General features: G+C 36.3%; 1 protein-coding gene across 4 annotated transcripts; it reads right to left on the bottom strand.

Moving 5' to 3' along the window:
* Window positions 1-31,764: 31,764 nt before the first annotated feature.
* LOC145691001 (uncharacterized) lies at window positions 31,765-133,997 on the bottom strand. Of its 4 annotated transcripts, none has more exons than XM_081766478.1 (9): window positions 133,853-133,997; window positions 117,724-118,061; window positions 108,460-108,956; window positions 79,790-80,311; window positions 73,556-74,044; window positions 61,103-61,207; window positions 51,631-51,738; window positions 44,226-44,731; window positions 31,766-35,924 (listed from the first exon to the last, which is right to left on the bottom strand). In XM_081766478.1, the coding sequence occupies exons 2-9, from the start codon at window positions 118,014-118,016 to the stop codon at window positions 35,889-35,891; spliced, it is 2,556 nt and encodes an 851-aa protein (XP_081622604.1). In that variant the 5' UTR covers window positions 118,017-118,061; window positions 133,853-133,997; the 3' UTR covers window positions 31,766-35,888. The 4 variants fall into 4 exon arrangements, with proteins under 4 accessions (XP_081622608.1, XP_081622604.1, XP_081622606.1 ...); XM_081766480.1 differs by lacking the exon at window positions 133,853-133,997 and adding an exon at window positions 133,518-133,762; XM_081766482.1 differs by lacking the exon at window positions 79,790-80,311 and having other exon boundaries at window positions 31,765-35,924.
* Between the last annotated feature and the right edge of the window lie 10,182 nt (window positions 133,998-144,179).

Below are 144,179 nucleotides of genomic sequence, written 5' to 3'. Positions count from 1 at the left end.
ATAAAATACCACATTTCTTTCTGTTTGTGAGTTAAAAACTTGGCAGTTATGTTTTTCCAGATGTTACTCCAGTTTTTGCATGGCACGTGAAGCATGACGTGTGGCGTAACAGATACCCACGTGCTCTGATAGTGCCAGTATATTTCTTTGACTGACCGAATTTCGATCTGCTGTCGTGCGACTATTGCATACAGCATATCAAGTACTACATCGCGAAGGTGAGGGAATTTAATCGCCCAAGGAAAGATAGGAATCGGAAGCACAAGGTCAATACACTGAAAACAGACATTGAAAACCGTAGCAGTAATCGAATCGGGGTGGGAACAAACCATACGACAACTTCTATGCACAAGCAGAGCACGTGACTGAATTCCAATATCCATGAACTCTATTCCTCCTTTTGCTGCAGGCAAAAGTAGTTGTGTTTGACCTACTCTTAAAGCTTTATTATGCCAGAGAAAAAACAACGCCTGACTGTTTAAAGACTTATAGATAGGCTTTGGTAACGGGAAAATCTGTGCAGAATGCCATAGTAAGCTAAACACAGTAGTTTTAAGAAACAAATTTCTGCTGAAAAGACTAAGATTACGTGATTTATGCGTTATTAAAATACTTCGGATCTTAGAGGCTATGGCTTCATATGTTTTCGTGCTAGTCTGTTGTAAAGTAGGATACCATACAATACCAAGTATTTTGATTGATGGAACAGTGTCAAACGTTCTACTATACAGAGACTGATATTGTTCATGTAAACACAATATTTTTGTTTTTGCTTTATTAAGTTGCGCGCCTGAGGCGTGTTGATAAAGGTTTAGTAACTTCTGTATACATTCCAGATCTGCGTCATTGCGTAATATATAGTGTGTGTCATCAATGTATGATTGCACTGCTAGACTGTTGTTATACACAGGAACACCAGGGAGTAGGCGGTGTGCCGCATATACAAGAGGCGCTAAAGATAAACTAAATAAAATACTAGACATTGTGTCCCCTTGTAGAATACCATTACAAACAGAGATGGGAGCACTTAAACCTCCATTTAGCTTTAACCTGGTAATTCGTTTCGTATATATTCCTTTGATAAGAGAAATGAAAAGGTCACCAAATCCATATTTAGCTAAAACTTGGAAGAGATAATTGTGATTAATTCTGTCAAAGGCCTTGGAGTAATCGGTGGATAAAATAGCTACCGAAGAAGGATCGGCGGACTCATGAAAGGAAATAAAATCTCTGAGATTGGATAAGGCCTTATAAATAGGGTTATTGTGGCCAAGACCGTATTGGCAAGGACTTAACAGCTTTTCAAGGTATGTTTTCATTCTGATCGTCAGACAACGAGTTAATAGTTTTAGGTCCGTGCACAAGAGACTTAGTGGCCTGAAATTTGTAACACTAGATGCTGATGAATGTTTGGGGACCAAAACAGTAATGCCCGTTCTGAGAGACTGGCCTAAAACAAAATGTGTGCGGTATTCATTAAAAAGGTCGGTGAGAAAAGGAGCTAAAATATCTATAAATGTAACATAGAATTCTAGTGGTAGAGAATCAATACCTGTGGACTTTCCTAGTTTCCCTAATCGGATGGACTGTTTGACCTCGTCTATTGTGAACGGACCCGATAGACACTCTCGATCATCATCCGTTAAAACAGAGGGAATATACTCTAGTATAGAAGAATCAGTACAACTAGTAGGAGGTTGAGCATATAATTGTTTATAATAATCAAGAAAACAAGTCATGACGTTTACGCCCTCATACACACGGCCATCGTCACCCTTAATTTTAGAAATCAATTTTTGTCTGCCCCGTGTGCGCTCCTTGCGTATTTGGTGGATACTTGCCTGTTCAGTGTCATCATATTGACGTGTTTTGCTACGAATCATAAAACCTTGCATACGTCGTTTATGCAGCGTTAATAAATGAGCTTTGATCTGCTGAATTTGAGGTCGGACTTGACCCCCGCGTTGTTGTTCTATCAGGTAATCTCGCAATAGACCAGTATAGTAGTGATATTGCTGATAATGATCGGCGTTTCTAGTTCGACAATATTGTTTGGTCACAGAGCAAAAAGTTCGTTTAACACGGTTTTCCCAAAATTGCATGAGAGAACCTTTGTAGCGTTGTTTCACATGAAGGAGGCCTTTCCATTCAGCATGTATCAGAGCTTCATATTCGGGCTCACGTAAAATTGACGTATTAAAGTACCACAATGGGCTACGTTTGAGAAATTTGTGGGCTGGTAGTTTGATGGTCATGAGTACAGCATGATGATCACTAAAACAGACTGGGACCACAACCATGTGTTGAACCTGATGTATAAGAGTGCGACTGATATAGAATTTATCCAATCTTGAGGAACTCGTCCCTGTAAAGAAAGTATGGCCAGGCGTGGTTGGAAATAAGTGTCGCCACACGTCGACTAGATCATAGGTGGCAATTAAATTGGACAGACTGGCTGAGAAGGTATAATTTGGGGTCATATCTATTGGTGCCAAAACAGCATTAAAGTCTCCGGCTAATATACAAGGAGAAGAACCATTATGTAACGCTTGAGCAAGCTCAGTATTAAAGAAACTATTGCGCTCTCGTGCATGATTCGAACCGCTTGGAGCATATGCTGTACACAGGCGTATATTGTCTAGTGTTCCTAAGGTGATACGTTCAGTAGGCATTTGGAGAAGCGCTTGAAAGTCAATATCACTGCGGTATAGAATAGCAGTTCCTAAACCATTTTCAGTGAAGCGTGAAACACATGAATAATTAGGGATGTCTGGAAAATCGGGTACTGCCACCTCCTGAGCAAACAGAATATCAACTTCTTCCTGATATATAAAATCTCGTAGTGCGTGTAATTTGACCGGAGAAGCAAGACGATTTAAATTGACTGTGGCAAAACGAAAACTAAACATTACAAAAAATATACAAAGTAAATACATGAAAGTAAAGCAATGCGGGAACAAGAACATGTGTAAAGTAGAAACAAGGAGGAAATATATAAACAATATAAATTATTGACACCAAAGATGGGCAATGCACTATTCGCCGTCTGATTGAACAACAGATTTCAACTTTTTGGTCGAAGCTCGTGTTTTCCTAACATTGTGACCACTTGTTGTTTCATCACTGTGGTTACCTTTAGAATTTTTAGACACTGCACTACTGTTGAACTGAAGTTGAGTTAACTAGCGCTTTTCGCAGGATGCTACACTCAGATCGGAATCACTTACGGTATCACTAGTAGCATCTTCAAAACCAGTGGTGTCAATGGAACCAACTGCGAGAGGAACGCTTGAAGGGGTAGCACTGTGCCCCTCTATTGTATTTCTATCACCTACCTCAGAGTTTAGTAGAAGTGGCTGGTCAGTCACAGGAACTGGAGATGGAACACCTGTCTCGTCAACATCGGGAGTAGGTGTCACTTCCATACTAGGTGATCTGTCAGCAATGGAAGGGTGGACGGGATGAATGTCGGGAACACTAGATGCAGCACTTGCAGGTGGCAAAATCGGGGACGACGCGGGTATGTGGGTATCCTTCTGTAGAACAGGAAATGCACTGTAACAACCGGTATCGGGAGCTGATGTTTCCACTGGAAGGTTGCACGGCATGCGGACACCTGGAGACACAGAAGTAGACCTGGGTAAAGGTGGAGTTCTCTTCTTAGGACAATCCTGTACAAAATGATCCTGAGAGTTGCAGACCGCGCAGGTCTGGATTTGACCGGCGTAACTGACAAAAAGACGTAAACCACAAACAGTAACAAAGGATGGAATGTTACGTTTAACAGTCATTTTGACGAGTTTGCGACCCGTGCGGGTGAGATAAATATGATCAGTAGAGTACTGTTCATCAGCAATATTCTGAATATCCCCATACTGGGAGAGTACACGACTTAACTGGGTATCACTAAGTTCCATTGGACATAAAGAGACTTTTACAACAACAACAGAGTTGTCTGCCAAATCAATGGGTAACACATGATCTCCATCAGTATTGGTATAAGTCACGGTGCCGTTGGTACCAGAAAGAATACGTTCACATAGCACTTTACTAACTAGTTTGATGTACAAAAGTTTACGAATAAAGTCCAGTTCTATACTTAACACTTGGTCAATTGTTAACTTGAAAACACTTCGAATCCATTCATGAATATGAATAGACGTAGGCTTTTGACGCACAGTTACGAAATTAATTCGGAGCGTATTAGACCTCATACAACTCATATTGCTTACACTCGACCTTACACGTCAACTACAGAATATATAAATATATATATATAAATGTTGTTGCTCACAAGTGAAACAAAGGACTTGTAATACACACTTCACCAAATAACTAAGTCACAGAAAAAAAAAAATCAAACTGCACTATTCGACAAAACAAAGCAGATACAATAGTACAGCACGGACAGAGAGGCGATGTTATGCGCCCCGTGTCTCAACGCGAACTGGCTAACACAAGGACTTCTAGAACTAAGCTTCTAGCGATGCATAACGGATCTCAAGATAATTATGACATTCATATCCATTACAAACGCTGTTTCTGTTCTACTTTGACTTTTATTTTAGTACTCAGGCGATAATTATGTTCTATTTCTTAATTTTGAGCATTCTTTTACATATGGAAAGATTCTTTAACGTATTTAAATGCTCCATTACGTATAGAGAGCTAAATGACAAACAAGCATGTGCAAGGTTTCGAAATATTGTATCATTAAGTATTTCAATCAATGTTGCTTTTTTAAACACTTGGTAACAAGTCTTATTATATTTAAAAGAAGAAAAACAAATCTGCAAACTTTTTCCCGATTGCAAAGGCTGGCTTGGAAGTTCGAACCTGGCTTACTTTTTCCCGAAGATACCCGAAGCTGGACTTAGAAAATTTTTGCCTCAAAACACCAATAAAGAATGCGCTCAACCTTTTTGAGACAAGGTGTACCATTCAACTTATAAACAAAAATGCTAGTTCAGACATAAAACATACATTTGTAGTGGTATTCAGATAAATTCACAAAGGTTTCTTTTCAATTTCTTGTTACATTTTAAATATTGGAATGCGATATTTGTTCTCTACGAACTCGATGTATGTTCCCTGCACTTTACACACACACACAGAGAGAGAGAGAGAGAGATAAAGAGAGAGAGAGAGAGACAAACACTGTATATTTTTACTTCCCAACTTGAAATATTAGAAAATTTTCTGGTTTCCGAAAGCTAATTGGAAAATGATAATTTGTTGCTGTCTAACTTTCCTTTACAGGAATTTAATTTTATATCTGAATGTGCAGTTAAATATAGTGGAAAAATTTCCACCTAACATCACTATACATAATATACAAAATTGTCCTGATTATGAAAAGCTGGACTTAGAAAATTTTTGCCTCAAAACACCAATAAAGAATGCGCTCAACCTTTTTGAGACAAGGTGTACATTCAGGAACCAAGAGTTGAATCATTGTTATATGTAATTTATTGTTTAACACTACAGATATACGAGACGTGGACTTGAATGTACAACATATATGTTAAGGAATACATGTAAATAGGAAATCAGCATAAATAAATTCCAATTTCATGAAATAATAATTCATACATGAGAAGGAAGGAAGGGTTGCATGACGTGCAGTGTTGTAAATTTAATAATTTTTAACATTTAATAAAATAATGTTAGCAATCTGATTTTTTTCCTTTCTTTCCATCATCTAAGGATATCTGTCTATTTATTGATGAAAAGTGAAATGAAATCTTTGAGTTTTACGTCTCACGGTTATGCCGAGTTGGCAAAAGGAAACGGTGATGATGAGAAATAAATAAAATGAAAAAACTCATAAGCACGTTTTGTTCATCAGAAAATGCACACGGTGCAGGCTGGGATTAAACCCGGAACCCCATCCACCGGAAATAAATACTCTACCACTGAATCACCACGTCCCCCATTATTGATGAAAAGTGTACTGGGTTGTGATTGATATTAGTATTCCGAGATTTTTTCATGAGAATTTCCCTACGTTTGCAGCGATGGTAGACTAGTTGGTTTAGGCATCAAGTTGAACATATATTTGCAACCTTCAGTATGAATTGTGAACCAAGATTATCGCGGGTGTTAAGAAGTATTTGCTAGCATTTGATGTTACCAATTGCGATTGAACAGTATTTTTTTCAGGTATTATTTGTTCCGGTTATTTGTCTACCTACTTTCTGCAGTAGTAAAAGTTACTATCTCTTGATGAGAACTCTGTTGAAATTTTTTTACGGAAGAAATATAATGTTTTGGAAGCATCGGTGGGAGCATTTGTTTTTTAAAGTATCAAAATGATTAAAGATACCTAAGTATAGGAGAATCTAGCAGACCATTTGTTTATCTTTCAAAAAAGTGTTTTATAGCATTGTATATCTGTAATACTCTTTATTAAGATACAACATTAGTGGTACACCATGATCGCATATATTTTGAAGAATAAGTGTACAGTTTTTCTGAATTGAGTAAAAGCAAAAATGTATTATTGAACTTAGAAAAGTAGTCTTAAAGTGAACGTGGGAATACAAGTATACTTCATAATCATAAAAAAGAATATGCTAACACAAAATATTGACTGGAAGTTTCAGATTTATGGTTGTTGAAACTTATTTTGCCTGCTCATTCAAAATAATGCAATAAAACGTCCGGTGAAAGTTTTACATTGAGGTCACTAAAAAGTATATAAATACAGCTGATAAGCAAGGATAAATCTATGTGCATTCTAGTCAGTGAAAAGATTCCGCCATATTGCAGTGCTTCTTCTACTGTATGAGAAGATTTCTTCATATTATTGTATATATGTAAAAAAAAGTGCTTCTTCTACTGAATGAAGAGAGTTCTTCGTACTGTTTACATAAAAAGACCATTTTTTTAAAAAAAACTGTTTGAATAGATGAATCCTACTTCTTAATATTCTTTTGTGACTGTTGAAGAATAAAATTCAAAATGTCTAATGAAAATGTATGCATGTGTTACTGTGATAATCTTCACATAGGCATTCAATGTATAATAAACGCATTTCAATTGTGGGAACATAAAAGAATAATAAGCTTCGTTCTTTGTAGTGGGTGTATTCTTTTACATAAAAATATATTGAAGACAAATATGATTAGTATTATAACAGATATGAACACACAAGATGAAATTTTGCATCAGTTTCAGAAAATCCATAAACATACCTTTAATAAATTATAACAGTTTTACCATATGTATGAGGAAGCAATTCATAATGATACATTTCTTAACCAAGTGATAGACATGTTCTTGCAGAAAGATTATAAGAAATCCTTAATTCAGAATAGAAACCTCTATAATTACAAAGTATGAATATTGTTTGTGAGTGAAAAAAAAACAAACAGCGGATAGAAATGTGTTTTATTGGAAGATCTTGATGATGTTTTGTACGTGTATTACACTTACAAACTGCAGTATAAGCTGATTTTTTCTGTGAACATAAAAACTGATAACAAGTGAATCATAGTGTTCAAGAAAGTTGAAATAGATATTGTACAGTGCTGTGCAATACTATAATACTAAATAATTCTTCTGATAATGTGAACGGGAAGTAGTAAATGCTGGTGTTTCTTAAAAGTTTCATAATGTAAGAATGAATGAATGAACAATGTCACTAAAATAAATTGTACTTTTTTTTGCAATCAAGATTTACAAAATCTTTCTGTTCCCAGTACATCACGTACGCTGGTTATCAAATGGTAATGCCTGTCCTCATACAAGATGTAAATTTCCTTGCCACCTTTAATTTACGTGTCATTTGATTTCTTCATACACATTGATTTGATACTTGGGTTCTGTATCTTTTTTTGCATCTTTCAATGTACAACCATTATTTTTTCAGCCTCAATTCCCAAAGAATTACACAAAGTATCAGCCTTTTTAAGCAAATGTTTTGGATTATTTTTCAATCTGTATACTTGTTGATAATTTTGATCGGTCTTTACCATCCCGAGGATGATACTCTTCTTTTCTTTCAAGAAGCAATTCATTAAAAAATATTTCTGCCTAGTTCGGGTTTAATTCTTGCCTTTCTTTCTTTGTGAAGGTTAATTTGATGGACACGTTCAAATAAATAATCCTCATTGAAATTAAAGGTGTTTTCTACTACGGAAAAAAGAACCTTAGGGTTTAATTCCAATTTCCGTCTTCATGAAACATATAAATGGTTATTCAGCTTTCAATTCTTATTTCTACTCGGGCATCTGTGTATTGAATTGTATACTCAATATTAAAATTGTTTTATTACAAAATCAAATACTGCCTGGATATAGGATTCAGGGTTTTCTATTTCATTTTCGTTGGTTCACTTAATAGTTATTTTCCACCCTTAATATCATACTATGTGTAATGACGCTAATTTTTGGCTACGATTCCGAATTGTGGCACAACCATACCAATTATTGCATTAAGTACTTATTCCAGAACTTACAGAAGTTGGTCCTGAAGTTTATAGACTTCTCAGAACTCTTAGAGCTTGGTCCTGCTAAGTTCAGAGATTTACCTAATAACTTATGGACAATTTCAACAAATAATCTATTAGTCTTACCTGCTAGTATCGCTGCTTTGACTTTGCACAAGTCTGATTTTTATACCTCCCTCATGGAAGAATCCAGAATGATATAAGTAGTAATGGGGTCACCCTGTCTTACTTTGGACTTCGACCCCGACTTTTGTTTCGTCATAGGTCAAAGGTCAATGACTTTGGCCCGGTGGTGGTCTGATAGCCTAAGACCATGGTATGTACCTCTATTAGTATTGGGGTATATGTCGTTCCCTTTCATGGGTAAAAAATTGACAAAATTCAAATTTCGGGGGTTTTTGACATAATTGCTGTTACCTGATATAGTTATATGGGCGTATACAGGGGTCCATTCCCTTTCATAAGGTATGGGTATATTAATGCACCCCTCTAAAAATATGGGAGGGGTACCTTAGCCCACCCATTAAATTTTGGAAATTGCCCAATTTAAACATTGGTATCATAGTATAGAACCCTAGAATGTATTATGATAAAATTGGGTGGTCCACCTCGTTCCCTTTCATGGGTACAAAATTGCCTAATTTTAGTACAACCACGTGTGTGGTGTTTTGGCCCAATTTATCCCCTTGAATGAGATCCTATTGCCTTATATGGTTATATGGTTATGTATAGGGGTCTATTCCATATCATAAGACATAGCTACATTTGTGCATCCCTTTACAAATTTGGAAGGTGTACATTGGCCGACCCCGTTCAATTTTGGAAATTGCTCAATTTCAACATTTGGTATTATAGTACTGGACCCTAATATGTATTACGATAAATTTGGGTGGCCCACCTCGTTCCCTTTAAGGGGTAAAAATTTGCCAAATTTTATTATAACTACGTGTTTGGTTTTTGGCCCAAATTTTTCCCCTTTGATGAGGTCTTATTACCTTATATGATTATATGGTCATGTATATTGGTCAACTTCCTATCATAAGAAATGGGTATATTGATGCACCCCGGGAGGGGTACCTTGGCCCACCCCTTTAATTTTCGAAATTGTCCAATTTAAACATTTCGTATTATAGTATAGAACCCTAATATAGATCACTATAAATTTGGGTGGTCTACCTCGTTCCCCTTCACTGATAAAGAACTACCAAAAATCAAATTTCGGAGGTTATTGACCCATTCTATTTCATTTGATGAGGTCTTATTACCTGATATGATTATATGGGCATGTATAGGGATCTATTTTATTTCTTAAGATATAGATACATTGGTGCAATCGTTGAAAAATTGGAATTAGTACATTGACCTCTACCTTATTTTGGAATTTGCCAAAATTAAACATTTAACATAGTACTATAGGACCCTAATATGTACTAGTATAAATTTGGGAGGTCCATTTTGTTCCCTTTTATGGATAAAAATGTTAAAAATTCAAATTTTGGAGGTTATTGACCCCTTTGGTACGGTTTTATTATCTTATATGTTTATATGAATGTGTTCAGGGGTCTATTTTATATCTTAATATATAGGTTCATCGATGCTTCCATCTTAAAATTAGGCAGAGGTACATTGGCTCACCCTCAAACTTAGGAAATTGCCCAATTTGGTATAATAATATAGGTTCTTATTAATTTCGTTTCCTTTCAGGGGTAAAAATTGTCCAAAATGTAAATTTCGGAAGTGATTGTTCCCTTTGGTAAGAATGAATGTGTACAGAGGTTTATTACCTTTATATTTTTATGTTCCCTTTTAAATTTTGTTGGGGTACATAGAAGCATTCCTTAAATTTGGGAATTATCAAATAAGAAGTTGGTGTCCCTCTTATGGCCAACTGTTCACATTTTAAAGGTTATTGACCTATTTTATCTTTTTTGATACGGCTTTATCATTGAATAAGTACAAGATTTATTACTTTTTTCATAAGACACATGTGTATTTATGTACCAATCTTAAATTTTTGGAGGGGTACACTTCTTATTGTCAAATTAATAATTGTTCTCAGAATTGGGTGGTATCTCAGTATTTGGGTAAATCATTGTCAAATATTAGTATGATCACGTGATCTGTTATTGACCTATAATGAGACTAGGAGTCCAGGAGAATGACACATTGAAACTTTGTAGGATAATTTGAGAATTGTCAAAATGAAATTACGTCATTGGTTTTGATTATTCCCGCCAAATATAAACGTAAGCAACATGATGTATCATGTGATTAATTTGATGAGGTAGTGTACAGGGATTCATTTCCTTTTCAAAATTCGTGGAAGTTATCAAATAACACGTTTCTAGACAACAGTTAGTTCGGCTAAGATAAACAATTGAACTAATTGAGACCTAACTACAACATGTAATTATATGATTAATTGTAAGACTTAGGTATATCGAGAGAAGTATTCTTTAAATTTGGGAATTGTGATAAACAAAATTTTAGTATGAGGTGCGAAATTTGAAACAATACTTTGAACATTTGTTAAGCCCATAGTTAGCTTCATCAGTTTTTAATATTCGATTAACAAATAAACGGTTTTGATCATGCTTATCAGTGAGTACAAAATGTTGAACAAAACCATGATTTTTAAATGTTAAACAAAACTTAAAACTGAATGCAGCAAAAATTTGAAAATCATCAGCCAATCAAATTGCACGAAACATAGTGATCAACCAATCAAATTGCATGAAAGATAGTGATCAACCAATCAAATTGTATCAACAATAACTTTGCCAGTGTCAGATAACACCATCTTGTGATTAAAATTCAAAGTGTTGTAGCATGTCTTGGCTTTCGTCTATGAGTCATAAATTTCAATAAGGTTACCTATCAGATTTCGGAAAATTCAAGGTTAATTCAACCACCACCTATGATCTTAGACTATGAGCTAAACTAAAGTTCAAAGTATTGTTTCAAATTTCGCACCTCATACTAAAATTTTGTTTATCACAATTCCCAAATTTAAAGAATACTTCTCTCGATGTACCTAAATCGTAGAATTAATCATATAATTACATATTGTAGTTAGGTCTCAATAGGTCAATTATTTATCTTAGCAGAACCAACTGTTGTCTAGAAACGTGTTATTTGATAACTTCCACGAATTTTGAAAAGGAAATGAATCCCTGTACACTACCTCATCAAATTAATCACATGATACATCATGTTGCTTACGTTTATATTTGGCGGGAATAATCAAAACCAATGACGTAATTTCATTTTGACAATTCTCAAATTATCCTACAAAGTTTCAATGTATCATTCTCCTGGACTCCTAGTCTCATTATAGGTCAATAACAGATCACGTGATCATACTAATATTTGACAATGATTTACCCAAATACTGAGATACCACCCAATTCTGAGAACAGTTATTAATTTGACAATAAGAAGTTTACTCCTTCCAAAATTTAAGATTGGTACATGAATACACCTGTGTCTTATGAAAAAAACTAATAAATTCTGTACTCATTCAATGATAAGGCCGTATCAAAAAAGATAAAATAGGTCAATAACCTTTAAAATGTGAACAGTTGGCCATAAGAAGGACACCAACTTGTTATTTGATAATTCCCAAATTTAAGGAATGGTTCTATGTACCCCAACAAAATTTAAAAGGGAACATAAAAATATAAAGGTAATAAACCTCTGTACACATTCATTCTTACCAAAGGGAATAATCACTTCCGAAATTTACATTTTGGACAATTTTTTACCCCTGAAAGGAAACGAAATTTATAAGAACCTATTTTATTATTATATCAAATTGGGCAATTTCCTAAGTTTGAGGGTGAGCCAATGTACCTCTGCCTAATTTTAAGATGGAAGCATCGATGAACCTATATCTTAAGAAATAAAATAGACCCCTGAACACATTCATATAAACATATAAGATAATAAAACCGCACCAAAGGGGTCAATAACCTCCAAAATTTGAATTTTTAACATTTTTATCCATAAAAGGGAACAAAATGGACCACCCAAATTTATACTAATACATATTAGGGTCCTATAGTATTATATTAAATGTTTAATTTTGGCAATTTCCAAAATTTAAGGTAGAGGCCAATGTACTACTTCCAATTTTTCAACGAATGCACCAATATATCTATATCTTAAGAAATAAAATAGATCCCTATACATGCCCATATAATCATATCAGGTAATAAGACCTCATCAAATAAAATAAAATGGGTCAATAACCTTCGAAATTTGATTTTTGGTAGTTCTTTATCAGTGAAAGGGAACAAGGTGCAGCATCCAAATTTATAGTTGTACATATTGAAGCCTGTAATATGATACCAAATGTTTATATTAAACAATTTCTAAAATTGAGTGGATGAGCCAAGGTACACCCTCCCAAATTTTTGAAGGGGTGTATCAACATACCCATGTCTTATGATAGAAAATTAATTTCCTATACATGACTATATAACTATATAAGGTAATAGGACCTCATCAAAGGGGATGAATGTGCCTAAAGCCAAACACATGGTAGAACATATTGCTTATGTTTATATTTTGGCAATTTTTTACTCATGAAAGGGAACTAGGTGGACCACCCAAATTTATCATGATACATGTTCACACCCTGTATTGATACCGAATGCTTAAATTGGAAAATTTTAACATTTGAAGGGGTGGGCCAAGGTACCCCTCCCAGGGTGCAGCAATGTACCTATGTTTTATGATAGGGAATGGACCCCTATACACGACCATATAACCATATAAGGTAATAGGACCTCATCAAAGGGAATAAATTGAGCCAAAAACTAAACACGTGGTAGTAATAAAATTTGACAATTTTGTACCCCTAAAGGGAATGAGGTGGACCACCCAAATTTATAGTGATCTGTATTAGAGTTCTATACTATAATACCAAATGTTTACATTGGACAATTTCGAAAAGTAAAGGGGTGGGCCAAGGTACCCCTCCCAGGGTGCATGAATATACGCATTTCTTATGATAGGAAATTGACCAATATACATGACCATATAATCATATAAGGTAATAAGACCTCATCAAAGGGGAAAAATTTGGGCTAAAAACCAAACACGTAGTTATAATAAAATTTGGCAAATTTGTACCCCTTAAAGGGAACGAGGTGGGCCACCCAAATTTATCGTAATACATATTAGGGTCCAGTACTATAACACCAAATGTTGAAATTGAGCAATTTCCAAAATTGAACGAGTTGGGCCAATGTACACCTCCCAAATTTTTAAAGGGGTGCACAAATGTACCTATGTCTTATGGTATGGAATAGACCCCTATACATAACCATATAATCATATAAGGTAATAGGACCTCATCGAAGGGGATAAATTGGGCCAAAAACTAAACACGTGGTTGTAATAAAATTTGACAATTTTGTACCCCTAAAGGGAATGAGGTGGACCACCCAAATTTATAGTGATCTGTATTAGAGTTCTATACTATAATACCAAATGTTTAAATTAGACAATTTCGAAAAGTAAAGGGGTGGGCCAAGGTACCCCTCCCGGGGTGCATCAATATACGCATTTCTTATGATAGGAAATTGACCAATATACATGACCATATAATCATATAAGGTAATAAGACCTCATCAAAGGGGAAAAATTTGGGCCAAAAACCAAACACGTGGTTGTACTAAAATTTGGCAATTTTGTACCCATGAAAGGGAACGAGGTGGACCACCCAATTTTATCATAATACATACTACCATACATAATACATACTATGATACCAAATGTTTAACTAGGGCAATTTCCAAAATTTAAGGGCTGGGCCAAGGTACCCCTCCCAAATTTTTAGAGGAGTCCATTAATATACCCATACCCAATGAATGGGGAATGGACCTCTGTATACGCCCATATAACTATACAAGTTAATAACACCTCATCAAGGGGGATAAATTAGGTCAAAAACACCGAAATTTGAATTTCTGGCAACTTTTTACCCATGAAAGGGAACGACATAGACCCCCAGTACTAATAGAGGTACATACCATGGTCAAAAGTTTTAGATTTGGCAATTTTGAAAATTTAAGAGGGGTGGTCCTATGTACCCGTGCCAAAATTTAGGGGTGAGCCAAGGTACTCCTGCCAAGATTTAGAAAGGTTGGTCCTAAGTACCCCTAGGTCATTGACCCCGGGCCAAGGTCATTGACCTTTGACCTATGACGAAAAAAATGTCGGGGTCAAAGTCCAAAGTGAGACAGGGTGACCCCATTACTACTATATAAATCTGAAATATCAGCAGGAGTTTCACAGCTTACCAAACATAATTTCCTAAACAATACGAGTAAAAACACAATCATATTCAGGAATACGTACACGCAGCCCATGAGTATGAAATTTATCTACAATCATCTTCCAAGTGTAAGGTATAACTTCAGGTGTTGCATGAGAAAATCGATGTAGCAAATGAAGAAACTCTTCAGCTTGCTTGACCAATTTCAATTGAGTATATTGTAATAACAAAATTATATTCTCATAATGAATAGTAATATGACACTCTACTTGATCTTAACTAATTAATTAGTTATTCCTCCCATGTAGGATCCGGTTGTAAGCTAGGATTTTCTATTACGTCATTGTATAAACAATGCTGTCCTTCTCACAGTGAGGAACGCACTTTGGTTCTGCAGCAGTCAAAAATTCATAAAACCGAAGCCTTGCCCACGTTGTAATGAACAAAACAAGCACGACATTTGAAAACTTCCAAGGTTTATTTTTATTCTCCGTATTATGATATGTAAGAATAAGATGTTTATCTCCAATGGGTAATACGCTTTGTACCTCGTATTGTGGTAAGAGCAGGTACGTGAAAAGTTTTTCAGGTGTGTCACCAATTACAGATTGTGAGAAGTCCATTCTTTGTCTTCATTTTCCTTAACCGAATTGAGGAATATTTTAGCAATATACCTCAGACCAGGGTTCAATTCAATGTTTTGTTTTGTTAGCTAAATGTCTTCATAAGTATAATAATCTGCTATGTATTTTTGTTTGTCTTCTTTAGTTGTACAGTAACCAAGTAATCATGAAGGCTCCTGCTTCATTCGGGGAAAAATTTCTTTTACACGGTTGTAAAACAAACTATTTGAATTACTAACTCAAAACCAAATAATATGAAATCAAATTTTTAAAACATTTTCGTTTTCATAATATGACAGTTTATTTAATAATACATTATTTGTTGTTGGAATACAGTAAAACTTGAGCATACAGTAAGTGTTACTGTTGATGGTATTACAATGTTTGCAATTGTTAATAATGCACAGCATCACACCTACATGTCTGTTATTACATGAATATGTAAAATTAATCTTTTGTGTATGTTTATGTTCTGAAACATTACTCATGGATATAAGCCAGTAACATCCAAATATCAAATTACCATATGTTATATCGGTCTTATACTATTAAATTATTGTATTCAATCAGAAAAAATTATTATTATTGATATTTTGGTACTTTAAAATTACATGGATTGTAATTCAATACGTGAACAAGTATTGCAATAGAAAAACTTTTAATATATTCACACATGTTTCATGGGCATTTGTCGTACATTGTTATTTGCAATATGTATATTCATTTCTGTTTTGTACGTATCTCTCCTGCGCCGCCATTTGTAATATGTATATTCATTTCTGTTTTATGCGCATCTGTCCTCCGTCCCCGCATTTGCAATATATAGTGCGCATGCGTATGCTTGTACTAGTACAAATAAAGTGAACGATACGTTATTAAAATGTACATTCAACAGCTAGGTGTTTCCACAAGCACAAAGCTAAAAATAAATAAAGACTCGTACAAAGTTAAACAAGTAAGAACATATTCTGGTTCATCTCATAATAAGAAAAGAAAAAGTAAAATTCAAAGAAGTCTTGCCTTATAATGTGCAAAATAAATGTTTAAAGTATATTTCACCACGTGAAAAACGTTTTGAACTTGAAAAACAAAAGAAAATTATTGTTGCCCAACCAAATGATTGTGATATTCCTGAAGAATATTATACATGTAAGATTGTCTATGCTAAGCAGGAGTTAATACAAGACTTAGTTTACAGGCGAAGTTTCAGATATCCAAAGGAAATATCCTTTGAAGAGGAAGTAGCAGATCAAAATACAATTTCTACAGAAATTTAATATTCAATGAAGTAAAGTGTGATTGTACAACTAATGAAGTAAGTGAAGTTTGTGTAAAACAACTACTAGAAAATTATAAACTTTCTGAACCATTACTTTGTGAAAGTTGTGCGATTCGAAGTGAAAATGAAACTGTGCACAAACGTGTAAGTGAAACCGATGAAGAATTAAATACTACAGTGTTGAATTTCCTAATTAAAAATCAACACGTGAAAAAATATTAAAAATATATCTAAAATTCATGTAAAATATATAGGTACCAACATTATTCCATATCTTATTAACAAATTTAACTATACATATCAGGAAATTACATTTAATGATTATCATATTTCTAATTTAAGAGAGGCGTATCTTGAACAGGATAAATATGTGTTTCGGAAATCATCAGTATGAGTATCAGTGTATTTTTCTAAATAGATACGATCAATGCGAATATCAATGTAGTTCTTTTTCTCTAAATGAAAATTGTGTGTTACTATGTATTGCACGATGGAAACCACATCAAAAACTTTTGTGTTACGGATGTTTTGCAAATCGTAGTAATTTAGATGAACATGGGTGCATTACTTTAGACTATGATATGCTATGTTATAATACATGGCGTGCAGTGGTAAATGTGCAATCTTTTCATGCGTTATATGAAGAATTTACAACAGTGCATAGTGATATCGAAATTGAAGGCTGGGAATTTACATATACATTATATAACAAGTTGTTAAAGGAAGACAACATTCAGTTAATTACAGTTATTTTTACAAAAGATTTACAATATAATATGCATTTTTAAAAGAATTGTAGTGGAAAATAAGAAGTCTTGTGTTAATCAATCACAAAATAGTAAAAACAAACTGCATAAATTAACAAAACAAGTGACAAATCTTTCAGCATTAAATTGGCCACCTTGTAATTGTAAATATAATATTATAAATATTGAATGTATTAAACAATATTTCAAGGAATATTAACATTTTAAAAATTATAATTGTTTTTGTGACTATATATCTCAATGAAATATGTAAATAAAATTATTATTATCACTTTATATTACCTCTTGTATTATTATTATTATTCGTGAAAAAACTATTGTTTTAAAAACTAGTAAAATTCGTTTCTTATGGAAATTCGGATCATCTGTGCTGCGATCTTATTAAAATTCCTTCAGAAGGTCTGAGGAATTATGTTCCGAACTTGTAAATGAATCGTTTGCTGTGCGAAGTCAAAGCAGGTGTGCTGTAATCTTATTAAAATTCTTGCAAAAGCACTACGTTCCGAACTTGTAAATAAATTTTTTCCTATGGAAACTCATAAAACGTGTAAAGATTCATACTTAAAAGATTCTGTGAAAAATTATTTCATCCAGTTAAAAAAATTAACATGTGTATATCAAGAATAAGTTTTGCATTTCTAATTCGCGTATGTCAAAAACTTTCTACGTTTTACAATTTGTGCGTATGAAAACTTTTTGCATTTCTAATTCGCGTATGTCAAAAACATTTTGTATTTTACATTTTGTGTTGCGTGTGTGTATATAAAAAAACTTTTTGCTGGCCGGGTGTTGCCGCAAGAAAACTAGATCATACAAGCAAATTATTCTTTTATGCGCGTTAGCAGCATTAACCTTATGGTTTCGTAGTTTCAGGCGACCCTTACGGCGAATATCGACCTGAGCAGTTTCTTTTCTGAGCTTTTAAGTTCGTCCTCTGGCTTGTCCTGTCGAAGGGACACCCGAAATTGATTTTCGACAGAATGTACGGGATTTCTGTTCAGGTGAAGCTCAGCAGTGAAAGTCCTAACGAGGCTGAAATAGAACTATTCAACAGCGACACAATTTGTGGTGCAAAGTTCGGCCAAGCAGTGTGTGTTTTTTTTAGCACAAAATACTCTAAATAAGCGTGAAATAGAAGAATGTTCCCTTTCTACGAGGCTAGGTTGAGGGTGATATGGAGAACAATGCTTTACTCTAACGCCGTGCTTGGACATGGCATCCTGAAATATTTTCGATACAAACTGCCCCCCCCCCATTGTCGGTGAGAATAATGTCGGGAACTCATAGATGACTGAAATAGTATGTTTCCAAACATTTGACAATAGCAGCACTTGTGGCCGTTCTCAGACAATAGGCTTGCAAGTAACGGATGTAAACATCTAATACCGTCAATAAGTACTTTTCACCTTTAGGCCGACGTGGCAGTGGCCCATACAAGTCACAAGACAACATTTCACCCTTTCGAGATGCAGTAACAGATTGCATTGGCGAAAATATTTGTGGTTTGTATGGTTTAGTCTTCATACACGTAATACAGTCCTTAATGTGGTTTCTCTCTCTGCTCATTGTAGGCCAATGAAAATCTTTGGAAATGAGAGATAAGCACCTGCCGCGGCCAAAGTGGCCATGTTCGTTGTGATACTTGTTTAATATATGATTAAGATGTTTATTCGAAACGCAGATACGCGAGTGATCGGGGAAATGAAAATCACGGATAAGCAATGTCATTTTGTATTTTGTACAAATCTTTCCACTTCCGACTACTGGGTGCAAACGATATGCTGCTTTTTCACACTGCGTTTTTGGAACTTTCAGCTTGTAAATATTGAAAAACAACAGCATATGCGGGATCAGACCTTTGTTCTCTTGGAAGTTCGATTGCTGTGATATTACCTATGTCCCGTTGCAATGTGTGCAATGCATGAGTTCTGACAATCGTGTGTTCTGAAGATAACACGCGCGTGAGAGCGTCAGGAGTTTCGTTTTCTTTTCCCAGTATAAACTCTACTTTGTAATCGAAACGCTGCAGCTGTAAAGACCATCGAAGTAATATGTTGTTCCAATGGCGGATTTTTTGCAAATATAATAACTCTTGTGATCGCAACGTATTACAAATGATTGACTTTGTAAGTATCCCTGCCACTTTTTCACCGCATATACAATCCTCATGCATTCTAATTTCGTGATACTATAGCGTCTCACAATCAGTTAAGGTGTGACTAATATATTCAATTACGTGTCTTTCCTCCCCTTCGTACTGATAAAGAACCGCAGCGATTGCCCGTGTATTTGCATCCGACTGCAGATAGAATGTCTTAGAGAAATCGGGAAAAGCGAGTAGAACGTCCTTTACAACAGCCTCCTTGAGAAGATTTAGCGCTTTCTCATGCTCCTCCCCCACTGCCATTTCCTCCCAGCTTTGAGAAAGGCAAATAATGGCGAAGATATTGACGAAAAGTTCTCAATGAACCTTTTGTGCCAAGCAAAAATTCCAAGCATGTGTCATAGATCTTTGATGTTTACTGGCGATGGTAACCGAAGAATAGTTGAAACGCTTTACGGGTATTTCCGATAACCATTGGGAGAGATGTAAAATCCCAAAAATTTCGGCTCAGTTACAAAAAATAAAATTTCGATAGATTGAGCGTTATACCTGCTAGTTTAATACGGTCTAGAAGTGTATCTAGGGCGTCCAGATGCTCGTCTACGTCAGCATTCACTAAACAAATATCATCTATCTATCGCACAGTATGTGGCGATAAATCTGATTTCAAAACCTACTGCAAACAAGTATTTAATGCACTAGACCCATTACGTTGCCCAAACGGTAAACACGTATACTGTAACAATTCACCTTCAAACAAAATGCAGTAAATGGTCGTGAAGCCTCCGTTAACTGTAACTGTAGATAAGAATTGGAAAAATCAATTGTAGTATAGCAGCTTTTACCATGAAATCGGGCTAACAGTTCTTCCATCTTTCCAGCGCGCACATGTTGAAGTGGAGTATGAACATTAATAGCCCTTAAATCTAATAGAAATGTTTTCTGTATTGTTGTTAGTCTTTTTCGGCACTGCATGGAGGGGGTTCAAATGACACGAAGTGCTAGGCTCCACAATACCCAACGTACGAAGTTTCGCTATATCATCCCTCACAGCATCTCTATACTTCGTAACTATGGGATGAGGTGATTTCACAATTGGTCCAGGAGCATTAACTTGCATATCATACTCGTATCCGCAACACAAGCCAGGGAAGTGTGCAAAGACCTGTCTATGATTCATTAAAATATCTAGTAATCTCTTTCTTCGAGAATCATCTATTGCAGTGGCTTTCGTCACAGCATTGAAAATGTCTTCATCAGATGCAAAAAGCTGTGGGTTTTCTTTGAAACTAATCCTCCTCCCATTAAACGTGGCAGTTTTATTCTTGCTAACAATTTTGTTACAAACGATTTCCGTTTCTTCATTCAATATTTCGTCCAAGTACTGAATCTTCGAATTGATTACATCATCATTCATAGCTGAAAAGAGCGCTCTACTGCACCTTTGCATGTTATTCTGGTCATTCAACGTTTCAAGTAAGGCTCCTTCATTTAAACTTTTGTCACTTACAACCGGGAGCTCGGTTTTACAAATCTCGGTGAACTTGTCCAAAGAAAACTGTATGGTTGCATTGTCAAAAGTAAGTATTGAATGTAATTGAGTCATAATGTCGAGACCAAGGATGACCCTTTCTGATAAATTGGAAACAACTAAAAAGTATGCAAATATTTCAATTTTGCCCAGCTTTAATGGGAGTAATGCTTTCCCTTTTACTGAAGTTCTACGTCTACCAGTAAAATCCACCAGTCACATTAACCGCAGGAGATAATTTCGGAGATGAAACACGAACTAATATCTTTCCATACTTTTTCATCGACTATGCTTACATCAGGTCCCGTGTCCAATAACGATACATACTCACGATCCAATACACTAACTAGAATTCTCGCTGCACAGTTCGTTTTGTTGAATTCTAGTACGTTACTTTCTTGAGATATTTCCTTTTCGAGTGTGCTATCATCTTCATCGCTGGAAATGTCTAAATTAGCTACAGGTAAATGTGCTGATTTAATCTTATACTATACTGCTTGGGACGCGTTCCCTGAATTGATCGAGCTTGAGGGATGATTACGCGATACTGACTTAACCCTAGTAACCCTCCTACTAGAGTTAGATACTAGTTTAAAAAATTGTCACTGTTATAATCCCCTTCAACTTGAGTAACATGATTTACCCTTGCAGAACTGTGATTTCTATTGTCAATTTGATCTTGCGTGTCTGAGTTGGAGTTACTTCTCTACGAATTATTAATGCTACTACGACTATATCTCGAATCACGATTGTAGCGCGTAGCCTGAAAACGCCTGGTAAATTACTGTCGCTATATTCGTATCTACTTCGTCGGTTGTTTTCTTTATTGTATGTTTGTCCACCATTTCGATACTGAATGTTTGTAGACCTACGTTCGACAAAACGTCCGCGATTCCAGTTATTTAAAGCACCACGAAAAAACCGTTTCTGGTCTCTTCATCACTAAATGCAGTTGGTAAGGCTTCACGTCTTTGTACGCATGCTACAAAATCGGAAAAACGTACATGATGAATGGCAACAAGGTAATTTTGGTAACGTAGCGGCAAAAGGGGAATAAGTGAAGTAATTACTTCAACAGCAGATAAATTAGGCGAAAATGCTCTCATTTCTTGAAAACGACACATAACGAAAGACTCGACAGAGCCGTGTTTCGAACGTGAAAACCTTTGTGTACGCAAGTAAGTTTATTCGCTACAACATAGGAATTCTGATAATGACTAACAAGCGCAGCTTCAAATTCACGAAAATCTAAATTTATGCTTGTTCAGGCAAAACAATTTAAGAGCATCATCCACAAGTGTGAATTCAAGTATATCTAAGTACTGTGTGCATGGCACGCCCAATAATTCATTTGTCTCTCGATCTGCTGCAGAAATAATGAGGGTAAACAATCGGTATCCATTGAATCCATTGAATTTCGAAAGGAATTTAATATCTGAAAGCTTTAACTTGGAAATCGTTTCTCGCTCTTGGAGTATTCTCTCATTTTCTGACGTTTCTACCCTTTCTCGGTAAAAGTTTGGTGAAGACACCCCGTTTATGGTAGGCCTAAGCTGCAAGAAATAAGTGCTAGGCTCATTCATACCGAAGCGATTATTCGATCCTATGTCGGCGTCTGTGGGATGTAACGGACGCTCGTTTCCCTCCATTACTACATTCGCACGTTTCCCTTATATTTGCCGCGAAAAATTGTAATTCTTACTGAAAGTACTATCCTTAGAACTGCGAGTTTCTGACAAGTAAACCTTACGTTTGGGTGAATCGAGTTGCTAACTGAGACACATATGAGCAAGTAGTACTAAATGTGGTCAGTATTTCAGTGAAGTTGTAGGTGCGAAGCTCCAGGGGTTTAGGAGATACAGCTACCAGAACATCATATGGAAGTACAGTATAGTCTTCATACAGTTGGAGGTAAAAGCCCTGTAAGACCTCTTGTAACGACAAAAGGTGAATAACAAATATACGGGTACATATTAGGACTAGGGGGAAGTCATATAGTAAGGGTATACCTGACGGCGGCCATCTTGAAATCCGCCATTTTGAATTAAGGTTAAGTTTTTAAAATAGGAATAGGGTCATGTGATACATGATTTAAGGCGCAAATTTAATCAGAAGAACAATGGTGACGTTAATTTTGATTTACGCGCAATTGGTAAAAAGTTACAGGGGAATTAAATATTGTTGCAGCATATGTATTAGTCCTTTACCCCACTTTGTAAATTTTGTGTTAATGATAATAATTAAATAAAAAGCAGGTGGATAAATATTAGTCCTATGGTAAGAGTTGCCTTGATGGCGGTCATGTTGAAATCCGCCATTTTGAATCAGACAAAAGTTTTAAACAAAACGCATAACATTGACATCTTATTAATAGCAAATTTTACCATAAATCCACCGGTATAACCATTTCTGCTTTACCATTAACCAGCACAAAATTAAATGGGAATAGGGTAATGCAATAGATGACTTCGGACTAGAAGTTAATCAGAAATACAATGGTGGCGTAACAAATGCTGTTTAATGATAAAGCAAAAATGGTTATACCGTTGGATTTATGGTAAAATTTGCTAATAATAAGGTGTCAATGTTATGTGTTTTGTTTAAAACTTTTGTCTGATTCAAAATGGCGGATTTCAACATGGCCGCCATCAAGGCAACTCTTACCATAGGACTAATATTTATCCACCTGCTTTTTATTTAATTATTATCATTAACACAAAATTTACAAAGTGGGGTAAAGGACTAATACATATGCTGCAACAATATTTAATTCCCCTGTAACTTTTTACCAATTGCGCGTAAATCAAAATTAACGTCACCATTGTTCTTCTGATTAAATTTGCGCCTTAAATCATGTATCACATGACCCTATTCCTATTTTAAAAACTTAACCTTAATTCAAAATGGCGGATTTCAAGATGGCCGCCGTCAGGTATACCCTTACTATATGACTTCCCCCTAGTCCTAATATGTACCCGTATATTTGTTATTCACCTTTTGTCGTTACAAGAGGTCTTACAGGGCTTTTACCTCCAACTGTATGAAGACTATACTGTACTTCCATATGATGTTCTGGTAGCTGTATCTCCTAAACCCCTGGAGCTTCGCACCTACAACTTCACTGAAATACTGCCCACATTTAGTACTACTTGCTCATATGTGTCTCAGTCAGCAACTCGATTCACCCAAACGTAAGGTTTACTTGTGAGCTGGTAACGATATGAGACATTTTGTCTTCCAAAATGTTTATCCGTTCTACTAACTGAATCTGTAATTCTGATTCTGTTTTCTTTGCTCGTGAATCTAACCCTTTCTGCATGTCACGAATTTCGTCCCGCAGGCTCTCTACCTGTGATTCTACATCCTTAATCGAGGTTCCTACATGCTTTAATATGTCCTGTTCCTGCTCTCCTATTTCCTCGTACACCTTCTTAAATCTTTCGTTTACTCTACGAAAGGCTGACAATGTTGAATCCCTTAAACTGACTAATTTGGAACTAATCATCTCATGAGCCTCCTTATGCCAAGTATCTGACGCGTGCAATGTTTCAACTTCTTTCTTAGTATTCTGATGTTCAGCGCTAAGATTATCTAAACTTGAATTGAGATTTAAAATTTCTCCTTTTAATTCCCCTTGCACTTCTGCGATCGTCTTACTAACATCCCGAACGTGAGACGTTAATTCCTTCTTTCTACACTGAATTTCCAATCGACTGTATCCATTGTGCCTTTCGCACTGGCGCTACGTAATAATATAAAAACTATGTAAATTCACGGAGTTACGTTCGTTGAAGTCACTTTAATAATGAGGTAAATATAAACCAAAACAAATATTTCCTTATGTAAATATGATGTAACTGCCACACATAAAACACATACGAAACGCTAAAAACAAGACTACAAAAATTGCACACACACTTCAGGTAGCATTTTTAAAAGATAATTACTGCTGCGCAAGGGAATCACGGAAATTGCTATATACTAGGCCGCGATACATAACGTAACAAAAGTAAAATTTCTTCAAAATATATGAATTAAAAACTCCAAATTTCACTGCTAGTGGTCCGTACATTCGCATACTGAAATTAAAACTAAGGATTCACTAATTATCATGTACATGGTTGAGCTACACTTTCACAGAACAAAGAACGCAAATCGGGCCATGTGGCAGAAATACATTGCCGCCCACGCTGCGTGGCCACTAAAGATTCCAGCGACTGTGTAATGACAAATATTATTATTACAAGATGTCTCTGAGTCTCATAATCTTGATGTGACCGTCGTATTCTATTGAATCCGAGGGTGCACTTGCCTAAGCAGTACGCAAAGTTAATTGCGCAAAAGGACATTGTCAAATACAATCGCGAGAATCATTTAGGGCAAAAGAAACAAATTTTTATGATGTGAGAAAGTTTATATGAACCAAAAACTATTGAAGTTGAAATTACAAAACAAGTTTTGAGCTGAGGGCTCCGATTACAGGTTAAATAAGAGAAATGTTACGATACGCTTGTTCAGTGTGTATGCTGGTAGACCATCTTCTCAGGTGTCCCCTGCCTTTGATTCATTTCGGATCCATGTGGTCCCCTTGTTCCACCCTGCTCCTCGATCCTGGCACCGGCTGCTGGAACTCTGCTGCTTCCTACCGCTGGAACTGCGAGAATGAGGAAGAGTTCTCGCTGGGATGCGTGGAGACTGCACTGGTTGTTCGTGCTGCCGCCTGGTGGCCGCTTCGGTACTTGTCCTAATTGACGATCAGCACGCGAAGAAATTGTCTGCCGTCCACAGTATCGTACACGTTCAAATTCCACTTTGATGAAATATTTGATACAATATAATATGGAATATTTGTTCGTCTATAACGGGCTTAAAAGACTAAGTAACATTTAAATTCTTCTTCCGAGAGTTTATTCTGTACTGAGACAAAATAGATCAATCACACATGTATGTGTATCTCTCTTTCTTTCGAATTCTAAGTATTCTAATTTGAACGATGCAGATGTATGAACAATGAACACTACTTTTTGATTGTTGAAATCTTGTAGTTGATTGTCGATCATTTTCCTCATTCAACGTTCGATAAAATACTCGAAGGAGTACTCCAGTTTCTTTGGGAGCCATACTTGCACCGCCCCTGCACTACATATAATTATACACTAATAGAATCTACGACTAAAAATAATGGACATTCTCATTTGCCCGATTTCGATCCGACGTTTTGTTCACGAATATGGCTGTTTTTGCATTTTTCCGAGAATTTTCGGGTGGTCAAGGCGCCGAAAGGAGGTATCTTTTACAGCCAGGTTGGCCTATACTTTTGGTTTTATCTCGGAACAGGAATCACCTCCCGATGTTTACTACATTAATTAAGTCACTAAACACACACACACACACACACACACACATATATATATATATATATATATATATATATATATATATATATATATATATATATATATATATATATATATATATATGTGTGTGTGTGTGTGTGTGTGTATTCGCGCTTGTAAGAGCGCCCTTTTGGTAGACTTGTCCACAGCCGTCGTTAGTATTCAGCACGGGTCTGCGTACAGCACAAGAGACTGCCGACAGTTGAAGAGGGTCGTAAAGTGTAATAGGCAGACATCTATCCAGACCATCACACAAGAATTCCAAACTGCATCAGGATCCACTCCAAGTACTATGACAGTTGGGCGTGAGGTGAGAAAACGGATTTCATGGTCGAGCGGCTGCATGGTATGGTAAATGCCAAACGACGCCTTGTTTGGTGTAAAGAGCGTAAACATTGGACGATTGAACAGTAGAAAAACGTTGTGGAGTGACGAATCACGGTACACAATGTGGCGATTCGATGGCAGGATGTGGGTATGGTGAATGTTATGTCACCGTGTGTAGTGCCAACAGTAAAATTCGGAGGTGGTGGTGTTATGGTGTGGTCGTGTTTTTCTTGGAGGGAGCTTGCACCCCTTGTTTTGCGTGGCACTCTCACAGCTCAGGCCTACATTGATGTTTTAAGCACCTTCTTGCTTTCCACTGTTGAAGAGCAATTCAGGGATGGCGAATTCATCTTTCATCACGATCGAGCACCTGTTCATACTGTACGACCTGTGGCGGAGTGGTTACACGACCATAACACCCTTATAATGGACTAGCCTGCTCAGAGTCCTGACTTGAATCTTATAGAACACCTTTGGATGTTTTGGAACGCCGACCTACATCGATACCTCTCCTCAGTTCAGCACTCCGTGAAGAATGGGCTGCCATTCCCCAAGAAACCTTCCAGCACCTGATTGAAAGTATGCCTGCGAGAGTGGAAGGTGTCATCAAGGCTAAGGGTGGGCCAACACCATATTGTATTCCAGCAGTACCGATGGAGGGCGCCACGAACTTGTAAGTCATTTTCAACCAGGTGTCCGGATACTTTTGATCACATAGTGTATATACACGCAATAAATACTCCAAATAGAATTTTCGAAATTCTTTGAAAAATTTGCACATTGCTTAGCCTTTTCTGTGTATTTCATATTTAGATATCATATTCGAATGAATATTTGAATTCTTACAAATAGTGTAATAATGATAATATTTACATCTAGGAACACAAAACTTAGAATCTTCTTAACATTTTGCATGACACTTCGTTTTTTGTCCCATCTGTTTGGAAAGTGATATGAGAAAAATGCAGTTTCCCTTTTTCTAAATATTTAATAGAATATCTTATATAGTTTCCACAACTCTCCATGTGATAAATCCAACTTCTGTTACTTTTATTGGATCGAAAGATCCAATATATTTAATAAACAATTTTCTTGTACGCCTTGTATCTACAGAACCTAAACTAAACTATTACTTAACTCAGTATGATGTGCTCATACTGTAGAAAATACGAAAACTAGATTTAGAGGCCGTTCAAAAATGTTATGGTCCCTGATCCAAAAACTAAGTCTTGACCAAGATGGCAATCTTTTGATCATTTTTTCTTTATGATTCTTAAAATTCTTGTAAACAGTATTTGACAGTTCGACTTCCTCGAGTTGAATCAATATGACAACACTTATAAGTTAATTATCTTGTTAAAAATAGACGTACAGGTATTTCCTTCTCATATGTAATGTGTTATCAAGGAGACAAGATTTAAGGCTGTCTCGTCCCGGAAATATATCGTGAAAATGATGTCTCGTCTCGAAAAGTATATGTTCCTATTGGATGATAATTATATGCCTCGTCTCGCATCTCGTCACAAGAATACTAGATCATCTTGTGGCAACAATACATAACTCTAAGATTTTTCTCGTCTTATCTCCTAAAATTTTCTCGAACTCTCCTGTCGTCTCAGTTCTCAGAAAGGTTCACTCATATCGTCTAGATTTTTTTTCTCTCATCTTGTTTTGTAAGTCTATGTGGAAAATGTATTACTATATTTTTTCTCAACCTCATCTAGAAGTTGTCAGGGGAAATTACCCGAGAAATCCATGATGGGTAACATTTATACCATATTTATTATTGGAGTATATTGTGTAATAAAACACGTATACCCTCACGTACGTCACTACGAGGTTCCGCCCATCACACAAATTTTCCCCTTCGTTTAGCCAAGACTGCGCTACTTTTTCTTATACATACTTTGAGGTTTCTCACCCCTACCGTAAATACATATTTAATTTTCCATGATCATAGAAACTTAGTTACATCGTCGAAATTATATCAACAATTTTAAAGTAAAATATTACAACGTTTGGTCTATAAAAAATGTTAAAAACTGAGTGGATTCGAATTATGGTCCTTCAGATTCGTAAACGGCTTCTTAATTATTAGACCACGACTACTTCGCTTTCAATACGTTCTGAAGGATCTCTTTACTCCAATCGTACTGTGTGCTCCCACTTCGTATATTCTGATATTTTTCCAGGCGGGAGCTCATGTTCGCACTCCACGTTAATTAGTAGGTTCCGTCTCATATAGCCTTGCTGCTGAAAAACACATTAAACTCAAAAGCAATTTAATTCTATGATATTTTTCTTTGTTTCATAGATTCTTTTGTATTCCTGTTATATTATTGTATTTACAGCTTCTATCCCTCTTACGCAAAATATTCCAGACTTTCGTTGTGTCTCTCTACAAAAACTAGAGCTTTGTCTAATTTAATTCTTGTATTTTCCACACCAGTCAGTGCGGGGATACCAGATTCAGAAACAGATGTACACTCATGTCCAAAATTATTGTCGCATATCTATAAATATGTTGTTCTAGGAATATAATTTGATAACGAATTCGCCCGGTATTTCTTATAGTGTTAGTGTGTGTTTAATCAGTGAAAACATGTATGTGGCAAATTTCATGTCAAAAGAACAGTAAATAAGAACAATAAAAACGAAAAAAAGTTCTTTTGTCCATTTAGCAACATTTTGTTTTACTCATTCTAATTTTCGTATTTATAATTCTTTTTCTAAGAAATTTACCACAAATATACATTTCCCGATTATACACATAGCATCAGTATTAAAAGTATCCTACAAAATCACTATCAAATTATATTCTTACAAGAAGACAGTTATAGATATACGACAATAATTTTGGACATCAGTGTACATATATTTTTTTGCTAACTAGTACCTTCACAAATACGCTATTCTCTTCCTAATCAGATTTTGTATGTGTATTATCAAGAAACACTGTTGTGACCATACACAAAATACAATATTTTAAAGTAATAACGTTTCAAAACCTGTATACTGAGTAAACCATTCAAAATTTTGTTCTGTACCCTGTACTGTATTGTAGAAATCAACTTCATACCATATCAACCCTCATTTATGACATTCTCTATATACTACTGATAGAGGTACTTGGGTGATTAAATCTGTGGTGTACATTGTGTATTTGCTTACAATTCCACTGTCACATAAAACAAAATCATATCATATATTGCATATACAAAAATTTTACGTGCTTTCAGTAATCCGCCATTTTCACTATTCGGCGCAATCTAAGAAGGCTAAGGGTTCTTCTGTGCAATAAACGGCCTGATTAGCAACAGTGTAGTGTGACTCAACCATTCACTTCGAAACCAAACAAACTGGTTGCATACTACTGCAAATTGGTCAGTGGTGTCAGGTTACATAGAAATATGGAAGGAACGAAAAGGAAAATTTTTATGAAGGTCGCAGATGAATGACGCCCCATTCTTTGAGAGAAAAAAGAAAGAAAAACTTCCAACTCAAAAATCTTGTTTCATCTTCCAACTTGGGTACGATAATACTGCTGTTTTCCCTCGAAAGTTTCGTGAAAACTGAAAACTATGCCCTACGACATTTTTTCTCAGCTTTACATCAAATTTAAGTTTATAATCTCGACATTCATTCGAAGCTTACTGTGTGTACGAGAACAAAACTATAATTAATGTGGTTTTACTTGTAATAACAATGTTTGAATTTCATTAAAAAGTAAGTTTGTAAATTTTATAAAGTAAAAATGAAATGAAATCTTTGAATTTAACGTCGCATGATTATGCCTTTAAGGCTAAGGGAGACGATGATTAAAGCAATTGAATGATTATGCCTTTAAGGCTAAGAGAGACGATGATTAAAGCAATTGAATGATTATGCCTTTAAGGCTAAGAGAGACGATGATTAAAGCAATTGAATGATTATGCCTTTAAGGCTAAGAGAGACGATGATTAAAGCAATTGAATGATTATGCCTTTAAGGCTAAGAGAGACGATGATTAAAGCAATTGAATGATTATGCCTTTAAGGCTAAGAGAGACGATGATTAAAGCAATTGAATGATTATGCCCTTAAGGCTAAGAGAGACGATGATTAAAGCAATTGAATGATTTTGCCTTTAAGGCTAAGAGAGACGATGATTAAAGCAATTGAATGATTATGCCTTTAAGGCTAAGGGAGACGATAATTAAAGCAATTGAATGATTATGCCTTTAAGGCTAAGGGAGACGATGATTAAAGCAATTGAATGATTATGCCTTTAAGGCTAAGGGAGACGATGATTAAAGCAATTGAATGATGATTGAAGAATGTCAGAGGAAACGGGAGTATCCTGAGAAACCCACGCACTTGATTATGTCCACCACCACAACTTGCTAGACCGAGGACAACGCGCACCAGACGTACGCGCTCTATCCAACATTATAAAGAATTGTAAGTACGAATTACAAGTATTTCCTGTTAAGACGTTTACATAAAAACGTTAATAAATTTTATATCTAAACTAGCAGCGTTCACCCCGCTTCGCTGCGGTCACCCCGGAACGCAATAAACTTTGTTACTTAGATAATTTTTACTTTTTCGCTTTCAAATTGCAGTAAATGTTAACATTATAGCGCCTGTCATTTATGTTAACCCGCCGAGTGACACGGTCATGCGGGTTGCATATAAATACGTTTATTTTTACCTATGATGAACTAACAAAGGATTTGTACGTTATGGACACTTGAATGGTCAATTATCTGAAGACACTGGTAATTAAAAATTAAAGTGATATGATAAAAACCATCTAGGGTCCAAATCCTAATAACCCCCCAAAAATAAAAGAAATTGGTTCAGCCGTATTAGCGTGATGAGGGAACAAAGGATTTGTACGTTCTCTTTTATAATATAGATTTCGGAAGTTTTGACTGAATACACACTTTCCATCTTTTTTTCTTTTTTTTTTTAATCTTCGATAAAACTTATTTCGGTAGTTTGAAAAATGTAGAGAAAAATAAAAGTACAGCAATATTTATAAAATTTATTTACCAATATAATTTCTACATATTTTACAAACATTTTTTACAAGCTTAGCTAATTTCATTTGTAAGGAAAAAAATAAAATAAAATCGTCTGTTGGATTGAATTTTCCAGAACACACACACGCACACACACACACACACACAAAAAAAAAATGATATCTAGTAAGCAACATACTAAATATAAATAGTTCAAGGAATTTCTGAATATATACTTTATAACGCTATTACAAAAAATTAATACCAGGATTTTGGAATGTTCAGGTATATATTTGAATTTTTCTACAATGACTTAGTTACATACATCTGAAAACCAAAGACCACTTTTGCATTAAGTGAAGTCATCTTGAAACGCATTCACATGGTTATACAATCGATAAAATACATCATAACAGCTTATGTTACTATTTCACATTTTAAAAAGGCAAAGAATCATTTCTAAAAGATATTTTGACCAATATTGATGTTAGTTCTAATATTCGAATTTCACGTAAGGTTGGATCTGATTCTGAACTTTAATGTAAGTACCCTACGGAGAGACTGTACACATAATAAATTTGCTTGAAAATAAAATAGTAAAATGGAATGGCATAGACTCTTTATCTTCACGTCCCGCGGTTACACTGTACGCTCAATGTGGCGTAGGGAAATGAAAGAATTAGCGAATGAGGAAGCGAGTTGAAACAGGAAATCCCAATATGATTTTATTCACTATAAGCTCGCATTAACTGGGAGTCAGTGTATGATTCCTCCCGTCAAACGTAAGCTCCACATCAACGGCGATCCCATGAAACGTGTGGCTTTTATCTGCTGTCTCAAAATCTCATGATGATGTGTCTTCGTAGTTTTATATTTAATAATACATCAACAAACAAATGTTTCAATGCGAAAATCGAAAAGAGCATATCGAACGGCGTTAAACTACATATCTCAATTCATTTCCAATACGCCAATACTTTTAGTATGAGCTTTGTTATGAAACAAATACAGAATTGAATCTTATCGTTTTCATTAGACCACTTGCACTTACAGCATTCACTAAAGAAACAATATTACCTTGTGATCGAGTTAGAAAGTTTCTACCATTGTTGAAACATTCTTGTCAACAGAAAAGAATAAGGATAAAAACTTGAAGATAACATGTTACATAGAAGATTTTTATCTTTCTTATATCAGTAAATATGTATGCCTGGTCTTCAGATGACGTACAGAGTGTTTGAAAACAACACTGACAACGTTTGGGAGGTTATTCCTGATATCAAGATAACACAAAAAGTATGAACTAACTTGGGTGCATAAATGCTTTCTTTCGGAGTTAAAGGCTGCCGAAAACATGAAAAAATGAACTTTAAAGGTCCATAGCTCCAAAAGTACAACACCTACCATAGTCGGGTCAAGACTTCACTTAGAAACTAATATGTTCGCTATCCAAAAATACACGTTTCAGAATCCTAAGGTAATCATGTAACAATCTTTATACAGGGTGATTGGCTAGGGGTATATAATTTGAAGTACTAACCGACTACCTCTATAAAAATTGTTGTGGAAGTACCGCAGGATTTTGAGACATGGGTTTTTGGATAGGACACATATTAGCTCCTAAGTGAAATCTTGACCCGACTACGGTAGATCAAACGGCATTGGAGCAATGGACCTTTAAAGTTCATTTTTTCATGTTTTTGGCAGCCTAAAACTTCGAAATCATGCACCCAGGTACGCCTATACCAGTTTTTCCCAACCTTTTTCACTCTGTGACTCCCTTTAGAGTCTACAACACATACGAAGGACCCCTTATATATACGGTTAGTATTTATATTTCTTCCCCATATTAGTTTATATATATATATCGGGTGTTCTAAAAATAGCGCCCACGGACCACAGAGCATTATTCTACACGTCAAAACAAAGCAAAAATATATATATTTGTATTCCTTTCGAGTCATCGTCTGGAGACATAAATTGCACTATGTGGCCACATCGCAAATAAAGAACCATAGATTAGATGTACCAATCTATCAAATAGTTATATCGATTCTTTCCAGATGGCAACTAAAGTCGATATTGATTGATACTAGCATCACTTATTAGTGTAGCAATCGATTCATCTGCTTGTTGTATTCGTAGAGTAATGCTAATTTCTCCAAATTAATCTGCGATGTTACCACATTGTGAAATTTTGATTCCCCATAGCGGCTGAAGGAGGCCTCGGAGGGCAAAACATTATATAACATTTTCGATTTATTTTGACCTGTAGAAGAGTGCTCTGCGGTCCGTGGGCGCCATTTTTAAAACACCCGATATATATATATATATATATATATATGGTATAATCATGTTAGAGTGGTATGATGCCTACTCCCTAATCAGGCGGTCCTGGGTTTCAAACCTGGAGCCGAACACCTTGACTAATATGTTGCAAATATATAAATAAATCCAGTCGTAAACAGAACTAAACCAAAATGGCTTACCTATGAGGTACAGGAAAAAGTATTTTTCTGAAAAAAAAAAAAAAAAGTATTACCTTCAAGAAGTTAACATGATAATAAGTATCGTCAACTTCTTATAGGTTGAATATCACTTCTCACGCAAATTAACTTGCCATTATTAATTAAAAGACGATCATTTAACTTAAAATTGTGTATTCCTTACCACTGTGTGTACCTTTGTCAGATAACCTTGCGGACCCTTGGGGGTCACGGACACTAGGTTGGGAAAGTCTGGTCTATACTTTTCGTCTTCTCTTGGTGTCAGGAATTACCTCCCAAACGTTGTTGTCGATGTTGTTTTGAAACACCCTGTATAAATATTGAGTGCTATAATTTTTTATTATTTTTGTTTGTAACTGTTATTTGATGTGGTATTCTTTGCAGTTCATTAATAAACAAAGATTTCTTTTTTAATTTAAAATACTTTGGTTATTATATATCCTTTTCGCTTTCATTATAATCAAAGCCCTCCTTTTCCGTAGTATCTCTGATTTAGGTAAAAATCCTGGAACATTTAAAAGAGGTTAAATGTATTTTCATGCTTGAACACTCCGTTACATGGCTGTTCTCTTAATTTCAATGTTATTCTTCATCAATATCTACATATCACTCGTTGCATTCATATACAATCTCATACACTTCTGAGAATATACCAAACTATATAACAAATTTTGAATTTGTGTAGAGATGAATAGACTGAGACTACATTAATGTTATAGTTAAGAATAGGGAGTTGGAGTGGTTCATTATGCATGGATATACTGCTGATGGTAGCCCTACTAGGTCAATGTATCCTTGTGATAAGAATTTGTCATGTTTGTTATGTACGAATGGTTCACGAACAAGACCAAAAACGATAAGAGACACAAAGGAACTAATAAATGAACATATTAGAAGATTGTAGGATGAAAATTGATTCACTGCTTGTAGAATTTTTAGTGCACGAAAAACTAAACGTAATCCATTAGAAAAATAAACGCATGAGTGTAGCTGCTGAGTTTAACTTTTCATGGTTTGAACTGATATTTTTCCTCATATTGTTTGTAGTTTTTAATTTGGGAATTAAACTCAACGCTCGTTTGATATTATTTTAAAGTTTGATGTAAAACAGTTGGAATTCCTTACGAACTGCTATGATCAATGGTTACAAGCACATTTCCTATCAATTGTTCTTTCACTGCTAGCGCTTTGGTTTTTAATATTGTTATTTTCTTCTTCCGTAACAGAACGTTCGATGAAGGCGAGGAAATAAACGAAAATTCAACCGTAACTGGATTTTCTTGTTCACCGCCATATAATGACTACATGATTATTGTAATGTTTCGTACGCGCTACGTAGACTCAAATTCACTATTTTCTGATTCTCTTTTGAATGAGTTGTTATTTCATATAATCACACCTTAGAGCCCTTCACTTTGTCTGAGAACTGGCACCTGCTAACATTTGTTCATTACGGGTACACCTTTCGTTCATTTCGCTGGCTACTATCTGCCACGCTTCCTTTACTGACTTATTTGTATTAACAGTTGAATTTTCTCCTCTTTCCTCTTCTATATTTAAGAATGTTGAAGGCGGTGTTTGTCCTCCGTAGATCGGAGACTTCCCCCGAAGTTACTAACTAAAGTCCGTCAGATATATGTTCCCAGTATCCTGCAATACAGAAATACAGTTTAAGAAAACGTATCTAAAATAAGATTTCCGAATTATTTATTTACAAGCATAAAACATATATTCACCACACGTCATGTATTATGACATCAAAAAAATTAAATGATTTTCATATAGAAAATGGAGAATACAATTATCTTTATTTTTTGTTGGGGGGGGGGGGGGAACGTAATGTGTTGTGTTTAGTCAATGTTATCTGAATGGCTGAGCAACGACCTCAAAAATGAAACTACGAAAGTACGAGAAAAAATCAAAAACTGTGCAATCACCTAGGTGACGAACTACGAATCCATCGGACATGCATTCGGTCCTTGTATGGTGACCTTGCAAATCTTGGAGTCTTTAATTTTTTTTTTTTTTTTTTTTTCAAGTAAATCACTGAACATGCTATGATTGACAAGCTTGAGGCACGGAGCGTCAGTAAGTTCATCCATCTTTAGGGGAAATCAGCAAAGGAGATCCTCGATGAGATGAAAGAAGTCTATGAGGATGAAAGCCCATTCTATGAGATGGTATCGCAAGTGGAAACGGAAATTCCAAACTAAACACATGATCACCGAGCACGCCTCTAGATCTGGAAGACCATCTTTTACTGATGATGCCACCTTGGTGGAGAAAGTTAAGATGATCATAATGAAAAATAGGAGAATAACCACTGAAAGTGTCATCTGTGCAAATAGGTAGGAGTTATGGGTCTGCCTGGAATATCATTCAACATCAGCTGCATCTTCAGAAAGTGTCAGCACGGTGGGTGCCATGACTACTCAACGCCTTTGCAGAAGAGAAATCGCGAAGACGCTGTAAGAGAAATGTAGCATTGCTATGAGGGGATGAACTTTTCGACAGACTAATGAAAATGGATGAAAGTTGGGTTTATCTTTATGAGTTAGAAACAAAGAAAATAAGCAATAGAAACACCTCTCGTTCTTCCCCAACAAGGAACGAGTGCAGAAGTTTGCGCCAAGGTAATGCTTTCCGCCTACTAGGTCTGTGAAGGGATCATCATGAGAGATTATACACCACAGGGGCAAGCTATTACTAGCTCCTATTATTCCCATCTCCTAAGTTACGAGAGGAACTGAAGAAGGAACGTCGTGCATTGTTCACAAAACAGGGTGCTGATGTTCGCGGATAATGCACCAGCTCATTCCATCCATGCATCCATGATGAAGGTAGTGAAATTAGGATATGAAATATTGCTCTACTTCCTTACCCACCGGACCTAGCACCAACTGACTTCTTTCTCTTTCCAGAAATGAAGCATCCACTCAGAGGACGCCACATTTAGACAGTGGGGATAAGGTTCAACTGTGGTTTCAATGCCAAACTGCAGACTTCTACAAAACAGGCTTACGGAAATAGAAGAACTGCTGGCAAAAATGTGTCGCTAGAAGGGTGGAAAAAATCATGTTTTTTGATTTAAATCAAATCTTTCTCATAATACAAGTCGCGAACTGAAGAAAAAGCATTAGGAATTAGTACTAAATGTTAATTATGCCATTTAAGTGAAAGTATTGGGTTTTAATTTTGAATTATCCCAATCGTTAACATATATCAATCCCAAATAATGTTTCTTAACCCTTTTAAATTATGGCTCTTTTTAAAGGTAAATTATCAGGGTGTCTACTAAAATTCTAGAATGAAATTTCGTTACTTTTTCGTGACCTTTTTTTTACCAAATCATAAAATTTCCTAACATTTTCAAGAGCGAATTTGGCGGAATTTTGATCCATGCGATACAAATGTACTTTGCTTGCGATTTGGTAGCGTCTAAAGCCGACCATAGACATTTTTGGTGTTGAATTTTGATGTTTTATAGAACAACATTTTCTAATCTGCACTTATATTTGCACACTTAAAAAAAATCGTGACCCAAAAGCTAAATTTCGTGACTTTCATGACCGTTTTCTGATTTCGTGACTTTTTCGTGACTTTCGTGACCGATAGACATCCTGATTATAGACTTTCAGTCAAGCAGCTACAGCATCATCCCTATTTATCCTAGGATCATGGTACATACATTACTCTTTTTAGAATAGAAAAGCTTTTGAAACGGTAACATTCAAATTTCCCTATTATGTCCCTGAAGCGGGAAATTTTGAGAGTAATCGGCATTTTTTAAAATTTTGATTCCCTCTGGATTCTCCTGTTAACGCACAGATCTCAAAATCAACTGGGAAATACTAAGGGATGTACTAAATGTGTGTACAAAATTTCAAGCTTTTATCTTGAATAGTAAGGGCGAGAAACTATTTAACAATGAGCTAAGAACATTTGCACAATGCCCCAGATGACCCGGATGTAATATAAAAATTTCCTCAGACATTCCTATTTATCCTGGGATCATGATTTGTACATTATTCTCTTCAGAATAAAACAAATTTTCACACGGTACCCTTCACATGTCTCCATCATGTATCTGGGGCGGGTAAATCACGAAAAATGGAATTTTCTGTTAAAAATATTTTTATTTTTCTTAATTTTTACCTCTGGGGACCCCTCCCCCTGTTTTAAGACAGAGATCTGAAACAAATCTGAAAAATACCGAGGGGTGCATTGAGTAAATGTGCAAAATTTCAATCCTGTAGGTGCAAAGTAAGCTCGCGAAAAATAATATTCCCCAAATACCCCAGATTCCCGTATAAAACAGGATCTCAGGTAACAGTTTCCTGAGACATCCATATTTATCCTAGGAGCATAGTACGTACATCATTTTCTTCAGAATACAACATAATTTCAAACGGTACCATTCATGTCTCAATCTAAGGCGGAAAAAGCTATTTTTTTTTTTTTTTTTTGTTAAAAATATGCTTTTTTAAAAAACATTTTTGCCCCTCTGGACCCCGCTGTTTCCACGCAGAGATATGAAAACATCTGAAAATTATTAAGGGGTGCACTGAACGAGTGTGCAAAATTTCAGTCTTCTGAATGCAAAATGTAATCTGACAAAAAATAACTTTTTAAATTTATGACGTCATCACACACTATGCCTCAACGCAGAAAGGCGTGAAAGCATATGTAACGTGTTCTAAAATGCCTCAAGTCTTGAAGAAAACGAAGTAAAAAACCTTATTGGTACTTTTTAAATCGAATACTGAAGATTCTAGCCTATCACCTAAAAATAGGTGGTATAATTTAAAAGGTTAAGCATTAAGGAAAAAGTACAGCAACGTTTATCAAAATGACACTTTTTTCACAAAAAGTTACTGATATTTGGCAGGGGTCTGTTTTTAAAAACTCAGAACTAGCTTGCGGCATGAAACACACACATTTCACCTAATGTTATAACAAAAAAGAGAAGGGATAGGACCCCTCTAAATACGCCCTATTATGTGGGAACAAACAAACAGACACGCACAAAAAAGAATTTTCGTCTTAAATGTCGATGGTGATTTCCCCGTTGGAATAGTTAACGATTTTAAAACCCAAACCCAATGTTACGAAAAGAAGAAAGCAGGATTGCTCCGTTACTTGTTCAAAATGGGATTTTCCCTAATCATCCTCTGCATGACACTTGTTTTCATACTATACTGTACATTTGAGTCTCATTGTATTATGATTATTAACTTCTATAATCAAAATAACAGAACAGAAACGTGATTTTATTTATTTTCACTTTAAATTAATTTATTTCGGAATTCGATTTAAATCAACGATTTTTATTTTTAAAAAATCAAGTGATTTAAATCAGACTGATTTAAATCAATCCACCCTGGTCACTAGACACGGTAATTACGTAGAGAAGGACTAATACCATCATGGTGTCAGAGTTATCCAGAGTGGATTTCTTCCATGTGATTATACTAACGTTTTGATACTCCTCTCGTATGTGGTTGGCTACGAGAATAATTCGGTAACGTAGTGATTAGCGCACAAATACGGAAGGCTGGGACATGAGTTCAAGTCGCGATACAATCGCTTATTTTTCACTTTTGTTTATACAGTATGCTACTTAAGAGAGTGCTATTTTACATGTTCGTACATAAAGAAAAGTCTATTGCAGAAGAAGAATGGAAACGAACAACATAATTCTCAGGCTCCAAAAATTCGTTTCCATCGCTTTCATCAAAAATTAAGCACGAGGATATTATAGTGATCTTTACTATGAACTAATTTTTGAGGATATTCATTTTATTTTATGCATTGGAGTTAAAGAAATACATTTCATTTTATTTCTGCGTTTTCTTTTATTATATGTCATAATTAAGGGCACGAGTTTTTCGCACTAAGAATTTGAAAATTTCGCGTTTTGTCACATTTAAAAAAAAAAAAAAAAAGTTTCGCATTTTGTAGCTCTTGTGAAAAAGATATTCCCTGACATTTCTACAATTGTTCTTTTATTTATAGATCACTACAGAAATAAACCATTAATTACCTAAAAACAAAATACACTGAATATTTTACTTGACATTGTAAATTTCACTTAGAGAACATTCTTTTTTTAAATTAAACTGAAGGTGAATCATAAACTAAACTTACTATGAGTAGGAAAGTTTTGCTGTCGTCTAAAAAACATAAGCAAAAGTTACATTTAAGCATTAAACATAAACATGTTACTTGTTTCTACATTTTCCTCCTTCATTGTTGTACGTTTACCACTTACCACCAGTATATACTTTGAAAAATATTTCTTACAATTGGTTTGCTTGTTGGAAGCCTCACATATGTAAGTGCATTTATAACAAACTTGAAATAATCATCACTTTGAAACTCCCCATCCTGCTACGATTGTGATGCAAAATGTTCTCTATAGCCGTGTCCGAATTACCCAAAATGCACCGTTCATGCCACGTTCTACTGTTCCGTCAGCGGAAAACTAGTATTCTTAAATTAATGAAAACGTATTTTTAAAGTTTCGCGTTATTTCGCATATTGTTAGAAATTTTGCGTTTTATCGCGCAACGGAAACCAATGAAAATACATACAGAACATCATAAACCGTCAAGAAACTGAAAATTGCTTAATCCTGCGAAAAACTCGTACCTCTAGTCATAATGCATTCTTTGTTCACGTTTAAATCTCAACCATTAGAACTATTCTGATAACGTATTCTCACATACCTTTCCTGTGCGTCATGATAATGCTCCAACCAATAAGAATACACGTGGAGACGAAATGAATAAAAATGTATATGTTACGAGGGATTTGAGATTTCACGCATGGGTTCTAGTCCCGTGGGCAGAGCTTCGTGTGTAAAGTGGGAAAGGAGATTCTCTACTCTTCAAGATGGTCGTTTAACGTAAAGATCTGCATCCTGGTTAATTTTTATGTTACCAGGTGTACGTTTGTAGAAAACTAAGAACACCAATAATATGAATATGACAAATTACACCATGTATGTATTTAATTTAGGATTTCTCCTCTGTGCATGTTATGTGCGTAATAATTCGTCGTAGTATGTTTCACTTATAATTGCTTAATCCATAACTTTTATTACAGTAGTTTATTGCGGTTGTTTGTGATGAGGTTGGAACAAGACTTCGTTTTGTTTGAATCGCATCACAATTCGCGGGAAAGTAGCATTTATGTAGCTTTGTGTGCATTCAGGTTGACATTGGCGAAGCCGTCAATGAACGGGTGCTGAATGTATTCCAAATTCCATTTCCAATTTTGGATCTTGGTTATCACTTTCGTTTCTTTTTCCATCCGCAGCAATCATTATAAGAATGAAATTAAAAGAAAGAAGGTGAATTTGTCTCATTCTCTGATAGCATGTTAATAATAACTTTCCTTAAATTACTCGATTTTCATGAAACAATGTTATACTTTCTTCCAGACTTCGGTTGACATCATTATATATATATATATATAATCATAAAATAAGGGTGCGTTTTGAAAGCTTTAGAATTACCCTTCTTGGTTGCGATTGAAATTGCCAAAGGTGAGGCAATAATAATCTCCAATAAATATGCTTCTACGAAGCATACAGTGTTGCTGTATCCCTGTGTTTCTTCCTTTCTTCTCACAAGGAACGGACATGAACGTGTCATCCGGACATCCGAATCAAACCTAGTCCATTCGATAAACATAACAAACATATGTTCACGAACGAAAACTTAAGTGCCATGGACAACGGAGTACGTCCCTGGGAAGCTTTCCAGAGGTGGTATGTATTGGGGCCCATACTGTACCTGAACAGAGAAATTGGGAGAATGTGGGGAAATTTTCCTCCAAAAATCCTCCCCTCCCCCAATTAACTTTGGATCCCTCTGGAGTAGCCCCGGATAAAAGCACACAATCCAAACATATCTCGAAAAATACTATAGGGGGATCAGAAATGTGTGTACCAAGTTTTGTATTGATAGACGGACTAGGTATGAGGGGAAAACGTGTATTGGCATACAACCTTTCCCCTCGTACCTATTATGTTTAAAACTTGATACAGTCATTTCTTATCCCTATTGTATTTTGCGAGATACATTTGGATTGTGTGCCTTTACCCGGGAAGCCATTCCCGAAAGGCCCAAAGTTGATGGGAGGGATTTCTGGAGGGAACTTTCCCGACATTCTACCAATCCCTGTTCAAGTATGTTATGGGCCCAATACATAGCACCTCTGGAGAGCTTGTTTCATGCTGAAGAGAATGAACTATAAACCATTACTTTACAATAAACAGTGTTGATGCAATAGCTATTTCACTGCAAGTTACTATTTTATTATGCTAACAGGGTTAATGGGCCCCAGGGACATACTCCGTTTGTACATGGCACCTAATTTTTTCGTGCATGAACATATCTTTGTAATGTTTCTCGAATGGACTGGGTTTGATTCGGATGACACGTTCATATCCGTTCCTTGTCAGATTTACATCAAATTTCTTACTATTCTGCACGTGTCTAGCAATAAGCTCTTATTTATTATTATTCGTGTGGCTACACATAACCTGCTGTGGATTCAGATGAAACATTTTTGAATTGCCGTATTTTGTTTACTTGCACATGAAAAGTCAGTTTTTGTACTGATGATAGAATAGACATTCTACAATCATATGAAACCAGTTAATGATAGAAAGAACACCCTAATTAGCAGCCCAGTGACTGATTTTTGGACCCACATTCCCCATCAGCTGTTCGAAGTAGTTTGCACTGAATTGACGTATTATTTTTCGGGCTCGTTTTTCAATTTTTTGGTTTATGTGATGGCTGGTATACTTTTACTTTCAAATGACCCCAGAATTTCTCAAGGGGACGGCATTTGGTGGATTGCGCTCTTTGCGCAGAAACTGCACTACCTCCCGGTCCAGCAGCTGCTGCGTTCCTATTGCATAGTGAGAAGTTAAATCAGGCCAAAAGATGTAATCACCATTCGGATAGTTTTCTTTGATAAATGGGATAAGTCTCTTTCGAACACATTCATTTTGATATATAATTTGATTAATTGTACCCATTGATTGCTTATGAAAATACGGCCAAGAATGACCTTTTCTGCTTATTGTCATCCAGAGGAGTAGTTTCTGTTGATATTTAGTTCTCATCTTAAATTTTACGGATTCAGAGACAGGAATGTGATCAGATTCAAAGTACGACATGTTTTCACTAAAATCATATCCATTCATATCAATATACGTTTCATTATCCATTATTACGTCCCTATCATCATTAGAGGTACGAAACTTGGCCCTGGCAATTTTGTTCACAATAACTTTTTGTTTTTCACCTGCATATGAAGCATCCTTTCTTGTCTTCCTTTTGATACCCAGTTCCAGTAGCTACTTCCTCATAACATCACGACTCACTTTTAATGCATGTACAGCACTTGAAATGGTACATTCGTCGCTCACGTCCATCAGTGACACAATCTTCTCTTTGATTTTTTTTCGTCACATTCATTTTTATTCTTTCCTCTCCCTTCTCTTTTTTCTCACTGAAACCCCATCTTTGAACCGCTTTAATGTTCTGTACACAGTTGAACTACTCAATCCCTCTTTTTGAAAGTGCTTCACGACTTCAGCGTCAGAGAGTCCCGCATTCCTCAGCACGAAATCTCGAACACGAGTTCGATTGATTTCCGCTTTCGATGCTGCATGTTTCCCGCTGACTATCTCGTCAGCTGATACTGCCTGTAATCGCATAACAGAAGACGTAATGTACGAAGCAGTGGAAACAGCAGTCTGCTCGGATGTGTTTATCATGAGTAATACGCGTTCAAATTAGTGTCTTATTTGAATCCACAGTAGGTGCGAAAAGTTAAGAAGTCAGTAGCGATGGAAATACGAAGGAAGTGTTCAAGTACACTTCGTACTCACTGTTGCAAAATATATACCAAAACATAATTTACATTTACCTGGAAATCTTCCGCTTCACATTTTATAAATTCTACCGGTTCACTTTTTATAAGTTCTTCCGTTTCGTATTTTATAAATTCTTCGGTTTCACATTTTATAAATCTTTCCGTTTCACATTTTTTAATTAGATCCTTTGTAACGCCAACCGACTCCACACTTTCTTCAGCTACTTGCGGCAATGTTTCATTATAACTGTTAGATTGTGTCGCCGGATTTTCTTCCGCCGAAAGAATTTGAGCTATTTGGTTCGCGTATTCTGGCTGTATGACATAGCTTCCACATCCTTCTGTCACACTTTTTTTAAAGTCCAAGTAGTTTTGTTTCAGAAATTCCCATCTTGACCATATTAAATCCTTTCGAGAATTCTTGATCCCCCTCTTAAGCATTTCCACATTAATTCTTTTCCACTTAAGAGTATTAATAAGAACTTGAGTTGCACGCTCTCCAATGTCATATTTGCCCATATATGCAGCTGAATGCTTCCCTTTGGTGTGAAATTCATGACCTATTAAAAGTAAAAGAAATGAAGCAATAAGTGACCTGCGCAGAGTTCTAGTTGGAGATCTCGGAGTAGACCAAAAGAAAAGTGTGTGAAGAATAAAAAACACAATCTCTGGAAGAATACAGAGTTCCTACTGATCTGGAGAAATCTACTTCCCTGACTTTTCCTGACCATTGGCAGGAAATTTCCTGACTTTCATGGCAGGTATCGGATGACGTTGACATATAAATAAGGAATAAATAACGGTGAATATTTATATATGAGAACATTTATTCTATAGAGAGAAACAGTAATCAATTGCTCATACAGCAATAAAAAACATAGCAATATACCCAAACAGCTATTATAATGGTTGGCTAAGTTGAAACTGGTGTACTGTTAATGTTAAAAATATATATATATACTTTATAAAATTTCCCTGATTTCCGTGAGCAGTAGGAACCCTAGGATAACAAAACACATCCTCATCAGATTGGCTTAGAACTAGTTGTTGGCACCGTAGGTTCCTGCCTCCTGTATGGTATATGTATGCTTAATTAGAACCTTCAACTGTTTACTTTTTTTTTTAATAGTTTGAATATCAATCAACTTACGGATACACAACTATTAACATTAAAACAGAAACATGTTCACGACTCTTACTGTAATACAAGATAACTATAAACGTCCCTGCCTGTTTGACGTACCATTTGAGGAAGCACTCACAGAGAGGAAGCGAAATGACTTACACCCCCGGGAAAGCGATGGAGCGCTAGTGTGACTATTGAATTGCCCAAACACAGCTCGTCTAGTGTCGAAGAAAAATGAAGGTATCGAAGGCTGCTTGCTGCATGACTTCGAGGTGGGCCTGTCAGCAGCCGTAAAGTCGGCAAATAGCCAGTATTTGAACAGGATGTCGTGAAGAACACAGTACTACAGGAGTTCAAGTCAGGAGAACACAGCAGTGAGGAACCACAGGTGTTTGATGACGTGGCCTTGAAGGCAGCTATAAAGAAGGGATCAATCGAACGTGTGGTGAACTTGCGAACGCTTTCAGGTTTCCGAGGAAACAGTCAAAACTTTTCACGTGCACCGCATAGGACTGTAGAAGTGGGTGCCCTATATATTGTCGGTAGCCAACAAAGAACAAGGTGTGCTTGCTTGTTTGTCATTGCTCTCTCGACATCATAATAGATTTATATTTGGTCGTGTGGTTATGAGTGAGAAAAGTGAGTCCAGTATGACAATCCTAAGCGTAGCAGAATTGTAATCACGTGACACCGTGCCTCTTATCTCAAGACGACGTCTTCATCATGCTCTGTGTCTGATGAAGTACTCGCCAAAGCGGTGCATTACGAGCTCCTACCGCTAGGCCACAGCGCACCAGTTGCAACATACATTGCAGCAGAAAGATCCAACGTTGGTTAACACACGAGTGCGCTGAAAATGTTAGACCACATTAGCACGAACGACCCCTGATTTCATTTATCGATTTGGTTGGGAGAGACTGTACCATCCACCACATTCTACGGACCTAGCGTCATAAGATTACCACCTGCTCCGTTCCCTGGACAACTTTCTCCGTGGCAAGTCCTTCGACAATGAGGCAGACCTGCGGTACACATCGAGTTCTTTGCGACCACGACCCCTGCGTTTTATCGCCAGGGCATTGCGCAGCTGCAGAAACATTGGAAGAAAGCTTCATACTGATGGAGATTACTGCCAGATCTAACGCTGTGTACCATGCGCTGTATGTCTGTTTCTGATGGTCACAAACGGCAAGAGCTCTTTTAGTTACGTTGTAATAAACAGCAAAGCCAGTTCAACTTATGCATTATCTTCATCAATTTAAAAATAATTAAACCGAAACAATGCAGTTTAAGTTGTACTTAAATCGTTAGACTATATTATTCTGGATGTATTAACGCTCCAACCTAAGTACGTTTACTCCCTTTGTTCTACTTTGAACAACTACCAATAAATCCAGACAATACAAGTTTTAAGTTGCAAGTAAATCGTGACAATAGTTTTAAGTTGGTAAATTGCCTGTACGCTAGCGACATCTATTAGCGTGGCTGATTGCTACGAGGGGAAGTCCGAATATAAGTTTTCCTAGGCGATTGTGGACAGATATGGGGATGCAAGACCAAAAATAACATGTGACATTCAAGATCAGATGTACCTTTATTTTTCCACATAGGTACCACGTACATTGAGACATTTGTCATACCAGTCTATAAGCTTCAAAAACCCTTCCAGGAAAAATTCAGAGCAGTGCATCAGAAGAAGCGTCGAACAGCTTCTGTGACTTCAGAACTGCTTCCAAAGCGCTTGCCGCCAAGTCTTCTTCAAAGCCGAAAACCGATGGAAGTCACTCGGTGCGAGATCAGGACTGTATGGCGGATGGGAAAGGCGCTCCTATCCAAGAGTTGCAATATTGTTTTGTGTTGCCGCATTGTCATCCAACAACAGAACACCAAATGCAAAAAGGCCAGGCCGCTTGTTCCGACTCGCCTGGACAACCGCTCGCACTTCCTCCTTTGATCAAGAAGTCAAAACACGCCTTCTCTCTATAGCTATCAGGATCAGACTGAGAGACTCGTCTCTGCTTTGTGCAGGCGCCATCTGCAGGATACGATATCAACTTTGTGTTTGGGTGTGTTGCGCGTGCAACCGCTGTCTCGTTTCCTCCATTGGTGTTCGCTTTCATGAGGGGGAAAACTATTTTCGGACTCCCCTTGTATTAGGAATTAGTGTGACGCACCTTTATAAGTAATCATAGAAGAGATTAAAAACCTATTATTTACAACGATGAACTTTCGGCCATCTTAAACAAGATCTACTTAAAGCGCTTAAACAAGAACGAAGGAAATATGTTAAAAGAGAGTGAATTATTTCTCGTTCATTCAAACGGAAGGGTACCAGCCATCAACAGTTATTACTATGGAAACGAATTAGAAGAACTAGATAAATATAAAAACTATTATTAGAATTGCATCAAAAACATGACTGCGCTATATGATTCCCTGCGTTACGTCAATGCATTTGTTTTCCTTTTGTAACTGGCAGAGTCGTAGTTAGAAAATTTTGGCGCCCGGGGCGAAGTAGAAGTCAGTGCTCCCTACACCAGGGCTCATAGTGATCTGGCCTCTTGTAAACAATTGAAAAGTGACCAAACGCACACGAAAAAGTGACCAAAATCTCATCTTGCCCTTTTTTCCTTTGTCAATTTCTCCACCACCTCTCTGTTTGTTTGTTGTTTTGTTTCATCTTTTCTTCTTTACTTCTTTTTTTTGAGCTTCTTTCTTTCTTAGGTTTTCTAGGTATGCTTTGTAGTTACGGTAAGCAGACTTAGCATATGTAAGAAGCTTCTGAGTAAGTGGAACCAGTTCTAGACTATGTCCGAATTTCTTCATCCCAGACATTATATTTAACTTAGCATTGAAAGTTCTCAAAGCCGTGAAATATTTCAAATTCATCACATACTCGTAAGAAGAACATACAAGAAGCATAACACAAGACGAACATGATAAACCACAGAAACACACACACACAACGTTGAGCGGAGCGTTAACTATTACGAGAGAAAACTAAAAGACTATTATGATAGAAGAAAGAATAGACAGAGAAGGGTTCTCAACCCCATCTTGAGAGCTTAAGCATCCACCAACCATCCACTGTACTTTAGAAAGAATAAAAGCTGAAGTGAGAATAAAGCTGACTGTTTCACTGAAGCTTTCAGAAGGGTAATGAGTAACAAGTTTCTGCCTTTGCCCATTTATGTTTATATTTTTTCTTAGAAAACTACCAATGCAAAACATAAATCACACGGAAAAGTCACTTTACCTCCCAAAAAAGTAACTTTTAGCGACAAATTTGAAAAAAAGTAACTTTTAGTGACCAACTTGAAAAAAAGTAACTTTTAGTTTTTTTAAAAAAAAAGTGCCTCGCTATGAGCCCTGCTACACTCATCTCACTAAGCTTTTCCGTTTTTCTTCCTTACAAGAGAAGCACCTTTTGTTGTTATGCTACGCTTAATTTTCATCAAACTGTTTGGAAAGACCATTGCAACAGCCAAAGGCGATCACTATATATTCTTTTACAAGTAAGAGCAGTTTTCAAGAGACTTATTTTGGACTTTTTGTTAAACTTGACAAAACTATCTTTGGTTGGTATACAGATCCATTTGGAAAACAATTATGGAAAATTACAACTATTTACATCATTTTATACTACCGATAAGAAATTTCAATACATTAGAAACTATGTGCTTTTAAAATGTTCAAAATGGGTGACAGCATTAATTCCCAGTAATAATTGTAACAGGGTTGGCTGGTTTAAACCAAGGTGGTTTAAACCAGCTGGTTTTTTCAAAAAACCAGCTGGTTTAAAACGAAAAGCGAAAATGTTCGTAAAAGTGTAAGTGTTTGTAAAATCTTGATGAACACACATTTGTGGGTTATCACGTTTAACTCCTGTATATTATTCGTATTATATTCAGACCTAAATTCCCCATTCATTACTCAAAAAGATTATACTACAAAAGCAACTTTTTAATATATAAGTTTATAAATGTTTGTTTTGTGATTTTTTTGTACTTATTATGTAATTGCAATCAAAGAAAAATTCTAAATATTGTTTCGTTTCAATGTTTACTATTGATAAAATACATCGAAATGCCGTACTTTTTGTGTGTTGAGGGGGTCATACAGACCCCACGAGAGGCATTTAGTGAAATGAGAAGTATCTTTGGTATCTATTTATGTATAAATGAATCTGAGCCAAATTGGACTCAAATAACTCGTATCTTTATTCACTTTTCTTACTGATATGCAAATTAAGTCGTTGTATTTCTTTAATTTGGATCAATAAAAATCGTTGTTAACTAACTTGAACTAAATTAGTTCTTCTGTACTCCGTAGTATTTTGAAATTGTCCATATGTAATTCTGTATAATGGTTTCACTTGTGCAACTGTTTATCTTTTTGTTCTTCTGAAATGACTCTTGACAGTTATATTAAGAAGCATGTAAAGATCAGTACAACGTATTTTTATCAGGATTCCTTCGTGAGTGAGTCGGCAGACGTATCGCATTTGTGGCCAATTAGTCCTGGTTCCGAGTTCAAATGGAGGACAATTTCTCTCGGATGTAACTCGAGAAGCAGTTTTTATTCCGCTTTAAGCTTATGTGACCCCTTCCAGCATAACCCGGCTGTTGCATAATAACATCAAGGCGAAACAAACTTATTTCTGTCCATATATGATATGAATATATAGAGCAAATTATTTAAACCAAATAAACCTGGTTAAAAAAAAAAAAAAAAAAAAAAAAAAAAAAAAAAAAAAAAAAACTGGTTTAAACAAAAAAAAGTTTGTTTTTTTTTCAATAAAAACCATGGTTTTTGCCAACCCTGAATTGTAAACTTCTTTAATTTTATTCTGTAAATAGAATTTTAATTTCGATTTTTTAAGGTAAGAAAATATTTGTGAAATGCACGAGATTATATAAGAAGTAGAGGAATACGAATGCAGCAGGAAACGGAAGAACTCAGAGAAAACAAGCACATTCGGTATTTATTTGCCATATCGCGTATTTATGTTTTAAATGCAGGGACTTTTGCACCAGAAGTGAACGCTCTACCGACTAGACTTTGTGGTTAAGTTACGACCAACAAGCAAAAGCATTTCAAACGCACATAACATCGCTGATCTCTTCCATCGGTTTCCATCAAAAAGAAAGAATCTGGTTGCTTCTCTAGTTCCAAGACCCAAGGTATTTGTTTAAAAAAAGAAAGAAAAAAGTCTACAGCTGTAACATGTAACAACTAAGTTAAATTCTATAAGAGTTTATACAGGCTGGAGCAAATAAAAGTGGCCCGGAGAACAGAATTCCAGAGTACAAAAAAACATAGCAAAGAAAAGGAAATAGTTCGCTAGCCTGCTTATAGCAGATGTTGAAAATGACCACCGTTCGTCTCTTGTCACTTTTAAGCCCTGGTCAGCAAGTTGCAGAAGACAGATCAAAGCTGGGCTACTGGAATTGCTCCAATCTCATCAGAAATGTTCTGCTGCAGTTCTTGAAGACTATGAGGGTTGTTGCGATACACCTTAGACTTGAGGTTTCCCCACAAAAAGTAATCGCACACGAACTGATCAGGTGACCGGGGGGCCAGCTAGGTCCGACACCCGACTAACCTCTGCTGACAACTCTGTCAGGAGTGAAGATTATGTAAGTGTGATCCCTTGTTCGGCGGATTGTATTGGCAGTTGCTCCATCTTGTTGGAAGTACCCGTAAGTTTGTTCCACCTCTGTTAATGGACACGTTTCGGAATTTTTTTTTTCCTTGTTCGAAACAGATCCTGTCAGACGCCATTTTCTCACAAACCGTTGCATTTTACTCTTTGCTGGCACTTTGACACCATGAAATTCATGAGCAAACAACTGAACACACACTTTCCACGAATTTGTTTTCACGTAACTTTCGACAATGAAATGACAATATGAAATATAAAGATAAAATAACAGAAAATAAAATAACAGTTTATAATCCACTTAACAGCTGAATTCTCCTGTATTTCTCTGAATAACACTTTTAATTACTTCGGGAGAACCGTTATTCACTCCGACAATAGATTGAATATATAATGTAAAAAGGCACAAACCTTAATTTTAACAATACGATATTTCTCGCTCATTTTCTACACATTCTATCATCAAATCAGTTCTTCCTTGATTCTCTTCTAAGTCGCAAATTTGACTCCTAATTCCACCAGGAAGATCACTTTCCCGTGGATCTCGCAGAAAATAGAAGGAGCTTGATACGGCATTCACGTGTTAAATATACAAACAATGCTATTCATAAGCAAACACATTTAACATCCGAGTTGTATAAATTAAAAGACTATGATGGTTTAAAACTTACCTATATTTTCTATTTCTTGATCATCGGAGAAATCTTCTTCGTTATTCGCGGAACTAGAAGCAACTTCGTCATCGTAAACGATTTCTATGAAATTGTTTGCAATCTCATCTGAAATAAGGAAAATAAATTAAGCTTCTCTCCGGTTCCTGAATTAAAGACATTTACTCAGTAAGACCCATGTATTTTGATCTGTGATTTACAGATATAACCATGCAGAAAAATTCGGAGATGTGCCACACTCCACTGACTAGTACGAGAGTGATTCAGAAAGTAATGCATCCAAGCCCACTACTTGGCCAATAGTACCGCAAACATTCTGAATTGTTTATCATTAATGCACTGATGTTTAAGCTATAGAATGTCACTTGTTTCACCTTCCTATATCTTCTCGTTACAGAGTAATGGAACTTCGCCGGCAACGAGTCTTGGATACACCATTTGGAGTACTGCTACACGTGCTCAATTCCGCCAAAAAAAAATTCAAAGTTGTCCGATTTGCTGCCAGTGTTGTTGACATTCTGCCTCAGCCTACCTACAGTCTGGATCTTGCGCCCTGCAACTTTTGGCTCTTCCACAAACTTAGCGATCACCTTAAGGGCCAATGCTACTGTTGTGGCGCGGAGGCGGAAGCAGCAGTTCGACAATTGTGTTGCTAGTAGCCATCACAATTCTTCGCCGACGGCATGGAAAACATTGTTTCGCGTTGGCGCAAATCTGTTGCCCGTAATGTGGACTATGTTGAAAAATGATGCTACCATTTATAGCTGACATTGCAAGCTTTCCACTGACACCTGTATCGGTGCTACCAGTCAAACACAAATAAAGGTATCACCCTGGAGGCATTACTTTATGAATTACCCTCGTATCAATGAGAAGATTCAAATTTTTGCTTAAATATTACTTTGATTGGTATAAGTACTTTTCAGTAATATTAGTAGTAGTATTGCATTCTTTAACACTAATAATTCTCGTTCATTTTTCTAAAGTAGTTTTTTTTTATTATTATTATTTAAAGAATGCTCTTAACTTACAGAAGAAAGTTCTAAGGGTTATAATTATTCAAAACGAAGTGATGCTCATTCACCCTCACTCATCATTAATTCTTTTTGAAATATATATATATATATATATATATATATATATATATATATATATATATATATATATATATATATATATATATATATATATTTACTTCATAGTTGCTACCATCTAAAATACTTCAATGAAACAATTGACAAGTAAATCACAGTACTCATCAGTACCATTTATTTTTTTTTTTTAATACTGCATAAATCAAAGAGAAATAATTTAATTTGTGTACGTAAATTTTCTAAATCCGCGTTTCTCACAGTAACGTAACTACGAGCGGGTTGCCGGATTTGGTGGTCACAAAACTAGACAAATATTTATGTTTACTATAGGACAAGTAAAAGAGTTTTAGCAAAGATCATAAAAAAATTACCTCAGAAACTTAACAGGGCAACAACGACTCACCAACATTAGAATCATATCCATAGAGCAGAAGTTAACTTCCAAGTTATCTTTTGAGGACACAGTAAAAACCTTTGCAACCAAAAGAACCAACGATGTTAAATTTTAGTTCCAACTTTTTGTGTTTTCATTAAATGGATTTAAAAGATTTGCAAAATATCCGAGCATAATACTCAAGACAACAGTCTGACTGTTTGCCATAATTAAATATTCTATTCTAAAGCAACAGACTGTTGATTCATTCTACACATATACACATCCCGATACAATTCAAAAATATTTTTATTTGCAGTTATTACAGGTATGATAAGACTATAAGAATATGTCAAGGATGCAAGATTATTTGGCAATCAAATACTAATTAGTTTGGTGTTTTACCTTGTACTAAAAATTAAATTATGTACTGCAATTTTAAAGTGAAGCTTTACCATTTGAAGAAAAAAGTGGAATAGAAGAATTACTGTGTGATGCTAATATCAGGTGTAGTCGGGGAGCGTTTTAAGTTTGTTTGCTTGGTCAGGGAAGGGAATTGCGCTAAGATGAGTTCTTACCCTGGGCGACAACTGGCCTAGGTGCGTCGCTGATTTCTCAACTGGTCCTCGACCTCTGCCATTGCGGCCAACTTTCTTTAAGTAATAGTTTGAAAAATTCAAGTGAATTTCGTTGAGAATCTCAAATAGCATTCGGAAATTACGAAGAAAGCACATTTTATTTTATTTCCCAGGGCTGATGTTTTATGAAGTATATTATCCAATTCGTACGTTTTGATAGCGTTCAATTATTAAAAAATAGTAATATCTATTTCCTTATATTAATACCAACATAAACTAACGGGAATTTTAATCAATTAAACTTTGAAAATTTAGTATATAGCTATTAATATAGGCTAAAAACTTTAAAAATAATCTATCCATGTATATAAATGAAAGTGTTCATACCACTTGAACCACCACACCGATCTCGATTAAATTTCTGGCCTGGGACGGTACAACTAACGGGAGGGGGAGGGTGAAGATATATAAGAATACATAAAAATGAAAGGGACTATCTTTCTGACTTTAAACCTCTTGAACCATCAGATCGTTCTCGAGGAAATTTTCAACATACATTAGGTTCTTGTCTGGAATGGTTTTCATCATTTCACTTTGACCGTGCAACGTAGAGGGAGGGGGGGGGGGGAATACATAAAATGATTGAAAATGACCTATATTAGTGCCAAATCCATTGTTTTCGGAGTCGCTGAGACGAACAGTGACTCTTCCGATGCTGTTTAAATCCAAATTCACCCCTTTATGTCTACAAAATTAAATGTATTCTCCCCGTGGGAACAACCGATATTCTGCTAGTAATAATATAAACCCGCTTTCGAAGGAGAGAAGAGTACTGTGGTCTATTGAATATTCAGACTAAAGACGTCCTCACTTGGAAAAAGCATGAAAAACGCTGTTCTACATAATGCAAATTACTCCTTCCCTTTCCCCGGATTGTGTGCTCGCCGAGGGACGTGATCCGTCAAATCGTGACGGGCTAGATGGCCTTAGATGCCGAAAGCCCAGAAATCTAAATCCCTACTGTTTCGTGAAGTATGTGTTCCTTTTAAATTACATTCACTTTTACCCAGTTTGTCGTCTAAGTCAATTACGATTTGACCGACTTGATTACTTCTTCAATATGGGTATATTCGCAGTAACAAATAACTATGTAACGTGTATACCATGTAAAGGAGTTTGGTTAGTATGGCCTTGATACTTTCTCAATTAATATTGAGACTGAAGTGGCAGGAGATTTCTACCGCTTCCGGTTTTAATAAAGAGATTCGAGTAGATATGGAACGTACTGTTGAAAAGCTTAATAAATAGTAGGAAACTGCTTCTATCTATTACGGTTTTTAAACTAGTGATCAACATTATTATGTAGGCACATGGGAGGACAATTTAAATTAACAAAAAAATGGTTAGTTACCAATAAATTCTTCCGTGGGGAAACTAGACACTCTCCACACGTTTCGAAGTTCCGTCTTTAGTGGTAAGGATAAAAGCGGATGGGAGAAAAAAGGAATACATAGCACAGAGTGAATAAATATAACGTAAACGATGCTGAAACACCACACCTAGAGCGTAGTGCGAAAGAATGAGTTGAATTGAAGGAAGCACGATGTCTATGTTACATGAGTACTGCCAGATCCAAAATATACATCAAAGGTAGGTAACCAGATTTTATCAATGTTGCCGAAATCCAGATTTAAAGCTGGTTTATATTTATGAAAAAAGAAAGATTCTTTAATATCCCGTTGTTTCTTTGTTTCTGCTGAACCTATCACATTAACCTGCTTTATATTGTGTAAATGTTGCTTTTTTATTCCTCTTTCCACATCTTTTTTCTCCCATCTGCTTTTATTCTTGTTACCCTACGTGTGGAGAGTGCGTAGTTTTCCCACGGGAGGATTTATTGCTAAGAAACCAATTTTTTGTTATAGTAGTCAACGTTAAAACCAGAAATGGAATAACCTTCATTAATGAACTGTCAGTCTCTAAGTTTTCACCCTGTACATCCTGGTCAAAATTGATAATAATCCATCAACTAATTCCTGAGATTTCTTCTGCAACCTGGATTGACACAGACAGATGGGGTAAATACAGAAACCAAACTCCTTAAAAACTATTAAAAAAAGCTTTACAGCTGCACCGCATTGTATTGCTAACGATGCAGTAAACGTAAATCCTTCGGAGTTATAGTTCGCATTTTATTTCAACAGAAACGAAAAAATAAAAATAAAATCTTTGAGTTTAACGTCCCACGGTTATGGCCTTTATGCTAAGCCAAGTGAATGCTGATGGAAGATTTGGTGGAATGACAATGTGAGAAAACGAGAGTACGCGGACACGATGTTCCCAACCACAAATTTACTTGGCTGAGGATCGAACCAGAGACCCTAAGCACTAGAGGTAAGCGCCCTAGCAACCTCTACCCCTTTATTTTAACAGAAGTATTGTTATACATTCTAACAATGGACAGTTATGTATACTCATGTCCAAAATTATTGTCGCATGTCTATTTTATGTTGTTGGAAGAAGATAATTTGATAACGAATTCGCCTGGTATTTCTTATAATGTTAGTATGTGTATAATCGGCAAAGACATGCATTTGGCAAATTTCATGTCAAAAGAGCAGTAAATAAGAACAATAAAACGAAAACAAAACTTTCTTGTACATTTAGCAACATTCTATTTTACTCACTCTAATTTTCTATTTATAATTCTTTTCCTAAGAAATTTACCACAAATATACATTTCCCGATTATACACATAACATCGGTATTAAAAATACCCTGCAAAATTATTATAAAATTATATTCTTACAAGAAGACAGTTATAGATATGCGACCATCATTTTGGACATGAATGTACATAGTACAATAATATAAATGTATAATAGGAATGTGAACTGCTTCAAAAGCAATCTTACAAATAAACACAAAAGTGCTCACTTTTGCTTCTCAAAATTTTATTTGCGATTTTTTAAAACATAGTTTATCGAATTTTCCTTGACAACTTTCAACATTCTCAAGATAAAACTAAGAAGACATACGAGGCTCTTTACATTCGAATCAGAGCATCAAAATTAAATCTGGAAACTGGCAAATTGCACAGAAGTTGGAACAACATCACTGATACCTTCACCATCGCCACCAACAACTGAAGAAAAGATTAAAGAAATGTATCCTATGAAATACGATGTTTTTATTTTCGAGTATAAGATTAAGTTCTATACTGCTTACCTCTGTCTTCAGAATGCTGGAACTTAACAAAATATTGACAAACGGTATTTTTTACAACAATCTTACATAAAATTTAGAAGAGCAGTAGTGAGTACTTTTGTGTTTATTTGTAATTTAAAGTACTTTTTCAGATTATTTTTTTTTTTTTTTTAATTTTATTTGACAGAACTAAATGCGCATTTGAATTGCAGGATCTGAATCTGAGAAAGTGGATTCTTTGGAGAATCAGGGTTTATTGGTTGGATATAAAATATGAATATGCAGTACTGTACAACTACAAATAGCGATAGAAAAGGTATATAGTAACTATATACAAAACTACATGAAGTGGCATAAAATAACGGGTACTTCCGGTTAACGTGGAAAGTTGAAATTTGGCACAATTGTAGCTTTCCGGGACTAACCCACAGGAAAATTGCCAAAAGTTAATATTTTTAATATTTTGGTTGTCTAAAAATAGGATGAAGAAATTCTCATGTTATTTAAAGGGACTTTTATTTATTTTTTTTTAAAAAAAAACTTATAATCTCATATTTTAAGAATTTGGAATTGAAATAAAAACTTGAAATTCCGTATACTTGTAGTATTCGTTAACGTTACCCAAGTAAATCACCAAAAATGAAAATTTCCAACTTTAGTGGTTTTATGAGGAACTAAAAGATCTTTCCCATGTTATTTATAAGGGACATCATCTATACCCCAAAATGTTTAGGCACTTCCGGCAGAATTAGAACGATGGAATTTAGTATGATTGTAGTTTTCGGGAACTAACCCACAGGAAAATAGCCAAAAGTTAATGTGCTTAGTTTTTGAGGGATCTATGAGGGGGGGATCAAGAAATTCCCATGTTATTTAAATGGCGTCTTCTTGGGATACAATATCTTATCTTTTAGATAGTTGAAATAGTAAAAGAAACTTGAAATTCGATGAAATTGTGGATTTAGGAGGTGCGTGGTTGTAGGCAGAGCAAAAGCGGGGTTCTGGGGTCGAAGCCGTCAGGTGTGGGAAAACTGACTTCTGGCCTATTGCTTTATCACTGGTATCTTTGAGCAATGAAATAAGAGTGGAAGACAAATTTCGTTCTTCAAACTTGATACTTTGAAAAACTTATGCAAGGGGTTTTGTTATTCAAATATTTATCTGTTCACTCTAATCAATTTCAGAAGTAGCATTAATTTTATAACATAGTGTCTGTAAGAGTTGCCTTGGAAATATATTTTGTATTTCTTTTTTAATACGTAATTCATTTTTTTTTTTTCTGAATTTCACTGGAGTTCAATTCCTTGGAAGAACAAGGAACCTTCAATTTTCGGGCACCCCATTTTAAACTTTAATCGCTCCCCTATCGCCTCCAATGTAACACTGGGTATATTTCTTTTAAATAAAGTTTTCAAAATATGGCAGAAATACTGTATTTTTAAAGTTACCAAACCATGCTAAATAATGACAGGTTAAACATTAGAGAGAGTTAGTTATCTTTATCTACCATCTCAATCAGGGGCGGATCCAAGTCTCCTTCGGAGGCGGTTAGGAGTGTGAAAGATTATCAGTTTCTCTTTGACAGGACTTTTGCAGCACATCCGAAAGTGATTTCAATGCAAAAGAATTTTGTTACTCAAGATAGTGCTTAGACAATCGATCGGAGATCACATGGTCCAAACTAATCGCAATTTCGAAAACGTCTTATCTCAAAACTACATAAGAGAACTTCCTGTAAACAATGATAGCGCAGTTGACAAAGTATAACTTTTATTCACAAAGATGAATTTAGGCTTTTGTTAATAGAAGTAGCAATTCCATACACTCGAATGCTACGAAGTTCTGAGTATCTCTTTGTACAACACTGAGGTTAGTTTATTCGTAAGTTATTGCCAAATTAATATGAAAAGTGTATGTACTTTTCTTTGCAGTCCGTTAAACTGTTCAGGAAATAACTTTTATAACTTTTGAAACTGTGTTTGTCTTAACTTGAACATATGCGTGAAGTGGTTTATTACGAACAGGACAAAAATAACTGTGAAAGATTAATTACAAGTAATCCGGTTAGAAACACTGTTGTTTGTATTTTAGTTGCAAAAACCGTCCGCCCCCACTCGTTCGCTGGTCAGGTAATAAGGGGTATCATAAAGAGGAGATTTTTTCGATTATTTTTTTTAATATCTCGCACTGTTTGCAAGATTTGAGCCTACTTCCGATTGGAGTTTCTAATTCATATATGATCAGTGTTTTTTTTTTCTTCTTGCATGCAGTATGTAGTAAGCAAATACATTACACACACAATTAATCATAATGTCAGTGATATATGGTATTCATGATATATGGTATTCATTGGGCAAAACACTCCAAACAATAAAACTTCATCTTAGACTGGAGAAATAGTTATCCTTCTTTTTTCATTGCTATTTGGCCATGAAACAAACGCCAGACAGATATACTGACCCCGTATACAAATGTGTGGCGTTGGAATGTGTAACTCGTAGGATATGATGCTTTACTTTTAAAAATGTCAATATTTCCAGTGTATCTCCCAAAAAATGTAGTAAAGGAATAATGACCATTTTTTAATATTCAATTAGCACTGAACAATCTACACAAAATTTGCAATCGATCAGTGAAAACGGCACCTTTCTAGAGAATGTGGTTTCCAAGATATCACTGTAAAAAAACTGGCCACAAAGATATAAACGTCCACAGACATATAAATATTTCTTGACCACAAACATATAAACCTAGCATTTTAATATATAGATATCTGGCTTCACTGTGAGCGTCAAATTTATTTTTTGCCACAGTATCACAAACTTCAAGTGAAATAACCTTCCACTATCAATTGAGATATACTCCTTTACAAATATGATACTTTCTTTATAGTTCTTACATAACCATTATTCTAAACCTCTTTCTATTCACCATAGAGAAAGATTTCAATCACTTGTTTCAAAACAGTTCGTGAGACAAAACTAATGTACGACTTCGCTATCAAACAGATAAGAAAAACATCATACTGTTTATATAATAAAATGTACATCCTAATAAGAGCGCGCTTATTTGGTGATTTTGGTAAACATCATTTTTTAACTCTCTTCTTTAATGAGCTATTACATTTGCTTTATATAGGATATAATGAAGGTACACTCATATCCAAAATGACTGTTGCATATCTATAACTGTCTTCTTGTAAGAATATAATTTGATAATGATTTTGCAGGGTACTTTTAATACTGATACTATGTGTATAATCGAGAAATGTATATTTGTGGTAAATTTCATAGGAAAAGAATTATAAATACGAAAATTAGAATGAGTAAAATAAAATATTGCTAAATGGACAAGAAAGTTTTATTTTTGTTTTATTTTTCCTATTTACTGCTCTTTTGATATGAAATTTTCCACATACATGTCTTTGCCGACTATACACGTACTAACATTATAAGAAATACCGGGCGAATTCGTTATCAAATTATATTCCTACAGCAACATATTTATAGATATGCGACAATGATTTTGGACATGAGTGTACGTTAAACTAAAAACTTCATTTCATTTCACGATTGTTTCAGTATACAGTCGTGAATATACAAGTTTCAGAATCTTGTGGTACTTCCGCAACAATTTTTATTGAGATAGTTGATGATTACTTCAAATTATATGCCCGTAGCCAAATAAATTGTTGCGTGATTCTGAAACATATATTTTTGGATAGCACACATATTGATTCCTATGTGAAGTCTTGACCCGACTACGGTAGGTCTCATAGTTTTGGAGTTATGGAGGTTTAAAGTTCACTTTTTTGGGCAGCCTATAACTCCGAAAGGAAGCATTTGTGCACCCAAGTTGGTCTATATTTTTAGTCTTATCTTGGAGTCAGGAATCACCTCCCAAACGTTGTCGGTGTTGTTTTGAAACACCCTATATATATATATATATATATATATATATATATATATATATATATAACGAACAACAGTAGTGTCTGGTTATTTTGAATAAGGACCTCGAAAAAGAACGTAAAATAGGCGAATGCTCTACCACTGAGCCACCGCAGCCCCTAGGGAATCTAATCAGAGATCCCACGCACCAGAGGTAAACGTTCTACACGGATCCACCGCTGCCTCAGGCTGGGCCATCGTTTAGGACTAGATACATAAATAGAGAAGTACATTATTCTTTTAGTTTTATAAGACATAAGGTAAACTTACCAATGCTCCTCCTTTTTACTTGTTTTGAGGCCTCTTCATTGTTCGAAGATTCTGGTGGAATATCTTCATCAAAGTAAACTTCTACAATTTCTTCCGGACTGTTATCTGAAACACAAACAGGCACACAATCACTGTTTCATTTGAAAAGCATAGTTTATACGTACTCGTTATCAGTTATTTGTCCTGTCTCCTTTTAATAAGTCTCTTTTCTACCTTTTACAATTCTTACAACTACAGAGGTTGATTTATTTACATTGAGCCGAAGTCAGTGTACAACTGTACCGCTCATGTGCAACCCATCGCCTGAGTGACATGCAACAGTATCTTGTTAGTCGTTGTCTGATGCCGCCGAAACTAAACAGACACTGCTCAGTTTGAAGGATTTTACAACAATAATAATGAAAGTAAGACGGACGAGGTAATGCACATCAAAGTACCTTAATGTCGAATACTACGGTCATCATATGACGTATTTCGATCAGGTAGAAACAAAGCTACAGGGAATTGAAAATTTGATTTTCCTCAAAGGACTTATTTCGGAAAGTGTTTAAATAACTACCATATTCTATTACGTACATGTTTTCCAATGGAAACAAAGATCTTCATACCGTTTATAGCAATTTGATACATTGCTTAAAATGGCGTACTTGAGAGAACTTTTTTCACAACAATTCTTTATTCACTTTCCTTCTAAAACATTAAATCAATACCTACTGGTAGGTGTAATTAAAATGAGTTATCGGAATTACAAAATTTTAAGCAGTGTTGCAGACTTTACCATGTTTTATCATATCTCCAGCACGGTTTCAGATATCAAATTGCTGTAAACAGAAGTGTGATCATCACATTTATTGAAAACCATTTATGCAATTGGATGAGGTACTTATCTAAGCAGTTTCTCGAAACACAGGGTTTTGAAGAAAGTCCAATTTTCAATCCAATCAAATTTCGTTCGTATTCATTCGAAATCCATCTTAGTATTAGACACTCAAGTACCTTGGATATGTATTTCCCAGTTTTTCTCATTCGTGCTATTACTGCTAGTACATGCCACCACTACTTAGATATTTGTGATACTGTAGCGTTCTTACTTGGCAACATTGAGTAAAAATGAAACATTGTAAGTTTTGCGAGCAGAATACGACACAAGGATACTTCTATGGTCATAATTGTCTTCTATTTTACTACAGTCATAAAGACCATCTGTTATAGAATCAAGTCAACTATCTTTTTTTCATTTCAACCATAGGTTGGTGTACAACATAGAAATTTTCAAACTTTTCTCTCCCTTGGAAGAGCTGTTTTATGCTTTGATAAGATCTCTTCTTTCTAACCGCATCTAAATATTCTATGCTTGGTCTTCCTCTTCATGGTATTCCTTCTGTCTTTCCCTCTATCAGCACGGTGATTTAATCGGAGTTCCGACTAAGATGGCCAAGCATATTGTTTCTTCTTTTTCCTCTTGTCTTCAGGATCTGACGTTCTTCATTAGCTTCCTTTATTAAGCCTTCATTCCTTTTCCATTCGGTCCATGATATGCGCAGCATTCTGCGCCAACACTACCTTTTGAATGCTTCCAGGTTGAATATTTCAGTTTTTCTCAATGTCCACGTCTCTGATCCGTAAAGCGCCACGCTCCATACCAGAGTCTTAATAAATTGTTTTCGAACTCCAAGGACACATTTCTTGATGTTAGCAGTCCTCTTTTCCTACTGAATGCTTGTTTAGCCTGCGCTATTCTGGAACTTACGTCTTTTTCACTTCTTCCGTCCGAGGATAGACTTCCTAAATACGAGAACGTCTTAACGTCATCGATTTTATCTCCCTCTAGCCATCCGTTTGCCCCTTCCTGTCCTGCTCTTGTACACTTTATCACTGTCGTTTTCTTCTTATTTATCTTCATTTTGCATGTTTTTTCCAGCTGGTCGTTCCAGTTTGAAAGTGCTTCCTGCAAGTCGTTTTCGCTCCCTACTATCAGTACTATGTCATCAGCGAACCTTATTGTGCTAAAAAGCCGGCCATTTACTTTTACGCCTTTCTCGTTTTTATCAAAGAATTCTTTCATACCCTCTTCTATATACACGTTGAAGAAGAGAGGTGAAAGTTTACATCCTTGCCTTACTCCTTTACTTCCTTCTGATCTCTTTCTATAACAACTGTTTGGTTTCTGTAAAGTTAGTATATTATTCTTCTGTCTCTGTAGCCCACCTTCAGATTCTTCAACGCTCTGAACATGATATTTCAATTTACGTTATCAAAAGCTTTAAATACTGTAAATTACGAGACCACATTGTCATCTAGTCTGAGGCGGAAAAAAAAATCAGGAACACTATTGATGTTTAAAAAATAAGAAATTATATTATCTTCTGTACAGATAATTCAAATATTTTTCCGAAGTCAATAATTAATAATAACTTAATACAATTTAATTTTAAAGGCATCGTCTTTACTACACAGAAAAAAATCCCCCTTATAAATGAACTCTCTGCCCTAGTTTCGTGGATGGTGTATACATAGCCCCGGGTTCGATTCCCTCGTGAGCGCAATAATAATAATAATAATAATAATAATAATAATAATAATAATAATAATAATAATAATAAATGTTTATTATCCAGCAAGCAGCATACACAGCCACAAGTGCGCTCAGGCAACAGGTACATGACAGATGCAACCATACATATTCGAGGAAGTCTTAGAATATATTTGACAGAGGGAAATTACATCTGCAACATAAGCTGTACATGCAGTTCAAATCGTAAAATCACTAAAAACAGTGTGTTTGAAAACAACACCGACAACGTTTGGAAGGTGATTCCTGACACCAAGGTAAGACAAAAAGTATAGACCAACCTTGGTGCACAAATGTTTTTTTCCGGAGTTACAGGCTCCCAAAAATATGAAAAAAATGAACTTTAAAGGTCCATCGCTCCAAACCTATGGGATCTACCGTAGTCGGGTCAAGACTTTACTTAGGAACTAGTACGTGCCCTATCCAATATCCAAGTTTCAGAATCCTGCGGTACTTCCGCAACAATTTTTGTAGAGGGAATTTGGCTACGGACCTATAATTTGAAGTACTCACCAACTACCTCTGTAAAAATTGTTGCGGAAGTGCCACAGGATTTTGAAGCATGTATTTTTGGACAGCGCACATATTAGTTTCTACGTTAAGTCTTGACCCGACTTCGGTAAGTCCCATAGTTTTGGAGCTATGGGCCTTTAAAGTTCATTTTTTTTTCATGTTTTCGGCAATTTATAATTCCGAAAAGAAGCATTTGTGCACTCAGGTTGGTCTACTCTTTTGTCTTATCTTGGTGTCAGGAATCACTTCCCAAACACTGTCGGTGTTCTTTTGAAACACCATGTATTCTAAGATAAAATATGAGATATAAATAAAAACTCATAACTAATTTTAAATGAAAAGATGCAGGATCCCATCATGCAGAAAAAAAAAAGAAAAGTCGAAAGGAAAAAGCAAGAGAGATAATTAAAATTCAGAACTAACAACCGTTGCGTTCAAAAATGTCTCAAATGGTAATACCATTAGAAGTTCTTTAATAACTGAATAAGTTCTGAACGAACTTTAACAAATTTAGTTTTTAAAATATCTAGAACAAAAAAACATTTATTTGCAGTTTTATAAATAGAAGATCTTAGAGTAGAAGCTTTAGAAAAAAAAGGAACAAAATTTCTAGTGGTACAGTAAGTTCTTAAAGACAGCAAACCAGCAATAAAAATCCTGGATGACGAATATTATATATATATATATATATATAAAGAATCGAAAATATATCGCCGATCGGTAGAGACGAAATTTTTCGCAACAATTTTGATATTTTTTTAAACATTAATTATCACAATTTTCGCATTTATTTTCTTTTAATGTAGCACACGTTTTTTATTTTTATTACTATTATGGTTCTTGTAAACAGTATATTTTTGATAGTAAGGTGTATCTAATACAAAAATGATGATATACCTTGATTAGTGCACATTCTCGATATTCACTGAAATATAGAAATTCATGCAAAAATTTAAACACTTCCTGCAACCTCATCCCTAGTTAAAGGATAACATGCAGCAAGACATTACCAATTCTTCTCTTAAGTTTGTTCTCCTGTCAGTAACAATCATATTATACTTCGAAAAGAAGCTCTCGGCATCAACACTTGAGACTGGCAACCATATTGAATGTAACGAACTGACATCAAAAGACCTATGGTTAACTTTTATCAACTTCCCTATCCTCACTGTTGAGAACTTCAATAACTTTACTTTTAAATTCATGGTAAGCAATTAACAGATCATGAACATTTTCACCACAAAACACAGTCAACGATTTAAACAAGAGTTCAGTTTTGTTGATGTCTACATCTTTACGAAGTGAAACAGTTTCTGGATCAAATAACTTGCAGAGCTTTTCGTAAACTCTCCAAACAAAATTGTCGTAACTTACTTGTGTGTAATTTTGCAGCTTTATCAATACTTTTAACACGCACGTTTTCGGTAAAATGCAACGATTTTCAAGTTAAATAATATTGGAAATGCGCTTTTTACTTATTATTAACAATAATTAGCAAGAATTCCATTTTATCGTTTTCATTTGCATTTATCGCAAATAATGCCGAACTTCTCAAAAATTCGTGATAATATAAACGCGATTTTGGTTCCGAAACCAAAAGTTTGAGGTTTCTTGAAACATATACGCATTATTTTAACGTTTCGCACATATCGCATTTGGAAAAAGTTTCGTCTCTACCTATCAGCTAAAGATAAAAGATGGAGTTCTTTGGGTATACAGATTATTATCATTATTATTATTACTCATGTTTATTAATCACCCTAAAGGGATAAATGTGGGACATCAAACCGAAAAATTTCGAAATTTCCTTATGAATTAGTGGGTTTAGAATCATGCTACTATTCGAGTACCTCAATAACTAAGGCGTATATTCAAACCTCATCGTCTTGAAGCTAATACGTTAAATAAGAAAGTAGTCATTTAAATTTGATGAGCTTTCTAATTCATAACCCTCTGCAATATTTCGCGTTCTAAGCTTCCTCAGACATCCTCTGACCGTTTCTTCTTAGACTAACACTGAATCGCTTCACATTCTTGTAGTGTCTGTTGCCATACGAGAAAACAAAAAAATTCACTTAGGGCACTATTGTAAAGATAAAAAAGCTGGGATGTACGAAACCTTGCGAACCAAAACTTTTGAAGCACTGAAAACCACTTAAAGGTAGCTACTATTTGTAACTTCTAAATTGTCAATGTTGCCTTAGTGCTACTGTAAAGTGTAACTTGATTGCTTTGGAAATTTGGTATTAAATTGCACTGGAAAGTTTTTATATAAGAGATTTAGATAATTTTATTATTAATGGTATGATTCCATTTTATTCTTCTTTTTTCTTATCCAAGGGGGCCGCGGTGGCTCAGTGGTAGAGCGTTCACCTCTGGTGCTAGGGGTCCAGGGTTCGATCCTAGCCCCCGCCAAGTGAACTTTGTGGTGGACAAACACCGTGTGCGTGGGTTTTCTCCGGGTTCTCCCGTTTCCTCCTACTTTCTTCATTCCACCATTTCATTCATTACTCATCACCGTCTCCTTTAGCCTAACCGGCATAACCGTGGGACGTTAAACTCAAAGATTTCATTTCATTTTTTTTTCTTATCCAGAAAACGATATTAGGAAGGGGTTTTCTGCAATAGATTCAGTGTTCCAAGAATAAGTCTATCTTTCTCCTTGAGCTCTCTACTCAAACCGGAAGTGGTTGAAATAAATGACTTCTTGTTTCAACTTTTATCGCCATAGAACAAAATCACGAAGGGATAGCATGCAATGACTTTTTGATATTGATTCAGTATCCGAGGAACAGGTTCTATCTTTATCTTAGTATTCTATTGCAACCAATACTTACAGATGCACTACTTCAAGTTTCGGTATTCAATTGGCATAGTTTGGAAGTCTTAGTTTCCCACTATGAAGCGATATTCACTTGTTGTTAATTGGTATGATCTCATTTTTTATCCAGAAGAATCAGGGATAAAGATCTAGCAGGTTTAGGATTGTCTGAACATCTTCCCAAATACAAGTATTCCATAAAAGAAGTCAACAACATTTTATTCGTTATTACAAGGATTAATCTATGAATCATATTTTATTATGACAAAGGAAGAAAAGTTGAATTTAGTCAAAGACAGTATGTATAAGAAATGGGATTATATCATTAACAATAAAAACATCTAAATCTATGATCTAATATTATTTGGCACCAACATTTTCGGTGTAATCAAGTCTAGTAAGTGTTTTAGTAACTGAAAGTTCCACAACAGTTTATAACCGCTACCAGGTTATAGAAGTATTTTTTGTGGACGCTCTGTATATTTCGTAAAGACAGTGATTATTTTTTTCGATTTATACTTTATTTTGCGACGCAAATAAGTTCTTTCTTCGGTGGGAATTGCTTCCTTCCCACGCAACTCAACAAAAAAATCTCTCATTGTTTTTTCATATATTTAAAACATTGCTTTTTAGTGAGAACATTTCAGCGAGCGACGAATCTTTTTAGTGTTTCTCCTTGACTTATTTTATGCACAGTACATATTCTATAGTTATTTCGAACTGAATTAAGTGCTTTTTTTTAATCATTTATGGAAATACTAGCTGACCAGATATTCAAGTGACCAGAATGACGCCAGTGACATCGCTTTTGCAATTCCTTATCTGTACTTTCTCACGCCCAAGTTATCGCAATGTCTAGTGCATCGTGGCCAGTGGACTAAAATTAGCATATAAATTCTTTTCCGTATTCTGTTTGCATGTGCATACAGGTGATTTAACTGAGTGATTTTGAGAATGAACTGCCAACACTCTTTAGTCAACCATTGCAGCTTGTATCTCGAACCTCAGTGCTTGAGGAGTTTGACTCCAGGTTTGGAAGCCGTAACAACGCGCGTCGCGTCGGGAATTAAGTATGATTTTGTGTTAAGGGGCACAAGCTATTAGCCGGTAAAGGACGTTTTCCTATGACTAGCCCCAACGAGTGAAGTCCCAGGTTCACATACCTTGTGCGCTAAAATGTTATAAACGCGCCCTCCAACATTAGCATTCCACTTTGGAGACATTTTCTAATTTGCTGAAGACTCATCTCAAAGCTTCAGGATTGTTTGGAGCAGCAACTGATTACTACGTGGGATTATTCTGGCAACTTTTCCCCAGTGCTAATCCCCCAAATGCGTCAATGGTGTGAGAAAAGCATGTACCGTGAAATCTGAATTATAATCTTCTATATATATATATATATATATATATATATCGGGTGTTGCAAAATAAGTGTTACAACTCTTGGGAGGTGAATCCTGCCACTGAGACAAGAAAAAAAAGTTCTCTTGAACTTTCGGCTATCGGACATACTTTCAGATCTATAAGGTGCCGAAAGCGTGGGAAAATGACTTTCGGACGCCAATAGTTCGGAAACTATCCAACGTAAAGAGGGCGGGTAAAAAATTCACTGAAGAAGTCATACCTGCTGTATTGAATTTTGCATGTTTCACAATCCTACCATGCACGCGCAAGGGATTCCCCAAAGGAACGTAGGGAGTCCCGGATAATGTGCTAAATGAAAGTTGGTCTAAATGGATATGAATTGATGGGGTTTCTACCAGGTAACAATAATTCGTTTGCATTAAGTCGATATCCGGAACAAATACAAAATGGCGGACACTTTCATGCTCGTTATGTGTGGTTGCATAATCGCCAGGTACGGATGCTGGTCAACAATGAAGTTCGGGGTATTAAGTGTTGCGAATTTGTACTCAAATGCTCTAGAAAGACATCTGGAGTGTCGGTAGAGCACAACAGATGGAACAGGGTGATTCACATGTGTGGAACACGTAACGAAAAAAGGCCAGAAATGCACTCATACTCAGTAAACGTGAGTTCAAAGCGTCGGAAATGTAAGGATTAGCGTCAAGAACATGAAAGTCAGTTCACCAATAATATTCCCTCAAACCGACGCAATATGATGTGCACGGTTGCATACCAATAAGGATGTAACAACTGAGGATAAGTTGAAATTGTGCAAGGGGACTCACTAAGAAACTGGGTAAACTAAATGAATGTCTCTAGTGGGATCACATAATCTATATTGAAATGCGGACAATTTGTGTGTTGATATCGATATGTAGCTAGTGGAGAAATGTCAACATGTGCCACTACTGCTGGGACACCGTCCCACGTGGGATAAATAGGAAAATAACTACTCGGGTCTTGAATATGAGGCCGTGGGCTCCCAGTAGGATTGGAAACTGCGACCACGCTAGCGAAAGCGAGCGCTCTAGCCCTGAGGCTCGAGGGAGCCTGACTTTCTCTGTATACATTTCTTTGAGGAGTACCCACTTTGTTTGGTAAGCGCTCTTGTACAGCCTCCCGACATGCTTGTGTGTTACATTTTGCTACTCCTATTGCACAGTTGTAAACAATCAGAGCTTTAAGACATTTCTTCCTATTTCTCATGTCGTTTTATTTTCCATGTGTATGGTGTTCCAGCTGTAGTGTTACATGTGCCAAATTTGTTCATTTTCGTCTTTCTCTTGGCATGTGTACTGTGTGTAAGATACATATTTCTGGAGGTATTTTGATATCGAGTACGTCATCTCTCCCAGAAGACGTGAGACATGATACAAGTTTGTTATTTTCACGCTCTATCACAATTTGAACCATGGATTAAGAGATTTCTTTCCATATGCGTCGACTGTGGGACAATGTCCCAAACAAAGTGGGAATTTGATACAATCTTGTTCTAGTTAGTTCTACCAAAAAGTGAACCAGATGTAATAGCAGAATGTACAACGTTATTTTCCTAGTTTTCGCATGTGAGACAGTGTCCCAGCAGTAGTGGCACATGTAGACATTTGTCCATTAGCTACATGTCGATATCAACACACACATTGCCCACATTTCAATACTGATCATGCGATCACACTACAGACATTCATTTAGTTTACCCAGTTTCTTAGTGAGCCCCCTTGCACAATTTCAACTTGGCCTCAGTTGTTGCATCCTTATTGCGTCGGTTTGAGGGAATATTATTGGTGAATTGGTTTTCATGTTCTTGACGCTAATCCTTACATTTCCGACGCTTTGAACTCACGTTTACTGAGTATGAGTGCATTTCTGGTCTTTTTTCGTTACGTGTTCCACATATGTGAATCACCCTGTTCCATCTGTTGTGCTCTACCGACACTCCAGATGTCTTTCTAGAGCATTTGAGTACAAATTCGCAACACTTAATACCCCGAACTTCATTGTTGACCAGCATCCGTACCTGGCGATTATGCAACCACACATAACGAGCATGAAAGTGTCCCCCATTTTGTATTTGTTCCAGATATCGACTTAATACAAACGATTTATTGTTACCTGGTAGAAACCCCATCAATTCATATCCATTTAGACCAACTTTCATTTAGCACATTATCCGGGACTCCCTACGTTCCTTTGGGGAATCCCTTGCGCGTGCATGGTAGGATTGTGAAACATGCAAAATTCAATACAGCAGGTATGACTTCTTCAGTGAATTTTTTACCCGCCCTCTTTACGTTGGATAGTTTCCGAACTATTGGCGTCCGAAAGTCATTTTCCCACGCTTTCGGCACCTTATAGATCTGAAAGTATGTCCGATAGCCGAAAGTTCAAGAGAACTTTTTTTCTTGTCTCAGTGGCAGGATTCACCTCCCAAGAGTTGTAACACTTATTTTGCAACACCCGATATATATATATATATATATATATGTATATATGGAAGTAATAAAGGGCTACAGTGCATTGAAAAGGCAAAGTGCGATCGTGATTATGGAAATAATTATATATGTATTTAGTGTTGAGTGTTGTGATCATTTCTCTTCGTTCCTTTTTTAATAGTATTTTAATAAATAAGTATAGTGTCATTTAACCCAGTGTGTTTTCGTTATATGTGTGAATTATGTTTGTGTGCGTTACGGTGTCGATGACCGTCTGATTGTCCGTGAGGTTTTCGAGACGAGACATCCGAACCTCTCGGCGCCTAATACTCATCTCATCATTGAGACCGACGAGCGATTTGGAAACAATTTCTAATCCCTTCTTGGAGAGCTCCTTCAACGTCCTACTCAGGTAAGTTCAGGCCTCCAGTAAATACCCATTGACAGGACCACGGAGGACAGACTGCTACCCGGGTGGTTACAAATAAATGTCCGCCCGAACAGAGACGACGAACTGGTTACAAATAAATGACGCCCGAACAGCGACCCGATCCCCTGGTCGATTACAAATAAATGGCTGCTCGAACAGAGACAACGAATCAATTACAAGTTCTCGATATGTTAATAATGAAATTCCATTATCAACTTTTGTTCATAGAACCAGTTCGTGGTCTCTGTTTGGGCGGCCATTTATTTGTAATCGACCATGCATCGGGTCACTGTTCGTGGTTCTGCCAATTCATATTTGCTGGAGACCTGAACTTACCTGAGTAGGACGTTGAAGGACCTGTCTAAAAAGGGATTATCAAACTGCTTCCAAATTGCTCGTCGATCTCAATGACGAGATGAGTATTAGGCGCCGAGAGGTTCGGATGTCATCACGAAAACCTCACGGACGATCAGACGGTCATCTAGACCATAACGCACACAAACATCATTCACACATACAACGAAAACACACTGGGTTAAACGACACTATACTTATTTATTAGGATACTATTAAAAGAAGAACGAAGAGAAATGATCACAACACTCAATACTAGATACATATATAATTATTTCCATCATCACGATCGCACTTTACTTTTCACTATATTATAGCCCTTTATCAGTTTGATTTGTATATAGAAAAATTATAATTGAGATTTCAATATAAATGCTTCTCTCACACCATTGACGCACTTGGGGGGTTAGCACTGGGGAAAAGTTGCCGGGATGATCCCACGTAGCAATTTAGTTGCGGCTCCAAACAATCCTGAAGAGTTGAGTCTTCAGCAAAATAAGTCTCCAAAGTGGAATGCTAATGTTGGAGGGCGCGTTTATAACTTTTTAGCGGCCAAGGTATATGAACCTGGGACTTCACTAGTTGGGGTTAGCCGTAAGAAAACGTCCTTCACCGGCTAATAGCTTGTGCCTCTTAACAGAAAGTCATACTTAATTCCCGACGCAACGTGCGTGATGGCTGCACACAATTCCGGAGTCAAACTCCTCGAGCACAAAGGTTTGAGATACAAGCTGCAATGGTTGACTGCAGAGTGTTGGCAGTTCATTCTAAAAACCACTCAGTTAAATCACCTGTCTGCACATGCAAACAAAATATGGAAAAGAATTTATGTTAATTTTAGTCCACTGGCCACGATGGACGAGACATTGCGATAACTCGGGCGTGAGAAAGTACAGATAAGGAATTGCAAAAGCAATGTGACTGGCGTCACTCTGGTCACTTGAATATCTGGTCAGCTGGTATTTCCATAAACGATTAAAGAAAGCACTTAATTCAGTTCCAAATAACCGCAGAATATATACCTTCCATATTAATAAGTCAGGGAGAAACATTCAAAAGGTTCGTCGCTCACTGAAACGTTCTCACCAAAAAGCAATGTTTTAAATATATATATATATATATATATATATATATATATATATGAAAAAACAATGAGAGACTTCTTTGTTGAGTTACGTGGGAAGGAAGCAATTCCCACCGAAGAAAGAACTTATTTGCGTCTCAAAATAAAGTATAAATCGAAAAAATAATCACTGTCTTTACGAAATATACAGAGCGTCCACAAAAAAATACTTCTATAACCTGGTAGCGGTTATATTGATTTTTTATGCTTCAGAAGATCTGGTTCCCAAGTTTTCTATACCTCAGAGCTTTACTACCTTAACAATAAATCTCATTTCTTGTATCGCAGGAAATAGCCAGAAGCATAGAAATACAAAATATACAGTGTTGATCTGAGAAAACCTTCCAGACGATGCTCTCAGCAAGCAAGCAAGCAAGCAGGAAAGAAAGAAAAAAGTAAGAAAGCAAAAAAGGAAAAGAGAAAGGAAAAACAATAAGAAAGAAAGAAAAAGCGAGAAGGAAAAGCAAGAGATATAAAGAAAAGGAAAAAAAACAAGCAAAAGAAAGAAAAAAGAAAAAGGAATAGAAAGAAAGAAAAAAGAAATAAAGGGGGAAAGCAAGGAAAATGAGAAAGCAAACAAAAGAAAGAAAAAACAAGAAAGCAAGAAACAAAAAAAAAGAGCAAGAATTAAAGAGAAAGAAAGAAATGTATGTTGTAGTGGATTATAAATGTGAAAAAACAATGGTAAATATGTATTTTATTGTTAATACATAAATATGTGTTAATATGAAACCTTATTATATAACTTGGTTAAAACTGCTAGTTATGCAAGAATCAACATCAAACTGAATTGTAACTTACGTTTTGCAGAGTCTCCTTCGGGGATCACAAATGGCAGTTCGCTATTATCGACTTCAAAATTTGAAATTTCATCCAACTGGTCCGTACAACCCGAATGTGACCCACGCTTTCTTTTTGTTCCCTTGACAGCCAACGACACTTCACAAAGTAAATCTACTACCATTACTTCGTCGTAGTACTTTGGAACATTACACATATTCTTTTCTAAACCACTGGCATTTTTATATTTATTACATGACCATTTTAATATATTCCATTTAGCGTTACATTTAGTCGCTGCTTTTTGCTTGTTTCCCGGAACTGGTGCGCCTCTTTTAGCCATTTCATCTGCAACGAATTTCCATGCTTCTGATTTCGGTTTGTCACTACATAAAAGACGTTGAAATTCACCCTCCTTCAAAATGTCCAGCAAAACCTCTGTATATGTCTTGCCATTTTCCCTTTTTCTTTCCCAAAAGCTTTCTGGGTGACGGTTCCAAGTTCTGCGCTCTGAAAATTAAACAATACATAAGTACATAAAATAAATGATAACAATACGCAAGATATGTTTCCGGTAATATTTTGATATCCGTAAGAGAATGTTTACCATATCCTACAGCGTCATAGCTGAAACGCTCGCCTTTTGGCATGTAAATTAGCATGTTGAAAGCTGACAGTCCAAAGTTCATTGAAGTAAAACTTTTTACATTACAAGTGATGGTTTACATGTCACTTTAATCCTTCGTACACAAAGGAATTTCGTGTAACACCGTATACCTATTAGGGACAGAAACCGTTATAAATTAGTGCACAAACCGTTTTTATAAAAGAAGAAGAAAATTGGAGAAGAATGCTTAACTTCCTAAAAGTTTGTGAACTATGGTTTTTAGCAGGTAATCGGATCATGGAATGAGATTTATGTTCATGATATTACCTGTAATAATGATTAATAATTAAATATACAGTAACAATTAAAACGTTGCCTTTAAACGATATTTAGGTTATGAGTTTTTAGCATTGCTCAAGTATAATAATACCAAAAGCAAGTTAAAAAATGTCCGCCACTCATATTATTTTCCTTCCGAAAATATGTATATTCTATTTTGAACTAAACATAAAACTAAATAACTAAAGACTATGAACAGAGCAAGTATTAAGTATGGAACCATTTTTGTTGCATACTTCGCTAGTTCTAGCTTAATATCTCTTCCACACAGCTAATATGCTGGATTTGCACTGAATGATTTATAAGCCATTCACTCTTTCCACTGAAGAATGACGATGCTTACGTGTTTCTATAATACCAGTGTATTTTACTCACTAACAACGCCATCTACATGCAAGAGAACGAAAATAATTTTAGGTACATTGTGGTGCCAAGTTACATCAAGGGAGGGATACTTCATGTACTACGAAAACTTTTTTTTAATGGGTTACTTTTTAAAGAAATAAAATGCTGAACAGCAGAAAATAAAATTTACAACATTTTTGACACAAAAACGTAATTTATGGCACCATACTACAACAAATGTTTATGAGTTCTTATTCAAAAAACAGTGTGGACATTTTTTAACCTTCCCTTGGTGTACAAGGAGTTAATACTGAACTTACTCTTTCTTGACTTTATTATTACATTAAGACTTCAGCATAATCAATTATTTTCTTTCTCCTATTACCTGCCCTTCAAAACACGGAAGAAGAAACGCGCTGATATATTTAGCGCATTAATTTCAAACGCCAACAATTCGATCATACTAAATTCGAGTTTCTCAACAATCGCTTCACGATATCAGATCAATAATAAAATTCTATGATGAAAACGAGAAACAAACCCTGAACCATTAGCCAATATGCACGTTAATCAACCGGTAATAAGGCGTACAAGCAACACTAAGTAGTACAAAGATAGGACTAGCAGTACAACACAGAATGTTTGATTTTCCATCCCTAGTCCAGACTGCATGACTACTTTATTAGCAATAGGAATTATTATATTTTTAAACAATGTTAACGAAACTACTTCCCATACCGTACCTTTCGCGACACGAGAAGGACGAGAGCTACAAATGAATGCTTCCACCAACTTCCAGAGGGTTTCTTCGTTGACGTTTCCTTATCATAGGTATTCTGTAATTATTGGCACGTCATTTGCTGCATATAAGAAGCTTCCATGCTCCAATGGTCTTCCATTAACATCTTCGTCTTCACGTACGATTTTCCATTTTGATATTGTCCATTAATTGTAGTCTTCTTCTCCCCCTTCCTCTCTTTCCTGTCACCATACCTTCTAGCAGGTTCCTCATGATACATTTTCTTCTTATTCAATGTCCCAACCAGGCTCTCTTCCTCTTCTTCATAATATCTAAAATTGGTGTTTTCTCCCCAACCATTTCTAACACCCTCTCATTTATTTTCTACTTGACCTAGTTAATTCTCTCTACTCTTCTCCTCACTCCTATTTCAAAAGCTTCCAGTCCTTTTTCAACATTTTTGCGTAATGCCCATGTTTCTGACCCACACAGTACAAGAGTCCATACGAAGCATTTTATGAGTCTTTTTCTTAACTCTTTATTCAAGGCCCTATAAAATATTATTTTTCCCTTCCAAAGGATTCTTTCACCTATCTTTGCTTTTATTTCACGTTCACATTTCATATTATTAGTAATAATACTACCGAGATATCAAAAACTATTCACTTGTTCTATTTTCTCTTCCTCTTACTTTTATATTTGACACCGACCCCTTCATTCCAATCACCAAGGCTTTTGTTTTTTTAACTTTTATTTTCGTCCCATATTCTTCACATTTTTTCCCCAAGTTTTCTAACATATTGATTTTCTCTTTAGATTCTGCAACAAGCGCTATATCATCTGCAAACCGTATACACCGAGTCATTCTACCTTCTACTGAAATGCCGTCTTCATTTTGGGGTAGGCTCTTTTTGACTATCTCTTCTAGATTGATATTAAATAATGTAGGCGAGAGACAGAATCCTGTCGAACTCTCCTTCCAATTGCTTTCTCCTCTGCCATTTCCTCACCTATTCTAATACTTACTTGTTGGTTCATATATAAGTTTCTCATGAGTCTTCGATCTTTCCATTCCAAGCCAACTTTCTTTAGCACTTCCAGAAATTGACGATTATGTCATAATAAAACGAAAGGAACAGTGCAATATTGGCTCTACCCAAATACTGAGAAGAATTAAGGAGCAGAGTCTTTCATCATCTGGTATCACAGACGGAGAAGTGGATTACCATTGGCAGACACTACTGACATGGAAGGGAGCACTTTGCTTTCGTCAAGTATCAAGAACTACTGTTTCCCATTACTTTCAGAGAGATTACAACATTAATTTGTCAGGTTTCTATTCCAAGATTGGCGACACGGGTATCACTGATAAGGGAAGATTGGTGGGGCATATCTCCCGCAAATATCGTCTAGAGGAGGTTAAATACATTAAAGCTGAAAATATTTACATAGAAGGAAATAGGAGCAGCATATGAATGAAATGTCTGTTGTTAAGTACCATTAATAAGATGTACCATATTTATATTTGAGTATTTATTTATACATATTGCTGGGTATTACCGGCATCTATGGTCGTAAGCCCATCACGTACGAGGAATAATGTTCCTCGGCGAACACACTACCCGAAAAAAGGGGAGGAAGGAAACAGCCTAGGGCCTGTATGTTGAGTACCATCCTTGCATTTGAATGGTGTGAATGAGGAAACCCATCCGCCTCACTCAGAATGGTTGACCCGAAAAGCTGTTACACCTTTCCGACAATGTGTCTCCATCAGGAATCAAATCTGGGACAAATTTGGGCATTAATATTTCAGCAGCCGCAAGTTAGTTGGTGCGCAAACTAAAATATAAATAAATAAGAACTTTGGGCGAACAACTAGTACATTTTAAATAAATCCACGATTTTTAAATATTTTTTTCTTCTTTAGTAAGATGACATTATTCTTTTCATGTTCCATGTCTTAAAAGTACATAACTTTCATGCTAACAATGTATCATATTTCTATAATAACTAATACTTTGAAACTATGAATATACTTCATTGTTGGGAAAGAATTCGTTAGAAAATTAAGAAAATATCATAAATAGACAGAAAAGGGAAATGAAATGAAATCATTTAAGTTTTACGTCGCACAGTTATGCCGGTTAGGCTAAAGAAGACGGTGATGATGAGAAATGAATGAAATGGTGGAATGAAGAAAACCCTGCACACGGTGTTTGTCCACCACAAAGCAAACTTGCGACGAATTTGGATCAAATGAAGGACCCCATGCACCAGTGCTGAACGCTCTACCACTGAGTTGCCACGGCCATCTTTTTTTATATGACAGATTTCAATGATTTTATTACACTTGCAAACTATGCCATGTATAAGTGTCGGAAGTCTTACAGAACAGGTTTATCCCTCGGTTCGTCCGTGTCGACAGGTACCAGAACAAAACCGGTTAGAGATGACGTTTTTTGCAATCAATTCAGCATTCAAAGGCTAGGTTAAATCTCCTCCGTTAACTCCCTGCTCAAACCGGAAGTGGTTTAGTAATTTCAGGTTTCAACGTTTATCACCATACAACGAAAACGGTAATAGCTAGCGTGAATCTTTGTTTTACAACGATTGAGCGTCGACGACAAACACATGAATATCCTCAACACTCTACCAAAACCGGAAGTGGTTCGAATTTACTATTATCTTCAGTTTCAATACTGATTTCAGTATAGAAAAAACGGTAAAATATATATCAAGAAGGAGATTTTATACAATGGATTCGGTATCTTAAGAATAGGTTTTATCTTCTCCCTTAGTTCTGCATTCAAACTGCAAGGGGTTGAAATAAATGATTTTTGGTTTCAACCTTTTTCGTCAAAAACTAAAAACAGTAAGGAATAGCAAGTAATGGCTTTTCGATATGGATTCAACATTTGTTGAAGAGCTTCTATCTTTACCCTATGGCAACCAGCACTTACAGATGCACTACTTGAGTATTGAATTCACATAGTTTGGAAGTCTAAGTTTCCCACTGTGAAACGATGCTCACTTGTTAATCGCATAATTTCATTTTCTATCCAGAATAATATATCAGGAATAAATATCTAGCATTTTAGGATTGTCTACACATCTTCGCAAATCTAAACATTCCATAAAAGTGGTCAACATTTTACATAAGACGTCCTCGTTATTACAAGGATTAATCTATGAATCTCATTATGACAAAAGAAGAAAAACTAAATTTAGACAAAGGCATTGTGTATAAGAAAGGGATTATATCATTAACAATGAAAACATCTAAATCTCTTGATATGAAAATTTCCAAATAAAATTTGGCACCAACATTTTCGGAGTAATCAAGTCTGCTAAGTGTTCTATGTCCACACTGAAATTCCATTGCCACCTTTGGTTTATTTCTGGCGCTTCAGAAGTTCTGATTTTCAAGTTTTCTACATCTCACAGCTTTATTATGTTAATAATTGTTCGCAAAGTGGAAGTTTTTGCTTTCTCTTAACGAAAGAAGTAGCCATAAGCGTAGGAATAGATATTCAGTGTTGGTTTGAGAAAACTTGTCAGGCGATGCTCAGAAAGAAGAGGGGCAGCAGTGGCTCAATGGTAAAACGTTCACCTCTGGTGTGTGGCGTCCTTGGTTCGATCTCGGCCCACGGCAAGTGAACTTTGAAATGAAATCTTTCAGTTTTACGTCCCACCGTTATGTCGGCTGAGCTAAAGGAGACTGTTGTGACGAGAAATAAATGAAAAGGAGAAAGTGGGACAATCATGAGAAAACCCACGCAGATGGTGTTTGTCGACCATAAAGTTCACTTAGCGCGAGCTGGGATCGAACCAGGGACACCATGCACCAGAGGTGAAGACCCTACTATTCAGGCACTGCGGCCCTACCAAGTGAATTCTATAGTGGACAAACACTGTGTGCGTGGGTTTTCCCGGAGTTTTCCAGTTTCCTACCACTTTCTTCATTACACCATTTTTTTATTTCTCATCATCACCGTTTCCTTCAGCCTACACGGCGTAACAGTAGGAGTAAAACTCAAAAATTTCATTTCATTTTTTTTAACTTAGGAAGAAAATATTGCATAGGATTATAAATTTAAAAAACGTATCAAAAGTAAATAGCCTGTTCATTGTGTGTTAATATAATAATAAAAGTGCGTTAATATGCAAATTGCTGTTAAAATGGTTTGCTATATTACAATTAAAATTAAACTGCATTGTAACTTACGTTTCGTAGAATCCTCTACGGAGACTAGAGAAGACAGTGGACTAATACTATTATTAGAAGTAATTACACTATTATCCTCTTCCAAATTTGAACTTTCATTTACGTGGTCCGTACCGTTCAAAAGTGATAAACTCTTTCTTTCTCTTTTCTTGTCAGGCAACGACAGTTCACAATTCACTGCTTTCACTTCCACTGCTCCATCGTAGTATTTCGGAACATTAATGTCATTCTTGTATGAGCGAACATTTTTTGTGTATTTACTGCATGCCAATTTTACTACACCCAACTTTAAGTAACATTTAGCTTTTTCCTTATCTCCTGGAACTGGTGCGCCTCTTTTAGTCATTTCGTGTATAACGAATTCCCATGTTTGTGATTTCGGTTTGTCACTATGTAAAAGAGTTTGAAATTCCTCCTCTTTCACAATCTCCAACAGAATATCTATATTAGTCTTGCCATTTTTAGCTTCTTGTTCCCAAAAGCTTTCCATGTCACGTTTGCTAGGGTTGGGCTGAGAAGAATCTACAAAATAAATAAATAATAATGACAAGAGTATGCAAAAAAAGTTTCCGTTGATATTTTGATATTCATATGTGAAAGTTTTGCTATACCTGTAGTTTCATATCTAGTGGGCAGAAGTTCATGACCTAAAAAATATAGACATGACCTCTAAAACATGGAAAATGACCTTAAAATTGCGAAAATAAACTTGGAGCTGTAATTTTACATGCTGTCTACTAAAATTCCAAAATGAAATTTCGTGACTTTTGCGTGACCTTTTCTTTACCAAACTATAATATTTCGTAATATTCAAAAACTAATAACAGTACCTATATTCTTTAGCACTTGTCTTTACCTTACCTCTACTTTCAAAGGCTGTTCGTTCGAGTGATAAAAACGTGGTGTCTTCTCACAGTTGAATAAACTAGCTAGCCGCGTAGGTGGTTTCGGCGATGCGATGCGATTTTCATCGCCATTGCTCAATGATGCCAGCTAAAGGATAATCTCAAGAGCGAATTAGGAATTAGGTAGAATTTTCATGTACTGCGATAGAAGCGTGCTTTGGTTGCGATTTGGTAGCGTCTAAAGCCGACCAAAGCCATTTTTGACGTTTTATAGAACAAAAGTTTCCAGTCTCTACTTATATTCGTACAGATACAAACAAATAAATAAATAAAAAAAAAAAAAGAAAGAAATCGTGATCCAAAAGCTACATTTCGTGATTTTTTTCTTGACTTTCATGACCGTTTTCTGATTTCGTGACTTTTTCATGACTTTCGTTACCAATAGATACCCTGTTTCAAAAGAATAAAACAAACATATCAAAAGATGTACATCGTGTTCGTGATACCAGAAAAATAAGGTAGCTTATTTAATTGAAATATTTAAGTTTCATTTTACATGAAAATAACCTTATGTACTTTTTTCACGTATCTCAGCCTACTATGTAGAGGCGTGTTTCTATCTCCTGCGCATTACTGCAAAGATAAAGAAGTAATGCCTCCATATAAATCGTACAATTAATGTTTAGAATAAACAAATTGTACACGAAAATTCGGGAAGTGAAAATCAGAGACACATTCGGGGAGGGGAGGGGAGGAGACTTCTTAGACAAGGGTTCCTACTGATCTGGACAAATCTGATTTCTTGACATTTATGACAGGTATCGGATGACGTTGACATATAAGTTAGGAATAAATAACGGTGAATATTTTATATGAGAACGTTTATTCAATAGAAACAAATAGTAATCAATTGGTCACACGTACATTCCAGTTACCTCCCTTAAAAATCTGAGCGACGTCTCATACTGTGATCATTAATATCTACCGCAATATTGCTTATTTCGTTTTTAATGTCATCAATTTCTGTTATAATCTTCCTTTGCTTTACGTCTGTTTCTACTATCATACGTCTTTTCTCATTCTTTATTTTTTTTTCCATTTTTTGAAGAAGCTGCTGCTGCTCTCTTTTCCTCTTCTCAATACAGTTTAATGTTTTTTTCTTTTTTTTTCCTTGAGCTTTCCCGACCTGCATCATTTTCCCTGACCAGTAAAAACCATGTAGATACATTACCTCTTTCCGCCAAGACACAGACCGTCGAAAAATAAAGTGAAACGTGAGAAAAGCTTTTTAAAATACTACATACATACAAACTACTTTTGGAAATATTTAGTGAAAATCCAAGCTTCATGTTTTTCCACTTATCTTACATATAGTTGCGGTACACCACCATTGTCATGACAACATGGGAACAAAGACTAACGTCTGTAGTTCATATTCCCTTTCTTTTGGCTTGTATATTGTCGTCTTATGAGAAAATGTGTTTATTATATGCAGTCCCGAGCATATTGCCAAAATCGAAAGAATGACAAAAAACAGGAAAATAAAAGAATGACCTAAAATCGGAAAAAAAAAATGACCTAAAAGCTGAAAATTCTCGGTTTTCTGGTTTAGAATGAGGTGTAATATATATGTATTTGATGAGTATTGTGTCTGCGATACCAGAAAAAAGAGAGAACATTTCATTAACTTCCGCCTCGTAGTCATATTTGAAACGCTGGCTTTTGTCGTGTGGAGCTTATTGTCACTTACTTCCAGGATGGTTTCCACAAAAAAAGTGAATATCGATTTCCCTGAAGTAGTACTCCCCCCACCATATGCAACTGAGTCAGCAAAATTTTTGTGACGTCATAGGTCAAAGGTCAATGACCTAGGGGTACATAGGACCACCCCCCTTAAATTTTGGAAATTGCCAAATCTAGAAATTGGGTGTGGTAGCCTAGGACCATAGTATGTACCTCTATCAGTATTGCGGGTCTATGTTGTTCCCTTTCATGGGTAAAAAATTGCCACAAATTCAAATTTCGGAGGATTTTGACCTAATTTATCTTCTTTTATGAGGTGTTATTATCCTATATGGTTATATGAGCGTATACAGGGTTCCATTACCTTTCATAAGACACGGAATATTAATGCACCTCTTGAAAATTTGGGAGGGGTACCTTGGCCCGCCCCTACAATTTTAGAAATTGCCTAATTTAAACATTTGGTATAATAGTATAGAACCATAGTATGTATCACTATAAATTTGGGTGGTCCACCTCGTTCCCTTTCATGGGAACAAAATTGCCAAATTTTAGTACAACCACGTGTTTGGTCTTTTGGCCCAATTTATCCTCTTGGATCAGGTCATATTTCCTTATATGGTTACATGGTTATGTATAGGGGCCTATTCCCTATCTTAAGACATAGGTACATTTGTGCACCCCTGTAAAAATTTGGGAGGGGTACCTTGGGCCACCCCTTAAATTTTAGAAATTGCCCATTTTACACATTTGGTATAATAGTATAGGACCCTAATATATATTACTATAAATTTGGAGGGTCCACCTCGTTCCCTTTTAGGGGTACAAAATTGCCAAAATATAAACGTAAGCAATACGTTGTACCACGTGTTTCGTTTTTCACCTAATTTATTCCCCTGGATGAGGTCCTACTACCTTATATGGTTATATGGTCATGTATAGGGGTCCATTCCATATCATAAACCATAGGTACATTGATGCACCCCTTTAAATTTTTTTTTGAGGAGGGGTACCATGGCCACGCCTTAAATTTTGGAATTTTTTCAATTTAAGCATTGGCTATCATAGTACATGACCTCGACATGTATCATGATAAATTTGGGTAGTCCACCTTGTTCCCTTTCATGGGTAAAAATTGCCAAAATATAAGCAATATGTTGTACCACGTGTTTAGTTTTTGGCCCAATTTATTCCCTTTGACGCGGTCTTATTTCCGTATATGGTTATATGGTTATGTATATAGGATCATTTCCTATCATAAGACGTGGGTACATTGATGCACCCTTTAAAAATTGGGAGGAGGTATCTTGGCTCATCCACTCGGTTTTAGAAATTGTTTAATATAAGCATTTGGTATCATAGTACAGGTCTTCAATATGTACCACTATAAATTTGGATGGTCCACATCGTTCCCTTTCATGGGTAAAGAACTACCAAATATCAAATTTCGGAGGTTACTGATCCCTTTGATAAGTATTTAGCACGTTATATAGGCATGTACAGAGGTTTATTACCTTTATATGTTTATGTTCCCTTTTAAATTTGAGAATTATCAAATAACAAAATTCGGTAAGCGTTTCCTAGGACCCATTGTAGATGTGGGTGTTCCTCTTATGGCCAAATATTCAAAATTTAAAGGTTATTGATCTATTTTTTGACACGGCTTTATTATTGAATAACTACAGGATTTATTACTTTTTCATAAGATACAGGTGTATTTGTGTACCAATCTTAAATTTTGGGACTGGTACATTTCTTATTGTCATATCAATAATTGGTAATTGTTCTTAAAATTGGATGGTATCTCATTCATTGGGTAAATCATTGTCAAATATTAGTATGATCACGTGAACAGTTATTGACCTATGATGGGATTAGGAGTCCAGGACATTGGTACATTTAAACTTTGTAGGTGATTTGAGAATTGTCAAATGAAATTGCGTCATTGGTTTTAATTATTACAGCCTATGGACCAAATATAAACGTAAGCAATACGATGTACCACGTGATTGACCTTCATGAGGTAGTGTACAGGGATTCATTTCCTTTGTTGTGGTACTTCCTAAGTTTGAGTACACACTTGTAGAAAACATTTGGTTCTACTCAAGTAAACAATTGACGGACATTATTGACCTTATTGAACATATAATGATATGATTAATTCTAAGATTTAAGTATATCAAGAGAAGTGTTCTTTAAATTTGGGAATTGTGATAAAATTTTAACATAATGCGCGAAATTTGAAACAATAATTTGAACTTCAGTCACAGCTCATAGTCTAAGATCATTTTGGTGATTGATTTGACCTTGAGCTTTAGAAATCTGATAGCTAACCTTATTGAATCTTATGACTTATTGAACCTTATTGAGTCTTATGGGAATACATGCTACAACACTGAAATTTAGTCACAAGGTGATGTAGTCTGACACTGGCAAAGTTATTGTTGATGCAATTTGATTGGTTGATCACTATCTTTCACGCAATCTGATTGGCTGATCACTATCTTTCGTGCAATCTGATTGGTTGATGATTTTTAAATCTTTGCTGCATTCAGTTTAAGTTTTAACATTTAAAAAGGTTTTGAAATTTTCGTTTAAAATTTTTTGTTTGAAACTTTGGTTTGAAATTTTTTCGTTTGATATTTTTAGTTTGAAAATTTTTGTTTGAAATTTTTTTCGTTTGAAATTTTTAGTTTGAAAATTTTTCTTTCGAAATTTTTGTTTGAAACTTTTGTTTCAAATTTTTTTGTTTGGAAAACGTTTGTTTGAATTTTTTTGTTTTGAAATTTTTGTTTCAATTTTGTTTGAATTGTTTTCGTTTGAAATTTTTTATTTTTTTTCGTTTCAAAACTGAAAAAAAAATTGTTTGAAATTTTAGTTTAAAAAATTGTTCGAAATTTTTTTCTGTTTAAAAATTTGAACATTTTGTTTCGAAATTTTTGTTTGGAAAATTGTGGTTTCAAATTTTGTAAGTTTGTGCACTCATTAGTGAAGAACCGGAACTGTTTAGAAGAAAATTTAGTTTGAAATTTTTTCGTTTGAATTTTTTTGTTTGAAAATTTTGTTTCGAAATTTTTGTGTTGAAAATTTGGCTTGACATTTTTTAAAGTTTGTGCACTCATTAGTAAAGAACCGGAATTGTTTAGAACAAAAACCTCTGGCAACATTGTTTATCATGGTGCAATAGTACACGTCAGAACGTGATAATGTAACGTCATCATGGCTACTTGTCTGAAGTTTCTAAACACACGTGACGTGATGAAATCATTTACCAAGATTACTGATTTACAACAGAATGTACCTTATAGAAACTTAGCTAGCCAAATAACCCATACAAAGTTTGATTAAGAATCGTAGTAAGCTTGAAAATGATAAGAATATAATTTTACCAGCAAGATATTTACCTATGGAAGCATCAAAACAAGAACTTTTACGTTTGTTAAATACTGGATCTATATCTTTGTTACAAAGGATTCTTGGGTCGAAGTCATCAATTTGAATTTAGTACACAGCCTCATCTGTGAATTTGGTTTCGTCAGCAATTGTGATGAAATCATGAATTCAAACGTCAGCGCTTTCGACGTCAGACGTAGCTGTATGCAGAATGCGATCTATGAATTTGGTTGGTCAGCATGACGTCAGCAACTGTGATGAAATCATGAATTCAAACGTAAGCACATTCCTTTCCAATGACGTCAGCCGTAGTTCTATGAAATCAACAAATACAGTGTCATCCCATTAAATCATTTGAGCAAGTGTGTTTCAGGAGGAAAGATGTGTACTTTTAACGATAAAGAATTGCTCTTCGCAAGCTATTATCCAATAAATATATTTCAAACAAAACATGTGATGATTGGTATCGGTGCTAGAACATTTCAACCTGTAATTCGATTGGGCAAAGCGGAACAAATTGGTGTACAACTGACCTTTGAAGAATAGCAAATATTATGTTCACGAATCGACCAAATGAATGATTATTTTCATGATGAGCTAAATGTGACCATAGTCAAATCACTAGGCTCAAATCATGAGGTGGTGTTGCGTAAAGTGCTCGAAGAGAAGATGGTGCTGTTACGTAAAAAGAGTACATTGCATGTCCCTCGCAACATGGTGTATCTAACGCAAACGGAATGGAACAAATTCATCAACGTATTCCAGTGTGTAAAACATGCAGTGGAAGTGTGCAACAAAACAAGTATATTCCTGAAAAAGTACTATTTTGAGAAATGTGTCATGCATATTGTAAAACATGTATCTAGATGTTGTGATGGTTGTCAACATCGTTCGTGGGTGCATACCTGTATTGATAAACAGTTTATTTGTGATCAAACAGACATTGAGTTTCCACCTATTGATATTGCAATAAATCTTAAAATACTTCAATTGGAATTAAAATTATACGCTAAAGACAAAATAGTGCAAGAAGTTCAAAATGCATTGTATCGACAATATCCAGATCCTCTATCTGGTATGGACGTATGTGCAGTGTAATAAAATGATCCATTTTAATGAATTGTGTTTTTTCATTTCAAGTACAACCCCATGTTCTGACGTGTACTATTGCACCACGATAAACAATGTTGCCAGATGTTTTTCTAAACAATTCCGGTTCTTTACTAATGAGTGCACAAACTTAAAAATGTCAAACTCTGAAACAAAATTTCAAACCAAAATTTCGAAACAAAAATTTTCAAACAAAAAAATTTCAAACCAAATTTTCTTCTAAACAGTTCCGGTTCTTTACTAATGAGTGCATAAACTTAAGAATTTGAAACCAAAATTTTCCAAACAAAAATTTCGAAACAAAAATGTTCAAACAAAAATTTTTCAACAGAAAAAATTCGAATTTTTTTAAGCTAAAAAATTTAAAACAAAAAATTTCAAACGAAAAAAATTTTAAAGAAAATTTTGAAACAAATATTTCAATCAAAAATTTTGAAAAAAAAATACAAAAAAATTTCAAACAAAAGTTTTTTGAAACAAAAACTTTTCAAACAAAAGTTTTTTGAAACAAAAAATTTTCAAAAAAAATTTCAAAAAAACAAAAAATTTCGAAACAAACATTTCAAACCAAAAATTTCAACTAAAAAATGTTAAACGAAATCAAGATTTTTAAATGTTAAACAAAACTTAAAACAATGCAGCAAAGAATTGAAAATCATCAACCAAACAGATTGCACGAAAGATAGTGATCAACCAATCAAATTGCATCAACAATAACTTTGCCAGTGTTGTAGCATGTATTGACTTTCGTCTATAAGTCATAAGATTCAATAAGATTAGCTATCAGATTTCTAAAGCTCAAGGTCAAATCAATCACAAAATGATCTTAGACTATGAGCTGTGACTAAAGTTCAAATTATTGTTTCAAATTTCGCGTCTTATGTTAAAATTCTGTTTATCACAATTCCCAAATTTAAAGAATACTTCTCTTGATATACCTAAGTCTTAGAATTAATCATATCATATTATATGTTCAATAAGGTCAATAATGTCCGTCAATTGTTTACTTGAGTAGAACCAAATGTTTTCTACAAGTGTGTACTCAAACTTAGGAAGTACCACAACAAAGGAAATGAATCCCTGTACACTACCTCATGAAGGTCAATCACGTGGTACATCGTATTGCTTACGTTTATATTTGGTCCATAGGCTGTAATAATTAAAACCAATGACGCAATTTCATTTGACAATTCTCAAATTATCCTACAAAATTTAAATGTACCAATGTCCTGGATCTTAATCCCATCATAGGTCAATAACTGTTCACGTGATCATACTAATATTTGACAATGATTTACCCAATGAATGAGATACCATCCAATTTTAAGAACAATTACCAATTATTGATATGACAATAAGAAATGCACCAGTCCCAAAATTTAAGATTGGTACACAAATACACCTGTATCTTATGAAAAAGTAATAAATCCTGTAGTTATTCAATAATAAAGCCGTGTCAAAAAATAGGTCAATAACCTTTAAATTTTGAATATTTGGCCATAAGAGGAACACCCACATCTACAATGGGTCCTAGGAAACGCTTACCGAATTTTGTTATTTGATAATTCTCAAATTTAAAAGGGAACATAAACATATAAAGGTAATAAACCTCTGTACATGCCTATATAACGTGCTAAATACTTATCAAAGGGATCAGTAACCTCCGAAATTTGATATTTGGTAGTTCTTTACCCATCTCGTCTCGGTCTCGTCTCGAATTATCGAGACGAGACCGAGACGGCCATTTATATACCGAGACGAGACCGAGACCGAGACGGCCTTTTATCTACCGAGACGAGACCGAGACCGAGACGGAGCTCTATAAATCGAGACGAGACCGAGACGAGACTTAGGTCAGTCTCGAAAGTCTCGGTCTCGTCTCGAATATTGGTATAGACAACTATTAAGATTGACCTTTACTCAAAATTTCTTTCGTTGGTGTATTAGGTAATATGGGAACAGTTGACTAATGTTCAGTGGCGTATTTAGGGGATGGCTATCGGACTGAAGCCCCTCCCGAAATAGATTTGTAATATTTTTTTCGCATTGCACATTCAACACAAATATTTCTTACTCGTTCTCAAGCCTCTCCCGAAACAAAATCCACTGCTGATGTGTATAGTCATCTCTGTCTCTCTCTCCCTCTCTCAACATATATATATATATATATATATATATATATATATAGGGGCGGGTCCAAGATATGATCAAGAGAGGGGCTAAACCATATTTTGCTGTTTTATCCAGTGTAAAACAGGATTGAAGCCCATTTTATATAGTGTATAGCTGAGCGTCAAGGAGAGGTATAACCCCTTTAACACTCACCTTGGATCCTCGCCTGTATATCATATCTAATATAAGTAAAAGGAAGAGTTTGTCTGTGTGTCTGCGTGCCTGTCTTTCTGATTGCCTGTGTACGGCCTGGAGACGAGACGAGAGTCCAAGAGTTACAAAATTTGGGTGACAAGTATCATGTCCCAGGCCTCAGACCAAGAAGAAGCGTTTTTTTTTTTTTTTTTTTTTTAATTTTGAATCAGGAGAGGCGTTTACCGGGACATGTAAAAGTAGTAGAAAATGACCGATATTAGTGTCGAATACATAGTTTTCGCAGTCGCTGAGATCAATGATGATACTTCCATTAGCGATGACTTTCAAAGTCAGCTACCAGAGCATGCGGGCCGTGGTTCATTTGCGGGGGAGGGGAGTACCGAGACGTAAAAATAATACAAAATGACCGATATTAGTGTCAAATAGTTCTCGCGTTTTCTGAGATCAATGGTGAAACTCCGATCGCATTAACCTCCAAATTCACCCCACTCAACTGCGGGCCGGAGTTCACACGAGGGATACCGAGGCCGATTTGTAGAAGTAATCCAAAATGTCCGATATTAGTGTCAAATGTATAGTTTTTGCGGTCGCTGAGATCAATGGTGTCACTTCCATTAGCGATGACTTTCAAATTCAGCTACCAGTGCATACGGGCCGGGGTTCACCTGCTGGGGAGGGGGTACCGAGACATGTAAAAATAATACAAAATGACCAATATTAGTGTCAAATACATAGTTATTGCGGTTACTGAGATAGTGATACTCCCACAGGTCTTGACTTTCAAATACCGGTCCCATGCGAAAAATGGGTATTTCATCCAGATATATATAATAGTCATAAATATTAAAAATGATGAATTTTTTTAACATGCTGTGTGAAATATGGAAGGGGAAATTCTTCTAGATACTCTGCAATACCACTAGATAAACAAGCAATGTTGCCAACGCAACATAAAGTTGTAATTTCTCAAATTGCACTACGTTTGATATTACATATTACTGTTCAGTTAATTTAGTTTAGTGCGTGAGTTTTCTCGGGGTTCTCCCGTTTCCTCCCACTTTTTTCATTCCACCATTTCATTCATCACTCACCATCACAGTCTCGTTTAGCCTAACCGGCATAACCGTGAGACGTAAAACTCAAAAATTTCATTTCATTTTTTAATTGAGTTTAACGCCTCTTTCAGCAGCGAGGTTATATGAGACTGAACCTACTGATTAACGTTGAATCTAAACCACATGAGCTCCCGCAGGGAATCTAAGCCGGGTCTCTCACGCCATAGGCTAACTGCTTAGCCACGAAAGAACTCTACACATTTCTAATTTAGATATTAAATTAAACCACAAAAGCACATATATTATTCAGTGTAACAAAGGACAATACATATCACTAACATCAACATTTTGGAGATCTCTAATAACTCAAATGGCAGGAACATTATAACATTAGTGTTCAGTAGTTTTAATTACAACAAGTCGCAGTTACATTATTTTAAGCAGTGTTGTGAACTTAAATAAATTGCTAAATATTATTATAAAGATAGTGCAAATAACGTAGCTAAAGATTGATCGAGCTCCTGGGCCTTCAGAATTTCATGTCACTCCCCCCCCCCCCCCCGTTACGAAATTCTGGCTAAACGAACCAATCCAGTAAAATTGTTTAGAATGATCGAGCCCCTGGTGTGATGAGCACAGTATTTCATATCACGGACCCCCCCTTCACGAAATCCTGGCTACGTGCCTGCCTTAGGCCTGGTGTATTTTTAGATTAAAACACTGCTTTATGAAAATTTTAATTACACCTTAACTGCATTTCATTTGTTATAGTTTGACCACCGACCACCTCAAACTCGATCCATACCATATGGCTATATGCAATTATTCAAAGACTTACAGTTAGTAATACACATTGTGTTGATTTTTGGTTTGTATTGTTTTAGTTTAACGTCTCACGATTATGCTAAGGCGGCTAAAGGAGACGTGGAGTTACTGATCACAGTGGAATCCGAAAAACTTCGGTCGTTGAACATTACCGCCACCGGGAATCGAACACGGGACCATGCGAACCAAAATCAAGCGTACTAGCCATTACACCAAATGGGGGTTCTTACATTGTGTTGATTTAAATAATTGAGTCAGTGTTGCTAGATCCGAAGATCAAAAAGTAGCGTGTCTGTGCTCCAAAAGTAGAGGATATGAACTATTTGTAGCCCAAATATATAGAAATGAATTATTTGGCAACTAATGACTGGTACTAATGAAATAATGTTTAAAATAGACCGGAAAATGTGATGGACATATTGCAAGACGAAATTATGATCGATAGACCAAAACAATTTTAGATTGGATACCACGTGACAAAAACAGCCTAGGAAATGCCCGCATACAAGAAATTGTGACAAAATCAGGAACCACTGGGGAGTAACCTGGAAAACAATTACCCAAGATAGATAGTTGTAGAGAAACCTTGGGAAGACTTCATCCAGCAGTGGATTGATAATGCTTGATTATGATGATGGTGATGATTTTATATCGGGACCTCAGAGGTAAACTAAACCAAGTCATAATTTCGTAATTTTACAGGAGAAGCGAAAACCGGTTCCTTAACTAAGATCTATAATACTGTTTTTTAAACTATACTAAGTAGTTACAAAGTAGTAAGATGGCTTTAGACTTACATTATTACACCACTAGAAAGAACAGTCTATTAAAAAAAGTATTCTAACTCAATTTGACCAAAAAGTGACTTAACATAGTCTACCACTAATGTTCAGATATATATATATATATATATATATATATATATATATATATATATATATAGTATAAAATTACTAGGTAAGGTAGGGTAAAATTGGATCCAAAATTTAACGAAAGTCATACAGCGTTATATATATTTGACTATTTAATACTTCATGTTGCTGCAAAACTACGAAAATGAATACAAAAGAAAACTAGAAAGTTAAGAATCACTTGTTTTGGCGAGAGAGAGAAAATAGATACAGCTAGCTCGAATTACCTATATACTTATATAATATGTATGTTCATGTTTCGCAAGGAATTTTCAATCAATATAAAATTTCAACGTAATGAACGCACGATTGGTTTTCTCGAATAAAGATCACATGCACCGCTAAGAGCTCAGGAATAAGCTTAATCTACGTTATGGCAGTGGATATACGTATGCGTATGTAATGCATTACAACTTTAGGAACTTGTATAAGAAACAGAATGTACTTAAATTTAGAAGCGAACTATGCGAAACATCTGACTTTGAATTTAACTTGTTTCGTGATGCAACCCGACGTCACACATAGCAAAGATATGAGTGCCGTAGCTCCCACCACAAAGTTCAGGAATTTCGTGTTATAAGGTGTCAATTAAACACGTAGGTGTGAAACGGTAATAAAGCATTTGATCAATTTTAAACAAAATATATTGTAGTAATAATTTACCCTATTTTTTTTCAGATAATGAACGTTATATTATGTTTTTAAAATGACAGTCAAAACAGACTGTATTGGATAATAAATGAGAAATTGTAAAATTTCAATTTCGGTACGATTAAATACATTCATGCTGCTATGTGTTGCGTTATCCGTTAGAATGTATTGAACAATTCTTATTCTAAGGAAGGAAATAAACTACTGTATAGTACCGAAGTTAATTTAATAGAGTTTAATTGTATAGGTAGTACTGAGGACATATGAGTAAGTCGTTTGCTGAAAGTGAAATATAGGTTACTATTAGAATTTTATCCCAGATATGATATACCCACTGATGATTAAAACTGGAACACACGCATGGAAGGCATCAGCGCTAGCAAATTAGCTCTGAAGAAGTACACCATACTATAATTCTAAGTCAAGAATAAGGCCAAAAATAAGAAAGAGAAACGACAGACTTTACAATAATAATACTTTTATAATTTTAATTTCACCTTTTTTATTTCGAGACTTTCGAGACGAGACCGAGACGAGACCGAGATTTGGCCCTCGAGACCGAGACCGAGATCGAGACAAGCATTTGTTGACCGAGACGAGACCGAGACGGCGATTTTTGACTCGAGACGAGACCGAGACAGCTATTTTTAAACCGAGACGAGACCGAGACTGTACAAAGTCTCGTCTCGTCTCGTCTCGATACCATCCCTACATGAAAGGGAACGATGTGGACCATCCAAATTTATAGTGGTACATATTGAAGACCTGTACTATGATACCAAATGCTTATATTAAACAATTTCTAAAACCGAGTGGATGAGCCAAGATACCTCCTCCCAATTTTTAAAGGGTGCATCAATGTACCCACGTCTTATGATAGGAAATGATCCTATATACATGACCATATAACCATATACGGTAATAAGACCGCGTCAAAGGGAATAAATTGGGCCAAAAACCGAACACGTGGTACAACATTTTCTTTATGTTTATATTTTGGCAATTTTTTACCCATGAAAGGGAACAAGATGGACCACCCAAATTTATCATGATACATGTCGAGGTCATGTACTATGATAGCGAATGCTTAAATTGGAATATTTCTAAAATTTAAGGGTTGGCCATGGTACCCCTCCTCAAAAAAAATTTAAAGGGGTGCATCAATGTACCTATGGTTTATGATATGGAACCTTATACATGATCATATAACCATATAAGGTAATAGGACCTCATCCAAGGGGATAAATTGAGCCAAAACCAAACACGTGGTTGTACTAAGATTTGGCAATTTCGTACCCATGAAAGGAAACGAGGTGAACCACTCAAATTTATAGTAATCTATATTAGGGTCCTATACTATAATACCAAATTTATAAAATGGGCAATTTCCAAAATTAAAGGGATGGGCCACGTTACCCTTCTCAAAAATTTAAAGGGGTGCACAAATGTACCTAGTCTTATGATAGGAAATGGACCCCTATACATGACCATATAACCATATAAGGTAATAGGGCCTCATCCAAGGGAATAAATTCGGTCAAAAACGAAACACGTGGTTGTACTAAAATTTGGCAATTTCGTACCCATGAAAGGGAACGAGATGGACCACCCAAATTTATAGTAATATATATTAGGGTCCAGTACTATAATACCAAATGTTTAAATTGGGCAATTTCCAAAATTTCAGGGGTGGGTCAAGGTACCCCTCCCAAATTTTTAAAGGGGTGCACAAATATACCCATATCTAATGAAAGGGAATGGACCCCTGTATACGCCCATATAACTATATGGGATAATAACACATCAAAGGGGATAAATTAGGTCAAAAACCCTTGAAATTTGAATTTGTGGCAATTTTTTACCCATGAATGGGAACGACTTAGACCCCCAATACTAATAGAGGTACATACTATGGTCCTAGGCTACCATACCCAATTTTTAAATTTGGCAATTTCCAAAATTTAAGGGGGGTGGTCCTAGGTACCCCTGCCAAAATTTAGGGGGTGGGCCATGGTATCCCTGCCAAAATTTAGAGGGGGTGGTCCTATGTACCGCTAGGTCATTGACCTTTGACCTATGACGTCACAAAAATTTTTGCTGACTCGGTGCGATATAGTGGGGGGCTTACTACTCCTGACATGAATTCTTGAATATAAATGGAAGATTCTGTGTATAAGAATCTGTATGGGAATGGAAGAATATAAATGGGTTAAGTTCTATCATACACTTTTTTAACGGCCTCCTCCATCCCCATACTCCTCCAACACACTCCTTTAATTACCACTTACATATTTGTTATGTTCAATATGAGTAATTGTTGTTTACACAAAATTTATTATGTAATTATATAATATGTATGATAAAGTACCACATAATTGTACATTGGAAATTAGTGTTTTTCTTTTTTGCTTGAAGAAAAGAATAAAAAGGAATATAACATGCTGTCAGAATATACTGCCAACTCTCCATGAGACCTAATACTATCAGTCCTAAAATGCAATAAAATGAAATGAAATCTAATTTCTACGTTCCACGAACATGCCACCTAGGCTAAAGGAGACGGTGATGATGAGAAATGAATGAAATGGTGGAATGAAGGAAGTGGGAGCAAACGGGAGAACCCCGAGAAAACCCACGCACACAGTGTTTGTCCACCACAAAGTTCACCTGGTGCGAGCTGAGATCGAACTAAGGACCCCATGAACAACAAGTGAACGCTCTACCACTAAGCCACCGTAGCCCATTATCAGTCCTAATATTACCAACTCTGAGACATGTTAATCCTCACATTTGCATTCTTAAATAGAATTTTATTTTGCTTTAAGTTTTTGAATTTGTTCTACGAGAGAGTCTTGTTCTTGTTTGTAACATGATTCCATTTGTTTTTTTCTTTGTTCCAACTTCTTAACTTCAGCACTTACTTTTCATTTTCACTTTTGATTTTACTTTCCTCTGCACTTTGGATTCCATTCTGTTTAAGGTATTCATCATAGCGTCTCCCAGATGAACGAATTGGGAGATGCATTCTTACATCAATAGGAACAGATTCTACATCTTCACAGTATATAATTGCATCATGCACCCGCCTCTGTGCTACCATTTGGTTTTCTACAATAAGTCTCTTATTGACTAAGAACCCGCCCTCCACTGAGACATTGCCATGGGATGAAATTGAGAACATTTTCGCAACATTCAACGAATCAGAATATTCTTGTTTATTGAACATTACTTTTGCAAAGAACTCATCTAACGTGATGTTGCCCATCTTCTCTTCGTATTCTGTGAAGTCAAGAGACCCCTGAATTTCACTACAGAAAGACATAAACTAACACTTTACATTCACAGCTATAGAATCAGATATTCTGTTATGCTCATACACTTCTAGGATGCGTTTCACCCTAGTCCAAGCAAGTTCTGGATTCTACTTTTGTACCCTGGGGTCTCAGCAAAAAGTTCGACAGTTAAGCCTGAAAGCTAGTCTATCTTTATCTGATGCTTTCAGTTCTTTCAGTATTTTCTCTGTCTTGAAACCGATGTCCACGAAGAAGACAAGTCATATTTCGATTTTTGTTTTTACATGATAAATCAACCCCCTCCCCCCCACCTCTCTGTTTCACACAGAGAGAGAGAGAGAGAGAGAGAGAGAGTATTGCACTCCCTCAGCACAAAATAGAAACAATGCATCACTGGAATGCTGTATCATTGTGGTCCTCTTCATATGTCAATCTGTACAACTGATAGAGTGGAAACAATGTTAGATTAAAAAAAAAATGTCACACTTGTACATTTACGTTCCATGATATTCCATGACATTTTACGAAAATGCACGGATGTCCCTGACGTTTTCATTTCCCTGACACTCCCTGATTTTACAGAATGTGGTAACCCTGCGTATGTACAGTATATATATATATATATATATATATATATATATATATATATATATATATATATATATATATATAGGGTGTTTAATAAGTAATGGTCATAAATTAAACCGTAGATAGTACATGCCAAAACTAACAAAAAAGTCTTAGTAAACATGTGTCCGCAAACGCTTCGTAACGGAGATAGGGACTGTCGAAAGTGTGGGAAAATGAAGTTTAGAGACGAATATCTCAAAAAGTATGAATCGGACAGAGGGCGGTCCAATGAATGACTATCGAAGTCAGACATGCGCTATGCAGAAATGCATGGTTGATAACTCTGCAATGCGCGCGCAAGGGATTCCCCAAAGAAACTGAGGGATTCCCGGAAAATTGTCTAAGGAAAGGGGGCTCGAGATGAACATGGAGGGCGAGCCTATCCATCAGTAATTCATACGTCGTGGTACCAGTTCGAAAGCTCGAAAAGATACAAAATGGCGGACAATGTTTACGTGCCGTGTGTGGTTGCATAACCAACAGGAAATGAGAGAGGCAATCGAAGAAAGTGGGTGGTGCATGTTCTAAACTACTTCAGAGCACATTCCTAAGATGAATGCACATGTACAGAGTAGTCCTTTACTGTACCAATACCAAGGTAAAACAAACGATGCGCGAAAATGAATGGAATGGCCGAAAGGAACACTGGTAGAACATGCAAGCCAGCTGGAAATACTGAATCGGGGTTGCAACAGACGTTGAGCTCACCTTGGGTGCATGATGTTACGGGTTCAAATCCGCTGAAGTGCCCACTGAATGCAGTGGTTCTGATCTCAGATTTTCGAGAAAAGGTGGAACAATGGTGCGGACATATTCAACAGGATGCCGACATGTTATCACGAGTGCGTGGATCTTTGCGAAAACGAGTACGAGCATGCATTCGCATGAATGGACGACACTTCCAACATTTACTTCAATGATAGACGTACGTTAATTTCTAATGCATCTCTTCTGTGGTTACACATCTGGATATTTACTGTTTACCTTATGATTAATGCTGTACACATTACCAACATGACGATTTCTGTTTGTTGATATGGAGAAACACTACATGTCCATCATTTTTTTGCTTGTTGTAATACATTTACGCGTTCAACATGCGGAATGTTTCAGATTCGCCTCCCACATACTCGAATGTTGTCATGCTTTTCCCATTGCAATCCAGTTTGCGGATATTCGTTACGTTAACTGCTTAGCACATAATGCTTCATCAGTGCCTTGCATACCCTTTGATTTACCTAAGTGCTGCTACACTTGTACGTATGCATTAGTTGTCGGAATTCTTCCTGGAGCAATTTTGAACGTACATCACCACACTTCGATTACCTCTGTCATTTCCTGCTGGTTATGCAACCACACACGGCACGTAAACATTGTCCGCCATTTTGTATCTTTTCGAGCTTTCGACCTGGTACCACGACGTATGAATTACTGGTGGATAGACTCGCCCTCCATGTTCATCTCGAGCCCCCTTTCCTTAGACAATTTTCCGGGATTCCCTCCGTTTCTTTGGCGAATCCCTTGCGCGCGCATTGCAGAGTTATCAACCATGCATTTCTGCATAGCGCATGTCTGACTTCAATAGTCATTCATTGGACCGCCCTCTGTCCGATTCATACTTTTTGAGATATTCGTCTCTAAACTTCATTTTCCCAAACTTTTGACAGTCCCTATCTCCGTTACGAAGCGTTTGCGGACACATGTTTACTAAGACTTTTTTGTTAGTTTTGGCATGTACTATCTACGGTTTAATTTATGACTATTACTTATTAAACACCCTGTATATATATATATATATATATATATATATACAGACTGTCCCATAATTCGTGTGTAAACTTTAATTTCATAGTACTCAGAACTGGTAAAAGCTAGAACTGTGAAATTTGCAGGCAATTTAGAGGAAGGTCAGAAGATTTGTTTGATAGCAAAATGAGATCGCGGGTATTATTGTTTGCGGAGTTACAGGGTCAAAGGTCAAAATGCGATTTTTTCCTTATGGGATTTCAATGTTAAATAGTAGTATCACATGCCATTTTTTTGAATATCCATCTCCGGTAGCAAAAATTGGTATATCGACATAAATTCTGATCCGAAACAATGTGATAACGAGAAATTTGGGCAATCGTGACCCGGTGACCTCTAGCAGGTCATCTGTGACCCTTGAAGAAAAAGCTCCCTTTTCAACAGCTTATTGTACACAACTAATTCAGTTGAAGACAATGTTAAAAAGACATATGCACAAAGGATCTACTGAACATCCTTTTTAGCAAAACGAAGAGGTCAGCAATATCATCAGAGGTCAAAGGTCACGTAGTTAAAATGTCATATTTGATGTGTTAACAAATAAGAAACTGTGACATTGGAAATAATGCTTTGAAGTGCCATAGAACACATGCATAATGATCCTTCCAACGAGTGTGTATGGGCATAGGGAAAAGGTCATCATAAGAGGTCAAAGGTCACGCAGTTAAAATTTCATGTTTGATGTGTTAGCAACTATGAAACTGTGACGTTTGAAAAATGATTTGAGCTACCATGGAACACATGCATAAAAGGTCCTTCGAATTGGTGTATATGGGCATAGGAAAAAGGTCAACAATGTCATAAAAGGTCAAAGGTCACGCAGTTAAAATTTCATGTTTGATATGTTAGAAAATATGGAACGGCGACGTTTGAAAAATGATTTGACGTGCCATAGAATACATACAGAAAGGTCCTTCCAACGGATGTGTATGGGCACAGGGAAAAGATCAAGAACGTCCTTAAAGGTCAAAGGTCACGCAGTTAAAATTTCATGTTTGATATATCAGCAAGTATGAAACTGTGATGTTGGAAATAAGGGAGCCATAGCTGCCATAGAAAATATGGATAAAGGTCTTTCCAATTGGTGTGTATGGGCATAGCAAAAAGCTCAACAATGTCATAAAAGGTCAAAGGTCACGCAGTTAAAATGTCATGTTTGATGTGTTAACAAGTATGAAACTGTGGCGTTAGAAAGAATAATTGGAGCTCGCATAGAACACATGGATAAAGGTCCTTCCAAGGGGAGTCCATGGTCTTAGAAAAAGGTTAACAATGTCATAAAAGGTCAAAGGTCACGCAGTTAAAACATGATTGTTTGTGTTAGCAAATATGAAAGTGTGACGTTTGAAAAGTGATTTGACCTGCCATAGAATACATGCAAAAAGGCGCCCATGGAATACATGCATAATTAATGGTCAACAGTGTAATAAAAGGTCAAAGGTCACGAAATAAGAAGTTTATAGTTCGTATATTGGCAAGTATGAGACGGCAATGTTTGAGAACTAATTTAGTTGGTATGGTATATAAAATTAAGAATATTTATTTGAGCTCTCGGAAATCTTTTCTTTTAAATAACAAGAATACTTAATTTTAGGAAGTCATTATAGAATGCGCACTATTGTTTGCAGGACATTCTAGGGCATAGTGGGTGCAGGATTTTCTTTCGTCTAGATTCTAAAAAACATATTATTTGGTAATATTTTCCATAAGTAGAAGCTTTGCTTTTTATATACTTAAACAAAAACAAACTATTTGCTGAGCAAAACAATATATTCACATAAAAAAACTACAAACGTGTTACAGTTTCGCCAACTAACATTTTGGCTTCATCAGACACTATCTGTTTCCAAGCAATGCATTGTGTTGTGAAGTTTGAGGGGAGAACAAAGATGTCCTTATTCTCATGAAAAATAAATATGGCAGCCTTAATATTTCCTTGATACTTACCCAGGAAATTGAGAAAATAAAAATAATTCCACTGGAAATAAATTGCTTCCCCATATGTAGGAAGAGACGCACTCTTATCGTTTATTTATACCCTTTCATGACTGAAGCATAAACACGACCTGTATATGTTTTGAACTCACGTCAAATAATCAGTCTGTTTCGTTCACAAGGGTGGTTTGGTGTTGCTAAAATGATAATCTGGTTGGACAGAGACAGTGAGGCAGTGGAGTGTGGAGTTGAGCTTAAAATTAAATGAGTTTGTTAATCTTGAGTGTTTAGGAATATTGTGTGTCTTGTGAGTGTGTAAGAAAACAAAAGCTGTTGTATTTCTTATTTTCCCTATACTTATAGGCCTACGTGTTTGGAAGTGTGTGTGTGTGTGTGTGTGTAATTGTGTACGTCACAGTGGATATTCTAACAAAGGAACAACGTGCCGATTTGCATACAGTTCTTAGTAGGTAGGTTTAAGAAAAAAAACCGGAGAAAGGCGTTTGCACGGTGGGGTGTGAAAATAAGCAATACCCAAATTCTTAAGCTTTGCAAACAGTTTCGGAATAACTGTTTTAGAAAGGAACATCTTTCTCAGCGACAACGAAAGGCAGGACCACCTGTGAGGATCTCTACCGAGGATACTAAACGCAAAGTGGTTCGTTCTGTGCTTAGTTCACCAAGAAAATCAATCCGTTGCCGGAGTGTTGCATCCAACGTTAAAAGAAGTTCGCTGAGTAGGATATTGCGTGTGCTTGATGTTAAGGCGTACCGTATGAAGATTGTAAATAAATTACATGATGATTATTTCGGTGCCAGAATTTTATTCTGTAACTGATTGATAGACAAATTAAATGAAAATCCCATATTTTTTTATTTCAACTTATAATGTCAGATGAAGCTGTTATTTTTTTAATGGAACAGTGTCTTCGTCACATGAACGGTTCTTGGGACCCAGTCCACCAGCGGAAAGAATTGAACGCTGTGCAAATCAAAGGGGTATTATTGTGTGGATAGGAATAACAGCAACTGTTGTAATAGGGCCATTTTTCTTCGAAAGAAACGTTAATCAACTTACATACCAAAATATGTTGCGAGAATTTCTTTTCCATGAACTTAATCCCTTAAATCTTGATCCACACAATGATATGTGGTTTCAACAGGATGGTGCTCCAGCACATCGTACTAGGGCAACATTGCAAATTTTAAGAGGAAGGTTTGGAAACCGTTTAATAAGTATAGTTTCTGATGTTGAGTGGCCAGCTGGAAGTCCTGATCTAACCCCATGCGACTTCTTTCTATGGGGCTTTCTTAAGCAACAAGTTTATAAAACTCCTTCAGTAACACTTGAAGAACTTCGACGATCGATACAGCGTGCCATTGAACAGATAACTCCAGACATTCTTGAAAAAATCTTCACAAAGACACTTATACCCAGAGTGAACTTAAGTTTAGCACATCATTGTTTTAAACATCACAGAAACATGCCTACCATTGCCTGCAGCATTTGAATTACAAAATTAGGCTTCTCAACCTTGTGGCAATATTGACCTTTTCATTATGGTCATGTGCACCCCTTGGAAGGATCTTTCTGAATGTGTTCTATGGAAGCTCAAATCCATATTTAAAACGCCACAGTTTTATACTTGCTAACACATCAAACATGAAATTTTAACTGCGTGACCTTTGACCTTTTTGCTATGCCCATACACACCAATTCGAAGGACCTTTATGCCTGTTTTCTGTAGTAGCACAAAGCATTTTTCAAACGTCTCAGTTTAATACTTGCTAACACATCAAACATGAAATTTTACCTGCGTGACCTTTGACCTTTTACGATACTGTTGACCTCACACACACACCAATTGGAAGATCTTTTCTGCATGTGTCCAGCGGCAGCTCAAATCCTTATTTCCAACATCGCAGTTTCATACTTCTTAACACTTCAAACATGAAATTTTAACTGCGTGACCTTTGACCTTTTATGACATTGTTGACCTTTTTCCTATGCCCATATACACCAATTCGAAGGACCTTTTATGCATGTGTTCCATGGTAGCTCAAATCATTTTTCAAACGTCACAGTTTCATAGTTACTAACACATCAAACATGAAATTTTAACTGCGTGACCTTTGACCTTTTATGACATTGTTGACCTTTTTCCTATGCCCATATACACCAATTCGAAGGACCTTTTATGCATGTGTTCCATGGTAGCTCAAATCATTTTTCAAACGTCACAGTTTCATAGTTGCTAACACATCAAACATGAAATTTTAACTGCGTGACCTTTGACCTCTTATGATGACCTTTTCCCTATGCCCATACACACTCGTTGGAAGGATCATTATGCATGTGTTCTATGGCACTTCAAAGCATTATTTTCAATGTCACAGTTTCTTATTTGTTAACACATCAAATATGACATTTTAACTACGTGACCTTTGACCTCTGATGATATTGCTGACCTCTTCGTTTTGCTATAAAGGATGTTCAGTAGATCCTTTGTGCATATGTCTTTTTAACATTGTCTTCAACTGAATTAGTTGTGTACAATAAGCTGTTGAAAAGGGAGCTTTTTCTTCAAGGGTCACAGATGACCTGCTAGAGGTCACCGGGTCACGATTGCCCAAATTTCTCGTTATCACATTGTTTCGGATCAGAATTTATGTCGATATACCAATTTTTGCTACCGGAGATGGATATTCAAAAAAATGGCATGTGATACTACTATTTAACATTGAAATCCCATAAGGAAAAAATCGCATTTTGACCTTTGACCCTGTAACTCCGCAAACAATAATACCCGCGATCTCATTTTGCTATCAAACAAATCTTCTGACCTTCCTCTAAATTGCCTGCAAATTTCACAGTTCTAGCTTTTACCAGTTCTGAGTACTATGAAATTAAAGTTTACACACGAATTATGGGACAGTCTGTATATATATATATATATATATATATATATATATATATATATATATATATATATATATATATATATATATATTCATTCATTCATTCATTGTTTATTCATCCATGTCGTACATTATTGGTCAGAGACCAGTACATAGGACTTGTCAAATAATAATAAGACATTTCAATATAATTGATTTACATTATTTTACAAACTATCACCCAAGTATTCATTAATATGATAATACATTTTGTTACACAAAAAATTAAAAAGTTCATTTTTGAAATTTAGTATGTTTTTGATATTCTTCAAATAACTTGGGAGCTTATTAAACAACTTAGCGGACATAGGAAGAACACTTCTTTTGGTGCACGCATAGTTTTGGTATGCTGTGAATATGTTATTCTTTTGTCGTGTGTTGTATGAATGTACATCTTCAACATGAAGAAAACTACTTTCATTTCTCTTTACATATATGATACTTTTGTATATGTACAGACAAGGCACAGTTAAAATTTTATTTGACTGAAAGACCCTTTTGCATGAGGACCTTGGTGATAGATTAAAAATAGATCTTATTGCCTTTTTCTGTAGACGAAAAGTAGTAACACTGGAATAGGAGGCTCCCCAGAAAATTATTCCGTAATTTAACAATGATTGAAACTTACCATAGTACAATAACAGCAAAGTTTCTTTTGACACTGAACCACGTAGTCTATAAATGACAAAACAGATACGACTTAATTTGCTGTTTAGCTCAGTAATATGTGCATCCCATGTAAGCCTATTGGTTATTGTTACACCTAAAAATTTAGTGGATTTTGAATAGTCTACATCAGTTGAATTTATCACAATGGGTGGTACTGTTCGAGGTGTACATGAGTAATGAAAATTTAGTGCTTTTGTTTTCTTTGCATTTATCAGCAGTTGATTCTGAGATGTCCATTTTATCAAACGCTCCACAGTTTGTTTTAATTTACTTTCTAGTTCAACTGTATTGTCCGCTGTTACTATGACATTTACATCGTCAGCATATAGTACAATATGTTGGGGATACATATATTGAACAAGATCATTTATGTAAAATAAAAAAAGAATTGGCCCAAGAATTGAGCCTTGAGGAACACCAGCAGAGATAGTAGCAGTTGTGGATGAAAATGTGACTTGTTTATTGTTAATTATTTTTTGTATTTTTACTACTTGTTTTCTGTTTGTCAGGTACGAGCGAAACCATTCATGTACTACACCCCTAATACCATATTTCTGGAGTTTTGCCAGTAGAAGAGAATGTTGAACACTGTCGAATGCCTTGGAGAAATCAACAAATAAGCCTACTGCATATTTTCCCTTATCAAGTACTGTAGAAACCTCTTTAATAAAGTTAAACAACGCTGTATCAATTGATTTGTCTTTTTGGAAACCATGTTGAGAAGACGAGATTAGGTTATGGCAGGATATAAAATTTCTCAAGCGCGATAACATTAGTGATTCAAAAATCTTCGAGAAAACAGACAAAATAGAAACAGGCCTATAGTTTAGAACATCATAAGTATTTCCTTTTTTGTGCAAAGGTATAACTTTTGCAGTCTTCAATCTGTCGGGGAAAACGCCTGATTCAAATGATACATTTACAAGAAAGCATAGTTGTTTCACTATTAAATGCGCACTCTTTTTTATAATTAGGGATGGGACTTCATCTATACCTGCAGAACGGGTACTAGAAAGCCTTTTGATACAGTCCAACAATTCTTCTTCAGTTACCGGAGTTACATACATACTATGTTTGTTGCATGGAATATTTGACTCTACAGCGAGATCCGACTTTCCAGGTGGTAAATTCGTATTAAGAAAATACTGATTAAAGACTTCAGTAATGGCAACAGGATCAGCAAAAGAATTATTTCCATAATTAACTTGTGATATTTCACGCATTGGAACAGTCTTTGATGAATTGTTTATTACGTTCCACGCACCTTTCATTTTGTTTTTATATCCGTGTATTATAGTGTCATTGTGGATTCTTTTGGCTGTTCGAATAACATTCTGATATATTCTTTTGTATGTTTTTATATGGGAAATAACTTTAGCTGGTAAATTAACACAGGTTTTCTTAAGTTTATGATAATATATAAGCTTTTGCTTTGAAACTTTTATTCCTTGCGTGACCCACTTTTTCATGTTATTAAGATCTTTCCGTAACTGTAATGGAAATGCTATGTTAAAATTATGTAAGAAAACATCAACAAAATAATTGAATTTGTCATTAGCACTAGGTAAGTCGTACAAGGGATTCCAAGATTCACGAGATAATAGAAAACAAAAATAATTTATATTTTCCGTTGAAAATAATCTGGTTGTTCTCGTTATCGGTTTCGGACTTCCCTTCACTATTCTCTCGGTAGGTATTCTACAATAAATGGCTTCATGATCAGAAAATCCAAGTTCAGTAACTTCAAACAAACATTTAAGATTATTTTTTGGAATAATAATTTGGTCGATAGCTGTCTTTCCTTGACGAGTAGGTACGTTAATAATAGTTTGTAGTTCATATAAATTTAACATATCTTGAAACTTAGATTTATCAGTTGAATTCTTTAACCAATCTATGTTTATATCCCCACAGATAACTACACTACTAAATTTTCTACGTAAGTTCGCTAGAAGTTTCTCAAAATTTTTAAAGAAAATTCCTAAATCACCAGAAGGGGTCCTATAAATACACACAATACAAATATTTAACTCTTGAAGTTTTGATGCGACTACCTCACAATGCATTTCGACGCAAAAATTCCGAACGTCAATCTCAGTTGCATGTATATAAGAGCGAGCAAAAATTGCGACACCACCTCGACTTTTTATTGTACGAGAGTAGTGAGTAATAATATTAAAACCGTTTAAACTAACCATATTAACGATATTTGCATCTAACCAGTGCTCACATATACAAAGAAGCTGTACATTTGAGAAGTCGCTTTCCAACAATACCTCCAGAAGATCAATTTTGTTTCCTAAACCTTGCACATTATGAAAAAGAAGGTGTAAAGAGTCAGTATTTCCTACCATAAAAAATCATCGGATAACATCTTACGCATTCTCTTTCGTCGTTCTATCTTTTGAGCATTTTCAGTTATGTTATTACATTCTTCTGCTTTATAGATTGAACTACTTGCCCTTTGTATTAAGCTAATCCTATCAATATGATCTACTCCTACACTACCACACTCTACGTTAATATTGGAGTATGTATCAAGGGTCTTGCATACGTTATTGCTACTGTCTCTTACTACAGGTGCTAGACTTTCATTATTGTCTAACGATGCTTGCCATGGTAAAGGGATGACGCTTGTCGAGACTACAGATGATGATTCTACAAGTTCAGCAAATTTATTACACATTGAACGTTTTCCAGTGTTGTTCAAATGTAGTCCGTGCGTAGTAAAATTATCCCTTTCCATAGAGCCCAAATCAACGTACCTTACATTACAATAACCTTTGCATATTTTGGAAATTTTGCTGTTTGTTTGTTTTAAATGTACATTAACACAGGAGTTACCGTCTAAGTCATGTCTATGTGGAATACCTGCTACAATTACGTTAGTGTTATTTAACATATTTAGACACTTGTACAGATTTACCACAGCTTTGTTACCCTCACCACGTGCAACATCGTTCCCCCCGCCAATGATTATTAGTGTGTCTTTCATACTCATATCCTTGCATAGTGAACCACAGTCTCTCATTGTTTCACTCATGGTGGCACCCGGCTTCGTGATACATGACACTTCATAACTGTTGCTTAATACGTCTTTTAACAGAACCGCTGTGTTTCTGGCATGACTGTCCCCTAGAATTAATATTTTCTTATTTCCACTTTGTTTGCTATTCTTCTGTCTAGGGTGACGTTTTTCCTCATGCATTGTTTTCATAGGTATGTGTACCGTTTCTTGTTTTCCTTGCACACTTTTTACTTTTCGATTTTGATTTGTTGTCACTTCGATGTCCAGTAGCTCATACCGGTTTTTCACTGGAATTGAGTATTTGGTTTTCAACACATCCTTTGTTTTGGCCTCACTATTTTTCAATCTTTTAGTTTTATTTACATTACTGCTACTACATGCTGCCTGCGACTTCACTTCTTGAGTAACACCTTGCACTGCAAACTTAACCTGTTCACTTACTTGTTTTACATTAAATCGTAGTTCAGCATTTTCGGTTTTCAAATAATCCACTTCACTTTTTAAGGCACACAACTCTTCATACAATATACTCAAAATTTCAGATGAAATACACTCACATTTATCACTTTCTTTAATAGGCCTACCTCGATTGTCATTTGTTTCTGTTGAATTTAAAGCTCGCATATTTTCTGGGCTGAAATGCGCAACAACTTCCATTTTATTTTATTCTAGCAGTGTTAAGTCTTACAAGAGAGTTTACAAAATAAACTATACAGAATAAACTATAGGAATATTATTCCTAAACCTATAGGAAACAACATCTTCACCACCACCTCTCACATCAACCACCTAGCAATTACAAGACGCTATATCTATATGGATATTCCTTTTACCCTTCTAAAGCAGTCCTACTTATAGATGCGCAACTGGCGCGCGAAATCTAAAATTACGCCTTTAGTAGATTTTAATCGCAATGTGACACCAAGATACTTAACCTCCGCCATTTATATCATAAATTCTGAAAATTTACGTAATCCCATAGGTAGTCAACCTAAACAAACCTTTGTTTATGTGTAGGTTATTTTCTATCGATTTGTAATAACTTCCAGTCAGTAAGTTTCCTACGCTATAATACAGTAAAAAAACACAGCACAATCTTTATTGCTTGTGTTTCTAGCTCGAAAGTTACCAGGCTGACGCTGAGACTACCAAATCTAGATATACTATATATATATATAGGTATATATATAGGTATATACTATATGTATACTTATGTTATTAAATACAAATTGTGACATGATTTCGTAGTATGAATACGAAAAGTCTTAGAAGTACTACTTTTTATTTGAGGTTCCACTTATGTTTTGTTCCTCTAATAAATTTCGTTTTTATGTGCGGTTATGACAATGCAAGGAAGAACTGTACCATTATCATCTAAGAATCATTAGCCAACTGTTACAAATATTAGGAACGACATCTAACTCTGCCTTCACTACATTCAACAGGATAAGAAAGAATAATCTACATCTTAAGAGACGAAATGACCTCACCTGAAATGATCTTTGAAGAATGTTTCTGACTAGAACGTTTCTCAGGGTTGCTCTTGTTGAGTGTGGTTGTAACAATCTTGTCCCTTTGTTCCACTTTTGCAGCAACTGAATCTTGTTTTGGTACAGAATTTTCACTATCATGTACAACTTCACTCTTAGAAGGCTGTTGTTTCTTACTCTCAAAGCTTTGAATGGAATACTTTCCATATATTCTGTCACAGAATTTACACAGGTTTCGGTTCTCCACAGACTTCGATTTCGCAGAGATTCGAAGAACTTGCTGACAAATATCACACTTCTGCTCTTCTTTAACGTTTACTTTAGGAGTTGGTTGAGAGTTCACTTTTTTAGCACCGATATTTCGTTCAACTGTCACTTTTCTTCGTTTCCTGGGGACTGTGTCGTTCGAAGATACAAATCTGTTTTCAAACTGTTCCCCACTTTTTGCATTCATTAATGGGGCTGGTTTATTCGCCGTCTCAGCTGCAACTGCCATCCTAAAAACAATAAATTAAAAAAAAAAGTATATTGGAATTTACGTTTTTTTTTTTTTTTTCGACGGCTGTTCTTCGTCAACTAGCAACACGTTGCAATACGCTTGCCTAATAGTTAGGGTGGGTGACCATAACATTTTGAGCTGAAAACGGGACAGGTTCCAGCTTTTTATAAATCATAAGAAATGAGAAACAGGTCAGTGTGTAAATTAGTTCATGTTTACCTTAGCAATACCTAATGGCTGCTAAAACCTGTGTTGTCTTTCGAGTAGTACTACGAACTATAGATCATGTTTCAATTCTTGCCTCTGTTATTATTTATTATTAATACCTTTACAACGAGTAAAGGTATTGTCTTTATGGTTCCATGAAAATAACGAACAAGACTTTCGTAGATGTGTTTACGGGTTAGGTGCAGATTAGTATTCCAAATCAGTGAATTAAGAGTAGTTGGTATCTGTGTGCTTAGTTTTAATTTTTAACAATTCGACTGCATCTATGATCTTAGACTATATGTCATGACTACAATTCTACGATTCAAAGTATGAAATTGTTACAATAATTACTTATCAGGTTTCAAGCTTAAAAGAGTGCGGCCAATAAAGCATTAGCCTTTAGCCCCAATTTCATCTCCCCATAAATTTGCCTCAACTTGAATGCAAGCGATAGCGTCGATGCACAGAACACGACTCTGAAGGAACCAGAGTGGTCAGATGCACCGTTCCTAAGTGTGGGATGCCACGAGATGACGCCAGTATCGAGGCGCAGCTGCGAGATCACCTCTTAGTGCTTCGAAGGTATTTGTATAAAGTGTGAAGCTATCACGTTATAGTGGTCACAGAGGTAACTCCGTACCGTATTAAACTCGTTGATCAAGCTCGTTGTTGCGAGTCTGGAGCTCGTACAGTAGGATGTTGTTCACAAATGGCCACCACTATTTGGTATTTCTCTGACGGCCACAACTATGAGTTTGTTATGCCCGGTCATCGATAGTCCAACGTTTCTCTTTGCATTAAAAATGCTTCCGATGATGAAGATGTTTCTGACTGAGTTTCATAAACTAAAGTGCCACGTCGATCTCAACCTCGATGCTGGCGCCATCTCGTGGCATCCCACACTTTTGGAACGCGATATCTCAGGAACGTAGCATCTGACCACTTTGGTTTCTTCACAGTCGTGTTCTACGCATCGGAAGCTATCGATTGCAATCACGTTCGGGTAAATTCATGCGGAGACGAATTTGGAGCTAAACCTGGACGCACTCTTTGGGGTTAGTAATTATTAACTAATTAGTAGAGCAACCCACATCATGCTTTATCAGAATGTCTACTCAAATTCCAAAATGAAATTTCGTGACCGTTTCTTAATCAAACCATAAAATTTCCTAACATTCTGAAGAGCGAATTTACGTGCAAAGTAGGCCGAATTTTCATACATGCGATAGAAGAATGCTTTGCTTGCGATTTAGTAGCGTCTAAAGCCGAGCATAGACATTTTTGGTGGTGAATTTTGACGTTTTATAGAATAAAAGTTTCAAGTCTGTGCTTATATTTGTACAGATAAAAAACATTCGTGACTCAAAATCTAAATTTCGTGACTTTCGTGACCGATAAATACCCTGTTTATTTTTCGTTTAATTATGCTTTATTTTTGTCAAAATTATGCTTTATTATAAATTTCAATCGTTGTTTTACATTAATCGTGTATAATGTATAATATTTACTATACATTAAATATTTTAACTATCTTGATTTATTTATTAATATTTTATGCAACCAGTTTCTTTCATATTTAACGAACTTTCTACTTAACGCACTGTAAAGAGATGCTTTACTCGAGTCAGTTTTTTTTTTTTTTTTAATCACTTGTGTGCGTCTTAGAGGTGCATATATACAGAAAGGGACAGTACAAGATGCCACCAAAAAGTACAGAAAGTGCTCAAGTTCAACAGGTACACATAACAATATAGTGTGGAGTTCTTGTGTACTATTCACTGTTGGCCGAAGTTTTCTTCTTTTTCTCCTTGCTTTTTTTCTCCACATCAAAGGATTACACCAAAAAAATTTATAGAAATAAAAATAAGCTTTTCATTGTTATGTTCTCAATGATTTTGTATTGTAAATATTGGTTTTAAAAATATTAATACAGTATGTTAAACTCGTAAAGAGATTTTTTCAAGAATTGTGCTATATATTTTAAATTATGCTTTTAAAATTAGTTTCCTCTGGACTCTTAGACAACCACAACCATGTTTAAGGTACCAACCATACGTGTAAACTGCTGTTATGCTTTTGGGTTGCTCTACTAATTAGATTTTCAGCGATAACTTTCCATCAATGAACTTAAACTATGTCCTGTACTCATTCATATGATCATAGATATAATCTTAGATGAGATCAAAAGTCTTAAAATTTAAATTTTGACTGTTTTACCCATGCAAAGGATGAACGTCACCATCTAAATTAAACCAAATCCTAGAGAACTATGTCCATTTTTTTTTTTTTTTTTTTTGACACTTCCTAAATTTAACCGGGTGATCCCATGTACCCTACCCAAATTCGAAAAGATATATCAATGTATCCATGTCTTTGCTAGGGATTATTCAAGACCAAGTCTGTAAAGTCCAACCTGATTTATGTAATGAATCATTTGAATTCTCATAGCTTTATTTCATTTTGTAGCGAGACATTTACCTTATCTTGGAATCAAGCCTTTTCTTTATACTAGCTGAACCTCCGCTGTTTACATAGCGCACCGTACTAATATGAATGTGAATCTCATTCCCACTTCCCATTATATTCGTAAAAGCCCATATACAGACACAAATAAAAGAGAAAGACTCTTAAAGGGAGTGAATTGCTATACACATACACATAAATGTAGTATTTTAATATACTTTCTCAACATATTCTTTCAGCCCTATTCTTGCTTACTACTAAATTTAGAACATATATTAAAGATACAACGATAACTTTTTAAACCCTTCATCCAAAGGTGCTGTTTATAGTAGCAGACTCATAGTGGCCTGGTCTCTTCTAAATAATTGAAGTGACCAAAATCTTATCAAAAAGTAACAACTTTAAACCCTGATGCCAAACTTGGGCATACATTGAATTTAACACTTTTTTTTTTCAACAAACATAGGGCCAGCTGGATCTGAGCTACTAAAACAAAAAAAAAATGACTACTTGTGTTTAGAGGGTCATTATTAACTACATATTTGCACGGTTCTAAAAGAAAAGACACATGACTCTCACACCCACCATGAGAGCTTAAGCACCCACTATGCTTAGAAAGAATAAAAGCTAAAGTGAGAATAAAGCTGACTTGGTTCACATGTGGCAGCACAGCTACACATGGCAGCAAGTATTGAAGTTTTCAGAAGAATAATAAGTAACAAGTTTTTGCCCTTTCTCATTTATTTTTATAATATTTTTCTTAGAAAACTGCCAATGCAAAACATAAATCACACACACACACAAAAAAGACTTTACCCCCTCCCCCCAAAAAGTAACGGTTTGTGAGTAACTTGAAAAAAAGTAACTTTTACTAAAAAAAAAAGTGTCTTGCTATGAGCACTGTAATAGCAATAGGCTAACCCCCCGCACATACAATATCGTTTATTATATATTGATTACATGTTTGAATACAAAATGTACGAGGAACATTCATTTTATAATAGTAATTTCTTTCTTTTCTTGGTGCTGCTGTGCGCAGCTTGACGTCCCTGACCCATCTTGTGATAGGGTAGCCCTGACACTTTTCTGCGACAACGGGCAGTTGAGGAAAAAGTCTCAAGAGAGCGACGATGAACAATATCAACGAGTCTGATAGAGCGGAGGTGGCGGCACCAGTGGAGAAGCGCTGCATCACTAACTTCCTCCTGAAGGAAGGCATGAAACCTGCTCTAATGTTTAGAAGATTAAGTGCGCAAGATGGCGAAGAAACTAACTCGCAAGTGTACGAGTGGTATTCAAAATTCAAGACAGGAAGAGAATCCGTACTCCACGCTGAGCTACTGCAGTCGACGAAACCAAGATTCGTCGAGTAGAGTAGCTCATTCTGAGTAATCGACGCATCAATGTGAAAGATCTGAGTGCGAAAACAAACCTCAGCGTTGGAAGTGTGGAAACTATTATCCACGAACACCTGCACTTCAGGAAAATCACAGTTAGATGGGTCCCAAAAATGCTAACGTTCGACCAAAAGCAGTGTAGGGAAAATGTCTCGTCTCAGCATCTGCTGCGATTTCAGACAACAAGCGAAGCTTCCTTGCAAAAATAATCACCTGTGATGAGAACTGGGTGCATCATAACATTCCGGACTCAAAGTGCTTCAGCATGGAGTAGAGGCATCTAGACTCGCCCCGGCGAAAAAAAATTAGGCACGCGCGAATGCTGGCAAAGTGATGCTGTCGGTATTCTGGGACAAAGACGGGGTGACATGCACTGATTTCCTAGCACGTGGGGCGTGCTACAGCAACCTCCTCTCGACTAAAGTCAGAGAGGCTTGTCACCGCTTTTTGAGGCTCATTTATTGTTTTGAGCAACAGAAGATAGACAGTTCGTGTTAACTTCGAATTTATTAATTTTGTCCTGCTTTTGCTAAACATCCGATTTATACTAATTAACGGCGCTTGTATCAGAAATCCTCCGATCCCACCAGGCGGAAATTTGATAGGAGCGTGGCGTGAGAGAGAAGTCATGGCTGGATGGGAAATCGAGGAGGACAGAGAGAGGAATAATCAATGAGACAGAGGTTAGCTCGTTTACATCAATAAAAATGAGCCACGACCAACAACTCTCACAGGCTTTGAGAAGAATTGGTCAAGGATAGCTGATCATGCTCCATGACAACGCCGTGTGTACGTGTACATGGAGAGTACCTTGAAAAAGACCAGTAATTGGTTCACATGTTGTCTTCTCTATGTACCAGAAAAAGAGGGATTCCGGTTATAACTTGAACGTCCCTTGTATTACTTGTATTGTTTTCAATTAAAACGTATTAATCATAAATCAAGTCACAAAAATCAACGAATACGGAATGAATACCGAATATGGTATACTAAGTTTTCGTTTTATACGTACATTTGAAACATGTAAGAATCTGACGTAATGTCATTTAAGAAAATGAAAGAAGAAAAAAAAAAACTTATGTTGAGTTGGCAGCAATGTCAATATGATGCTATTGTGGAGTATGTCCAGGAATGCCCCATTGCTATTTTCATTATACAAAATTTCAGCATTATAAACAGGATGTCTCAAATGTCCCCTGACATAGGGTAACTGTTATCATCAGAGCTACAACAAAATGTAAGCGGGAAAACCGTCTCCAAATATTACGTTTTCAACCTAAAGTGTAGGAATTTTTTAAATCGGACGAGCTGTTCGGGCTGTACACTCTTTATGTGCCAAATGTTAAATCAAAATGAAACGTTGCCATTTACCTGGATCCACTACGTAAGTGAATGAAGTTATTGTCTGTTATGCTAACGTGTCGATGGCCTGCCTCCATTTCAAGCATGCTCCCATTCACCATACTCTTACAAAATTCGTCCACCTCCCGTCCCGTCCTTCCCTCCCCCAGGTAAATGACAACGTTGCATTTTAATATTGGGCGCATAAAAAGTATATAGTTCCAACGGCTCGTCCGATTTAAGAAGAAAAAATCCTTCACTTTAAATTGAAAACATTATAATTGAAGACGGTTTCCCCTCTTATTTATTGTAACTCTGATAATAACAGAGCTTCCCTATGTCAGCGGACTTTTGAGACACCCTGTATAAAAGTTCACAAGCAGAGGTGCCCACTTTGAGCTATCCTCACTCTAGCTCACACTCACTCGACCTCACGAGCGTTATCAACCCGGCATCACTCTCACACCATTAATCCTCGACATCGTTACACTGACTCAACTTCACACTCACAATATTAATTTCAGACATCACACTCACATCACGATCTGAAATTCTCACACATTCAACTTTACTCTCACTTCGTGAAATTGAGGTCAAATTAGTGTGAGTTCTCGCCTCACAAGCTCAACTCACGCCTGATGAGTTTGGCACCCATGATTACAAGATAAATGATTCACCCTGTATACAAGTAACTATAAAATTGTTAAAAAAAAAAAAAAAAAAAAAAAATACTCCTTTCGTTCAAGGAATTCCAATGAGGCCATGCAAAGTTCCATACTTACAAGAGATGATGTAGTGAACCGCCTTCACCCACAGATTCCCCATTTTGAAAGAAATTGTATCAATCCCTCAGCCACATTGGAACGACAAATACCGTACCCGGTTGGTAGGTAAACGCTTTATCAACTGCACCACTGCGACACTACATTAATCACGGGCACAAAAGCCGTTTTTTCGGTTTTCAGTTTTTAGAAAAAACAAAACCTGTTTTCGTTTTTAATTCCGATTTCGGCTTATCTACAAACCGGTTTCTGTTTTTTTTTTTTTAATGGAAACTGGATTTGCCCATTCTTGCTCTATATACAACACTAAATACTTGTAACAATACTTAAAAGAAACTTGTGATGTTCCGCACCTTGAAGCGATCGATCTCCCTCTTTTCCTCTCATTAATTTCACCCATTAACCACACATGTAAGTCCTTAATATCCAACAAAACTCACATTACGTTCTTAAAAACACTTACTATGTTCTGGGTTTTTTAAAAAATAACTTTTCAATGAATATATGAAATATAAAATCGGGTAATCGTACTTCTTCATTATTGACTCATTTCAAATTCAAAGCACTTGGAACGATTGGGAATCCTCAGACAACATTACGCCATATTAGATTTTTTTTTTTAACGAAAGTTATCAGAACATACTTTTAAATCATGGGAAAGAGAGAGAACAGCACCGATTACGTGAAAATTCCAGTAAACACATACACCATGTTGTGTCAAAATCGGATTTTTTTTTTTTTTTTTTTTTTTAAAGGAAGTTACTGTTGGTAATATTGTACAGCATTTCTATTTCAAGTGTGCCCCTTCTGGCGCTGCTGTCGATGTGTCTTCCCGTACCTCCCTTGAAAGAGGAAGGAAAAGTTGCTGGGGCCGAGATATTTTAATTGTTGGATGCAGAAGCGTTGCCACAATGAATTATTTCATGGACTTCGCTATGCACTGTCTTGGTAGCCATTCCAAGTAGCCTACGATCTTCACTCGTTAAGACTAAATGACTAAATGACAAACTGGCAACACAGCTGAGGCCATTCTTCTCCCTAAGCAGAGGAAGGGTTTCCTTAGTTTGAGGGTGGGGCCGAATTGTGTTTCGCATATTTTCCGAGGGCACACCTGAAATAGACAGGCTCTAATCGGGAGGAGGGATTAAACAAGAGAGTCATAAAATACTCATATTGTATTAAAACCAGGGGTAAAAGTGAGAGGGAACGCCGCTCCCTCACTTCCCGAAAATCTGTGGTGTCCCCCACTTTCTAAAAAAATTACAATGGGCAAAGATAGGCAAGAAGACGACGTGACGTCATGCGTTCCCCTACCTTTTCTGATCCACTTTTACCCCTGATTAAAACCCATTGAATTTTACGAAAGTTATGGTCAAATAAATAAACAACCCCCCCCCCCCCGAAAAAAAGCTGTGCGCATAAATCCACATCATCATTCTTTACTGATTTTAACTCCACGCAGAACGGATGATTGGAAAATGTCGAAAAAAGTATAACATATTACATCAAAATTAAACACTTTTTCTTTCTGACAATAATCTTGGGAGACAGACACACACACACATACATATATATACATATATATATATATATTAAATTGCATGGGAGAAGGGGGGAATTCATCCTTTCGTTCTCGGGAGATTTTAATTTCAACATCTGAGGGTGATCAGAATGCTGTAAAGAAACTATACAGTATTTCTTTTTCTCATAATCAAGTAATTTTATGTGATTTCTATTGCAAAACTGTCTTGTGTATATACTGGGTGTTTCAAAACAACATCGACAACGTTTGAGAGGTGATTCCTGACACTAAGACAATACAAAAAGTATACACCAACCTCGGTGCACAAATGCTTCCTTTCGGAGTTATAGGCTGCCGAAAACATGAAAAAAAAATGAACTTTAAAGGTCCATAGTTCCAGAACTATGTGACCTATCGTAGTCAGGTCAAGACTTCATTTAGGAACTAATATGTGCCCTATTCAAATATCCAAGTTTCAGAATCCTGCGATACTTCCGCAACCATTTTTATAAAGGTAGTTGGTGAGTACTTTAAATTACAATGTATGCCTCTAGCCAAACTCCCTCTATAAAAACTGTTGCGTGAGTACCTTCGGATTCTGAAACACGTATTTTTGAAAGCGCACGTATTAGTTCCTAAATGAAGTCTTGGCCTGACTACGATAGGCCACATAGTTCTGGAGCTATGGACCTTTAAAGTTAATTTTTTTCATGTTTTCGACAGCCTATAACTCCGAAAGGAAGTATTTGTGCACCGAGGTTGTCTTCTCTTGGTGTCAGGAATCACCTCCCAAACGTTGTCGGTGTTGTTTTGAAACACCCTGTATATTCAAACTCATAACATGGGATGAATTTATCTCCTCATTCTTGATGAAGTGCGACTCCAAAAAAGGTTATTTCTGTAAGCTGAAGGAAGGCATATACCATATCTAATCGAAATCAGCTACGTCGTTTATATTGGGAAATGTTTTTGCATTTATATATATATATTTGTACAATCAATTTGTTGAATACGAAAGTTAAACAAAGAAAATGCTGGAAGTTCACTCACCTTGAGCTCTCAGAGTCAACCGTTTGCAGTCCACTGTCCAATTTGGGAAGAGCTTTCAAATTCGCCCTCGAGGAACTACCCAGTCTCTGTTTAAAACCACGTCTGTAACTGCGTTTTTTATTGTTCGTATTATTGCCTAATACCTCAACGTCACAATTCCTTGCACTTAGAATTTGTGCTTCACCTGTATCAATTATCGTAACTGGAAAGCCATCAGGGGCATTATCAGAGCTAAAACCAGTTTCAACTTGATACACTAGCTGATCAAAGATTGCATCGAAGCAGCCGCTCATCCTGTAATGTTCTTTCTGCTGCTGATTTATTCTACTTTCAATTCCCTGTAATAAAGAATAAACAATAAATAAATACATAAATAAAGGACAGAATACGTAATAATGTAATTTAATTCGTTTATCTTCCGGCCTAGGAACTGTAAGAAAATAAAAACGTTTAAAAACAATACTTCAGGCATTATAATGTGGTTCTCTACGATATATATATACCGGTACATATATACCGATATATACGAGTTGTGATAAAAAAAAATATGGTGAATAATTTTATTAAGAACAAACTAATAACTTACATGAAATTTTATTAATTTCTTTCAAAGTAGTGTTCTTGGCTAGCAATGCACTTATTCTAACGTTGAAGTATTTCTGTGAAGCGTGCTAGCCACGAGACCAAGCGCGGGTTCAAATTCGAACATTGTACAACACTGTTACCAAAAAAGCTAGCTGAATGACACATATCACGGTATGGTGTATACTCTATGATAGATGATATTAAACGCCTACACTAACATGGATTTAATGCAGACAGAACTAAATATATCGATATTTGCCGTAATCGCAACACTGCAAATTATGGATACGTTAATGTATCTGGTAATAATTTCGACAAGTGAACACATCAAATATCTAGGATCAACATTAACAAACCAAAACCATATACACGAAGAATGTAGACTGAAAGCAGAATTCGTGCTATTATTCAGTCCAAAATCTTATGTCTTCGCGGATTCTGTCGAAGAATTTGAAGCTTAAAAGATATAAAACGATAATTATGTCTATTACGCTGTACGTTGTGAAACGTAATTGTTTACCTTGAGGGGTATTTTAAAATAAAATCCTGAGGCGAATATTTGTGGAACTGCATTCCGTTTACCTAGCATTGTTAAGATCATTAGGGCTACGAGACTCGGGTGGGCATGCTTTCAAAATTTTAACTTCAAACTCAGTCGAAAAAAGACTATTACGAAGACCTAGGCGCAGATAGAAGAACAATATTAAGGAGCTCGGAAAGTAAAACCTGGTTGGACAGCTTTTCTGGTACTGAACCTCCCGGTTTCATAACGCCCAGAGTTAAATTTCCGTTCATGATCCCTCTAGTCGACACAGAAGTAAGTTCTAATCTTGGTCTGGAAAAATTTGATAGCGGGTATTCTTCTATTGTATATTATAGAACAAGCGATTACGTTACCATAATTTTATTTCATTGTGCACTTAGCATCTATTTAACAACACGATTTGAAAGCTTATTACATAATTTTACTCCTAAGTGTCGTACCGAGTTATGAGCTTCTGTTAACTTTGTATTTTCCACATGCAGGGTTCTCACGTATATGCCGAACACGAATTTCCCGTTTGCAGTTCACGATTTACAAACTTCCAGGGCCATCGTATAATGTAAAAAAATTGTCCAACCACGGGGATCCTCATCTACTCTTTAGGATGGATCTTAAAAGCCTTAGTCGGTGGTACAGAAAATTCACCTATTAGCCTTCTCCTCCCACGACATGGTAGTGAAACATATATTTTCTCCGAAATTCGGTGTTGCCAACAAAATTCAAACTGGACGACAGCTCTCGGCAAGAACAGGGAGTGAGCAAAAGCTGATCTTCTCCGTCACATGAATAAAGAATGGAAAGTCTCAAATGATTTGGCGAAGGAAAAAGTAATCTGGAAACTCCGAATGTTTGATGTTGCTTTGTTATTTGATACTTTCAACCTTCTTCCAACAGAATATTTCTTCTTCCGTTGAGAAGGAATGGGCTATATATGAAGGCAAGTTGCTCAACGTTTGTTTATTTTCCCCTTCTCAATATAGAAAGAAAGAAAGAAAGAAAGAACCCACATGTGTAAGTCATTAATCACAGTGTAACGGGGACCAAAACTATGGCAACGTCCTTGCACACATTAAGTTACAATGTTACTAGTAAGACGATATGACTGTTCGGGCAGTTCCGAATACCGTATATATACATATAGTGTACAGCTAGAAGTTTTCAAAACAAATTAATTTATTTTATAAAATATCCTCGATCAAATAGCTGGGAAAAGCAAAAGAGAAATCCAGCAGACCTACAATTCTGAAGTATTCTTAATAATAATAATAATCTAATATAAATAAAATAAAGAGTTTGTTTGTCTGTCTGTGTGCGGTCTAGGGACCAGACGAGTGGACCAAGAGTTACCAAATTTGAGTTACGGGTACCTCGGTCCAGGCCCTAGACCAAGTCGAGGCGTTTTTCAAAATTTCGAACCAGGGTGTCTCGGGTGGTTGCGTTTACCGGGAAAATAAAGGTAGTAGAAAATGACCGATATTAGTGTCGAATTTATAGTTTCCACAGTTGCTATGATCAATGTGAAAATCTGATCGCATTCACCCCATTCGGCTGCGGGCCGGGAGTCACCGGGAGGGATATATCGAGACATGTAAAAATAATCCAAAATGACAGATATTAGTGTCAAATCCGTAATTTTCGCGGTCGCTGAGATCAATGGAGATATTCCCAGAGGCGTTGACTTCAAAATACAGCCCCATGCGAATAATGTGTATTTCAGCTAATAATAATAATAATAATAATAATAATAATAATAATAATAATAATAATAATAATAATAATAATAATAATAATGGGTTAAAAACGTACTTAAAAATTCCCTTATTTTTCCAGAACTTTTTTAGGAGTACGCAGAATTCCGTGTTCCTGGTCTATGGTTACCCTGACGATACGAACACGATTAGTTCTCCTACTGTATAGTGTAAGTTGGAATTTAATCGAAAATCTTGCTTATTCTTATCCATAAATAATGAGGTTTCGAGAATAGAGGGTCAGCCTAAATGTTTTCGGAATGTTGTTGTTTTGGCATTTGTGATGGAATCACAACGAATCTTATACAGTGCAGTCGTTAGGTTTCCTAATTATCAATATGACAAGTGTGAACAGGTCATAAAAGCCTGTTTACGAGTAGTGTTGCTAAACGGAGGAGTACGTGCTGATCAGTTGGTGGATTGCCGCAGTTCGAGCAACGCGGAAACATCCACTCTTTTGTACAAATTGGGTAAATCTGCTATTGATACCTACTTTGATAGCCTTAAAGTCAGTGTGTGGTGACAATGCTTTAAGGAAAACAGCACCGATACTCGTTTCGCCATCGTAGAAGACATCAAAACCAACTTTGGCTAAACTCTGGAAGATGTCGAAATAGGACTTTCGCCGGTGTTTCCAGCAATTGTAGGAGCGGTGGAGGAAGTATGCCTACTTTAAAAGCGAATAAAGTAAACGCGTACTTATATTGTAGTACAATTCAAAGAAATTTTTTAACTGCCCCCGTATATATACACCGGGTCGATAAAAAAATTGGGAACCATTGGCTAATTTTATTATAAATACAGATAAAAAAAAAAAAAAAAGGTGAAAAGACGAAAGTTGTTCAAAATATACGGTTTATAACCTAAAATGTTGGAATTTTTCGATCTGCATCAGGCATTTGGGTTTCACATTGGTAGAGTGCCTTATATTATACATTAAAGAAAAAAAGTTTCAAGTTCAACAAGCTGTTCAAACGGGGAACGTGCGCCTGTTATGTAAAGAAACACTTCGAATCAGTTTCCAAACAGTGCTGTAGTGTTGTTATGATGAGGGCCCAACGGAACAGCCTACTGAACTGACAATGTTGCCTTTTCATTTAACATAGAGCGCTTTATCAATGTGGACCCCAAACGCCTGGTGCGATAGGAAAACTTCCGTTATTTTATATAACCATTACGCTACCCAGTGGTGTGTAATATAAATTGTGTAATTGGTATATACCATAAAAAACAATATGTTGTTTCCTGCTTTCATTAATAAATATATGAAATCACAACCGTCAATAAGGTGCTCTGTAGATAGATAGGCTATTGTCCCATCACAGCAGCAGGGGCCTCTTAGTCCGAGAGAGCACCGACCTGGAGAGTAAGTGGCTGTGCTGTACGGTAGTGGCTAACGTATCGACACGGTATGCTGGAGGTTTCGAGTTTGAGTCCCGGTCGCCAGTCAGTCACTTTTTGGATCAACAGATCCAATATATTTCAGTCATTCTTTTTTGTATGCCTTATATCTGGAGAAATACATAGTGACTGACTGCACTTAAAGGCCGTTCAGAAATTTTGTGGCCCCCTGATCCACAAAATTGGCCAAGATCGCAATCTTTTGATGGATTTTCTTTATCATTCCTAAACTTTTGTTCACTCGTTGTGTTAAAATCAATTACTTTAGATTGAAGACCACCTGTTTCCAACAACTTTTCTTTTTCTTTTTTTTTTTTTTTAATCTTTACTCATAATATCTTATTTTTATGGCCCCAGACTTTTGATATACCCTGTATATATACACACGGAAATACTAACATACCTAACTGTTGATACAGTGGTCTGCTGGAAGAGCGAAAGAGAACTGACACCATTATTCTTAGTATCTTATATGTTGCATCGAATGTTATTACTCTATAAAATAATTTGGTACGAAATTTAATAATTGCATTAAACCAAAGTATGTACTTTTCAGTCCCTCCAATATCAGAATCTTAGTGAGTTTGTGAAAAAGTAAATTTCCGTATGACTCAAATCAGTGAAAAGTATCTCTCACTGTCAACATTTCAAAATATACATGACTTTTTCATTGGTATGTTCTGTATATACAAAGTGACTTTATTTATTCAATACTTAGTACTAATCCAGTACTAGCTAAAATATGTCGTTTATCAAGTACATACTGAGGAAATTCGTTCCAAGAATTCGAACCTCGGGACTTCCTAATGAAGAAATCAGAATAATTTTTAAATATACAGCGAATGATTTTCAATTGTTGCAAATGTGTTTCTGCGGGCCGCGGTGGTAGAGCATTCACTTCTGCCTCGGGATCTTACTTCGATTCCAGCTCGTGCCAAATGAACTTTGTGGTAGACAAAGTAGCGTGGGTTTTCTCGGGGTTCTCCCGTCCTCCCACTTTCCTCATTTCACCATTTCATTCATTTCTTATCATCACAGTCTCCTTTATCCTAGCGGGCATAATCGTGGGACGTAAAACAAAGACTTTATTCCATTTAATTTCAAATGTGTGGCGTGTACAATTAGATATTGGATTTATTTGGCCTCTACAAGTAATTTCCTATTAACCAAAACCTGGCAGCAGACCACTCTTCTCTTTCAAAGAAACATTGAAACCAACGGACTGAGCGAGAGTGGTTTGGGAGCCAAATGGATAATGGTACTGATCATGTGCTACTAGTTATGAATTTCACGAGAATTTGGCTTCAAAGCAATCGACTCTATCACGTTCTCGTTCTGTAGCAACTACCTTCACAAGGTCAAGCGCCTCCTTGTGTTAGCTGTCCTCCTACTGAGAATACGAGTAACAACCTGCGCAACTAACCGATACAATTCTTTCTCTCAAAACCTTCAAACACTTGTGTCTGTGGCTCTTCTGTCTAAAGGCACCATTAGCATATTTAATTAACGCATCCGTACGGGTCCACTACGCTAGTACCCATAGTAGCTGAACTGCCTTTCCTTGTGCTTCAAAAGGATAAGAAAAACAGAAAATCCCGGGGCTGAAGTACGGGATTACGAACCAATAACGCTTCATTGCACAGAACATGTCAAAGAGCGTGGAGAAAATTAAATTAAAATTCTCCGGCAGGAAAGCTTTGTTAGACATGGAGTTGGAGAACGCAGGTGGTGGTGTTGGAAAAGCTCCGGTATGCTAAGTACAATGTCAGATATCGGGCCCCGGTCATGAGTTCCAAAGTTTTGAGCACGGGTTCTTTCTATACGCCTATTAAACATGGAGTTGCCGTACGAGGGTGGTAGCGCTGAAAAGGTTCGGGTCATCTGAGCACAGCGGTAACGTCAGAAATTGGGCCCTTACCTCGACGCCCAGAAATGGGATCCCAAAATTTAGGGCTCGGGTTCATTCTATTTTTCTTTTAAGCATGGAGTTGTTGGGTGCAGATGGTGACATTGGAAAACTCCTTGAGTTCTTACAAGGGAACTTTTTCTAGTGTCACACGAAATGTGGAACGAGACTATGGTCAATCGATTTGTGTTAGTGAACACGGAAATCCATAGGCGAGAAAAACCCTCGATCGCAACCGTTCCGTACATGGGTACTGGCAACACAACACATTGTGGATAATGACACGAAATATGGCGCGAGTTCAATGAAAATATGCATAGAAGCACAGATAAATATACTACAATGTGACATTGCATTCGACAATACTCTGACGAGTGAGGGCAGAAACGTAGCACATAACGACAGAGGAGGGGGCGGGTAAGCGCAAGTAAAAATGGTCATATAATTGAGGAAAACGAAGAAGTAAGACGTCAGGGGAATTGTACAGTAATAATACATGGTCAAGTAATCAATCACAAACTATAGACAGCCTGTAGACATCAATATAAAGCAGAAATGGAAGAAAGAGAGATATGGAGGGGATTGACCGTTGAGTCCGGACCCGCTCCTCTCATAACGTCTGATGTGTATAGACTGTTGTATACCTGTAGGCATTCAATTTTCACATGTTTATGATGAAGACATAAAAGTAAGAGAACAATATACACCCAAGTGTGAATGCACTGCTATGTCCAATACCCCACTATATCCAATACACCACTATACATTGAAAGTTCAGTTGAGGAAGGTGGGGGCCGTTGCCCCCTTGGGTTTCTACTCTCCACCCATGTATCTGACCATGCCCATGATATATTACTAAGGTATTCCCTTCAAGTCCGGCTCGCATATATGCATACCTTCTATGGAACTTTTCCCCTACGCTATATTCCACGCTACCCGCCGTCGTCCTCTATCGTTACGTGCTACGCCTCTGTCCTCACTTGTCAGAGTATTGTCGAATGCAATGTCACATTGTAGTATATTTAACTGCGCTTCTATGCATATTTTCATCGAACTCGCACATATTTCGTCTCATTATCAGGGTTTGAAAAAATCCGTTTTTTTTTTTTTTTTGAAAAAGCCCAACCCATCTGGGCCCATGTGGGTTTTTTCGGGTTTAATTGGGTTTTTTCGAAATATTTCAATGTTTTGGGGGTAAAAGTGTTAAAATGTGATTTATATTTCAAGATTATCATTGCCACAACAATTTTCTATTCACTGCAGTTTTGAAAAACTGGCCGCCATTTTGAAATTTTACGTTGGATTGCTGCCAAAGTATATACAGGTAATTTAGAGTGTCTCATGCTTCTACTCCGAACATGTCAACTTAAAAAGATCAAAAATTGCACTTTGTAGCGTGGATATCCGCTATTTTGAAAAGAGAATGGCCGCCATTTCGAAATTTTACGTTGGTATGCCGCCAAAATCTATACAGGAAATTTAGCGTGCCTCGTGCTTGTAAGCCGAAAATTTAAAGTTAAAAGACCAAAGTGGTACCCTGTAGTATGTGTGGTACAGGCAGACGAACGAACAAATGGAGATCGAATCATCCCAGGAGCCTCAGTGACGTTCGCCAAATATGAACACCAAATATATTAATTTAAAACAAAGATATATAATTCGTGTTTTATAAAATAAATGTATCGAAATGTTTTATGCGACATAAATATTTTCCAATGTAAAATAAATAGTTTTATTGTTGGAGTCATGGTGGCGATTAGGAGGGGCAGTTGCCTCCCCTCCACTTTTTGAAATTACCAATTAATGTATATAGTTTCATTTGGAAATAAAGTTTTGTATGTATTATTGGTTTATAGAATAAAAATTGTGCCATAAAGTATTTGTCATTCTATGAGTACGTATTGATTGTCTTCCCGTGTAATTAAGAAAGATACAGGAATTGTGTTTAAACTGCCACTAAAAATAGCCCAAAAATAACCTATTGGAGCGCCACAATTCCAGTGTAGTTTCATTTCTTCTTACAAGGGCTCGATATGTTAGTCAGCCGCTCTAGAACAAATTGAGATAACATTTCGCAAGAAAAGAAGCCCTTCACAAGTTATTCTTTAATTGCACAAAAGTCGACAGTTCCTAAAATGTATTTTCTTCTTTCTAATAATAAGGAATATTTTGATATGATTTTTTTTCAGTTTAACACCCTGTTCAGCACCGAAGTTATATGAGACGTGGACTTAATGATCAACGTGGAGTTCGAACCACGTGAGCTCCCCGGGAATCGAGCCCAGGTCTTCCACGTCAAAAGCGCGTACGCTAACCGCTTAGCCACGAACTCAGTAAGGAATATTAATTTTGCAGTGTAATATACGAGTTTAGGGGTGTACATATACAGTTTTGTATATACAATTAAATTTAGTGAATTCAGCATAATTCTAGGTTTTAGGATTATTTTGTATAACTGAAATGTGGAGAGACTCTAAGTATTGCTGAGTTTTGATATATTCCAAGTGAAAACTGTACCTAATGGCAGCGAACATGTTTCGGGAAGCTGCAAAAGTATTTCTTTCAATGTCGTAGTATATGCTTGTAGTATTCACTGTCATTCTAAGAGTAATAACACATAATAGCATTCGTGGAATTAATACGAGTTGTTCATTAATTTCCAGTTTCAATATGACTTTTGGAAAACAAGCCTCATTATTCATAACTACGATTATTTGATTAATATTATCCTTTCTGTTTATTTGTTTTGCAAATTTATTACCAAATAGGTTAGGATTTAGATTTCTGGGCTTTCGGCATCTAAGGCCATTTAGCCCTTCACGTTTTGAGGGATGACGTCCCTCGGCGAGCACACATTCCGGGGAAAGGGAAGGAAGGAAGCGGCCTGGGACCTATGTTTTACACTATTTCGAGCAAGTGCCCCCACCGGGAATCGAACCCGGGACCGCTCGCACCGTTGTTATTAAATAGGCCCCTAATCTGATCACACAATTTTCCAGACAGATATTCATGAGCAAGGAATCATATCTCTCCTTATACCTTCGTTGTTTAAGAGTACAAAGGGCTAGTATCCACTTGCGTTGTCAATTTATTTAGTAAAATATGAAACAAGATACGGAATAACTGAAAAAGACACTATCCTATTCGTTATATAACCTTTCGTCAAAGTGTTACAAGCAACCAGGAAAACTAAAATTGATATCAAATATTCAGATCATGTCTTGCCCCCCCACTTTTAACGTCTAACCGCCGCCACTGGTTGGAGTTCACTTCCGATACTTTGTGCGTTCAATTACGGGAATTTCCCGAGCACTTGTTGCAAGACGGCTCTTTCCAAAAAATTAATTTAAAACAATTAACACAGACATAATTCATATTTTATAAAGTAAATGTTTTAAAATGTCTTAAATGAAATTCAATAAATAAATAGTGTTATTCTTGAATTATTCAGTTGCGACGCTTTGTGCGTTGAATTGCGGGAATTTCCCGAGCACTTCTTTGGTGACTTTTTTTTCTTTCCTTTCTTTGGAAAATCCAGCTTTTTCTTGGTGTACATCGAAACTTCCACTAGTAAGGAAGTTTGAATTCAGCATTTGAAATAGTAGAGTTACGTAATCTTCGGAACTCCGAGCACTACATATTTACTGGTAGTGCCAGCACCTATGGCCTTAAATCCGATGAGGGATAACGTCCCTCGGCGTCGCCGAGTCGGCGAGCACACTTTTCACGGAAAGTATTTTCTAAAATATAAAATTACATATCTTACTTTAAACAGGCTATAAGCATAATCTATACATTAATTTGTTCTATAATTACCTCAAGCTAAAGTTTTTTTAAAAAAATATATTTTTTTTTAATTCATTCAGTGCATGCAGAAGTTTGTCTTATGTTGTTGTATACCTTAATGTGAAAGCATCTAATTTGCCCAGGAAAGTCCAAAATCTGATAAAAATCACTTTCAATGTAATCACCTTAGTTGTACCAACAATATACTAACAAAAAGCTCAAAAACCCAGGTGGGTCCACTTGGGCAAACCCTGCTCATTATCCACAACGTGTTGTGTTGGCAGTGCTCCTACTCCTCTCCCTATAAGTACGGAATGGTTGCGATCGAGGGGTTTTCCCGCCTATGGATTTTCGCGTTCACTAACACAGATAGATTGACAAGTCTAGTTCCACATTTTGTGTGACACTTGTTAGCACATTAAAACAGAAAGATCATACGCGAAAACGAAAAGGTTAGCGGAGGATCGTGGAGCATGGAAGCTTCTCAGCTGCGGCAAGTGACCTGCCAATAAAGGCAGAATACCTATGATGATGATGATGTTAGCACATCGATGATGTCAGAGATGGGACATCAGGCCTCAGTTCTCTTCAATTTGCCTATTAAACATAGAGTTGTTGCAGTAGGTTGGTGGCGTTTGAAACGCCGGGTTCGATTGAGCACAGCGGTAATGTCAGAAATTGGGCCCTGGCCTCGAAGTCCCAGAAATGAGGTCCCGAAATTTTGAGTTCAGGTCCATTTTATTTCTCTTTTAAGCATGGAGTTGTTACACGCAGGTGGCAGCGGTTGAAAGGTCTTCGTCCCTTCAACACAGCACTGACGTCAGAAATCAAGGCTGGGTTCACAATTTTTTTATTTGTATCGCAAACCTTTGCTGTGGTTTAATCTCAATACATGATTACGCTAGTAACTATATTTATAGGCAAATAGAAGGAACCTGAGCCCAATACTTCAGGACTCACGCCCGATTTCTCACATCACCGCTGTGCTCAGAGGACCCGGACCTTTTCTATGCCACCACCCTCGTCCAACAAAAGAGCAATATGAGGGACCCAAGCCCAAAACTTCGGAAGAAACACTGTAGGTGAATTTCGTGATGACCAACTGCATGTAATAGGATAGTACGTACCGGTAGTCACCCCAGGAAATATCAGTTGGCACGTATATTATTAATTTGTACGCAATCATTTTGGCGGAAATGCTGTATCGCCGGACCAATTTTAGGAAATTTACCACGTGTGAATTGAATATTTTTTTAGTTTCTGACAAAGAATGAGTGAAGGTTAGATGATGCGAATACTTGAGATTACGAAGGCGTTTGTCGCTGTTGGCTATTTTCAATGTTAAAAGCGGCACGGCATGTGGAAGCGGAACGAACTATTTGGCAGAGAGGTATATTTGTTATGATTTAGTGGCGAGAAAGGCAATGTGAAAACGGCGCGTATATGTGAAGCTTGTGACATATCGTGTTTGACTTTTATCGAATTATAACTTAACCAACCTAACCTACCAGGTGGCCACCACAGTGGTGTATTTCTGCACAGTGTACAGAGGCTGCATTTTATGTTTACAAGTGGAGTGTTACTAGTATGAAACCATAACAAACGTTATTGAAACACGTATCATTGCGAAAACCTATCTGTTTTCATTACTCTATCTAACACGCGTACCCAACGTCGCTGACGCGCCTTCTCCCTTCACACGCACCAACTTCGATCTCCTCTGACTCAGTTAGGTAGCGCTTCTGCCTTTTTGTGGCCACCTAGCACACGCTAGTTTGTGTGTTTGCACAGTAGCTTTTATGCCATACATCCGGACGTCGTAATTATACGTAACTGACTTGTAGCCAGAGTTGACAAAAGAACATGGTTTTTATTGAAAAAGAAAAACCGCTTTTTTGGTTTAAATAATTTGCCCTATGTATTTATATTACATATGGGCACAAATAAGTTTATTCCGTCTTCGTGTTCGCAGCAAAGGAGTCGTGGTGGGAGGGTCACATAAGCTTAAAGCGGAATCCAAACCACTTCTCGGCTTACATCTGAGAGAAATTGTTCTTCATTTGGACTCCAAAGCGGGACTAACTGGCCACTAATGCGAATAGTCTACCGACTCACTCACAAAGGACTTCTGATAAGAATACGTTTTACTGACCTTGATATACTTGTTAATATAACTGACGAGAGTCATTTCAGAAGGCCAAAAAGATAAACAATTGCACAACTGAAACCATTATACAGAATTATACATATAAATCGGGAAACACCCGCCTCAACCATTGAGAAAATCCTGTTACTATTTTAAATGCAAAGCAATAACGGAAAAATCCAGTTATTGCTTGGCATGTAAAATTTTATGGTCAACGTATCACAATCAGTACGCTAAAACTGAGGTATTAAGTTACAAATTTAGTATGTAGATAGAGGCGCAAAATTTGTGGTCGCCAGGTCACCATTGGCGACTAGAAATTTAGAGCTGCCGACCAGTATCCAGTAGGAATGGTTTCTGCCTAAACTCACAGGGCTGTGCAGTTTTTGTTTCGCATGAAAATAATTGTCACTGAGTGAGAGAAAACACGGAATGTGAAGTCTTCACAACGTTGTAATTCGCCCCTCCTTGACCACCCTCAATCGAAATGGTTTGACTCCTGGCGCGTCAACGCGAGATCGTTTCCCAGGCTCTTGGAAGTTAGAACAGCTGGGGCACAGCCCAGTACTTAAAATAGATCAACCAATCACGACATGATATCAGTGATAAATATATGAATAACAAAATACGTAAATACTTAAAATATTAAAAAAGATATTTGCATGAGATACCGTTATCATTACAATCAACAACTGGTACTTCAGTGCAGAGAGAGAGCGTAACACAAACGTGAAGTCTTAAGGTAAGATATTTTTTTAAATATGAATTGTCCAATTCAAAATTGTCGAAAGGCTCTGTCTGTGTGTGTGTGTATGTGGCGGGGGAGCTCTCATAATTTGTTCCTGAGAAATACTGGTGACCATCAATTTTCTACTGGCGAGCGCGTCTGACTGAAATTTTGCGCCCTATAGATATCATTAAATTAAATTAAAACTGAAAGTCCAATCGGAGCTAATAGAAGCTACACAGGCAGTCGATAAATTTTGCCAACTTCTATCAATATTTTTAAGCACCCGTGGCTTCTTAGTAAAACAACAGGTATTCAGGTATACAATTTGGTTTCGTTTCGTTTGTTTAGGCTTAACATCCTTATGTAATACCGAGGTAAGAAGAAGACTCCCTTCAAGTGACATCCGAACGGCTACTTGGTTTACACTTGAAAGAAGGGTTGTGGTTCGACCGAGAATTGAATATGGGACGCCTTGATTAAAAGCTGAAAAGGAGATAATATTAATGCAGGTGGTACGATATGTGGAAACATCACCATGAAGTTCATACGATTTTGAACATTTTTCTACTTCTTTGGGGTTTAAACCAGCCAACCCTGCTTGTAGCTCAAAATACTGTAACTTTAACCTAATGTAACATAACGTAACCTAATTTAATCAAATATAGGACATTTTGGTAGCACAGATGCCCAATAACAGCCCAGAACATCTTAGGAAATTATTTAAGACGAGAAAGTCTTGAAATTCTTAATCAATTTCAAATTTGACGAATTATTCTTAATCTTCAGCGCTTGTTATGAACATCTCTATACTATAGAGCAAAAGTGGTGCTGGTCAAGTATATGCACACCACATTTTAAACAACTTACACCTACAATTCAATACGTACTCTGCATGTAGACATGTTTATAAGGAGGAAATCTGTATGCAACATAGTTAAACAGTAAATTACACATGTATATTTAATTTTGTAAGTATAGTGTAACTAGCATAAAATCATTACAAGTCCTTGACGATTAAGAAAAGTTAGTGTATATAAAAGATCACTTTATCAGATATTATTCTCGAGTTAACCTGTATAGCCGGACCAATTTTAGAAAATTTACCAGATGAATTTGATAATTTATTTTGGTTTGTGAGAAAGACTGAGTGAAAGGCAAGTGAGGAGATAGCTGAAATTAAGAAAGTACTTGTTGTTATTTTCTCGATATTGCAAGCGGCAGCATATGTGGAGCCAGAAGGAACTATTTGGCGGAGAGGTACACTTGTCATGATTTATCGGAAAGGCAATGTGGAAACGGTACGTAAACAAGATTGTCACGTATTATGTTTGAGTTTTATCGAGTTATACAAAAACAAGGAGTGTCAGTTTTTAAAATTGTGCAAAAGGCATAATATACTAAACAAGCGAACAGTTTATCATGTGTGTGGAACGAATTAAAATACAGAAAAGAAGTGGATCATCTTGCCAAAACTAATGTAATCTAACCTAGTTTCGTACATTTTGTATGGTATATAGTATCTGCCCAAAGATGTGAGAGGTGTGAGATTTAATACCTCCTTGAGCCATGCATTTTATGACATAAGTTCCAAAGTGTTTTTCCAGTTTTCTGGTTTATTCATATACCCACTCCGCTGACATGTCTGCTGCGCTCCTGCTTGATTCGGTTAGATAGAATTCGTGCTTTTTAGTGGCTAACTAGCACAACTTGGTTCGTGTTTCATCAACTAGTTTTTATGCTATAATGTCCACACTGCATTTCGAACGATAATTATTACCGAGTGAGCGAGGGTCATAACGTAGTATTTTGGGGGAGAAACTAAATAATATTCAAATTCTTTCGATTTTCGTGTGGTTCGGCGATACAGCAGTAATGCCTTATTTTCCGCCGGAAGAGTATTCCTGCACAGTGTTCAAAATCTGCATTCCAACATTTGTGCTGTTTATTAGCACCTAGCACCGGTTGGTTTGTCTTTTACACTTTTAAGGTTTATGGTGTATGAGCATAACTCGAGCAGACGGTTCTACCAAATTTTGACACATTCCTGATATTTTCAGATCAGGGTAGAGCTTAGTATTTCTTTTAGCAGAACATGTACTAAATAAGGAATTCAGTTACTAGTTGCAGATTGACTTCAGGAGTGCTAAGTACAAACACAGTGTAGAAGTATGGCATAAAAACTAGTGTGTAAAACACAAACAAACTTGTGCTTGGTGGCCAAAAAGCACGAATGCCATTCAACAGTCAGGGCAGAAGAGCAGAGGGGTGCCCCAAGCGTCAGCAACACGATGTATAAGCATACAATACATTCAGAATCACTCAAAATTCATTTCAATATGCAGTGCACTGACAGTAATTACTTACATTCGCTCTCTCATTCTTTTACGAAAAATGTTCCACATGTTTTTCTATAAATTTTCTATTTGGTAGAACTGTCTGTTCGAGTAAACCCGCTGTACGTCCTGACGTTTCATTCATCCGCAATCTTGAAACAACTGTAATTTTTTAACAATTACTTTGGAAACAATTTAATCTATGCTAATTGGGGTATTGTCATGTCGCCCAGCGGGAATGATTTGGAGGACAAGAAATAAATTAGGGCTCGCTCGGCAATACTATACGAATTTGATATTAAATTTTAATACAGAAAGGAACCAACCTAGGTACTAACCTATATGGGGGGCCTAGTGTTCTAGAACCTTCCCGTTAAGGGCAGCCGGTCCCGCCTTTTTTCGAAAAAACTTAAAATTTCACTAATTTCTGTTATTAGGTTAGGGGTAACTATTTGCATCATTGTATTGCACCACCCTTGTGGGCTTCCGCTAAGTACATAGTCTCTATAGTATTTCTCATCTCTACGAGTACTTATATTTCATTCTGAAATGAAACAAATCAATTACGTTTCAATTACTTAACTCATTTTTCCTATAAATCTATTTTCTACTTACTTCTGGTTTCCTTTATCTAAACATTCCCCATACTCAGTGAAACAATCATAATTTTCCGTGTGGCTAAGCTTAACCTGAACGACGAAAGTACAGAATTCTAACTCAGGGCGGGAAATTTTTCCCCCTTTGTCCGAACCAAATGACAGCCCTGCTAGATTGTAAAATTGAGTGCTATCATGTAATCTGTAAACTGTTATTCCTTTATAATCTGTGACGTTACATTTTCCCGCATATTTTAAACATATGTGTTCCGTTTATACTTTGAAAAACGTGAATACTAACAATTACACTTATATTTGGAAAGATACAGTGTAATTAATTCTTTCATTACTTACGAAGAAAAATCACAGTTAACACTGATACTGCTTCCAAACTTTTCAATTAAAATTATCGCTCATACAATACTGATAATATTAACATATTTCGCCGGTGCCGAGACAGTGATGCCAGGTACATATTTTAAAATTTCCCTAGAGGATGCCGAGAATTCTTCTTCTAAGTGAAAGAAACGACGAGGAAATAGGGCCGCTAAACTGAAAAGACCTATCGGCTATTTAATAATAAGGATATAGTATACGTCAGTACTCGTCATTTCCCGAGGACGCATGAAGTGCAGTCTTTTACAGATTATTCATTGAACATCTAGGAACTTAAAAATGGGGTAACGAAGCGAGTGTTGTTCACTTTCGTGGTCATACGAATATGAAAAACAACATACGTATTTCACCTTTGTGATCATACTCATGATTTGTTTTGATCCACGGCGAACTCTCTTCAACTGTTTGAGAGTTGTGTGCAGTAGTAGCAGGTCTAGCGTGATTGCTTCGGTTTTTGTGAAGATCGGGTTTGAGGGGTTATTCCGTAGAGCTTTGCGTCAAGGTTTGGGGTCATTCCCTAGAGGTTTTTTGTGAGCTGTACGCAACGCGAAGTTTATTTTTTTGTTGTTTACTTTCTCTTCTTGGTAATTTGCATTTTCGGGAATTTTCTTGCGGGCCGTATAACGTCCTGCAGTTCTAGCCAGAGGTTCGGCCTACATGGGGGTGCCATTTTTTTGGTTCTGCCTACATTGACGTAGCTTGTGCTATGTATTCTGCAGGTGGCAGTACGCTAGGAAAGAGAAGGTGGAAATGGTGACATTTGTACGTGTAAGTAAGTAAAGTACGTGGATCGTGAAGTAAGTGTGCGATCTTTATCTTTTTTTTTTTTTTTTATATTTGTGCTTTAAAATCTTGTATTGTAGATAATGAGTGATTTTTTGTGTTGATTGATAGTTTAATATTCTATTAAAATTTCATCACGTGGGCGGTAAGCACTTCTATGTTGCTCAGTAGGTCATTGTAGGCATTAACTTTTCCAGAGCTTTATATTTCTTGATTAACAATAATATAGCATTTGTACTTGTGGTTATATGTGCGCGTTTTCGCTTGGTGCTCCCTCCCTAATTTTTATTGCATTCTTGAAATGGCCCTTGTACTTACAGATGTTTTTCTAAGAATGTGTTTTTTTATATGGTATGCGAAGAATAATAATGTGCCCTTGTACATAGTGTATGAGAATATGTGGGACATTTGAAACACATATCGCATGTCACGTGCACGTGGATGCTTCTTACTGTTGCACTACGCATAAAAATGATTTTATTTGATGTAGAAGTGGTAATGGAACACATAAGAAACGGAGATCACGGTGTATTCACACTTCATGTTGGAGTGTGAATACAACATGATCTGGGTTTCTTGCGTGTTCTATTACCACTTCTAAATGTAATAAAATCATTTTTATACGTAGTGCAACAGTAGGAAGTATGCACTGGTATCCAAATTGAAAGGTGCAGGTCCGTAAGTTGCATACTTTTGTCTTAAGAAGATTGAAGGCCTAAAGTCCCTCTCACGTGGTCCTGAGCTGAAACCTGAAACCAGGTTACAACTTGGCGGCCATCTTGAAAACCGCGATCTTGGATATAGCGTAAGATATGGAAATGAGAAGCGGGGTGTATGATATATTAATGTAAGGTAAAACGACACACAATCATAGTCAACGTCTTGCGAATAAAATCAGAAAATTAAACACACTGCTGAACAAGACTGCACTTATTTAATATAAAAACACATTTACTCGTAGAGTGTACGTCTGATGAGGATCTTGGCTAGAAGATCGAAACGTCACGTGTAAATGTGTTTTTATATTAAATAAGTGCAGTCTTGTTCAGCAGTGTGTTTATTTTTCTGAAGGTAAAACGCAAAAGGAAAACCAATAATGTAAGCGAAAAAAAAAAACATGTGTAATAGTGTGGATGGGACGAAGTGTGGAAGACTCGGGCAAAACAAACGTGTATTCGAAAGACAGAATAATAGGATAAGACCCCACAAGTAACTGCAACAGTATCTGTGCATGGAAGTGCATCTGCCTTGACAGATTATGCCTTTCGAGGATATTAGGATTCCGTTTGGAACAGTGAAACCCACAGTTTAGGGATGGTACCGAGACCGAGACGGACTTTTATATACCGAGACCGAGACGGGATTTTACATACCGAGACGAGACCGAGACCGACCTCTTTAAATCGAGACGAGACCATGGTCAGTCTCGGTCTCGTCTTGAATATTGATAGTTATTCTGCCTTTACTCAAAATTTGTTTCGTTGCTGTATGAGATAATATGGGATCGGTTGACTGATGTACCTGTACAGTGGTGTATTTTGGGGGTAGGTATCGGGCTTAAGCCCCTCCCGAAATAAATTTGTAATATTTTTTTCTCATTGCACGTACAACGCAAATGTTTGTTACCCGTTTCTCAAGCCTCTCCCGAAACAAAATCCACTGCTGTTGTATATAGTCTTCTCTCTCTCTCTCCCTCTATCTATCTATCTAGGCCTATCTATCTATCTATCTATCTATCTATCTATCTATCTATGCATGGTGGCCCATTTTAATCTTTGCATGGAAATATCTCGAAAACGATTGAAAATAAATGAACTGAACAAAAACTAAAATAAGAAATACCATGGGACAGATCGAATGGCGATGTTATGGTTCCTCCCCAGGGCCGCTCTTCAAGGGGGCCCTGGGCCCAACTTTAAAATCTTAAATAGAAACATGGGTCGAATGACACCTCGTTCGATAGGTCTTTAAAAACTAAAAAGCCATGTGGCAAAAGATTTTTCATATCCGTCACCGTATTCAAAATAGCCCCCAAGATATGTTACCTGCATCAGATGAACGTCCAGTAGCATTAATATGAAAACGGTTGAACATAAATGAACCAAACAAAAATTCAAACATTAAATCCACGGGGCAAATCGAATGATGTTGTCGCGGTGTCCCCCAGGGCCGGCTTTCATGGGGGCCCAGGCCCAACTTAGAAATTTTAAACGAAAATATGGGTCAAGTGATAACTAACTCGTTCGATAGATCTTCATACACTAACCAGCGTTTTGGCAAAAGATTGTTCATATGGGTCACCGTTTTCAAAATGGCCGCCAAGACATGGTGCCTGTATCAGATAAAACGTCCAGTACCACTAATATGAAAACGGTTGAAGATAATAACGGATGAACAGAATAAATCTCCTATAGGAAATCACAGAGGGTATTTATCATTCCAGGACTCGAAAATGTTGCAACAGAGGAGAAGATGCCTAGAGTAAAAGTGCCATAATGCAAAGGAGGAAATCTAGTTCCTAGAAAATCATCGTTCCAACGTCCTCCGTAAGTGGGTGAAGCGGGACGGGAAGAAACGGTAAAATTGCAAATGAGAACCTTAGTTTTTGCAAATTGTATCTACACAACAAAATTACCTGAAATGTGATTTTATAACAGATAGGTGTCTTTTAAAAAGGTAGGTAAAATTCTTGTTAAATATTACTTTTCATTTTGATTGCAGGCAATGATTTGTGCAAAAATGAATCAACTGAAATGCGAAACCAATTTGTCGAACAATGCAATTTTAGAACAACGTGCACAAATGTTGGTTTTGCTCAAAAGTCGTCTGCACAGTATTGGTTCATTACTTCATTACAGTACCAGTCACTTGTACACCCAAGTGTTTCAGACAAGCCATAACTATTGCAAGTAAAAGTGGGGTTCTCATTTGAGATTTTACCATTCATTTCCGTTTCACCCACTTACGGAGGGAGATCGGAAAGATAATTTTCTAAGAATTAGATTCCTCTTTAGCATTATCTCACTTATACTTTAATAATCTTTTTCTCCATTGGAATGATAAATATCTTCTGCGATTTCCTATACGAATTTTATCCTATTCATTTATCTCCAACCGTTTTCATATTAGTGGTACTGGACGTTTTATCTAATACAGGCACCATGTCTTGGCGCCCATTTTGAATACGGTAACCGATATGAAAAATCTTTTACCACAACACTTTTTAGTTTTTAAAGATCTGTCGAACGGGATATCACTTGACCTATGTTTTTTCCATTGACAATTTGGAAGTTGGGCCCCCATGAAAGGCGGCCCTGGGGATCACCACGACATCATCCGACGTGCTTTATGTCATTTTCCTGTTTCACTTTTTGTTCTGTTCATTGTCACTATTCTGTTTAGTGTTTGAAGGTCTATCGAACGAGGTATCACTTCCCCATGTTTCCATTTAAAAATTTAAAGTTGGTCCCTGGGCCCCCATGATGGGCGGCCCTTGGAGACACCGGAACAACACCATTCGATGTGCGCCCATGGCTTTCCTATTTGAATTTTTGTTTGATTCATTTATGTTCAACCGTGCTACTGGACAATTAACTGATACAGGTAACATAATTATCTTGGCTGCCATTTTGAAAACGGTGACCGACATAAAAAAATCTTTTGCCACATTCCTTTTCAGTTTTTAAAGATCTATCGAACGAGGTGTCACTCTCCTCATGTTTCCATTTAAAATTTTGAAGTTGGGCCCCGGGCGCCCTTGAAGAGCGGCCCTGGGGGAAACCATGACATCACCATTCGATTTGCCCCATAGTATTTCCTATTTGAGTTTTTGTTCAGTTTATTTATGTTCAACAGTTTTCGAGATATTTCCGTGGAAAGATTAAAATGAGCCACCCTATATATATATATACAGGCACGGATCCAGGATATGATCAAGGGAGGGGCTAAAACATAGTTTGCCTCTTTATCCAGTGTAAAGCAGGATTGAAGCGCATTTTATTCAGTGTAGTTATACCTGAGCGTTAAGGGGTATATAGCCCCTATAGCCCTTCCCTTGGATCCGCGTCTATATATAAACAAGCAGTGTTACGAACGCAAAATAAAGTTATATTTTCTCATATTGCACTATGTAAGGTATTACCTATTTCTAATTTAGATATTAAAACCACAATACCACATATATTATTCAGTGTAACAAAGGACAATACAGTATCACTAACATCAACATTTTGGAGATATCTAATAACTCAAATAGCATAGACGGTGCAATGCACATCATTTGTATCTTAGCGTCAAATACTATGATCATGGTATAATATATTTCGAATGAATGAAGGAACAAAGTTCCAGGAAATGAAAAATTAAACTTTTTCTAAAGACTTTACTTCGAAAACGTGCTGACATATCACGTCTCATGTAGATGCTTCCAAAAGACTTAAGTGATCATAATGTCATTTACAAGAATTGTTATTTCAAACCGTTTCAGAGATACCAAACACATGGATAGTGATTGTTTTATTGTTTAAAAGAACGCATTTGTGTTAAGTTTTTATAAGATTGTTGTTTTAGTTTGCTTCTATAACATGACAACAATAGTTTTTGGTTGTTTTAATTAAAACAACTTGCAGTTGCATTATTTTAAGCAGTGTTGCCAACTTAAATAAATTGCTAAATATTATTCTAGATAAGTGCAAACAACGTAAGCTGTAAAATATTTTAATAACTCGTAATTTGCTTTATGGTGCAAGAATGGTTTCAAAAGATGATGTTTTTCATAGTTTTTGGGCTATTTATACTGTTAATGTCAAAGTTTTCGTTACGACAATACATGTAAATGCAAATTGTAACTGAAATTAAATGTAACTGATAACCAAGGTGACCAGACGTCCCGTTTTAGCCGGGACAGTCCCATTTTTCCAACCGTTGTCCCGTTTATAAGTAAAAATGACCTAGGCGTCCCGTAATTATTATTCAAAATATAATTGGTCAATGCAAATTCTACTCTCTTCCGTACCAACACTCATTGGGAAGGTTCAGCCGTGTCTAGAACTTCTAGATTTTCAAATGGGAATTGAATGTTCGTGGTTCAAGTGGGAATTGAGTGGGAATTCTGAGTGTTCAACTAGTTAAAAGAATTATTGGGTAGAACTTGCAATCGGGAACTATTATTTGTTGTGTGGTACACGTAAAGTTAGAAACGGTATTTTTGTTTGTTTGTTTGTTTTAAGGCCTCCACATTCCCCTGCCGTTGCCAATTACTTTTGGACTTATTATAGGGCAGTCGCAACTTTGCCTCTGCCTTTATTTTCTCTCTTTACTTTTATTTTCGTGTATCTCTCTCTCTTTTTTTCGGCTATTATTCCTCAGCAGGTTGAGGTGAGGCATATTTTACTAGCATGGCATCTAATACTTTAAACCATGCCCTTTAATGTACCTTTTTTATTTTTTATTTCATTTTTATTATTATTATTTTCCTTTTTTACAAAAAACGGACAAACCTGTAAAAGAATATTACAAATATATAAAAGATAAATTTTCTTTTTTTTAAATCATTTGTCATTCATTAAAAAAAATTTTTTTTGCACTATTTTGGGCTGCTTCCTCTACAGCTACCTGAAAGTAAATTAAAAAGAATATACATTAATAACAATATAACAACAAGAGACACAGTGCGAAACAAATATTGGTTTGTACAAATTTCTTTAGAATTTTTCCTGTCTTTTATTACTTCTTTTTATGTTATTATTTATTTCTTGAGATCGCACCAAAATTCACATATAGGACACACAATTAACAATATGACACTAGCACTGACACTAAACACTAAACACAAAACAAGAGTAGCGTCTTGCTATTCCGGTTTTCATTCCAGGAATTTTATAAAATGCATTTATTATTTGGTCTAGGAATTAATTCGTGCGGTTGGTACGCACACATTGAAGCTGTAGTACAAACACAAAATATATAAATACCTTAAGAAAAATATTGTCCATCGCTAGCCACCACTTTCGCCCATCTGTCAGGCAATGTACGGATTCCGTGGCGAAAGAAGTCCTCATCCTTGGAAGCGATCCAGTCAGAGACCCATGTTTCGATATCTTCTGAAGAAGTAAACCGCTGTCCAATCAAATCGTTGTTCATGCAATCGAACAAGTAGTAGTCCGAAGGAGCAACGTCTGGTGAATACGGCGGGTGGGGTAAAACTTCCCATCCGACATTTTCTAAATAGGTTTTGACCGGTTTTGCGACATGTGGGCGAGCGTTATCATGTTGAACAATAAGTTTATCATGTCTGTTCTCCCATTCTGGTCGTGTTCTGGCCAGAGCTTGCTTCAAACGCATTAATTGTCGTCGATAACGTTCTCCATTCATAGTTTCACCCGGTTGCAGCAGCTCATAGTACACCACACCTTTCATTTCCCACCATATGCACAGCATAACCTTTGCACAGTGAATATCTCGTTTTGGTTGTGATGGACCTGGTTCACCTGGTTTCACCCAGGCCTTTTTTTGTTTAGGGTTCTCGTAATGGATCCACTTCTTATCACCCGTAATAATTCGATGCAGAAACCCCTTTCTGCTCTGTCGTTGAAGCAGCAATTCGCAAATGGTTTTTCGTCTTTCAACGTCTCTGTCTTTCAATTCATGTGGAACCCAATAGACATCTTTTGAATCATTCCCATGGCTTTCAAGCGTTTGGAGACTGTTGTTTGATCAACGCCTAATGCTGCTGCAAGTTGTTCCTGCGTTTGACACGAATCCTGCTCGAGCAATGCTGTCAATTCTTCGTCTTGAAATTTTTTGGCTGTCCAGCTCGCTCTTGGTCTGCCAAGCTGAAATCACCACTTCTAAACCGTGCAAACCCCTTCTGACACATTCGCTCAGCTAGAGCATGGTCACCATACACTTCCACCAAATTACGATGACTTTCAGTCGCACTTTTCTGCATGTTAAAGTAATGCAGCAGGACACCCCGCAAAAACACTTTATGAGGCACAAATTGCGCCATGTTCACTTAACTACAAACTGGTGTTGTTGACGCTTTAATCCACTGCCCTATACTACGAACGATACGCGATGACAGGGGTTTGCAACACATGTGTGGATACACGGAACTGTGGGACGCTCCGTTCGTTGCGCCATCTCTTGTCCACCCGCACGAATTAATTCCTAGACCAAATATTTGTAAGCAGAATTCTGTATGTTATATTTTCTCTAAAACTAGTTTGTGTTCTGTTCTCTTCTTCTTCTGTTTTCAATTCTTCTGTTCCACATGTTTCCCACTACGTGTTTTGTCAATTCTTGGAACTTCTGTAGCTTTATTTGATCCTGTCTGATGTTTTCCCATGTTTCATTTTTGAGTTCGTCTCTAATATTTATTATATCTTCTCTAGTTATAAAGTGTGCACAAGTCCATGTTACATGTTCGGGTGTCTGGGCCATTCCGCAGATACATGTCTGATTTTCTTCTATTGTGATCCTGTATAAATGTGACTTAAATGGTCCATGGCCAGAAAGTGTCTCCATGGTCTCCTTATTTAGGTTTGGCATCTCTTTCCTTATTTGTATCGTCGGTATGTATTCTTTTAGTTTCTGTCCTTTACTTGAGTTTTCCCATTCCCGTTCCCATTTCCTTTCAATAATTTTATCTAACTCTGCTTCGTTATTTGGAATTTGTCCTAGTATTTCTAAAATTTTTGCATTTTCATTATTTTTCGTCCACATTTTATAGGCCTGTCTTAGTACCTGGAAATGTATTGGTTCTTCCTGAGCCAGTACCTGTAGAGCCTCCGTTGACATGATTTTTATTACATTTAGGGTTCTTATAAGTACCCCTCTTTGTGCCCGATTTATTGTTTGTCTTAGTTTTATGTTCATGAAAAGTCTGTGGCACCACACACTGGCACAATAGCTAAGTACTGGCATGATCACTGTTTTGTTGTAAGTTTGCAATATCCTCTTAGGGATTTGGTAGTCTCTTCTTGCTATTGTTAGTAATTTGTGTGCTACTTTTTTGCTCTTATTCGTAATCTCCTCTATATGTTTCCGTAATTTAATTTTTCATCTATCCATACTCCCAGGTACTTAAACTCTTTAACTCTGTCTATCTTTTTGTTGGATATCTTTAGAATAGGACCTCTTTGAATTTTCTGTCCAAAAATTGTATACTTTGTTTTTGTTCCGGAAAGTGTTAAATTATTTGTTGAACACCATTTTTGTAGCTTTTCTAGTATTATGTTTCCCTTTCTTTCTACTTCGTGTCTTGAAGATGCCGACAACACTATCACTATGTCATCAGCATAACCAACTACTCCTTCTGTTTCTTCAAGTCGATTAAGACATTTCAAACATGGATCTATTACAATATCCCACAATGTAGGGTCAGATATGGATCCTTGTGGGCATCCTTTTGTACTATATGTAGTTATATTTTTATTTGGTGCTATGTATGTTGTGTTCCTATCGGTACAGTAATCTATCATCAATTCATACAGAGACTTTGGTACCCCCATTTCTTTAAATTGCTTAAATAGTGATGGCCACCATAGGTTATCAAAGACCCCACTTATATCTACGTATATTACTACATGATATTTCTCCGTCTTACCCTTTTCAATTAGTTCCAAAAGTCTCCTTATTGCAGTCTCAGTACTTCTTCCTTTCCGAAAACCATGTTGTAGCCTATCATTTTCTATACTTCTGTATTAGTTTAATCTTTTTACAATAACTCTTTCGAAGAGTTTGCCAATTGTATTTAGGAGACATATTGGTCTGTAAGCTTTTGGACCGTCGTTCATTTTGTCGTCATTCTTTTTGATTATGACTAAATTGGCTTTCTTCCAGTTTTTAGGTACCCTTAGTAGAGTAATCTTCGTTTCTCTACCACTTTCAATTAGTGTTTCTACCTTTTCTAATTAGTTTCAGTACATACTCTAGGTACACTATGTACATACTGTCGTTGAAGTAATGAATATTGTAATTACTCTAAGTACTCTCATTGAAGTAATAAATGTTTTAATTGAACATGAATTATTACCGGTACTTTAGGGACAATTACTGACGTGTAATTATGCTGTACCGGACTGTAGTTTCATTACTTCAGTGGCGCCTGTCTGCGTACGTAATAACGACCTACGTATTTTTTGTCCACTTTTTTTTATATGCGTTCCTTTGTAGAGCATGTTGAAGTGACAGGATGAATTATTTTTTTTTGATAAAGGTTTAAATATGAAATTGAACGAAACGGTCAGCTGTGTTTGTACTCCATGTTGATTAATTATTTTTTTTTTGTATTTTGTAACATTTTGAATGTCTAAACGGAGCTGGCCCATATATAATGATCTTTGCATTTGGTATTTTAAAGTGATAAGTTGAATGCATTTGTAACGAGGGTGTGAGATGGAATGAATCGGCAGACTTTGTAGTGCTTTGAATTATAGTGACAAATTTAAACAAAACAACATTAGTTACTGAAAATAAATTGTTTTGGGTTAAAATGAGA

Source organism: Thermobia domestica, chromosome 7 (genome assembly GCF_964235325.1).
Source record: "Thermobia domestica chromosome 7, izTheDome1.hap1.1, whole genome shotgun sequence".
Classification (NCBI taxonomy): domain Eukaryota; kingdom Metazoa; phylum Arthropoda; class Insecta; order Zygentoma; family Lepismatidae; genus Thermobia; species Thermobia domestica.
Note: the sequence above shows the minus strand (reverse complement) of the source record. Positions and strands in the feature narration are given on the sequence as shown.

Excerpts from the sequence above, each read along its gene's own strand:
- LOC145691001 (XM_081766478.1), bottom strand. The coding sequence starts at position 118,016 with ATGAGCGGCTGCTTCGATGCAATCTTTGATCAGCTAGTGTATCAAGTT. Across the intron at positions 61,208-73,555 it reads CGAAGGAGACTCTGCAAAAC|ATAACAGTCCGGAAGAAATT; the intron begins GTAAGTTACAAT and ends TTTGTGTTTCAG. Across the intron at positions 35,925-44,225 it reads GTGAAGCGGAAGATTTCCAG|GATACTGGGAACATATATCT; the intron begins GTAAATGTAAAT and ends TCTGTATTGCAG.